Source organism: Sander vitreus, chromosome 16 (genome assembly GCF_031162955.1).
Source record: "Sander vitreus isolate 19-12246 chromosome 16, sanVit1, whole genome shotgun sequence".
In the NCBI taxonomy this organism is placed as follows: Eukaryota; Metazoa; Chordata; class Actinopteri; order Perciformes; family Percidae; genus Sander; species Sander vitreus.
The window spans coordinates 10,785,645-10,907,923 of NC_135870.1; the positions used below are offsets into that span (position 1 = coordinate 10,785,645).

The 122,279-nt window shown below is 37.9% G+C and overlaps 7 protein-coding genes across 8 annotated transcripts; 6 read left to right on the top strand and 1 right to left on the bottom strand.

Moving 5' to 3' along the window:
- The first annotated feature begins 3,711 nt into the window (after positions 1–3,711).
- On the top strand, positions 3,712–42,023 carry ccbe1 (collagen and calcium binding EGF domains 1). 2 transcript variants are annotated; one of them, XM_078271073.1, is made up of 11 exons: positions 3,712–4,181; positions 4,280–4,360; positions 32,211–32,263; positions 32,528–32,662; positions 33,138–33,275; positions 34,393–34,499; positions 35,812–35,920; positions 36,766–36,905; positions 38,227–38,262; positions 41,029–41,064; positions 41,503–42,023. In XM_078271073.1, the coding sequence occupies exons 1-11, from the start codon at positions 4,078–4,080 to the stop codon at positions 41,776–41,778; spliced, it is 1,215 nt and encodes a 404-aa protein (XP_078127199.1). In that variant the 5' UTR covers positions 3,712–4,077; the 3' UTR covers positions 41,779–42,023. The 2 variants fall into 2 exon arrangements, with proteins under 2 accessions (XP_078127199.1, XP_078127198.1); XM_078271072.1 differs by having other exon boundaries at positions 3,713–4,181; positions 34,390–34,499.
- Positions 42,024–48,822: 6,799 nt separating this feature from the next.
- lman1 (lectin, mannose-binding, 1) lies at positions 48,823–62,803 on the top strand. Its single transcript, XM_078271779.1, has 13 exons — positions 48,823–49,080; positions 50,468–50,622; positions 51,730–51,837; positions 52,788–52,849; positions 53,224–53,323; positions 53,511–53,634; positions 54,389–54,447; positions 54,616–54,748; positions 54,974–55,161; positions 55,502–55,581; positions 61,281–61,443; positions 61,541–61,665; positions 62,286–62,803. The coding sequence occupies exons 1-13, from the start codon at positions 48,861–48,863 to the stop codon at positions 62,320–62,322; spliced, it is 1,554 nt and encodes a 517-aa protein (XP_078127905.1). The 5' UTR covers positions 48,823–48,860; the 3' UTR covers positions 62,323–62,803.
- Positions 62,804–73,915: 11,112 nt separating this feature from the next.
- On the top strand, positions 73,916–79,182 carry cplx4a (complexin 4a). The gene is made up of 3 exons (XM_078272179.1): positions 73,916–74,079; positions 76,250–76,337; positions 78,955–79,182. Exons 1-3 carry the CDS (start codon positions 73,916–73,918, stop codon positions 79,180–79,182), a joined length of 480 nt encoding a protein of 159 aa, XP_078128305.1.
- Positions 79,183–82,753: 3,571 nt separating this feature from the next.
- Positions 82,754–84,915, top strand: rx3 (retinal homeobox gene 3). The gene is made up of 3 exons (XM_078272046.1): positions 82,754–83,012; positions 83,357–83,592; positions 84,469–84,915. The coding sequence occupies exons 1-3, from the start codon at positions 82,754–82,756 to the stop codon at positions 84,913–84,915; spliced, it is 942 nt and encodes a 313-aa protein (XP_078128172.1).
- A 2,050-nt stretch (positions 84,916–86,965) lies between these two features.
- Positions 86,966–88,461, bottom strand: grp (gastrin-releasing peptide). The gene is made up of 3 exons (XM_078271579.1): positions 88,119–88,461; positions 87,327–87,553; positions 86,966–87,240 (listed from the first exon to the last, which is right to left on the bottom strand). The coding sequence occupies exons 1-3, from the start codon at positions 88,270–88,272 to the stop codon at positions 87,187–87,189; spliced, it is 435 nt and encodes a 144-aa protein (XP_078127705.1). The 5' UTR covers positions 88,273–88,461; the 3' UTR covers positions 86,966–87,186.
- Positions 88,462–96,343: 7,882 nt separating this feature from the next.
- On the top strand, positions 96,344–109,797 carry znf532 (zinc finger protein 532). Its single transcript, XM_078272195.1, has 9 exons — positions 96,344–96,428; positions 99,788–102,056; positions 102,351–102,532; positions 104,261–104,437; positions 105,214–105,376; positions 105,650–105,970; positions 106,860–106,972; positions 108,933–109,071; positions 109,154–109,797. The coding sequence occupies exons 2-9, from the start codon at positions 99,819–99,821 to the stop codon at positions 109,637–109,639; spliced, it is 3,819 nt and encodes a 1,272-aa protein (XP_078128321.1). The 5' UTR covers positions 96,344–96,428; positions 99,788–99,818; the 3' UTR covers positions 109,640–109,797.
- Positions 109,798–112,710: 2,913 nt separating this feature from the next.
- Positions 112,711–119,328, top strand: oacyl (O-acyltransferase like). Its single transcript, XM_078270679.1, has 15 exons — positions 112,711–112,798; positions 115,660–115,793; positions 115,881–115,959; positions 116,065–116,200; positions 116,352–116,554; positions 116,731–116,943; positions 117,029–117,131; positions 117,224–117,325; positions 117,442–117,607; positions 117,704–117,783; positions 117,894–118,004; positions 118,094–118,217; positions 118,392–118,578; positions 118,980–119,122; positions 119,224–119,328. Coding segments are annotated over exons 1-15 (1,887 nt in total). The 5' UTR covers positions 112,711–112,797.
- Positions 119,329–122,279: the final 2,951 nt, after the last annotated feature.

A 122,279-nucleotide genomic window follows, 5' to 3' on the forward strand; every position in this document is an offset into this window, starting at 1 on the left:
ATTGTAATAGGAAATATAGTATTATGTTTCACCTTAATAGACATTATTTCTGACTAATGTAACATTCTGAATAAAGTGAAATCATACCTGACTGACCTTACAGATTGAAAAGCTACCAAAGTGACTGTGACACCACAGTCGTCTTGTTTCACTGGGATATAATTTACAGGCTCCTCAGAAGCTCCACTGTCAACTCTCACAACTCCCTGTAATGCCACACTGCATTCCTGAGAAACTGAAGAACTGTTGGGTTCTGCAGGTGCCAGTGAGCAGTGTTTGTGCTCGGATCAGGCCTGCTGGTAGAGGTCACACAGAGGTCAGGGTCACTCATCACCTCAGGTTTCTCATCAACTCTTTAACTTTTAACCACTTGACCCAAAGAATTAGCAAGATAGTGAGGTAGGTTTGGGTTAACAGAGCATGAAAGTTAGAACTTCCTGCTGATGTAATGGCTTGGTTGACATGCTTTATGTGCTCATTGGAATCCAGTGGTGGAAAGTACTGCAACTACTTAGTACTCAGTAAATGCTTAAGTGCAATGTTGAAGTACTTTTACTTTACTTGAGTATTTAAATTTTATGCTACTTCATACTTCTACTCGTGTTTTAAAGGGAAATTGTGTACTTTTTACTCCACTACCTTTCTCTGACAACTAGCTAACTGACAATAGTTCCATGTTAACCTTTTAATGCTGCTCACATATTAATGCATCAGTGCTAATAATAACAGCGAAGTTATTATATACAGTGGGGAGAACAAGTATTGATACACTGCCGATTTTGCAGGTTTTCCTACTTACAAAGCATGTAGAGGTCTGTAATTTTTATCATAGGTACACTTCATGGGTAAACTTCATGTTAATGCATGACATAAGTATTTGATCACCTACCAACCAGTAAGAATTCTGGCTTTCACAGACCTGTTAGTTTTTCTTTAAGAAGCTCTCCTGTTCTCCACTCATTACCTGTATTAACTGCACCTGTTTGAACTTGTTACCTGTATAAAAGACACCTGTCCACACACTCAATCAAACAGACTCCAACCTCTCCACAATGGCCAAGACCAGAGAGCTGTGGAAGGACATCAGGGATAAAAAATTTAGACCTTCACAAGGCTGGGATGGGCTACAGGACAATAGGCAAGCAGCTTGGTAAGAAGGCAAACTGTTGGCGCAATTATTAGAAAATTGAAGAAGTTCAAGATGATGGTCAATCTCCCTCGGTCTGGGGCTCCATGCAAGATCTCACCACGTGGGGCATCAATGATCATGAGGAAGGTGAGGGATCAGCCCAGAACTACACGGCAGGACCTGGTCAATGACCTGAAGAGAGCTGGGACCACAGTCTCAAAGAAAACCATTAGTAACACACTACGCCATCATGGATTAAAATCCTGCAGCGCACGCAAGGTCCCCCTGCTCAAGCCAGCGCATGTCCAGGCCTGTCTGAAGTTTGCCAATGACCATCTGGATGATCCAGAGGAGGAATGGGAGAAGGTCCTGTGGTCTGATGAGACAAAAATAGAGCTTTTTGGTCTAAACTCCACTCGCCGTGTTTGGAGGAAGAAGAAGGATGAGTACAACCCCAAGAACACCATCCCAACCGTGAAGCATGGAGGTGGAAATATCATTCTTTGGGGATGCTTATCTGCAAAGGTGATAGGACGACTGCACCGTATTGAGGGGAGGATGGATGGGGCCATGTATCGCGAGATCTTGGCCAACAACCTCCTTCCCTCAGTAAGAGCATTGAAGATGGATCGTGGCTGGGTCTTCCAGCATGACAACGACCCGAAACACACAGCCAGGGCAACTAAGGAGTGGCTCCATAAGAAGCATGTCAAGGTCCTGGAGTGGCCTAGCCAGTCTCCAGACCTGAACCCAATAGAAAATCTTTGGAGGGAGCTGAAAGTCCGTATTGCCCAGCGACAGCCCCGAAACCTGAAGGATCTGGAGAAGGTCTGTATGGAGGAGTGGGCCAAAATGCTGCTGCAGTGTGTGCAAACCTGGTCAAGAACTACAGGAAACGTATGATCTCTGTAATTGCAAACAAAGGTTTCTGTACCAAATATTAAGTTCTGCTTTTCTGATGTATCAAATACTTATGTCATGCAATAAAATGCAAATTAATTACTTAAAAATCATACAATGTGATTTTCTGGATTTTTGTTTTAGATTCCGTCACTCACAGTTGAAGAGTACCTATGATAAAAATGACAGACTTCTACATGCTTTGTAAGTGGGAAAACCTGCAAAATCGGCAGTGTATCAAATACTTGTTCTCCCCACTGTAACTGACAGGTTCCGTTCTGTCTACATAACAAGTACTTTGCTTTTGAAAGTTTTAGGTACATTTTGCTGGTAATACTTTTACTTTTTATTGAGTGATTGTATACTGTATTATTACTACTTTTACTTAAGTAGAGGAGCTGAATACTCATACGAATGAGGCTTTTAAATTATTATAACATGTAGCAGAGAGCAAAATGTCAATGAACAGCTCATAATTCATAATCTAGCAACATAATCAGATATTTGAATTGTATAGGTTCTTTAGAGGTGTTGTTTGATACAGACATTTTAAGATTACAAATGTTTTAGAAGCCCATATTGTGACACTGGGCCCCAGGCTATATACTGTACATACTGTTTGTCCTGCAATCCTGTGGATTTTATTCTAGATGCTCAATTAATTTACAAACTCTGCTTTTCTCTTTCATAATGCTGATCAGCCTTATTTGTCATGACTTGGCTTGTATCAGCACTATAAATCCACAGAGTTTGGTTTGTGACAGAAGAAATGAAAATAAATAGCCTACTACACTTTCTTATTCGACTAATGAATTATCATTGTTGACATGCTAACTAGTAAAGAGTTTATGCTGTTTGTTTAGCTGAGATGAAACCTGCATCTTCTTGTCTCTTCAAACATCACATGCCAAAAACATCATTAGTTAAAGGATGCATTTAAAATTATTTTTGAAATATTATTTCAGATGCATCAGATTTGATTTAGTAAATCTTACCTAAATGCTTAATGGGGTACTCCAGCAATTTGGTATTGCACTTCCATACTTCCATAAACTTTGCTGGACTTTTTTTTGTAATTGGTCAAAATTGATGCAACAGAAGCCGGCTATCCTGACCTTCACTTCTCATAATGCAACTTAGTAGTCTTTCATAAAAAAAATCACTAACCCTGATGACATAATCAAGGTTGTTTTTTTTTAACTTTGTGAAGCTTCTATCAAAGCCTCAGAAGAACTGAATTTGAATTCTGAATTTCATGTGTGACATGCTCGTTTTTTTTTTTTTATATTTTATGAAATCGTGTTTAATCAATTTTTGAATAATGTATGCTTACAACTTCAAATAGAGGTACAATAAATTATTACTTGAAATGTATTCGTGCTCATATTTCTATAATGCATTTTTAACGTGTTGGTTTATGACACCCACTGAAGTGTCAGATTTCCATTGAACTGAAACACAGAAATTAATAGAATTGTATCTAATTGATGATGAACGCATCACATTCTTGTCTTTGGAAAACAGATGTGCATTTGTTTATGTATTTATTTATTTATTTGTTCATGTATTTATTTATTATTGAGCAGTTATTTCAGTAACAGCCACGCGGTGGTAGCAAAGATGCAGACGTCATGACGCACATAGAGCGTTCTCTACTACAACGTGTCGGTGTGGAGTGAATGATGGGGCAAACGTTAGTAGTTCCGATCCATTTTCAAAGTTTCACCGAAGAGAAACGGTTAAACAAAAGGTATGTTTATGTGTCAGCAAACGTCTTGGCTATAAGAAAAAATGTTTAATGATAAAAATAAAAAAATAAAAAGAGTTTAAATAGGCTATATATTCCGGTTCCTCCGGTTTCTTGACTTGACCTGTCAAAAGTATGGAGGAAGGAAAGTTACCGTTAAGATGCCTCAGAAGCCTGGCGGTGAGTGGGAGGGTCTGCCTGTCTGTCCCTTCACCACTTTACTCCCTGAAGTTGTAGCAGTGAGGAGCTAATCTTTACACGTGTGGATTACTGTCAGCACCCAGGTGACAGGACCGTTGAGATGATACTGAAACACAATAGGAGTCCTCTTCTGCTCGCCGTCACCTGCATGTACTTCTCAGGAGGTCTGCTTTGGTCTTACCAAGAAGAGGATGCCAGTGACGGGTAATTGTAGGACATGTAGGCTTCAACACCAAAATGACACGAGGAATCCTTGCATGAGATGACAGAAAACGCTTACTTTAAAATGTTTTCTTTCACAGTGAAGAGTGCTCTGAGAATAACATTTCTACAACAAAGTACCCCTGCGTGAAGTCGACTGGAGAAGTTACAACGTGTTACAGGTACAGAAGAGTAATTCATGTGGTTGGATGCTTTTCAGATCGCGTTATTGTCCGACTGAGAAGGATTATAATAGTGCGAAATTATCAAGTTTCAGTCCAGTGTGTTTTGTGTCCATAAAAAGTGATTTCAAAATGTAGCTCTACATGATGTCAAATTGAACTTGTCATTTATTATTCAGAGCAATAATGTTGTTTAAATGATGATTGGTTGAAATGTTAGTGATGGAAACTCATTTTTGTATAACACTGGGCACAGGTCTGCGTAATGAATCACGGAAAGATAAGTGAAAATCACAATCATGTTGTAGAGGCTGCTTATAGCTTTAAAACAAAAAAGTGAATAAGCAAAATAAAAATCCTCCAGTGTTCCTTTTTTTACCATGCATGTGATTTAATTACTAATTTTAATAAAACTACTGTCAGTCAGATGTTTTTACGAGATGAAAAATGTCTGCTTCCTAAAAAGGCTGCAGTTGATCATTACAGATATTTAAAAAACTCCATGAACTTTTTAAAGATCTTATATAATAATGTATCTAATGAAATGAAGGGGTTTTCTGGGGACACATGGTGGATTTTCCTCTTAATCATCCTTTGTGACTTAAAGGGATCATTGCAATCCAAATATCCACAAGCCTCCAGATTGTACTATTTTGCTCTGACACTGGCTTTAATTATGACAGTTCACAGACACAGTGGACACAGCGTCTCCTCGCAGCAAAACCCCCGTCAGAGGCTACGGATTAAGTTGTTAGAACCTAATCTGTCTTCATTGCAAGGGGCCATCTCACAGGCATAATGAAACAACTCAACACTACTGACTTTAAAGAGGTAGTTTAGTTAAAAATCAATTCAAATATCCACAGTTTTTCCCTTAAGGCCAATTCATTAATTGTTATATAGAAAAGATATAGTTTACAGCAACAGAGTTTGACAAACGTCTGCTGTCTTTGTGATGGATACAAGCTGCAAGTTGAATCCTTTTATGATTCGAGACACGTGCTACTCTCCCAACACCCCCACACTCCTTATGGTGTTTCTTTAAGATATATTTATTATAAAATGGGCAGCTGATAAATGCTCAAACACCACTTTGTGGGAATGTAATGCTCTTTTTTCAGGCACATTGTGAATCAGGCTGATGAGATGGTTGCACTGTTGTTTGGAAACAGAATCATTCAAACATTTTGCCAATCATTCATAGTAAATCTATTTGTGTATGTCCTTTTTCTGGGAAAGCATATTGAGAACTAAAGAAATGCCAGAATGTTGAATATCTCCTCTGAGAAGTCTTCCAAATGTAGACTTTGTAAAGTTCCATCTCTGCATCACTTGACAAACTGCTGGCTGTGGTTCAAGCACACAGTGACATCCTGTTTGATCTTCAAATCTCAAACACATTCTTAACATAATTATGTTGGTTTATGGTTATTGGCTGTGGCCACAGTTGTTTCCCACAATGTTTATTTAAAGAAGAAAAAGAGTGTCAGCTAAGAGCCAAGATTAGAGCCAAGTGTCCTGTACGATGTGAGCTGATGACTGCCCATCAGCCCTGTAATGGTTAGTAGAGTTTTATTATAGTGCCAACAATTCAGATTAATGATCTGAATTTGATAAGATGAATGTGGATTTTGCATACTGCATTCTTTTTCAAATTGCAGTCATATACCAGTGCAATTGTGCCTTGGCATGACTGAGATGTAGTTCAAAGTGAACCAAGCGTGATTTAAGTTGGCAAGACTCAGTTGCCAAAAGAAAATATCGGCTTATGGCATTCATTAGGCTCTCTGCAGAGTATCATTGTGTCAGCACATCTTGGAACATTTATTACTGTAATAAAAAAATCTATTTGTGTAAAAGTTGTTGCTTTTACACGCAGGTGTGCTATAACAGTTTGATATTATAACACTGCCCCCAATAGGCCATGGGACATCCTTTTTTCTTTTCTTTTTTCTACTTTTGTTTTTGGATAACAATCTGTAGAACTGCAGATGTTAGATGGGTGTTATTTGGCATACAACTAAAGCTTACAATGTACATGAGCAGTTCCTTCATGGGGTGATTATAGTGGTCATGATCATGGTTAGCTTTTAGTATGGATGTTTAAATTCTAACTGAACAGCTTCATTAATACGATTATCACCCTGGATTTTGTTTTTGAAAATGTTATTCTTATTTGGTAATTTGGTGAATTTGACACTTATGTCTTGCTTTTTAAAGGAATAGTTCGGCATTTTGGGATATACAGTATGCATATTTGCTTTCTTGCGAGGAGTAAGTTACCATACAAATGTGAGAGAAACATTGATGCCACTCTTACATTTGTATGGTAAGAGCAGTTTCCATGCAACCAGCAGAGACTCCAGGAAGTTACTGCTCTCAGCAATGAAGTAGAAGCTGTTTGAAATTGCATGCTAACTACTGCATACTACATAGTAAATGAATATATACTCTGTACTGCACACTGCATACTAAATTAACAATTAAGTATGCTATTACCAGCGGACTCAAATTCTTGCAAATCTAGTATACATCCTGGCATTTCTCGTGTACACAAAATCCACATACTATGCAGTTGGAACACACCACACACTTAATTTTACGTAAATTTTACGTCATAATTGGTATGAATAGTATGCGATTTTTAAACCGAGCCATAGTCTTGCACACAACCCACCATTACTGCGTATTTTTGTTTTTACATTTTTGTTTTTGTAAGGATTAAACAAACATGTTAATTTCTGGTGCTGGTAGCTGGATTTTGTCACACTTGGACTGAGCAACCCTAGCTGTTTCCCCCGGTTTCTAGTCTTTATGCTAAGCTAATCAGCTGCTGTTTCTAGCTTTATATTTAACAGACAAAGATGAGAGTGGCATCGATCTTCTCATCTAACGCTCGGGAAGAAAGCAAATGTTATTTTCCAAAATGTCAAAGATTTTAGAGGCATTGAAGTTCAAGTCTTCTGTAGGTCTAGTGGGAGAGGAGAGTACCACATAAAGTAATTTTGAAACAGGCCCCCTTTGACCATGGCATTCCACTGTGTGCACAGTTTAACACTCATCATTGCATTTATCATATTGTGAAACGGCATCAGAGGAGACCCCAGAGACCCAGAGAGCATATGTCACAGACAAGAGAGGTACCAGGCCCTCAGCTGACTCCAACCATATCCGTCTCACTGTCAGTGCAGGCACATTCTTTTCTCACCGTCTTTCTGGGTTGTTTTATGTGGAGATTGTCATTCAGCATCCTCAGGCTTGAAAATGTATGCTTATATTTTTAGTCTTACAGGCCGTAGGATTAAATATTCTTGGCTCACAATAAGATCTAAGAGGTTGTGCAGGGTTTTTGTTCCAGAAGTTGCACTTAAATCATGAATGCCTCTGATTGCAACATAAATTCTTTACTAAAAGCCAAAGTAAGATTTGATGACAATGATAAGGTGTGTACTTTTTGTTCCAATTTGGCAACATCTTTAGTGTTGAGCAGTCACTGCTGTTGCCTTTTTTGAATTTACGTCCCAGAGAACTGTTTGTAATCAGTATTGACCAGGCGCGCGGGAACCTATTTTTGACCAGGGGTGTGAATAACAAAATAATGGATGTCTGACGATTTCTCCCGCCAGGAAATGTTTCGGATTTTGACAGCTAAATACGTAATTTTAGCGCAGTGTATGGGTGAGAGGTTTTAGAAAAGTCCTGGGCAGCCACAAATTCCATTGTTCCACAATTATGTGACAGCACTCGCCACTCCAACTCTGCGTGCACCCACATCACAGAAGCGCACTTGACATCATTAGCCTGTTTCAGTATATAGCTATGGTATACTTTTCTGATCGTCAAAACCATGAAAATGTATGCTAATAATCAGGCTGCAATGACCTCGCCAACAATTTCCTAACTTGTGCCTTCTCCACAGCAAATGTGTCCTAACCACCACGTCATAGAGGTTTCTGTTACACAAAACATATGCAATGAAAACAATCTTACTTACAGGCATTGCCCTCACAGGGAACGGAATTATCTTTAAAGCAACTTATTCTTTTTGCAGAATAACCAAAGTTTCAGGAGACACTGAAACAGCGTGTAAACCGTAGTTCTTTTCCACACGTGAACAGGAAGTAAGCTGAATGTATTTCAGGATAATTACCAATTGTGCCCAGTAGATGGCATTCTAGCACAACAAATGACACAAGAAACGGCTTCTCATTCATTCTTATCTCAGCTGAAAAGACCGTTGAAAAGTTTCTGTCCCGAACCTCCTTCCAGGATAACTGAAGTTGCTTGGCTGACAGGGCTTTTCGAATCCTTCTGTAAAATTATCGTTAGATGCTATGAGGGTGCTGCTAACGTTAGCTAAGTTGCTTGTTAACGTTATTTCAGACTCGGGCTCTTCAGCTGCTATGCCGGAAGAAAAAATCTTGTATCCTTTTCTGCGACATATTCTTCTCTACAACTAACATTCCAGTCAACTAGCCTCAGCCTGCTCGCTTCTCAGCGAGTCACGTCACTTGACTGACTTTCACTTTGATCTCTATAGCAGCTATAACAGTTAATTTTTAGTAGGCTATATTCAAACCTATCAAAAACCCCTTTTTGTTATTTGCCTCATTATTTGATATACAAAAATATAAATAATGTCAGACAGCGAATTAGTAATTATTTAAAAAATATATAAAATCCTGTGTTGCATGAAATGTCGTTTTGTGTTTAGCCTACATCATCAGTTTCTATCATGTGAAATAAGAGGCCAAGCCAGCTTGGTGGCGAAGCTGCAGACAGATGCTCAACAGTGTGCTCCCCAGCAGTCAGCTCCCCCTGCTGTTCATAAGGTGCCTCTGCACCCCTTTCGTTTCAGACCCTCCCACCAGCCTTTGGGCCACGCCTCTTCATTTACATTGACATGTGTCAAGTCCAAATGAAAAGCCAATGTTAAATGGAAATTGAAAGCCAAATATTAAATCCAAATGAAAATCCAATGTTAAATTGAAAAGCCAAATATTAAAAGCCAATGTTAAATTGAAATTGAAAAGCCAAATATTAAATCCAAATAGAAAAGCCAATGTTAAATTCAAATGGAAAAGCCAATGTTAAATTGAAATTGAAAAGCCAAATATTAAACCCAAATGGAAAAGCCAATGTTAAATTGAAAAGCCAAATATTAAATCCAAATGGAAAAGCCAAATGGAAAATTTAAAAAAATGATAATATTTTTAATTTGATCTCGCTTCGTTTTCTCTTTGGACTTTCAATTTCTCTTTGGACTTTCAATTTGAATTATGAATAAATATTTTCTCCATAATCACTGGTCAGTCACGCTAACCATTCTCTTTATCCTCATAGTAAATAGTTTTTCAACCCCAGTTACCGCTGCTGAAAATCAACCCATCACTTCCTTTTGTCAAAGCACAATTTCTGACTTAGCTAGTCAAATGTGTTTAACCCAGAAGAGGTTTTTAATTTTCATTCACATTGCAGATTTGAGGGGCTTCCAGGTTTTACTCAGCAGTTATCCAGCTAACTTCATAATCCTGCGTTGTGAGACAGACCCCCTGGTGAAGACATATCTGACAGTGGCTGTTAGCCAACAGTAAATTGTTGAGCTTACATTGACTGCTTCCAGTTGAATCACTTTATTTGACAGTAGAGAGTGACAGAACAGATATTTATGAACAGGTTATGTACTTAATATTTATTGTTTTAATGCTGCTAAATCAAATGCAGTAAATTAGAGCAGTTTTTTCAGCTGGTGAGATTAAGTTTCATATGACATCTGAAAATCTAAGATGAGAGCCAGATCCAATCTGTTAACCATCATACGATCGAGGCACATTAATAATAATAATAATTTGTTTATAACTTCTCTTAGGTGACAAAGGGGTACAAGAAACAGTGATTACATTGGCTTGATTTATTGTGTTTTACCTACACTGTAAAGGAAATGCTTATTTGGAAAAGAAGCAGAACACATTGAGAGTGAGTCTTTCCACTCTACATCTGCAACAGTTATACATAATTGATGTGTGGCATTTGTAATTGTTGCTTTGTTATTTTTTCAAATAATTCTGGTGGTAGTAAGCGTTTTGTTGCTCTGCTCCCATCCTCCTTTGCTCTGGAATTCAGGGGAAACTAGTTTACGCAGTAAGGGAACCGCCCCTTTCTCTCCCTGTAAAACATGATAGACTTCTCATGCACTTGGCTGATCTAAACAGCATTGTTTGTGTCCTGTAAATGTACCATCACTGCATTCCAATGAAATGCATTGGAATGTATTAAGAGGTATTTGGTAGCTCTCATTTTTACTTACTCCTGTTCCGCATTGTACTAGTGTTTATATACTTGTATTGTGAATCCAGGGGCCCAGAGGTTTGTCAAAAGAAATTACATTGATTTTCCATTGACTGCAAAATGAGTAACTGATTCCCAGATAGTGACTCAAACTCTACTCGTACTGCTTATTTTCAGAGAAATGATCACTTCAGTCTGATTATTCAACTTGGCTACAACGCTTTAAGTATCTCTTGTTTCCTTAGTTTTCAAATCTGGTTTTCACATCAAATTTAAATGTATTCTGCACCTTGGAATAATCCTCTCAGCTGGACTTCTGTTCCTATTCCCAATTCAAATAGCTTTCAACACGGGAAATATACTTGGGAGTTCTCTGTTGCCATATTGTCATCCCTCCAGTGATCATAGCTCCATGAAGGATATAATTGTGGCACAGTTTAAGGAGTTCAGCAGGCACCAGTTAGTTATGTTTTGTCCTTTTGGGCTAATACATTTCTGATACAACTATAAATGTTCTTCACTGAAAAGTAGAATAAGATGTATGGACAACATACGAATAGCATCTTTCAAGAGAGTGGAAAAACATGTTAGTCAGGAAAGCCCCCATGTTATAATGTTACTAAATGAATGCCCACTGAGCCATGGGCACACATCCACTATTGTAACATAGTTATTCAATAGGTCGGACTCCTTTTCAAATAGATGTACAACTTAAATTTTCCAACATTTTTGGATGGCTGCTCACTGATACCGTATAATTAGTCATTAAGCACAGTGATTATTCCAGGGGAGGGAGATGGAAAATATTAGGTCATTTAAAATGATTACTCTGTGTCAGACATTCTCTTTAGATGTATTTTTTTATTACTTACAAACCCAGTTATCAACCACCTTATGTATGCTACTAGATGTGCGTCAGAGAACCAGTTAGTAGACTTGATACGTATACTTGTCAAGTCTTGTCTGTTGTTTTTTTGTAAATAGGGTTCTAGTGGTTTCCAAAAACCCAGAGGCTAAGTGTCAAAGCAGACACATTTTTCACTTATTCAAACCATATCTGGGATTACTAACAAATGGTTTTTTAGATTTGGTTCAAACTGCAAATAATTTTTAGGCACGACAACATTATAAGCTATTGCAGATAAACATTTGAAAAGACAAAAATGCATAATGATAAAGTAAATAAGATGACTGGGGAAGGAACATGGAATTAGTCCAAGCTGTTTCTCAACAGCCCTTTGAGTGAAACAGAGTTTACCGGAATTAACCTCAGTAGATGCAGAATGAGATAACACCACTGAAAATCATGCCAATTAAAAATGCCTCAAATTATGTACAGTACCTGGCACTATTCCCCACTATTTTGATACTCGACTGAGTAATCAGAGAAAAAGGAGTGAAAGTTGCTAGTATAACGTACACCATTACACTACACAAATAACTGCTTAATGCATGTGCTAAATTATCGACACAAGCATAAAACTGTGGTCTAATATATCCCATAATTCATTTTAAACCAAATCCCTGAAATGATGCATAATGTCCTGTCAAAGAAAAGACAACATCTGTTTTCTATCAATAGTCAGAAAGAGGATATGTAGCCTGTTAACTGAAGTAGGCAGCTGTATTACACAGTCTGTACTGTGGATTCAAGGAGGTGACATAAACATTTGGTTTTGCTCTTTAATGATAGCTCCCACACAGTAGAATGTTAAAAGAATCTAAAGGCATGGAGCAGGTCAGCTGTTGGATTAAGCTAATGATTCTAGTCTGTCTGATTTAAAATACAATGAAAAATTCAATGAAATACTATGAATAACTTTTTTTTTTCTTGTTTTTTTCTTTGGTTGACATGCCAGCAACTTTACCCTTAGTGTCGACCAGGTGCAAAGTCTTCCCACAGTGCTATGTGTCCGTGATGGACTAATCTCCTAGATGTATCAGTTTGATGAATCATGAGCCAAACAAAAGTGTGCTTAGTGTCAGTTGGGTAAATGTCAATCAACTAGTCAAACAAGTCCCCAAAATGAAACAACAAAATACGTTTGTAATTGCACTCCAGAACAAAACATAAGAATTTCTGATCTGGCGCCTTTAATGGCAGGACAACAGCATTCGTCTGTACCTTTCAAAATCATCATTACAAAAAATACATCTGATAACAACATAACACATGTTGGTTTGGGGACAGCTTTTATAACAACTGATGCTGACATATTTCTTGGGGGGGGGGGACTGTGTCCTTTTTCCAGCATAATATTTTCTCTGTAAGTCAGTATAGACAAATGGGTTGGATCCCGTGGCCTATGAATTCAGCTCAGTGCAACATGCCATATGGAAGCCCTATAGTTGGAGCACCTAAGGCCCCATCTAACCACCAAGTTCAGTGTTGTTGTGCTTTTTAAAACACATCTTCTTTAAAGCCACTAATAAGGTACACACAAAAAAATTTACTTGTGCCAGTTGTTGCCTGCTGGTGAAATAGTAACATCCAGGTTATTGTGTACATTTTTGCTCATTTACACCTTTAATTATGTGCCTGTGTGCTCATATGCATGTCCCACTTTAATGGATATCATGCACAGGTGATATTAGTTGCACCTGCATGTGCACTTCTGGGCCTATAGATCTCATTTGAAATGCACAAATTATTTTCCTCCCTTTTTCAAACCGAGTTAACAAGACAAACTTGGTGCAGTTCATATTTTGTACTGACATCGACATTAGATGCTCATCTGTCATGCGTCAAAGAGAAAAACGTTTGTTCCTGTTGTAAAAGATGTTGTAAAGCACCCCAAAGTAGTTTACAGTGTAAACTAAAAAATACACAAGGCTTAAGAACATCAGAGAAAGAAGAAAAACTTTGAAATGTCTTAACAGAAGAGAAGGGGAACGCTTTGTTTTTGTACATCAACTTTATTTATGATTATCATTTGTTTTTCACAAAAGCCTAACACATCAATTATTGGTCCCTTTAGTCTGTTTTGCTGTCCCATAGCAATATTATTGATGTTGATGTTAATAATTCATAAGCCTTAGAGCCACCCCTTAATGTGTGTCACTTTAATGGTGTGGCACTTTGCACCATATTGTGAATATTGTTATAGAAGTCAAGCCAAATGGTTGTAAGTCATTTCTGCAGGTCCTGTCATTAATATATTAGTGTGCTGCTGGAAGATCTCACAGTCACTGTTGAACTGTGAGTGGGAGGTGGAGGCAGGTTTTTCAAGTCTGATTTACATTTGTCATTCATCTTTGCTCCCGTAGAGGGGGATATTTTACAGAACATTTTAATAGCATATCTTTATTATTTTATTTTGAATGAGATATAAAAGAGCTGTTAAGTTGCGGTCTTATCAACAATTCTATTGAAGTGGCAATATGCCCTATTAGGTAAAGGATGAATCCCTATCCTGTTTCTTAAAAGCAATGAGGAAGATGCAATGAAGTGTAAGTTATCATAGTGAGAGCATGGGAGGACATGTTAGTGTTAAGGAGCATTCCTTAGTGACGGATGTAGAGCACAAGCAGCAGCAAACATCCTGTCTCTCTCCTCTCTTTGGTGCACTGCACTTCATGAAGTATTGTGTTAGAAATATACATAACAGTAGGTGTTCATAATTTTGCTAATGGATTCACTATTTCATAATTCTTTTTTCCGAAATGTCTAACAACAAATATGGTCCCACATCCTTAAATTACTATAAATAAGACTTTTCTTTGCCTTCTTTCTTTCTTCTTTCTGTCATGTTTCTTTTTTTGAATAATTGGAAACATGTCATTTCAGACTTATCATTCAAACATTTTCAGTATTACTGAACAGAGAGTAATTTGTTTTGGCCTGTTTGCATTTTGCCATCTGTTTTCATTTGAAAAAAATACCCTAATACAAAACATGCCTTTACTGGAAAGACCATGACTTTGAGTGTTCTTGCTTTATAATCTCTCCTAAAGCCTGGAGTTCTTTTATCAGAGTAGTTTGACAACTGCTGTCTGGATGATTTTGACCCAAGAGTAGAGTAGAGACCCCAGAGTACACATTCTTCAGTGCTGTACAGTAGTTATCCATTATGTGGAGGACAGGCTGTAAATGGAGATGGATGTTCTCCCTCTGTCAAAGCCTCCACATCTTAAAGGCATGTACTGTACATGGTGTGGGGTAGATGTAAGCTACCAGCTGAATATCTAGTGGAAATAAGGACTAACATGTCTAAAGAAATTACCATATATCAAATAAATAACTACAGGGCATCGGTCTGGCCTCTTTTCACCTATATTTTAAAACAGAATTATTTCATATGGCACAAGTTAGGGCTGAACGATTTTGAAAAATAATCCAATTGTGATTTATTTCACCAATATTGCGATTGAGATTTAATATGCAATTATTTTTTAAGCTCTTTGTCTTCTGTATTATTCAACAAAGACAAGCAATAAATCATTGTATAGTATAGTAACACAAGATTAGATAGATTAAACAAACTGTTCTTTCCTGGAGGCCAGGCCTGTATGTGATGATGAAATTAGGTGATGCATGAATTTATATGAATGACAACTTTTATTCAACTACTTCAGTCACAGTAGTATATTGAGCACTGACCAAGCCTGGTGTAAACATTCATATGAAAGTCAGAAAAAAAATCACACAAACTAAAGTGCAGATTGCAGAAATATAAAAAAAAAATATGTGGCTTTACCACACTTACTAGTATTTAGATTATTTAATTGATTGTACTTTTTAAACACTGTCACTGTCACTATTAAAATGGCTGTAAAAGTTTTAAACTACAACTCTGAGTTGTTTGAATGACAGAAATCTGCTCAAGGTACGGCGTAGCGTTAGCGTGCCAAAGTTGATGCTTTCTCTGCGGAGTGCAAACTGATTTGCTCTTGCGAGTCACGTGACCAAATCGCAGCCTTTGCAATTAGGAAATTGCGTTTTAACATATCGCGATATTATTGCAAATGTAATTAATTGTTCAGCCCTAGCACAAGTACAGTATGTGCATGTTAACATAGAAACAGACATAAGAAACTGGCATCTGTGTTAATATATGAATGAGTGCTGGTGTTCACATATTTTTACTATTCTCTAAATGTTCTGACCTTAAATATCAGTTTTTATATAGTATGCTAAATGGTAGTAAATACTAAATTAAATGACTTACAGGATGTTTCGGTGGCTTGTGATCTTCACTAATCCATGTATCAACAATTTCTTTCTGACATTTTGGTTTCTTAAATCCCACTCTTGTTTCTTTTGGCTGATGCTCATTCACTCATCTGTTTCTTTCCAAGGAGTACTGTAATGTGGTCACACTTTGGTCACGCTGTGGTTTTGCGATGGTTAAGAGATGTGGTGCTACGGAAACCACAAGCTGTGGTTTTTCTTCCTCCATGCCTCTGCCTGTATATCCAAGACTGTGCTCTAACTGTATCAACATGTTATTGCATTCCACTCAGAAAAAAATAATACATTAAATAATAATAAAGCAGCACTTTGCATAAAAAACAGCATTTAGTAGCTCCACTACTGTGGAACAGGGACTTCTTGACAGGTTAATCAGCTAATTATAATATGTATATATTATAATAAGCAATTGGGTGTGTGTGTTTAAATTCAATATGCATTGTTTTCATAGCCAATTGTTATTCATCGTGGGGCTGTTTTTTTTTAACCTTTATTTATCCAGGTAAGTCGATTTGAGAACTAATTCTCATTTGCAACAACGACCTGTCACATTCACACAGTTACACATACCTGGAAGCTGCCCAGTACAACAGTCTGATCTGCTGGTCACTGAGCAGCTCCACTGGAGCCGTTGGGGTTAAGGGCCGGTCTAGGGATTGAACCGACGACCTCCCGGTCACAAGCTGACTTCTTTAACCTTTAGGCCACCACTGCCCTAATTTATTCATTATAAGTAAAAAAACAAAAATGAACTGCTAATTTATCAGTCCTGAAGGACCGCAGCTAGCAAAGGGAAATGTCCGCCTGCACCAATGAACACACTGCCGCACGCTAGTCTAGTCAGGTTAAATTGTAAACAGCTGCTGCATTCAATGTTAATATCACAGTTTTAGAAAAGGGGCTTCATGTTTGGTGGCTTTTGGCAGCACAGATGTTGCCCCCTCCATTGAGAATTTAGCTTGTATGCTGCTGAATTTCAATATTTGTGAGTCAGTTGTATTTTAATGTAATGATATTCACCACTACCACCACCATCAGTGTGTTTGTCCACCTGTCAAGACCATGTTATACAGTTATAGAGCTACCACATGCTGTTTTAAATACTACATTCATCTTCTCACCTTGCCCTCTTCTCTCTATTCGAAGGCCGGATATGTTTCATTGCTAGAGGAGCATGCACATTAATAAGTGTTATTTTAAATCATAATCCAAGTTGGTCAATGCTGGCTAATTTCTGTGTGCAGTCCCTGGACCGAATATCAAATTTCACTACATGCAAGTTTTAAAATAACATGAAAACCACAAAGCCTCAAGTGGGCTAACATATGTCACATACCTCACATCTCAGTTACCTTACACACTGCATGTCATGAAAACATATGAAACGGATAAAAGGAGAACTATAATACAGTAACTACCTCACATGAAGACATAATAGTCTCCAGCCATGACACAACTACACTGAAAAAAAAGAATTGTTAAACAACTTAAAATAATTACTTCAATTGGTAACACTCTTTTTTAAAACAAGTTAGCAAGTATTTTTTTTTTTTTAAGTTTGTTAAAGTGCTCATATTATGCTCATTTTCAGGTTCATAATTGTATTAAAAGGTTATATCAGAATAAGTTTACATGGTTTCATTTAAAAAAAATAAAAAAAAACGCCATATTTTTGTTGTACTGCACATTGCTGCAGCTCCTCTTTTCACCCTGTGTGTTGAGCTCTCTGTTTTAGCTACAGAGTGAGGCATCTCACTTCTGTTCCATCTTTGTTGGGAATCACACATGCGCAGTACCTAGGTCAGCACTGCTAGCTAGTCAGAAGCAGAGTATGAGGGTGTGCCACACTAGCAGCTAGGCGAGCATTATAATGTGTTACAAAGTGATGCACGTTTGTCACGGAAGTAAAGGCTGGACTACAATAGAGCTGTTAGGAGCAGTTTGTCAACAGTGTTTTCTCTGGAAGATGGTAAGTCCCTTTAAGGTGGACTCTGGGCTTTTTCACTTTTCTAAACCTATTACATGCACGAAAAAGTTATAACACAATAAAGGAAAGGGAAAAAGCCAAAACGCATAATATGAGCACTTTAACAATTCTCTTGGTTTGGTGTACAGGACGAGGCTTATATCAGATATCCCACATATCAATTTTCATGGCAATCCATCCATTTCACTTAAATCCACAAATGTCAACCTCATGGTGGCAAAGAAAAAGTCAGCGCATCACCAAAGTATGTGATTCATTCTGTGAAGACCACTAATGTCTGTACAAAATTTCATGGCGATCCATTCTATAGTTGTTAAATATTTCACCTTAGACCAAAGTGTATACTGACAGCATAGCTAAAAACAGGGCTGTAGATGCTAGATGTCTTGGTCAAACACACATGACAAAAACGGAACATGTAAGCCGTAGATATCAAAATTCAATACATCCAGTCTTCTGAACACAAAGAGGTACCAGTCACCTCTCGTAGCTTTATAACACTTCATTTGATGCTCCCAATGCTGTTGCGTCGTTTCAATTTCCTCTGTAAATTAACTGTATGATTGATGTCTCGCGTACCGGCTTGAAGCCCCATTGTTATGTGCTTAAATGGATTGTAGATTGATTTATTGATTGAGAGCTCTTTTTTAAATTGTACTTTATATATTTCTAGTTAAATCATCATGGGTTATGAGACAGTAAACCAACTCCAACTACTGAAAGGTCTAAGCCGAGAAAAAAAAGAACATCTGCTTTTTACATTTTAATGGCCGTAAATCTCTTATAAGCTACTGTTGATTTTAGTTCACCTTTCAGGTGGCCAGTTTTTTAGGAACCAGTTTTCTTAAAACCCATTTTGCACCATTTCCATAGTATGGCTATTGATATTGCAGTGCTTATCTTTTAGCAGCCTTTTCCCTCTGTTAATGTAATGAGCTGTTAAATCTGTTAACAGATAACACATTAATTAAATTATTAATAATGATTGTTTTAAACTTTTCCCTGATTGTGGAGGTTGCACGCTTTCACAGTAACCTCAGTTTTTGAGGGGAACTGGTAATATCTGGCTTGTGTCCAGTAGAATGGTTTGAGTTAAAAACACATGGAAGGGCTGATGACGGTTTACTGTAACAGTCCACAGACAGCTGTGGTCTGTATCATTTCCTGAAGTGTCAGTATCAGAGACATCACACACACCTCTGCACTTGTCCTCAGCTTTGTAAGTGAAAGTTTATATAAATCAAAGTTTGAGTTTCTCAACTAAAAATGTGACATAAAAACAGACAGATTTCATTATGGATTACACTAAACATTATATAACATGTGGTCAGTGTCAAATGTGATTTGTTTGAGCCTGGAACACCACTGAGGAAATCCAACAAAGAGGCAGAGGCCTGGGCTGCCTCTGTTATAGCTGACTGGTAGTATTTAGGCTCCAGCTGTCTGCCAAAGCTGAGCAAAGCTGAAGTGCTTTGCTGCAGTGAGTCTCATTGAAAAACTGCCGGTTTTGTTGGATTATGTTGCAGATGCCAGCACAGCGGGAGTGCTGTACGTGGCCAAAGTAGCTGCTAACAGCAGATGGATTGTAGAGCTAAAATGGGGAGAGGTCCTTATTTCTAGTGACCCTTCTTAATTTGTTCCCTATATGGCTGCATATTGGTCAGGCAGGCTTGTTTACTGTTTTTGATTTGGGATGGTAATGTGGGCTCACTGTGGTGAACCTCACACCCAAGCCAAGCTGGTTACATGCAGGCACTGTGAGAGTCTTGTTGGCAAAACACTGATTCAATTAATATGCATTATTCTGTAGTCTGCATACAGTTGTTTTAAAGGTATAGTTCTGCATTTTGGTAAATACACTTATTTGCCTTATTGCCTATGATGAGATTGATACCACTCTTAAGGATATGATGAATACGAAGCTGGAACAGGTGATTGCTTTTACACTATACGAATAAATAAACAAAATATAACATGTTAATTAGTAAGCTTTAGAGTTGCTGGTAGATTGGTTTTATTATCTTTGAACAGAGCCAGACAAGTTGTTTCCCCCTGTTTTGCAATCTTAATGCTAAGCTAAGCTAACCGGCTGCTGGCTGTAGCTTTATATTGAACATACAGATATTAGAGTGGAATCAATCTTCCCATTCAACGTTCTGCAACTACGGTGGCCCTGAAGTGCAAATCACAACAGCAAATAGAAAAACGCAACGGCAAATCATAAAACACAACGGCAAATAGGAAAACACGACAGCAAATACGAAAACACGACAGCAAAATAGGAAAACACGACAGCAAATATGAAGCATTAACAGCATTAACTTCTACCGGAAAAGGTAGGGCCTATCTAGCAGAGGACGGACCCTCCTGATTGGACAAACGGACTGTCTGTCTTTTAACAGGAAGGAGAGATGAAAAACACGGAAAAGCACCTACTTTTAACAGAGAGACAGTCCGTCTGTCCAATCAGGAGGCTCCGTCCTCTGCTAGATAGGCCCTACCTTTTCCGGTAGAAGTTAATGCCGTTTTGTTTTCATATTTGCTGTCGTGTTTTCATGTTTGCTGTCGTGTTTTCATGTTTGCGGTCGTGTTTTATGATTTGCAGTTGCGTTTTTCTATTTGATGTTGTGATTTGCACTTCAGGGCCACCGTAGAAACCAAGTAGAGATGCACCGATTGACCGGCTGGTGACCAGAATTGGTCGATTTTTACGTCATCGGCCATGACCGGCGACCTGCCGGTCAGTCTGACATATGCTGATGTTATGCCGGTCAAATGCACTCTGGCGCCGCATGATTAACATAGCATCAGCATCAAACGTGCACACGCAGGGTTTCCGCTATATGCATGTAGCAGCACACTGCCGCTCAATCAGCTGTTGAGCCGTCTGCTCTACTGATCTCAGGCGAACGGTCAGTCGCGCTCTCTCCCCTCTGAGGCTAAACTGGAACATGAAAACCGCACTCACGCGGGTCCGTGAAATATGACAGCTACAGTTTATCGGAAAATAGCGTTGGGCACACTGACTTTGATGAATTTACTGTTCGTCAGACCCCAGATGAGACAAGAAGCTAACGCTAGCGAACGCTGTGGTCCCTCTGCCTCTCCCCCTCTGCTGTAGGAGACGCTGTATTTAAAAAAATTAAAAAAAGAGATGCTGTATTCCTCCGACACGCTGTATTAACGTTACTGTTTAAAACGCTTTCCAGGTTAGTGGGGATGCGTAGCGCTCAAAACCAACATTCAAAACGTAGTAATCTTCCCTCAGCGTTTAGTTTTGTTGCTAAACTGTGTGTAAAATGAGCGGTGACGTTAAATCATCCGTTTCAGGTAACGGCTCACTAGGGTACCCTCTATTTGCTGGATTGTTCCGAGGTAACCGTCGGTAGCTAACGTTAGCAGATAAGCCTGTTGACAGTATTGTTCATATTTATGCACAATGACACATAAAGCAAACTTGCTAAAAAAAGGAACTACACGCTGTTTTCAGGTAACGTTACTGTTGACGTTCAAACAGGCCTGTGTGTGTTTTGAGAAATATCTTTATACCTAAGGCTATATTTATTTTATTTTCATTATTTTATTGCCATTACCTGTTTTCATACAGAAGTTTAGTTGCTAAATGTATCAAATTTTTTTTGTTGGATATTGGATGTGAAAAGAAGGAAATGGTTCTTTCATAACATTGCACTTTAGATGTGTGTTAATTTCCCACACCAGGAGTAATTTATATAGTTCTATTTTATAGCGATTGATTGTCTATTAAAAAATGTTTCTATGTTCTATGCAAAATGTAAAATTTTCTATTAAAGAAAAGAGAGAAAATAAATATTTGTGTGTGCTGTAAAGTGGTTAGAAAAAATTAAATTGGAATCGGCTAAAATCGGTATCGGTTGGTCAAACTCAATGAAGAATCGGAATTGGCCTAGAAAGTTGTAATCAGTGCGTCTCTACAACCAAGAAAAGGTTTATTTCTCAAAATGTTAAATTATTCTTTTGATAGACAACAGCAACCACAATACCAGACTTTTCTATAACTAGCAGCAACAGTTTCCTTCAACTTGTGACTTTATTGTGTTTGTACATGTACAGCATATTTTCCTACTTTGTTTTTTTACATTTACCAAGCCTTCCTATTACCATTGTGTCACAAGAGAGACAATGAAAACAGAAGGGCAAGACTTAAAAGCAGAGTTTTGAATTAGTGACATTTAATTGAGCGAGGCATACACAATTTTCTAACCAGACTGCTTGTTTGTTTTAAATATGGGGCCTTACCAAGGGGTATTGTACCAAAGCTGTCTGACTGTCACGGACGAGTTCAACAGTCATTAACCAATAGGTTATGTTAATGTACCATGCTAGTGATCAAATGGGGCGCCATTATTTCTCTGGGCAGACATAAATATGCACTCAGCCTAGATACAGATAGAATTTTTTTTTTTTTATAAATGGAAAGAGAGGGGATTTTATTTTAATAGGATATTTGTCATTTAAAAGGCCAACTAAATAGTTTTATTTTGCAGCTGGGTTGTTGGACCCCTCAGTCTATGAAATGTCCCTTTAGTCATCACGCTGAGTTATACTGCTAAGTGCTTTGGGTTTATAATGCTACAACTGTTGTCTGTAATGGCCTGCCTCCAACAGACAGATATCAGCTTGTGGAAAAACATATTTCTCCAACATCGTTTACCTTTTATGGCATCTCTAAACAATCGCCTGTAATTACATTATAATTACTGACAATAATTAGACATGATACAGCATAGCTGTTCTAACAGCAACCCATTTGAAAGAGGAATGTTAGTGCATTGGGAATCATGACTTAAAGTGTGCCTCTATGGAGAACATTATGGCAACAATCAAGTCTGATTCCTTGCTTTTCCGAGTGTAGTATTTTTAGCAGAATAAATTATCTTTCCAAGAGTGAAGTTTTTTTCAGTTTGGAGGTTAGGAAAACACAATGGTATCCAGACATTCTGAAGACATACTTTCTATACTTTTCTTTATGTGTACCTATAAACTTGCTCCCATTGGGGGTTGTTTTTTGGCTGCAGCAGCAGCAGAAGAAACTGTCCCTCTTAATATGCTGTATTTTGTCTAGTTCTGGAATTGCTATTGTGTTGCTTAACTTTATGTCCTGTTTGTCATGACGACCAGTGTGTGCTTACAGAAATAGGACACAGTTTAACCGGCTGGAGTTTTATTTCTTAATGACATAATGTGAATCTCCAGAACAAACGTCCAAACCAAGAGGCCTAACAAAGTGCAGTGTACCTTTTTTGTTCATTTATTTATATTAAACTGTGGTGACCCTGAAACTGCAGAGAGGGAGTCATGTGTGGTGTGTGCAAGTGTTCTGAAGCATAACTGAATGGGTTTATATGAAAGTGACAGAACTTAAACTGCTATAAATATATGGTTGTCCATAACACATAGCATTAAATATCCTATCCTCTTTGTTATTTATGGAGTTTAAGTAGTAGTACATACAAGTCATGAAATGCAGAGTCCATCGTGACTGTAGGAAGAGGAGAGTACTTTAATCTGTGTAGAGTTGAGAGTGAGTGGAGCATTGACCATGCTAGTGGAGAGAGTACAGAATATTAATAAGCCAGTGTATCTGCAGAATACATGAAATGATGAAGAATTGTGTTGTGGATTACTATATAGTCTACATCTTGATGAGCTGAAGAAACTGGAGACTGGAGGGAACTGCGGCAGTCCAAGAGACGGAAGATTAATTTATTGTTGATGAGGTAACATGTGATTTAACAAATGGTTTGTGCAAACTAACTGAATGGGTTGTGCCTTTGTTGTGGGTTTTGCACAAGAGTTAGTTGACTAAGACTCATACCAAATGCTTGGCAGGGTAAACAGGAGCCAGTGAGCTGCCATGGTCTTGACAATAATGACATCTTGTAGAGGGTAAGATTTTCTTGGAAAAAAAGTGCAGCTTCTTCATTCAGATAGAATGATAGGCCGAGGCAATTATTCCTGACAATGATGCAAGATGCAACGGAAATTCATGGTGAGAGTGGCAAAGAAGAGTTGATTATCAGGAGCTTAGCAATCACTAATGTGGAATGTGATAACAAGGCCAAACAGTGATGCTAAGGGAGAGAAGAAGAAGAAGAGGGCAAAGTCTGAGCTGTAGAGGACTCCCAAGGATAGACTAAAGTGTAGAGTGTAGTTTACAAGTAGGCAAATAATGTGGAGTCAGATCTCTGGGGGAAGTTGATATTTCGAATAATGAGCAGATTAGCAGCTGTTGGAAAATTAAATTTCAGTCATTTTTTCAGCTGTGATTTTTGTTTTGTTTCAGTTATATGCTGTTATGTAACAACATGTATGTGTGTCTTTGTTTCCTATGTAGGCTACTTTTGTAAAAAAAAGTAAAACAAACTACGTTTTTTTTAGTCGTCCTCGATTAATGGTGTCTTAACTTCTAATTGCATAATGCTAATGATATTAAGGCTATTAACCTTGTGCTCACAATGCAAGCAAACGTCGCTGGTGAGTGAGGTCGATAAACACATAAGTCAAGACAAGAAGCCTTTGGTTTTTCTTTGTAATTTCCCAATCTATCTCCCTTTTTTATTCCGCTTGAGGCCTGCTTGCTCATTGTGCTACTGTGCACTGCCCCTTGGCACCTTGCAACAAATCGACAAGCTAAGCGACACTTCTACAACAAAAGTCTACAGTATGTGGGCAACTAAAATAATTAGGGATGCAACTAAATGAATCATGTAGTCTATGAACTGTCCAAAAATAATGAAACATGTCCATCACAACTTTCCAGAGCCCAATGTGACGGCTTCAGATCACTTGTGTTGTCCGACCAAAACTCAGAGATATTCATTTACAATTATACAAAACGGAGAAAAGCAGCAAGTCCTTACATAAGCTGCAACATTTTTGTTTCCATTAATGGTGATCATTATATTATCTAAATTATTGTTAATTAGGCTATTATTAATTGATTAACATGTTTTTTATGTGTCTCAATCCACACCATTCAGTATGAACAGGCTTCCAGTGTGGAAGTTGTGTCCTTTCTACTTCAACAAACATTTTCTCTTGAGTGGAATGCAGACATGCTTTTGTATATCATTGGTAGACAAATAAGCCTCCACTGAGCAGACTGCATGTGTTGTCTCACAGCTGTGCGTGTTTGTGTGTGTGATACCCTTTAGTTTTGTAATTGTTATCCGTGTTACAGAGAAGAGTATGCTGGGATGTGATGAAGAGGGCCTCTCGTGAAGGTGCATGTACTGTATGCATCATTCGTGTGCAGTTTTTGCTCATGCTATAGTTGCTTCCACTTTAACTCGTGTGTCGGTGTGAATTAGTGTGTTTCATTAAAAGACAAAGCCAGGCCAGGCCGTTCCACCTTGTTGGTTCAGGGGAGGTCCACTGTTTATAAGGTAATTAGAGTGCTTATGGTTCACCCCGGGTAACTGAGGTCAGACTAATCTATGTCTAGATTTCAGAGGGGGGCTGTAAAATGATATGGATCACTGGCAAAATGAAATGACCTATTAGGAAGAAAGGGGGGAAAAAAAGGAACAGGTGGCAAAACAATCAGATTGTCTATGATCTGCTCAAATTTGAACAAGTGCAGGACTCTAACACATCTGAAGTTAAATGTCAGTCAACAAGCTGGTATTGATGTATGTGGGCATGTGACTCTGGAAACTCATTGATATTCTTGTGGAAAAGTGTCCTGAATGCATTTGGGATATCTTTCCTCGTTGTTCTCACTCATTAATATGAATGAAATCCACGTGTTTTGAATTTGTTTGCTGATTTGCATGAAGTACTTGAGCAACTAACACAGCACAGCATTGTATTCTTAGCTGTGGTTTTGAAAGGTGCTAAGGCTCTGTGCATAATGACTCAGCATGGTCTTGTTTTGTGAACTGAGTATTATAAAGCGCTTCATCTCTAATTACCCATGCTTAATCTTTTGAATAGGAGTTATTCTATTAAATGCTGAAACAACAAACGCACATTCATATCATGCTCATTGACTGTCCCCTAGTGTGTCGCTGTGGAGAGTGATTTAGATCGGAGCTGTTTCTGCTATTCAAACACAGTGACAGGAGCTGAGGTGGACTGTTAAATAGCCTTCAATTAATACCAGATGTTGACTCAGACAGTTGTTAGAATATAAACAAAGATGTTTGGAAATAATGATATCCTTTTTCATTAAAGCATCTGTGTGCTGTAGCAGAGGCTGGAGATCATTCACACTCTTCATACACACTGCATTTACGAAAATTTTGTAAAGAGTTAAGTTGGCCCTCCATCGTAGGAAAACATTCAAATTTAACCCCAAGCGACTCAAACACTTAACATTCTAAGAAAGCTGTGTTGGAACTGCAAGCACTTATTGCAGATAACCATTGCCACAACATGTCATTTGACCAAAATATCTCTAAAGCAGGCAATAGTATGACTGCAGTCAGTGCAGTGCATTCATTTGAATGTTCTAACTAGACAATAACACTTAAACCCAAATTTAAAACAAATGTCAGCGCTAACATATTCTACTGGTATCAGGTTTGTGATGAGAAATGTTCTTTCCATGTATAAGCAGTTTATTTCTGAGACCCTCCATATCAAAGACCTGACTGGTTTTCCACCCCCAGACAATAAATCATGTAGTTGGTTTGAGCTTATTTTATTGCTTTAGTGCATTGACCTTCAGCTTAGTATCCATCACCCAGTGTCTTTACTATGCATGTTGTTTTAACTTGTAGACGGCTCATATCATTATCATCTCGGTTTTACATGTCTACTTCTCCTGGTCTGCCTGTTTTGGTGTCAAAACAAAAGGTTATCAAAGGGACAACATAAGAAATCAATAATTTTAAATTAAAACAATTTGTCCAAATGGAAAATGCCAGATAATACTGTAATTTTGTTTTAAAAGTGCTTTAATCTGCCAAGTAACTAAATATCACTCAGATTTCAGACTTGTTTATTTAATGATATGAGAGAAAGTACAATAAGGTAGAATGTTATAGGGCTAATAAGCATTTCCCTGAATGATAATTTAATAAAGATACAGTTCAGTACAAAATTAACTTCAACACAGATATGAACTTAGTTTCCGTGGGATGTTGTCGCCTGTCTCAGGATCTTCTGGAGACGGACATAGATGTTTGTTTTTCTCATGATTGTTCAACTAACCCTGGTTATTTTGATAAGCTGGTTATTTGCTATAAGTGCCTTCTGTCCTCATGGGGATGTTATTGTGACGTGAAATATTGGGTCACACAGGAAACCATCCTTAGATCAGCACTCTCCCACCCACAAACACCACAACATATGCTGAGATGTAATTCACTTACACAAATTGAAAGACAGACAGAAACAACTTTCCAGTTTGGCATGCATTAGTGCATTTTACTGCAGTTATCTTAGCGTAAAATATAAGACATAGTACTTCCATACTTAATAAATACCCTACGTTTATTAAAAAAAAACATTTAAGGTGTACTGTAGCAAACTACAGTACCATACAGTACATAAAAAAACGAACATACTAAATAACTTAACAAGACTTTGAGTGCTCGCATCCCTGTGAGGCTGTACAGTTATTAGATACAGTGACGCTTGTACGTATAGTGTGTGCACTGTGCATGAATCTGTGCCTCCGTTAGTACGTCACTTGTTTAAATCACCAATGGACATCCGTTTGATCATTCAGATTCAATATCTGAACAATCTTCAATTCCCCATATCTTCCTTCATGTGTAGAATCCCCTCAATGAAACACTTGCGCACAAAACTGCACACACAGTATATTTAGATTAGGGCTGTCAGCGATTACATTTTCTTAATCGTGATTAATCGTTGAATTTCTATAGTTAATCGCGATTAATCGCATGTTTTATCACATGATTAAAATTATATTATTTTGCGTTTCAGAACTGTTTTTAAGTACATATTAACAATGGAAAGTCATCTTGATTGGGAATCAAATGAATGCAAAGAAAGTGACTTTATGAACTTGATTTTAAGATTTGTATTTGTTTATTATATATTTAATCTAGTCACATATTTGAATCTAGAGTCAATATTAGAGTTGGGTATTGTTGGTTTGGATACCGGTGCAAAAGCGGTACTTTTAAAACGGTACCGATGCCTTAACGGTGCCTGAACCAATACTTTTAAGAAAGTAAAAAAAAAAAGAAGGGTACTAAACAGTTGCCGACATTAAAGAATGGCTTGTTTATTGCTAAGGCCATATCGTCAAAATTAAATGTTTAATAATAATGTAATCACTATAACAATAACTTATTTCACTAGTAAATAGCTGTTGAATGACAAAAACAACCACCAGATGGGAAAAGGGCATTTAACAACAACTTTGAATGCACCACAAGGCTGTAAATTACCAGTTTCATTGAACGCACCGTCTGTGTTTCTCCGACGGCAGCTGCAGATTGTTACATCCCGGTGTCGGAATCCTCTACAGTGAAATACAGTCAAACTTTACACCGTTTAGCGTTAGCTGCCAGCATTGTAACCGTGTTTAATCCAGCTACTAGCTAGCGGTAGGCTAACGTTAGCTGCTGTCAAGTGTAGTGTTAACTAGCGTCATGTGCAGCAATGTTTCTGTTGCCTGTAACGTCTGTTTCAGAGCATCAGAGAGAAGTGCAGGCATATCATTGGCACCAGAATGAGGCACCGAAATCCGCGTTGCTATTCCTGCAGCAGCAGGATGTGTTACGAGGAAGTACGGCAAAATAGTAGCCTGTTAGGCACGACGCAAAGCCGAGTGAAGTGAAAATAAATTAATAAATGGCGGCATGCGATTAATACGATTTAAAAAAAACAAAAATAATAAATTAACGCATTATGCTCGGTCCTCGAGATTAACGCGTTAATGCTGACAGCCCTACTTTAGATGCACAAACGCACTACATGTGTCCTTCCCCCACCTCATAGAGGGCCCCCTGAGTGTTAAGTGTTTTAATCAAAGATTTGAAATGAGATTGTTGCAGGATAATGTTCTTCAGTGGGAGCCTCAAGTGCAGTGAGGGGGGTTCTTATGGTCCCTCTTTAGGTAGACATTAAGTCGTATGAGTGAATAAGTACTTGGCTGCTCTGTATATCCTGTACCCATGGAAATTACAATAAAAGCACTTGACTATAGAAGGTAGACGCATGGGATTGCAGTGGTGCGGTAAGTGATTATAGTTATTATATAATATTATTATAGTTATTATATAATCCTATATTATATATAGGATTATATTTCTGTAAGGATGTTATTGCAAAAAGCATGACCTTTTTGTTTTTTTAGACGTGTCTATTGATCGATTGATTCCTGAATAAAATTGGATGTAGCAAATGGAAAATCGTACTGTAATAACATGTGAAACTTAAATTAAGACATCCTGTCATATACTCTTTTTCTGTTCCAAGTCTCTAATGGGCCATTAAGAGAGAGATCTCAGAAATCCACCAGAAAAATCTTCATATACAGTAACATATTTTTCTCTTCTTACTCTTCCACAACATTCCCCTCAAAAAATGTTCTTGTGTTGGATCTCTTTGTCTCCTACGGTGTAGTGTGAGGAGCAGGAATTTTGACAGTTTTAAGCCACATTAGCGGCATGGCTTTAGGGATGGCAATGTAGGTGTGTCAGTCGGTCCACCACTTTGGCCCAGACTGAAATATCTCAGCAACTATTGGCTGGATTGCCAAGATATTTTGTACAGAGATTCATAGTCAATCCCACTCACTTTGTTGAGCTCCTGACTTTTCTCAAGCACCGTGAAGTTGACATTTGTGGATTTAAGTGAAATTTCTTTTGGATGGATTTTCATGACTATTGGTACATACATTCATGTTCCCTTCAGGATGAATCAATAACTTTGGTGATCCCTAAACCTTTTCATCAACCTCATCAGGTCAAATGTTTATTTTGTCCAATACTTGTGGGCAGGTGATGTGTTGAGCACTAATTAGCAAGTGTTTGCACGCTACCACACTCAACTAAGATGGTGAACATGGTGACCATTGCACTTGCTAAACATCAGCATGTTAACATTGTCGCTGTGAACCTGTTAGCATGCGGACGTTAGCATTCAGCCTCACAGAGCTGCTAGCCCTAGAGTATTGTTCTCCTAGAGTAAATGTGGTTGAGCAAAGATAAATCATGTTACGTAAAATAAATGTTTAAATAAATGACAATGAAATTGTTTTTCAATGCTGGTGAGCAGAGAGGGGAGAGCTTTCATTATGTAAAATGATCAGACAGGCCCATAGGAATGACCCATCATCATAACTGCTCCTAAATAAAAGCTTTAAAGCATTACAGAGTAATCATTTTTCAGTACCACTATCAAAGTGAGTGTCATTGCACTATATTACCATGAATTCATGGTGTAATTGGATTTTTTTTCACCTCCTGTTTGAAAGTAACACCTGGTAGCACTTTTCCTTAGAGTGTGAGCGAGGTATGATTACCTCATAACGCTATGACTCGTCCTGATAAAATATTGCAATAATATGTTATAGAGTTGGTATTTATAAAACTGAACACCGATGAGGGAAAAAATTATGCAACAGAGAAGATTAAAAAAGTTAAAGAAAGGCTCATTAATTTGTTGCTTCACATTATTTCATCAAATTGTTTTCTCTCTGACACACAAACACAAACTCTTTGGATAGATGGATAGCAATTTATCTATTCATTCATCATGGCCTCTAATAAATGACATAAATCTATAGTGCCGATGTATGGATTAGAATTAAAATTCTGGAGCGAATTGGATAGAAGTATGTAAGTGAGCAGGAAAGAAATTGATGCAACAGAATAGATGAAGAGTAAAGTTCAGTATTTGCTCAATAATGAGGGATTCAAAAGGGACATTTTGAAGAGAAATATGAAATGGCACAAAGTCAACATAGTCAACCTAACTGGGGATTTCAACAGTAATTCAGACATAAACAAACATGCAACAGCAGGTCAGGGGCCTGTTGCACAAAAGTAGAATGAAGAAATCCAGGATAACTGAAAAAGCGCAGCTTGACTTAGTGTGGTCCGCTCATCGCGGCTTAATCGGTTGCACGTTTGCCAAGCCAGGATGAGAAGGTGAAGCTATGTCAAGCCAGCTGTAGATAGCTGGGATAAGTGCACGTTCACGGCTTTCTTAAATAGACCACGGTATCGATCACAGATTTACTGATGCAGAAATGGAGAAGACGCGTGCGGCATATCTTTAACCCGCTGAGCAGCAGCTTTTAATGGAAAATTACGAGGAGGTGAAACATAATATGCAAAAAGGGAAATACAGCTGTTGTCATCAGACAGAGAAAAAAAGCCCAACAGACAATAGCGGACCAGTTTAATGCGTAAGGATTTAAAAAGATCTACCTACTAGTCACTCCACATTTTTACAAAGTTGTACACTGTGTTTTAATTGCTTTTAATATGCTTGTTTTATGTGTTTGTTGTATTGCTGTGTCTGTTTTTATGTGCTTAATGTGCTGGTTTTACTGTAAAGTGTCTTTGAGTAGCCTGTAAAGCACTATATAAATAAAATGTTTTATTATTTAGCCTACTTTGCCTTAAAAGTGAGCCGAGGGAATTCATGTTCCTCGGGAAATTTACCCTAAGGACTAGGCTTAATTTCAAACTCGTATTCACAATGCAAGAATACCAATATGGTTTTACAACCATATGCACAAATCTCTATAAGCTATGTCTAATTCTAAATATCTTTCTACAATAAATGTTCATACAGAACAAACATGACTGGACAAAAACTAGAAAAAGAAGTAAGTGACTTCAAAACACACTGTAAGAATATCTGTAAAACAATGTAGCCTATTATTCAGGGTTTTTTTTGTATCACTCCCAGATGCGTGACAGCACCAAAATAAAAAGATTAAGAAGCTTTGTGGCATTCCAACACATTCCCACTCCCATCTCGTAAAACACGGACGTTTGGTGCAAAGAATAAATCTCCATGGTTACTTGGCTGGGTTTAAGTCAACCTGCTTTTGTGCAACCAAGTCAAAGCTAAATTCATCTAGGATAACTTGAATATCCCGGCTTAATCCCTTATCCTAGTTTTGTGCAACAGGCCCCTGGTGCCGTAAAGTAAGTGTGTGTGTGTGTGTGTGTGTGTGTGTGTGTGTGTGTGTGTGTGTGTGTGTGTGTGGCCACATTAATCTTCATGAAGATGTTTCCCACATTAACAAACACAATTGGAAAAACAGACTGGATCACATCAAATTCTGCATTTCCGTAAAAGTTACATGTTAAACATTATGCACGCCATATGGAAATATGGTTACCTATTGTGTGATAAAGTATTTTGGATTTGTCTTCTTATGTCCATTTGGTATTTTACAGAAGGAAATGTTGCAAGGGCTTCAAGTTTGTGTTGGGCCAGTGCATTCCTGAAGGTAGGGGAAATGTTTTGGATGTCTGTCTTGTGTATTTGTGATCACTTTGGAATTCTCTCCCATCATGTTCCATATGGTTGTTGGTCCTTAAACAGACTTACTCACTTAACTTTATTATATTTTAACCTCACTGAATGTTTCATAACCCATGACAGAATTGAAAAAAAAAAACTTAAAACTTAAACAAACTGACAGACACTGTAGATGGATATGAGATCCCCCTTTTGTGTTCACACTGATGAAATGCCTAATTCATTTCTGCAGACTATGATGTGTGTGCTGGCGCCCCCTGTGAGCAACAGTGTACTGACCATTTTGGTCGAGTGGTGTGCACCTGTTACCCCGGCTACCGCTATGACCGTGAGCGCCACAGAAACCGAGAGAAGCCCTACTGTCTAGGTGAGACCTTGTACAACACCTCATGAATATAATTTGTCTTTTAAAAACAAGAATATGCTTTACATTCTCATTTTTTTAACAAGTAAATGTGTTAGAAGGCACGTGGAGTGGAGCTTGCCCTGTTAGTTAGAAGATGACCTGCACAATCTAATAGCAATCCTTAAGTACAGGAAGTCTACAGTATTAACTATTTCACACAATCTCTGGATTGGATGGTTCGGTTGATTCCCAATTTCAAAACTGAGCTTGGCATATATGTAGAATATTGACTGTATCAGATCCTTTTGCTGAATGCTGCAGTTGATGTTACAACCTAAAGTTTGAGCCAAGATGGTGGTAACAGTGTAAGATTGTATAAAATATAGCTTTTCTGTATGTTAATATGTCATTGGATATGTGTGTGTTAATTGACTCTGTCTTTCTTTAATTTGCTTGTTGTCTCTCTTCTGTATCTGTCTGCCACTACAACATATAGACATCAACGAATGTGCAGACAAAAACACGACTACATGCTCTCAGATCTGCGTCAATTCTGTCGGGAGCTACAGGTGTGAGTGTGAGAGAGGCTATTTCCTGGAAGAAGATGGGAAAACATGCACCAAGGGGGAGAGAGGTGAGAATAGTATTTTTACTCACACATTTTCTCTTTACTCAAGGGCACATCTGACTGTGATGTGGAGCTCATCGCGCATTATTTGGTGGGAGAAAAAGAGATGGGGGAGGGAGGTTGCTGGGGGTACGGCAAACATAGACACCTGGTAGTCATTACACATCCCAGCTCCTTGTGCATGTCAGAACATTTCTGTCTCCCAAATATACCGCTGCCCCTGTGACTCCTGGTCTTTTTTGATTTGCTGGATGCAGTTGAGGCGATAATAAAGTATTTTTTTGCCCCATATTCAGTTGCAAATGAAGCGGTTAGGGGCTGCAGATTTGCTACTTCCTCCCATGAGTTTATCTTCCATTACCTACTATAACATTTCAGGAGAAGTTGGAGAGTGAGAAATTATGGTTCATATAGTCATGATTCTGCTTTATGTCCTGCTGCTTTGTAACGTAGTGGGGAAAATAGTGACACTTTCACTCTTCCATAAAACATGCATTTGTAGAGAACAGCCCATTCTACTACTGTGTTTTTTCTCTTTTTACGATTGTGCAAGTTTATTGCTTAAACTTTAATCATAGAAACAAATGTCCACAGTAAGTAACCCATGTTATGTCTAATAGTTAAAATATAGAAATAAGTAATTATATTGTATTATTTTACCTTCTGCAAAGCCAGTAATCAGACATAGGCTCAGCACTAGTCTGCCCCGTGACTCTGACACATTTACTAGACCACCTTCTTGCCTAAGTCGAGGGTTTTAAGTGATCCCCAACGCTCGGGTCGCACAAATGGCAGTTAGTTATCCTGCACTGTATAAGCCACTCATCCCCTGGTTAGCGCGTACAGTTTACAACAACCCATCAAACTGTCACCAGACTACCACTGTGTGACTCGGGAATATCGACCATTAATTAATTTTCTTTTAACAGGATTGCTTTAACACATTTTTTTAGTAAACATTTTTTAATACATGCTTGCTCAAATCATACTTAATCTTTTCACATATTTAGTAAACAAGGTGATATTGTGTTTTTCCTTTTTTCTGACGATTTTCCTGAAATAAACATTTTCATACATTTGTAACCTCTGTGACAGAATTTTTTTTACTCCCAATTCCCAGCAGTGCATCTCTTTGAGAAGTCTGACAACGTGATGAATGCTGGAACTTGCTCAGCCACGTGTGACGATTTCCACCAGATCAGGATGTCTGTCCTGCAGCTTAAACAGAAGGTAAACGTCATAATAATAACAAAAAACACAAATTTCTATCTTACAGATGCAAAATTGAATCTATTCAATTTAACTGTAACACTACCCTATTTATATCTTAAATCAGAATCCTGCAGCTTTTTATAGTATTCTGTGCTTGACCGCAAAAGGCCCCAGTGGGCATTAAACACACCTTCTTGATTCAGCTGAATGTAAATATCTGCAGAACTGCTCTGTTTATTTATCACCACCTAAAGATCTCGCGTTATCTCCAAGGAGTCCATACCTGACAGTATTTCAGAAACAACAGCAGGCTGATTTTTAAAATTTCCTTTAGATTTATTGTAGCACTTTATTTCCTAATAAGGAAATGTCTAAAACAACTTCCTTTACTGATTTCTACCATAAGTGAGAATTGGTAGGCTGTTTGTGTGAAACTCAACGGTAGGGTTACATTTCCCTGTGTGTAATCACAGGCGATCTCAGCATGAGTCTGTCAACAGTGGCACTCAACACCCTCTGCTGTAACACATTATATATCGCTTCCAGCTGTGTGGTCTCGGTGCTCATGCAGCTATACAGTATATGACGCCTTTTTTCTTAATGTTAATATATTAAGAAAACAAAATGAAAATACTGTAAATTATTACGGTATATGAGAATATCTTATAATTTACTCATATGCATCAGGGGAAGGTATGGATGTAGGATCACATTGTCACAGGATATAGTCTTGCATAATGCTCACTGATCAGCAGGTGATCCACCGACCTCGGTGTGTGTCTGTGTGTCTGTGCGCATGCATTCTGATTTGTAGGCCCTTGCAGCATAGCGAGGTCTTTCACATGTTTCCCTCTGGGATTGCCAGATCCACATTATGTTATACAGAGATCAAAGATCTTTTCCCAAGGATGCCTCTTAGCATACAGAGCAGGAAAACTCTCCTGGTCTTGTTGAATAATGCAGAGGGGTTGCCTGGCCCTCCATCTGTCTGGGTTGCAGCTTGTAGCAGATGGAGGCTCACCTTTCATCTTTGGCAGGGAATATACTTTTAACATAATTTAACTTGAAGTTGGCCTCTTTAGTGTGTAATTTTCCTGTCCTGTTTGACACTACAGGACTTTATTTATCATTGTATGTTAAACCATTTTAGGAATGACAACCAAATGATTGTTACGCATTTGGCTGTTTGACATCACTTCTACATTAAGGAAAAAAGACTTTCAACCCTTGGAAGAATATGTATTTTTGTTGGCTATGTTCTGTATTTGATATATCACTCCTTCACTTATGCCTGTTCATTCAGTCATTATTTTCTGCATCTTTATTCAAGATTGCCATGCTGTCAAACAGTGCTGACATCCCTGAGCAGATGACCAGTGAGAAAATCCTGACGTCGCCTATATTTCTACCAGGGCCTCCAGGTCTCCCTGGTCCTCCAGGTAAACACATGATTCTTAAGATAATAAAACTGTGTCATTAAGATAATAAAACCGTGTCAGACTCTGCTTGAGGAAACTGGCCTGCATCCAGCAGCGATAGTCTGAAGCAAGACTAAGAGCCTATGGCCATGCTAGCGGCTCTGGGAGCCTGTACTTAGGCACAGCTGTGCTTTAAGTTAAATGCTTACATCAGCATGCTAACATGCTGACAGGGACAACATTTACCATGTTCACCCTCTTTAGTGTGGAGTTTAGTGTGGAAGCATGCTAATATTTGCTAATTAGCACTAAACACAATGTACAACTGAGGCTGATGGGTAAGTCATTAATTTGTAGTGCAGGTATTTGGTTAGAAGCTAAAGTATTGGACAAAAGAAAAAAATTGACCTGGTGATGGGGCTCAATGAAAGTCATCACTAGGGTGACATGAATATCTGTATCAATGGTAATTCATGTATCATGGTAATTAATCCATTCATTGGTTATACTATACACTTAGAACCACAAATGTCAACCTTAAGGTGATGCTAGAGGAAAAGTCAGGAGATCGCCACAGTCATTAGGATTCATAATCTGGGAACCATGCATGTCTGTACCAAAGTTTGTGCCAATGTATCCAGTAGATGTTGAGATGTTTCACCAAATAAATGAAAACGTGGAACTAGAGGAATAGTTCATAACATATGTCAGTTGGACCGACCAACTGACCAACATTGCCATCTCTAGAGCCACTAGCATTGCTAAAAAAACATTCAATCTATTTAGCAAAAATCATATATTCTGTCTCTGACCTTTTTTGTGATCAGTTATCTTTAGTTCACTAATATCAGTCTGGATTGTTTTAGGAGATCCAGGACCAGAGGGCCCTCCAGGACTTGCAGGACAGTTGGGGCCCCCTGGGCCTCCTGGTCATAGGGGCTTGATGGGACCCATTGGACCCACACCAGACCTGTCCCACATCAAGCGGGGCCCCAGAGGACCCGTGGTCAGTTAATGTATACTTTTTTTCCCAGTTATTATAAATAATTGAGTTTTAATTAAATCTGCCACACAATGGTTCATCAGGTAAAATATACACATTTACTCAGTATTTGTATACAATTTAATTTGTCACATTTCTTAGATCTAACAACATAGGCTATTTAATCAGCAAGTATGGAACTGTGTGTGTGCTCTTCTGACAGTGACCTCCACTGCTCTGGGTTATTCCTGGATACCAGTCTCTTAAGTCCACCTTTGCCATCTGTTGGTTCAATTTGACACCTTACATCTGAATTACTCAATTAATCTGGATGACAGCACTGAATGCAGTAAAACCATGAAAAACTCTTTTAACTTCCTTCAATGTTTTTTTGTTTATTTATCCAAGTAATTTAGTAATCCTGCATCATGAGACAGGCCCCAGAAGAGCTGTAATTGATTTGTCTTAATAAAGAGAGCATATGTAGGGAGCAACCAGGTATCTACAATACTTCATTCACCCTCTTAAAGAAACCCACACTTCTGTAAGGGGGGAAAAAAGATGACACACTGTAACGACAATAATAACAAAGAAAGCAGAATCCGTTTACAGTTTTAGTTGTTTTCTTTGGCATGCTGTGTTCTTGTGCAGCACTCGGTCTTGCCTGCGAGTGTGAAGTGAGTGTTTAAAAGTGTGGGATCTGAATCAAGAATGTGGCCACAGAGACATGTTTCCAGTTTTTAAAGCTTGAGTATTTATGCAATCTCCTTTATTGATAAATCAGACCATCAACACTCGCAAATAGTCATATCATGAGCTGCATGATGCCAAAGTGTGTGTGTGTGTGTGTGTGTGTGTGTGTGTGACCGTATGTCAACTGGCTGCCATTATACTTTGTGTGTGACTCACAGGCTTGGTACTGATCTGAATATATGCCCTACTCCCTATACAATGTTTTTACACTTTTTGAATGATGAATGTCCCAGGAAAGAGATCAAAGCACTCTGTACTATCGAGCTGAAGTCAATCAAAAATGACCTAGAGGCAGGCACAATGTTAACCCCAGATAATCGTTGTTGGTGGAGCACAAGGAAGATGTCAGTTTTGAAGTTAAAAATATTTAGAAAAAGAAAAAAAATAGTTTTCTGAGAAAATATTAGATCTAACATTAACACATCTGGGTGCAAGGTAGGGAAACGCCATCTGATAGTCACGTGCAAATTAACATTTACGGGTTTTACAGTATCCAGTTGTATGTCTTTGGAGTGTGAAAGGAAACTGACAAACATGCAAACTCGATTGAAACAGATACGAAATACAATTTGTTTTTGTTTTCATTTAACAGGGGCCTCCAGGAGCACCGGGGAAAGATGGCCTAAAGGTGAGGTCAGATGCTGTTTGTCATGTAATCTTGTCCTATCTGTGTAACCTACTGTAACTTTTTTTTGTTGTTGCACATTGTAGAATGGGTCCAGCATGTTGCCCCACAGGCAGAGGAGTTATTCATGTTGGCAGCATAATTTGACTCTTGGCTCACTGAACGCGGCCTCTCTCAAAAGAAAGATAAGAGTTGCAGGAGGTTCAAAAGTACCAACAAAATACATGTGGCTCATCTGCCAACACCATGTCTGTCAAAAAATATTTCTCAATAGCCAAAATGTTTTTCAGCTTCTCCAAATTTATACAAGGGGAAAACCACAAGCCAGGTGCCAGGATTTTCACAAATCCTCAGTTTGTCCCTGCAGGTGATAGGATCACTGCAAGTTGCTACAAGTTTACAGAGGAAGACTGGTTTGCCAAACAGCAATAGGCACTATTTTGATGCTCTTGTTAAGAATTATTCGAAATGAGCATGATTTGGTGGAATAGCTTCTCCGGATGAACACAAGCAGAGCATTATTATTTGGTGTCTGAGTGGCCATGTATAGGTTTAAATGATTGTACTCAAACTTGGATTTGAGATGACAGATTCTATCAGAGGATCACTGTTTGTTTAGAGTGATATAACCTCTCACTTGCAAACACGTTTCTCCGGCAACCTGAGTAAGAATTGACCCAAATCACAAGAAGCTGAGGCCCACAGCAAGTCTGTTCAAGTGGCAACCAAGTAACTTCCTCCTGACCACCAGTGTCAAGACTCTGGATACCTCTGGGCTAGTGCGGTTGTCTGGAATTATCACATGGATTTGGTTAACAGTGCCTTTGGATCAGCTGATGAAAGGTAGTAACCAACTTTCAAAAGGATAACTTGAATGTTTTTTTTTTTTTCTGCATAGCCTCCCCGTGAAGCCTAAGGCATAGCGTTAAAAAAAAAAGGCTCCAGCAGATGGTTAAGTCTTAGATTAAGGAGGCACAATGCAGATTCCACTCTGGTTACAGTGAGATTTGTGTTTGCATTTTTTTGTATTTAACCAGATTTGCTCGTGCGTTCCTTCTCATTTTGTAATAATCCTAGAAAGGAAAATCAAACAGCAGCTGTGGTTCGGAAAATATGATGCCATCTTTGCTGTTTGCAGATAATGTCGTTTCGGCCTTCAGACTTCTGCAGTGTGCTTCAAAGCAGTTAGTTTAGCTATTATTGTCATTAATGATGATAAAGCAAATATGAACATCATTTGAGACCATGGCAACACTAATGGTACACAGATGAGCTACAAATGCAAAGCCTATTGGAAATAAAAGTCAGGATTATTGTGATTTTGGTCAATAATGATTCAACAATGACGAGTCATCCATGTCACACTGTCTAAGGGCGTTTTCACATCTGAAAGACCAAGGTTCATGTTTTTGTTACATTGTAACATTTGATCCTGTAAGTTTTGGTTTCACACTGCTGTTATGCAAGCGCACTAAAGATCTATACGTGACAAAACTACGTCCTGCCATCATGACATACGTGAGCTGCATCTCCAGATACTTATAATTGATTGGTTTGTAGACGGGCTTCCTCGTCCTTTCGTATCCTCTCTCTGGGTCGGAGTTTTTTCAGCTGACTGCTGCTCTCCCCTACTGCCGTGGCTCTTTTTGTTTTGTTGTGATGTTGAGAAGCAAGACACGGGAACTTTCTTTCTGGAGAATTTAGTCAGAGACAAACAGAAACCTACACTGTACATTTACCACTACTTAACAAATAAACTGCTGATGTATTCTCAGCTCTGATAGCCGACAGCTGTCTGCTCTGAGCGCATTCACCGTCACACACTCTCTCATGTAGCCTACACACTAAGCACCGAGCTATTCCTTAAAGGAGCTTCCCCGGTCTTGTAACACAAGGAGAGCCTGCCAGAGCTTCTTGTATTTGGTCCGAAAGTCCGAACCATCCAAAAAATGCTTTCACACAATAAACGAACCGGACCGAGACCACCTCTTTTTATCGGACCAAAATTTGGTCTTTTGATCCGGACCATGGTCCGGGATGTTTCACACCTGTAATTTTTGTTCAGATCAAACTGAAAAGTCCAAAAGTCCGGACCAAATGAGGTATGTGCGAAAACGCCCTAAGAGAAGTACGAGGTATCAAAGCTGAAGAGAGTGTGGTCTTGTTATACCAGTATCACTGTTTGCTTAGCTTGTGGATAACGTATGGAACAACTTAGGTGCATCTGCTTTATTGACATAGTACCTTGGTATTCTTTCACTACAGCTGAGATGTTTGTGTGGATAGATTGGAGGTTGATGGTAATCTGTCTCTCTGAGTAACAAATCCAAACCATCTGCCAAAACACTCACAGCCCCAGTGTGACCCAGAGCCCGGCTAACAACCACAGTGGTCAGGTGTGTGTGTGTGTGTGTGTGTGTGTGTGTGTGTGTGTGTGTGTGTGTGTGTGTGTGTGTGTGTGTGGGGTATGTCAACTGGCTGCCATTATACTTCACAGTTGACTTCAGACAGCCCACACTTTTTTGTCTTTTACATACACAGGATGCAGTTTCGGGAACAGTTCTACAAACTGATTTTAATCTTCCACAAAACATGTTACATTAAAATGATGTGCGTGCTTATTCAGGCATTTGTGGTTACTCTCTCAGATTTCTATCCCTTCCTCTAGCTCTTTTAAAAGGAAGTTCACAAACTAGAATTATATGAATTCTTCTCGTGCTTTCCCCCCGCTGTAATTCATGTAAGCTAAATATTTTTTTGTTGCCCCAGGGGGATCGAGGAGCTCCTGGGCCTGTCGGACCACCAGTAAGATTCTGCCTATCTATATTGATGCCACACTATTGTAACTTGTTACCATTATTCAGAACAATACAGTTAAACAAAAGCATGTCTGAAAAACAGACGACTGTGGACTTTTGTGGACATTAAACAACACAGTTAATGATACTGTCAAACTCAAAGTAAATAGTATCCAGTACAGGGTAAGCATTATCCTCTTAGATAAACACTGATGGTGCTAACGTTAACAAATCATGAGAAAAAGCTCAGTAGCCAGTGGTCTGTCGCAGACAGTCCACTGATCAGCTGGATTTCTGTTGGGATAAATATAGAGAAATGTAATCTTTCCGTTTTTAAAAAGGAGGGTAAGCTTAATTATATGTCCACACATAATTTGTAAGATAATAAACGTATTTATGTATATTATTTGTAAAATAATTAGTTTCTGTCGTTCTCGACCCCCAGGGCCCCCCAGGCTCCTTTGATTTCCTGCTTCTCCTGATGGCAGACATCCGTAACGACATCGCTGACCTGCAGAGCAAGGTGTACGGTCGACCGATGCACTCTCCAGGAGAGGACTTTCCTGCGGTCCCTGACAGCTGGTGGGACAACAAGGACAATCTGGATACAGGCTCAGGTGAGGACTACAAGGAACCTCCAGCTCGAACAGGCGGAGGGTCTAAGAGGAACAGGAAGAGGAAACCAGCGAGCGAGAGAACAGACTTTGACTGGAATATTTAAAGGGAGTGGGTTTAAATACTTAATGTCAGGTGTAAATATTGAAGTAGTTTGCTTTCTTTTATTTAAACAGAATGTACTGTATGCCTGTGAATCAGATGTTTATTTTTGTAAGATATACGAGAGTTTGTGTGAATATTTTTTAACAAAAATGAGTAGACAGTGCAAATGCATGTTTTTTTTATTCTATATATATTTTTTAAAACATATGGTTCCTTCACAGCACATTAAACAAGTCTCTCATGGAAGCGGTTTTTACCTCTTTACTTAATGACATTATATTATTCTGTTTCACACTAATTGTATTAGAAATGGAGCCACACACTAAATGATGAACCAACTGACAATAGAATTGGAAGATGATGGAAAAGAATACTTGCGTTGCCAAGCATGTGTACGTAAACATACAAGGAAATTGTTTTTTTTGTTGTTTTAATGTAAAAACAAGGACAAAAAAAGCTGAACAAAGATGGGTAAACATTATGTACATATAAGTAGGTGAAAGAATAGATGTGTTTTGGATGGCTGTGTGGATCATATTTGACTGATAGTTCTCCACCAGAGGGAGACATTCTCAAAGACACTTCTGGGTCATTTTACATGATCAAGTTCTTTAGTCAGCGATACTGAGAAATAAAGGACTAATGAATCTCTAACATCCTACAATATGATTACTTAGTCTAAAAGGCAATATTTCCAGCTTTTGTGTGCAGTCTTCCAAGGCTAAAGTGTCAGAACTTTTACAAAAGAGTTCATCTTAAGGTCAGTCAGGATATTTACTTAGATGAGCAAACTTGTACTGTACATAATCACTGTACACAACATTATAGTGTGTTATAAACTATATGTTTGTAAATGCTAAAAACGGGAAGTAAAGTAGTAGTAGTGTTACCAATTAAATTGTTCATGACTATTGACCTTTTGAAAGATGCTTTAAAAAAGCATGTATAACTTTAAAAATGTAAAATCATACAACACTAATAGGATTAAACAATGTAACATTACTCTAGTTCTTGTCATTATCCACATTAGTCTGAAATACTGAGGGCTATGAAGTCATTGCTGGAAGAGACTGAACAGGTTTGGCCTCTGAATTGAGAAGGTTTAGCGTTGGGCTGCCAGCTGGTTTTTGATGTAGTAAAGCCTTTTCTGAAGTCAAACGTTTTGTTTCACCCTTTTCGTTCCCCCTGGTCGCTTTTTACTCATAACTTACATCTCACTCTGTCCTTTATTTGGACGAAGAGAAGTTGCAGACATAATCTCTGGGAGCTTGACCAAAACAAGGTGATGTCATTTTTATTTTCATACATAACAAGAACATGAAATAACATTCAAAACAGGCAACTCAAGAAACCTTAGTCTTGTTTATCAGCACTGGTCTAACTTCTAAAGCTAATTTATTATCAGTATTGATTCTTATTGTTTTAATTAGGTGTTTTATAACTTCATTTTTAACTAAATAAGTACTTTTACTTTAAGTACATTTTGCTGGTAAAACTTTCACTTAAAGAATGTGACTTGCTACTTTTTCTAAGTATAATATTTAAATACTTCTTCAACCACTGATAAGCTGTGATAAATGAATGTGACCAAAAAACACAGATGTATGAAATGTGTGAAAGAGTGTAGTAGAATGTAACTAAGTAAATTTACTCAAGTATTGTACTTAAGTACAATTTGAGGTACTTGAGTATTTTCTTTTGATGCCCATGTATATAACAGCTATAGTTAAAGTTTAACATTTTAAATTAAAACAACAATCCATTAAATATTAAACCAGGCAGCAACTAATATATTTTTAATTATCGATGAATCTATTCTTGATCAAATTGTAAGTAGTTAAAATTGACTTCACCTGAGCATCTACAATATTAAAATGTTGCTTACATGTTAATGTATCAATAATAATCTTATACATAATCGAGTGACCCTCTCAAAGGGGTCATTCTGCATAAATACTTTTACGTTTGATACTTTAACTATATTTTACTGTTTATTTTTATAGTGTGGTATTGCTACTTTTACTTCTAGTATATAGTGTGTGTATATATATATATAAGTATATGATTTAAATATTTCTTCTACCACTGCCCACAGTACACTGTGCCCCACACAGTCATGCAGTACTCCTTTAACTCCACTAGGTGGCAGTCATTTCTCAGTCAGTCTCAGTATTCAGTGAACACATTAAACGATGCAGTGTAGTTCACAGAGACGCACATGAAGATAATCAAAACCCAATTGTGAATAAAGCTCTGTGGAAATGTCCACTCAGCGTGGGTAATGTGTTTTCTTGTTTGTTTTCGAACTCAATCACTGAAAGATGTTCTTATGCAACTATATTTACCATCTTTCTTTTTAAAGATTGACAACATAGTGGGCTGCCTCCAGTGACATTATTTGAAAAATATATATTTAATACAAAGATTTTAATGTTCAAATGCATTGCATTAAAATTAGACATCATCCACGCTGTTTGTTGTCAAGGAAAACTAAGAATTGTGTTGTCATAATTATCTATCACAATTCCAATCACTTCATCAACAACACAAAGAAAAACACATTTGTGAATTTATTTTAGCGCGTGCCAAGAAGTCCTTCAAAACAGTCAGATGCCACCTTCATTAAACATGACATCATTGTTTACATGTTGGATATTTGCACAATGAGCCCATTTTCAGAGAACAGTACGTGCCATGATTCCCATTTGATTAAAGAGGGGCCGAAATTAAAGTCCTGTGCACATCCTTTTAACGAGCTTGGGTGATTTTGTCTGGAAAAAAACTTGGCAATATATGTCTGCAAAATCTCTTCTGGAAGTAATTAATCACCATCATAGAAGGGCAAGCCTTAAAAGATTTCTAATATTTGCTGAAGTGCCCCCTTGTTCCTAATTATATCTCCCTGCTTGTCCCCCTCATTATTTAGAACTACCCAGAAAAAGATGCAACACTGAATGAGAACACCTCCAGCCCCCTTTCCAAAGAAAATGTTTAATAACCAAATTAATGAGTGAGTTACTGTGCTGCCATAGTGGCCTTAATGAGGTAATTTAATTAGTAGCGGCTGCCCAGAACTGTTGGAAACCGATAGAGGAAACAAACAGAGAGGCAGCATAGAGAAAATTAGTGTTACCCAATTCATTCATTAATGCATTAGTGTGGGCAGCAAATTAACTGCTCCAAAAATCCCCCATTCAGTGAAGATTATGATGAAAAAAATACATTGTTGCCCTCCTACGTAATTACAAGACAGTGCAAATTCAATTCTAATGAGACGAAAGGCACCCCCTTAACATACATCCCCTATTTCCCCATCTAAAGGGGCTTGCTCTTGTTGGAGCCTAAGTTTAAGGAAGTATTGAGAGTGAAGGAGACAATAATGAGAGATTGGCCTGGCCTTAAGTGCTTTATATGCTGCAAGCAGGTAGAGAGGATTGAATGGCTCTCTTTCTGGGACTCCTGGGGGGCCTGTCTTCCCAGCACAACAACACTTGGCCCTGAGAAAAGGGTCTGCTGAGGAGCCTGGAGAGTGAATGGACCTGTGCTGCAGTGGGTCAAACTGAATGGCCACAAGTTCTTCAATGATTACAAACTATGTTGTGCCGGGCCGGGCTACACACATGTACACAAACTCACACAGAAACACACGTAGATGGCCCTCACCCTTCCACCTCTCCCTCTCATTGAGTTATCTTTACTCAGGCTTTGTCTCCTCTAATTGGAGCTGATGAGGGACTAATTGGTAGCTTTTTTACAACACCCAGTACTTAAGCAATGGCAAGCCGAGGGAGGCAGCATGAGCAGAGTTAATGAGAGGCTTTGCACAAATAAAGGCTTTAAAATGGGCCTGTTTCACAGAATGGAAGAAGAGGAAAGTTGAGAATATCTTTTGTGTCCTCCACATCTTTCACTTATGTGCAGGTATCTGAAAAGAAGAGGGAGTGGTGGAGGGCACACAGTGGTTGCCGAAACGTTGAGCACTTGTGCGCATAAAGGGATCTGTTCTGTATTGTTTGGGGCCCATCATTTAGTGTGTCTGTTAATAATGAGAAAGGACTGCTCTTCAAATGAATGTGGCAAAGTCCTTAGTGGACAATAAGTGCCCTCTCTTGGCTAGACTACACTGGACCGTGTTGAAGCAATCTGAAATAAAGGTTTAGTCCTTCTGCATTGTTGAGGGTGAGTATGCGGCCTATGTGCGCACAATTGGGCCAACAAATAAAACAGCAACAAAGCCAGTCTATACTAATGTGGAGTAATCATTAAATCTTAGTTTGGAATTATCATGATCAAAATCTGGTTTTAACTACAGTAAGTAGGGCCTGTTGGTTGCACTTCTATCATATTTTGCACAGCAGAAATACTGAAAGAAATCAAAGCTCATCAAATGGTATTTTAAGCATTAAAAAACCATGTGCTCCTCGTCTAGGGTCAGTTAGAGATTTGCATCATGGTGGTAAACTTAAGAGCACAGCGGGTTCAACCACAGGACATTTCCTCAGCATGCTGTCGTCTCAGCAGACATTTTGTTCTTGTGATAATGGATTGCTTTGTGCTTTTCAGGTATGAATAAACACCATGAGGCAACAGGCTTCATTTAACTAAGCTGCAGTGACACACCAGGAGGTGACAAGCCACTCTCCCTTTCCCCCTAATGTGACATGGGTAATACAAACACCTTTAGATCCTCCAGATACAAGTAGCCCCATGCACAACACAACTGTTATTTGTTTATCTGATGTGGATCACTAAATTTGGACTCATCCAAATGATGGCCAAAATACACACAGCAAGTGGATGTGAGGTAGAACATTTCAAGTTATTAGCTTTATTGTGGTCAAAATTGATTTAACAGATCAAACAGATCAAACTAGATTCAGTGTGGGTATAGATTGATAAAATGCAGATCTAATATATCCAATATATATTTAAAATACAGTATTATTTTAACATTCATAGTTCAGGCTCCAATAGCCCTAACCCATGCGACACGTTTACTACAGCATCCTATAATTCACTGGCCAAATATTTGTGCTGACTCATGTAATAGGCTATTCACAGTCTCAGTGACCCATTAACATCCTACAGGTTCTCATTGTCCACCACTAAATGGGCCATTAGCATTGCTATTGTTATTTAAATCCTACATTTCCTTACAAAGAGTGTGGTTTAACTCTCTAATGAGGACTTCCTCAAACAAAGGACAGAGGCCTCTATTTTCTCTGCTCTCTAAATCCACTGCAACTTAGTGCTTTTCATGAGTTTTAAATGTTACACTAGAGTTATGAGAATTTCTTAATGATGATGATATAATTATTCACTGTGTCTACTCATGCACATCCTAATTTTTCCATAGAGAGCATCAAGATCTTTTCATAATCAGGCGTATGTCCTAATATATCACTTTTCAGAGTTGCATACCCTAAAGCTTCTCTGATATATGTCTGTATATTCACAGTGTGTCTAACTATATTATTTAAAACACTACATGGAACCAGTTTGATAAGTAACAGACATTCCTGTCATACCTATGTATGCATACATACATACATACATAGATACTTACTTACTTAGGCTTTTGTATTCCCTAACATTGACGAAGCCATGCGATCTTGTGCCTTTCGATCCAGTTGGCATCATTCCTGCTATAGAACAGATTTTATTATGTCGCTTTGACTTTGACATTAACTCCTTCAACACAGAGAGGGAAACATTGTTATATTGATTTAGAATCAAAACTCTGTTCTGTCTGGTACAAGAAAAAATAATTCAAGTTTCAATTTTTGTGATTGACATTAATCCACTGTGGATTGACTGAGCACCAACTACCACCATTAAGGATAACAAATGTGTGGAAATGATGTAAATGTAAATGGCCTTGCAATTTGCTGATCATTTGCCAGAATAGTCAAAATCCCTAGATTAGTGGCACCACAATGGCCTGTTTTGTTATGGGGGTTCGTTTCTGAACCCGTAATCACAGGACCCTCACAGAAAGTGATGCTGCACCTCCAGAAGCAATAGGAAGAAGCTGGTGAAAGTAGATAGAAAGCGAGTGGCACGTTATTGTGTCATCTCCTGTCTCCCGCTGAGAATTTCAGACTGCAGTCAGCATGGCCACGTCATTTAACCTTTCTCTGACCTCATGCAGACTGATGAGCGAGCCGTCCAGAACAAAACAAGTGATGCTGTACAGCAGCTGAAAGGCCTAAAACCTTTACTGTATGTGGATTTTGACTTACCTGAGACAGATATGTTAGTGGCTTGTCATTGTGGTTCTTTGATTGCTAATTCAGCTAATTTGTATATCATATAAAACATCTTTGTCCAGGTGCAATCTGTGCAGGATGTAGTAATGATAAGGAAAATGCCTATTGATTACATGTCCCATAACACAAATACACTATACAACACTATTAATATACAACATATTAGCTAAACATATCTTAATGTGAATGGCCAGCTTGTCATTTGTGAGGATTTAATGACACCATCATCTTTAGGAGATTATGATGGGCATATTTGACTATTTTCTGACATGGCATTAGTGTTAGTGTTTGCATTCGTAGTAATCGTAGTATTAGCACAGTGTCAGTATTACCTTAACTAAAATAGTGGTATTAGCATTTGCATTAGCATTAATAATAATAACATATAGCAAAACTATTAGCATTAGTATTTTTGACAATGTACCAAAATATCAAATGCACTTTGGGAAATTGTGATGGGCATTTTTACAAAATGTTCTGACATTTTGTAAAAATCAACAATTAATCGAAAAAATAATTCGAAGATTAATCGCTCATGAAAAAAAAACATTAGTTGCAGCCTTAAATTTGTATACATGCATATACCCTTAATGTATCTACATGTCTGTATTTTAATTTCTTATTATTTATTTTACTGACAACGTGACGTAAAAAAGGCCCCTATTGTCGACTCAGCTGTAACCTTAAAAAAAAGAAGAAAAGAGAGAAAAAGGAACAAAAAACCCCCCCGACCAATCAGAAACCGCCCTGTTGGCCCTACAGACATCCCGTCATGCTCATGGCCTCAGCGCTACGTCAGCAGTGATACAGAAACATGGCGGTGTCCATTGCACAGCGCCCGGCTGCCAAAGCTCGTGTGTTGTTATTAACTTTTCTCACAACGTTAATATTTCACTGCAGTGTCGCCGATATCGCCGCCGGTGCCTCGACGTCAGAAGAGCTTCCCCACCGCCGGTTTGAGTACAAATTCAGCTTTAAAGGACCGCACCTGTCTCAGACCGACGGCAATATTCCGTTTTGGATTCACACTGGAAGTAAGTTTGCATCCAGCTGTCAACAACACAGCTACAGAGTTGCTGGTCGTCTGTTGTTTTAGCTTAAAACCCTCAAGTATCAAGATGACATGAGGACAGCTGAGGCCGGTCATGTTTACGGTTTATAACGGACGTGTTTCCGCTAAGGATGTTGCAGAAATGACAGCGGTTTGCTTTGTGCATCCATTTAAAACGGAACCAAGGAATTTACACATTTTAGCACCCTAGATTTAATGTCAGAGTTACAGCCCTATTCAAACGTGTCCTAGGCTGATTAAAAACTACACCTTAAAAGTACAAGTACTATCCGGTCGGAAAGCACCTTTTGGTGCAGACTGAGAGTCTGTGCAGACACATGCAACTCAAGTGTTGAACTTTCCTCTTGCACAGATGGGCCTTTGGATTCTTGCATCACACATAAGTGAGTTGTCTAGTTGCTGATATGAGCATTCAATAAGCTGCAGCATGAGATTACACTGCACTCCCTTCGAAATCAGCATTGATTTAGGGCTCTAACTAAAGATTATTGGTCTGTTGATTAGTCTGTCAATTTCCCAGAGTCAAAGGTGACATCATAAAGAATCTTTTGGGGACATTTTCTCTCCTTTGTTAGACAGGACAATATAGAGGTGACAGGAAACTAGGGGAGAGAGATGTGGGGGTGGCGTAAAAAGTCTAGACTCAAAGTGGGGACATTTTGATTACATGGACAGTGTCCATGTAATCAACATTGTTTGTTTTGTCCAACCAACAGTAGACAACCTTAATTTATTCAGTTTACTAGAAAGAAAATAAGCAAATCCTAAGCAAAAAGCTAGAACTAGGTAATGTTGACTTATATATTTGATTGACGTATCGATTAATCAACTGTTTAGTCTATAAAATGTTCAAAAACAGAGACAGAATGCCCATCACAAGTTTCCAGAACAAAATGCTTGTTTTATTGGTCCAGCACTGCAAAACCCAACGTTACTCAAGTTAAAATGATATGAAACAGAGAAAAGAAAAGCAGTGACGTTAACAATAAATTGATAGGTTCTCGTTTCAGCACAAGTATGCACATGTTTATGTAAAGCTGAGTAAACCTAGATTGTACAAACAAATCTGAAGAAAATGTTTTACAGTTTGTGAATCTGGTACTGAGGCAGTTAAAATGTTAGAGTAGGCACACCCTGATAATGCTGGCTTATGATAACAATACGACACGTTAGCCTAGTGGAAGAAGGAGACAGACTACTTTTGTGTCCCTGTGGTTTTGGTAAAACATCACATATGTTGTTGACATTTTTGTAGATGACTTAGTAGGATATTATTTTATTAGGGATCATTGAACATAACATGCTACTAAAATCCTGCTTATTCTCTCCATCTCTCCTCTCCATCCAAGATGCTATTCCTAGTGCAGACCAGGTGCGCATTACAACGTCCCTCAGGAGTCAGAAGGGCTCTGTGTGGACAAAAAACAAAGTCAGCTTTGACAACTGGGAGGCCGAGGTGACCTTTAGAGTATCTGGAAGAGGCCGGATGGGAGCGGACGGTTTGGTAAGGACAGGCAGTTCAGTTTTCTTTTAGGGAATGTGTTATCCTGTACAACTTACTAATGCACTTCCAATTACAGTCGTTATTAAAGTTTAGTTTACGTTTAATATATTGTCAGTACAGAACCATCAGACACTACACTTGAACTGGCATACTCTACTACTCTATGCATTTACACTGGGGATGGGTAAGAATACTTTTGGAGCACCAACACAATTGTGTCTGTAGCATCGAGCATCATGATTCAAAAGTTGGTATTGAATGTTTGGTCACATTCTTGCTCACATTCTTGCTTTAATCAGATATTTAATAATCCAAATCAGTAAAACATTCTTACTTTTCACTGTTATAGTTTATGTAGGTAGAGCAATGAATGAAAAGTAAACATCTTAATATTCCCCAAACTGAGGAAGTATTGGTTATATGTTGTTACAGAAATGTAGCTATTTTACTGACTCTGACATCTTCAAATGATATCCATCCCTAATCTGCACTACCCTGCAGTTTACACTTAATCCACGACCTTACAGCCAAATGATGTTCAACCTTATAATTGATGAATAAACCAAACCTATATGTTGACCATGTTGATGTGAGAAATAAAGATGACCTGTAACGAGACCTCCTGTGACAACAGGTAAATAAAATATTCTGGTTGCATATTAAAACTGCATTTCGTGAGAAGGTGCATTTCCTGTTTCATGAGGTGTGTCACGCCAACAGGGTTTACATTACAAGCATTTCCTCACCTGACGGAAGAATAGTTGTGAACAGCATACACATCTTCAGCTGTTGTAGCTTGTGCTACATAAGTAGCTTAACGTTTTTAATATACATTCTATAATATTGAGTTAAAACATGCCACTGGATGATTTAATCATGTCAAGGTGTGACGACTGCAGATCCATTTACAGCTGCACTTAAACACATACGGTAAATACCTGTGATATTTTCTCCCATATTCAATGTTTAACTGTTGACCTGACTTAACTTATTCGTCAGATTAGGGACCCTAAAAGAGGCAAATCAAAAAACAAGCCTTTGACTTTTGTTTTGTAAAGGGTACTGAAACAAACTTAACATTTGTACCACATTTTCTTTGCCTACCAGGCTTTGTGGTTCACCACTGCACAAGGCCTCGACGGTCCAGTGTACGGTGCTGCCGACCAGTGGAATGGAGTTGGAATCTTCTTTGACTCCTTTGACAACGATGGAAAGGTTGGTTTTCATTCTTTAGCCATAACTATCAATGATTGTATATTTCCAAAAGTGTTCCTGAAAGTGTTTCATGGGGAGTTTTTTGTAAACTGGCCAAAAAGACTCGCTGCTGAAGCCGTGTTCATTCTTTGACGGCTTCTGTTTGGTTGTTATCACCTGGTTTAGTTATAGAGGAAGAGTGTTGAAAATGAAATTACAGCCGTGAGCTGATCCATTTTTCGGATTCACTTTATACATCTTCAGAAACTTAAAGGCACAATGAGCAGGATTTTTTATATACAAAAAGAATCCCTCTCAGTCATCACTTATAGACCCATGTGGCTGTGTCTGTATCTGCAGAGACCCTGCCCTCTGCCTGTATTTTCTTTTCCATTTCATTTTCTGTGTTCGGGACTTTTTTTGGACGTTAACCTCTAAATCCTTTAAAAACGTAGCGACCATTTAAATATAGTGAGGCGAAACGCCAAGCAGACAAATCTCGTTCCGAAACGAGAGTGGATCTGGAGTTAGCTTTCACCTGCTGGCAACCGACAAATCCTACTCATTCTGCCTTTTAAATATTAGTAGTAGTAATATTAGTTTTGGCTCATTTTGGGGGTTATAAAACATATGTACATGTTTTCCTTTTCTCTTCGTTGAACCCTATGAAGTCTTAATTTATTATGTATGTTATTTTAAATATGAAATGTTTATTCTTTATATTTTGTAAATAGTTGTAGAAAGTAGATATATTTAAAAGTAGCTAGTTAAATAGGTTGCTGTCATGCAAAACAAATGTTTCATAGCTCTGTTTATCTCACATTTGATCATTATTTATTTCAGGTATGGGATTGATATTTTTTAGAGATTACCTAAAAGCAAAGCCACCTCTGATCGTCAGATGAGGGGAAAAAAAAGAAAAAGAAAAAGGGATTAATGGGTTTCCTTGTTTTCTTCCATTTTCATTCCAGAAAAATAACCCCGCTATACTTGTTGTGGGAAACAATGGCAACCTTGTTTATGACCATCAAAAGTAAGTAAACATTTCTTTTGCATTGCTCAGATGTCATCACCAACTCAAAATTCAACTTAAAGAAGATTAAGAAATATGATTATATTTGCTTGGAAAGTAAATAATCCTCTATCTTTCCTAATCTCCCCTGGGCCAGTGAAAGCTTTAAATCACTTTTCCAATGCTATTTCAGTTTGTCTTAGAATTCACACTGTTTACTGTTACCACTAAACAAGTATTTACAAAAACATACATGGCCATTAATGTTACTCAGTTATTTAATAAACTCTTATCATACTGTGTTTTTCTTCCGCTTGTGTTCAGTGTTTATGTGGCGCACAGTGCTGTATAAATGCAATTGTTATATTTTGTCTGAAAATGTTGTTTTGATCCAGTGACGGCACCACACAAGCCCTTGGCACATGTTTACGAGACTTCCGCAACAAACCCTATCCTGTCCGAGCCAAAATAACGTACTACAAGAAGACGCTGACGGTAGGAGAAACCATCAACACCAGTTATTATTTCCTATCTATATATGAAGAGAAAAGAGGCAATTCTACCTTGTTAACGATCAACACTTTTCAGCCTACGGCCCTGGTTTCATAATGCCACATAATGACGATTAGCACAGTCAGTGGTGTTTTATTTAGCTGCATCATTGTTCTGTCTTCCTCCTCAGGTTATGATCAACAACGGTTTCACTCCAGACAGAGAGGACTATGAGTTCTGCACAAAGGTGGACAACATGATCATTCCCAGTGAGGGCTTCTTTGGCATTTCAGCTGCCACTGGAGGTTTAGCAGGTACTATTCCATTCTGTGTGTTGAAAAGCTTTTAAGTTGTGAGTTAAATGTGAGTATTGAGTATTCTCTACTACTCTGTAGTCCTCTTACTAAAAAGTCCCCCTTGAGCCATTTAGACACCAGACTAGTTTTCTCTTTCTGGTGTGAAGGCGTAAACAGGCTGATTAGTGCGTATTCCACATTAACTTCTGTATGCGTTTACATTGAAGGGCTGTTTTAGTTTAAAATAAGTATAATAAAAGAAATACCGGCAGCTTTGTATTTTTTTATAATGGCGATTTCCTAAATATATTTTTTTCTTTTCTGAAATTACTTCCACGAGTTATTGTCTCATTATCATGAGCTTATTATTCTATTAATAGTTATCTGTTATCCTCCTTTTCATCAGCATATTTCAACACCTTAACATTACCCCATTATGACTCTCTAAAAAGATTTTAAATTGATATTACCCCATTATTAAAGTTTTTTTTACCTTGCTAAAACATAATTGTTTTTTATTGTTGTTTACAACTTTGTTAAATACAAGTATCATTCTCATGTTTCTGATCTGCTATTCCCCTATTGCAGAACATATTACCATTGATATAACCAAGATATCACTCTGTAATTACCCCATAATCACCCTTTTCCTCTAACTTATATTCCCTTTTAACCTTGTTATTACCGTGCAGTAATGAAAAGTGCTACCATAAGTTAAAATCTGTTCATTTCTGTTGTAATTTCCTAATTCAGAATGTCTTTCTTCCATCAGATGACCACGATGTTTTGTCCTTCTTGTTGTTCAGACTCACAGAGCCAGGCCAGCAACCGGTATCTACATGTTACTAGAGCTTCTAATACTTTCACAATCCTGTGTGTCCAGTTCACTTTTCTGTAGCTGTGCTATGTCTCTGTGTGCGCATGCATGAATGTGCACAACGTAGCCTAAGCACAGCCTCTATTCAGGTTTTTTTTTTTTTTTTGTTTCTCCCACTGAAGCCCCCACCAGATTCTGAGATTCCTAAAGAAGAGAAGGACAAGTACCAGGAGGAATTTCAGATCTTTCAGCAAGAGCTCGACAAAAAGAAAGAGGAGTTTCAGAAAGAGCACCCAGACGTCCAAGGAGAGCCAAGTTAGTTTTCTAAAAAGCAAATCCTAAAGTGATCATGAATTGAATCATAAAGTTGAAAGTTGTTTTTATTTACTCTTTATGATCTGTTTTACTGTATATACTTTGATCAAGCCAAGTTCAATTGTTTGGAAAGTTATAAATCAAAGAGCCACGAAACATAACAATATCTCAAGAAAGGTTTGTAGGTTGTATTTTAATTGGTTTTAATCTTTGTATCCTCTTCAGTTGAGGACTTGTATGAAAGCGTGAATGACCGGGAGATCCGTCAGGTGTTTGAAGGCCAGAACCGGATCCACCTGGAGATCAAACAGCTCCACCGGCAGCTCGCTATGATCCTGGACGAGCAGCGGCGATATGTTTCTGTTATCACGGACGAGGTCGCCAAGAAGGGGACGAACGCTGAGTCGGGACAGGTGAGTTGCCTAGAGTTGGCTTCTGCACACGAGATGCCATCAGTGGTTTTGCTTCTACAAGGCATAGATCCATTTCTGGTCAGTTTAATGGTTCAAAAATGTATTTGGATGATAAGAGACCACTGGCAACCTGCTCAAACAAATGATCAACACATTAAAAAAAACAACAACAATGCATTCCCTTCAGTATCATTTCTGTGTACTCTTCCTGAGGTTAACAGTTTTTATGACAGGTTATCAAAACTAATTTATTCATAAAACCTTTTTTTATGACTGCTTTATCAAATGTGGACACTGGAGTGTTTAACCTTCAGACCATTGTGTTGTATTTCTCTTTTAGCTGGATACTGTCGGTCAACAACAGTTGGGCACTGTCATAACCACCCAGCAGGAGGTTCTCAAAAGTCTGAATGAGCTGAGGTAAGTAACAACAGTTGTTGTCAATAATCATTGTTTTTTTTATGTTTGGTCAGTCCTAAAAACTAGCTGTTGTTTTTAACATAAGAGAGAGATGTGATACTCCAGAAAAACAAGAGAAATCCTGGCAGTTAAATCCCTCATCATATTTAATCTCAGGATGCAGTGGCTGCAACATCACAGGTATCTGCCAGCCTGATAATCCATCTGCAGCAACAGTCGCACGCACGCACGCACGCACACACACACACACACACACACACACACACACACACACTGAAAGCCTCGGCACTATATGGGATAATCGTCACACTGTCTTGATCTTAGCTCTTAACCGTTTTACTCATTTGTTGTGATTTAAATAAAAACAATTAATTACTAGGGGTGTGAATCTTCACTGGTGTCACGATTCGATTATGATTATCCTGTCAACGATTCAAATCGATTCTATATCACGATGCGTCACCTCCTCAATATTATTATATATTGCTACACATGACACACATTGACAAATTCAAGCAGTCAGATATATATGCACTCCCTTTTTTATTGTATCTGCTCTTAAAAAAGCCACTTCCTAAATGTAGCGGAGTCTGAACACAGCAGTCAACAGACAAAGGGCAACAAACATGGCAAACAAACAACAACATAAAGCAATAATCGATTATGGTCACTGCATCGATGCAAAACCGTCCATCGCGATGCATTGATGCAATATTCAATTGTAACACCCCTATTAATTACCATGGATGCAGTACTTAAGTCTGGCCTCGAGTCCACCTTGTTGAATTCTTGCACTTGTCTTGGTCTCGTACCTTGTTGGACTCGGAATTGTCTTGGACTTGGCTCCTGGGAACTGGGCAAGTTGTCCTGGCTGCTGATTTGGGATCAGTTGTATAGAACTCCTTAATCACCATATTAACCTTGGACACTATTGCCTATTATGGTCTTGAACAGGACTTATTTAATCTGGACTCTGTCTTGACTTGGTCTCGACTGGACCTGGTCTTGGACTTGACTTGGCAGTTGCATAATTTACACCTGATGTAAAAACTGGACTTCTTGCAGAAGTTTGGACGTGTTCTCAGACAGTTTATCAGCAGCCTAAAGATTTTAGCCATGTGGAAACCCAAAAAGGTGACTTAGTTTTTAAAGGATATCATCTCTGTGAATAAGAATTCTATCATTACTGAGACATACAGCATGATGGGTATAGTAATATCCAGCGGTAATCTTCTTCTCCTTCTTGTTCAGTAATTGTAAAAATGAGTGACGTGTCCATTCAAAACATGTCTGTTAAGAACTGTCCGATTGCTTGGCCTCTGGTATTTCTGCTTTCAGCTCAAGAACCGTTAGCGTGGCTATATAGGCGATCAGATGAACATTTGTCGAGAAAATCAAGTCAAGTCCTTCCATTTTAGTTAGATGGTCTCCTTACCACTCTCAGATGACAACAGCTTTTTGTTTTATCCTTTATGTTTTGGGCTTGTTTGCCTTTGATTGAAAGGACAACTGTAGACAGTTAAGGGGGGAGAGAAAGAGGGGACGACATGCAGCAAAGGGCCGCGGGTTGGAATCGAACCAGGGCAACTGTGGTAAGGACTGAGCCTTGGAACATGTCCCTAACCCAGGGTGCCGCGAGGTATACGGAAGCTTAACATGTTTTTAATGCTGAGATAATACAGCTTAAGAGATTTTATGATGGTGTCCCTTCCATGACTGTTTTTTTTTATTTTGAAATGTTTAGAACTTGTATCTTGTGCTTTTGTATTGCTTGCCTAAGGTGCTTGTAGCCGTAGTCGTTTTGAGCATGCAGAATATTTAAAAACAAAACCCTTCTCATAAATTTGTGAGGGGATTTTAATTGATGTTTTTCTCTATTTTGCCAATAATTAAGTTATAAATGATCCAACTGGTCTTGTGTCCAGCTTGTAATTGTCTTAGTCTTGAAGTCTTAAATTTACGTCAGCACTTTGTCCCCTTTCTAAAAAAATCAATCGTCTAAACAAAGTGTGTTTATTTTATTCAACAACAGCATATTTGTCCTGTGGCCGCAGTTTGATTATGTGTCTTAATTTTAATACACCCGTATTAAGAATTAATCAGAATCACAAGATATTAAATATTTTATTTTATGTAACATTAATCTCTTGGTCTCATGTATCATAAAAGAACCAAGCTGTTTATTTGCCCTAAATCCAACAGGACATTCATCCTCAAATGATTTTGCATACATGATTTTCTTTATTATATTGTTGACCCATAACACATATGGACCCAAACTCTCACTTACGGGTCTCATTTGTTCTATTTCTACGTTTCTATAAGTGAATTACATTATATAGATGGCAGGGAACGACAGAGTTTCTGTAATAATTCAATTGTAAGAAAGCACATTATCAGAGGTGAACATGAGTAAGCTGATGGACAGTTGAGACCCTGGCAAAAGGCTGCAGCTGCTCCCTCTAATGTGCTAATGTGAGCAACTGATCTGTATTACTTTGTAGATTAAACTCTCAGTTTATCCTGGCCCATCTTTTAAACACACATGATAGGACTTCATCTCAGACTCCAAGGAGGGCTTTCTGCTCATAAATGGGTCACTTGTAGCAGATGAAGATTAGATGTAGGGTTTAATAAATGCTCACTTACTTTCTCAAGGGAGATTTTATTTTCCCCTCTCTGTAAAACAAATTAGATTTTGTTTATATGTCATCCCTGTCCGTCCTTTCAGACCTCAGCCATGTGGCCGAGCAAGAAAAGGCCACCATCTTAGCACCATTTAGTCCTTATCAGATTAGTAGTCTTAAAATACATCTGTCATACGCAGCCCAAACATGGTTTACCTCCAATTGATTTCTTTTCACAATCCATCTCTTAGGGACTTCCTACTTACACTGCTGGAATTCCTTTCATTTGTCTGGTCACTTTTTTCTTTATAATCGTCTTTCATGTGTTTTATGACGATGATAAGGGAAACTTAATTGCTTTCTCCCTGTAAGTAATCAACTTTAAGAAATGTAATTTTGTCGAGAAATATGATCCGGGCTTAGACGTCTTCATTCTCTTCTAAAAATGGTTTACACTGTATTTGTAGTTCATTTGCTGATTAAATTGAAAGTGAAGATACAGATTTCACATTTTATTACTGGTGAGCCATGACCGTAATGGTTTTGGATTGTATATTTTGATGTCTTCTTGAGGGAATGATGCAAGAGTGAACAGAGTTTTAGGTAACACATCTATTACTATAGAAACATACCCCTATTACCTTAGTAGTGACTTTTAACCCTCTCAACCATAAATCCTGCTACTCTCAATCTCAAACATACTTAAAGGAATATTTCGACATTTTTAGAAAATATGCTTGTGTCTTTGCTGCCTGGCATTGGCAATAGCACATAACCCCTGTAAAACCACAAATTGCCAATTTTACACAGGTTTTTGTACAATTTAAACAATATATAACGTGTTAATTAGTGTGCTTTACAGGTACTAGTAGGATATTTTATACCTTTTGGTTTGACAGAGCCAACTAAGCTTAAATTAGACAAATATACAGTATTTATATTAGGTCTGGTATTACTGATAATGCTTTAGCATAAATGTGTGGAAGTTGCAGATTGTGCTCATGTGTAAACAGTAGCAGTTACTTTGGGTAGGTGCATCAATAGATCTCATCTCAGAGACCCACAAAGAGGAAATTTCGTACTAAAAATACTGCAGCTCACTTTTTTTTGTCTAATTTAATCACACACAAAACCAATTACAATTGTCCCCATTGTTAACAATTAAGTTCCTCATTACCTAAGCAACCAGTAATGGTGAAAGCATTTGCCAACTATCGAGAGTGGATCCAAACTAAGCCGGTGTTTTGCTCACCAGAAGAACCAGGCCTTTTTTATTGTTATTTAGTTATTTAAAGCACCCATATTATGCTCATTTTCAGGTTCATGATTGTATTTTAAGGTTGTACCAGAATAGGTTTACATGGTTTAATTTTCAAAAAACACCATATTTTTGTTGTACTGCACAGCTCTCTCTCACTGCTGCAGATCCTCTTTTCAGCTGGTCTCTGTTTTAGCTACAGAGTGAGACCTCTTTTCTTTTTCGTCTTCTGTACGATCTCTGATTGCACTTGCACATGTGCAGTAGCTCAGATGTAGATCATGTCAGCTAGCTAGCTCCATAGACAGTAAAAGAAAGGCTGTTTCTACAACTTCAGTCAGTTACAAGGCAGGATTAGCTGGGAGACTTCTTCTAAATGAGGGCGCACATGGAAGTAGTTCTTTTGTAGATTATGGTGAACTTGTGTGTGTTATAGCAGTGGTTTGCTATTGAGAACGAGGTAGCATGCTAGCGTTAGCATTAACGGTTGCGGTTAGCCAGCTCGTTTCGGCTTGTGACGTCACAAGCCGTGCCGATTTTGAACAGCTCACCCAGAGACTGAAGGCAGGACACATTCAGAAACCGTATCTCACTCTAAACAGCATGGATGGATTTTTTTCAAAGTTTGTATGCGTGTGGAAGCACCAGAGACATAAAATAACTCCCCAAATCCCAGAAAAAGTGTTTTTTTTCATAATATGGGCACTTTAAAACATTTTCTCTCCCTTTCTCACATTGGAAAGACTTAAGGCTACTTGATTTCACTCAATGAAACAATACATTTACAATGAATGCTTTTGTTTCCACCTTTCATGTGCTTTTTTATTTTGTCTTTAGCATTATGACGAGACTCTGGATTCCCGATAGCCGTCCTCTGTGATCTGTTTCTTATCCTCCTGTACTTGTAAGCTGTTGTAAGAACATGTTTTTTATAAGGGATTAATTCAGCAATCATGACCTCTTTTATCAGATGGTAATTTTCTGTTTTTCGAACTTTGAGAATATGTAGCCTCTAGTGAATAGGGATTAAAAGATTAATTTTGGACAATTTGTATTACTGTAAATAAATGATACCACACAGCATATTTACTGTAAATCATGTTTCCCAACATGGATTCACTCAACACATGATTCAAATTGTCAAAGGTAAATACTATGTTGCAGAGATATTTATTTAGTATTAAAAGGCGTTTGCACTAAAGATTGTAGCATTCCAGTCCTTAGGGGGAAGCAGTTGCAGCATTAAAGTGCTCATATTCTGCTTTTTGGCTTTTTCCCTTTCCTTTATTGTGTTTATATATCTTTTTTTGTGCACGTTATAGGTTTACAATGTGAAAAAGCCCAAAGTCCACCCCAAAGGGACTTACCATCTCCCACAGAAAACACTGTTCACAAACTGCTCCAAACAGCTCTATTGTAGTCCAGCCGTTACTTCCGTGACACGTGTGTCACTTTGTAACACACATTATAATGCTCGCCTAGCTGCTAGCATGGCACTCCCTCATACTCTGCAACTGACAAGCTAGCAGTGCTGACCTAGGTACTGCACATGTGCGACTCCCAACAAAGATGGAATAGAAGTGAGATGTCTCACACTGTAGCTAAAACAGAGAGCTCAACACACAGGGTGAAAAGAGGAGCTGCAGTAGTGTGCAGTACAACAAAAAATAGTGTTTTTTGAAAATGAAACCACTTAAACCTATTTTGGTACATCCTCTAAATGCAATTATGAACCTGAAAATGAGCATAATATGAGGACTTTAATGTTTTTCGCTCCTACAGGGACTTAGTGTGTCTTCTCTTTGTCACTGCAGAAACTCCTTTTATGAGTCACTGAAACAGATCGGCTTGACCCAACACCAGGGTAATGCAGGTGGTATGGGAACGTACGAGAGCATTCAGCATTTCAACGACATCAAGGAGCATCTGCACACGGTCAAAAGGGACGTGGAGCACCTGGTCCAGCGCAATGCTCAGGTAGTAATCACAGTGTGAAACCTCTTATGGAGCAGTTTACAAAATAGAACAGAATTGACTGAACTCTGTGCTCTTTTCTGTATGTTTTTCCACACAGAATCCTGCTGACAAGGTTATGAAGTGCCCCGAGGTGCCTCCCATGCCTTCCTGCTTATCCACTGTTCATTTTGCAGTCTTCATTGTCGTCCAGTCAGTCCTGTTCTTCTGCTACATCATGTACAAGTAAGACATCAGTTGTTTTTATTTGGCTATACGAATGCTTGTGGATTTAAATGCCTCTAACCAGTAGGGTAATGTAACTTAGTACAGTTACTCAAGTGCTTAGTGCAGTTACTCAAAATATTTAAAATTGAATTCAGGGGAGTTTTTCCATTTTATGTTACTTTACACTTCTACTCCACTACATTTTGGAAGCCAATATTGTATTTTGTTCTCCACTGCATTTGTTTGATAACAGTAGTCACTTTTAAAGATTCAGATTATTAATACAAAATATAAATCAACTAATAAATTAGGATGTATTTTTATGGATTACCGACAGTATATAAAGTAATTAAAATGAGCTCCACTTCTACCAGCTGCAACAATGGTGATACTTGCACATTAATGCATCCTGAGTATAACCCAGTGATATATATTCATTTGTAATGGGCCATTCTGCATAAATAGTACTTTTACTTTTGGTACTTTAAGTGTATTTTGATGCTATTACTTGTACTAATACTTCTACTTTTAATTTAGTAAGATTTTGAATGCAGGACTTTTACTTGTAACAGAGTATTTCTACAGTGTGGTATTGCTACTTTTACTTAAGTGAAAGGTCTCCTTCTTTTCTCTTGTAGAAGTCAACAAGAAGCAGCAGCAAAGAAGTTCTTTTGATGAAATGCATCTCTGAAAGAGAGTGTGTAAATGAGGGAATGTCCATTTTGATAATTTTATTTTGGTTTGATTATTTTCGGATTATAAGTTATTTTACTTGAAAAATTTGGTTTTGATGAAGTTTGTTTAAATGAATTGCAGATTTTTAATTAGATCAGTAAATTGTTGTGTATGAATGCTGTTGTGAGACCTCTGGATTTCAAATATTATGTAACATGTTCCTTACAGTATTTTGGTCGGTGGGATCCTTTTGATTTTGTTTTCAAAAGTCGAAATCCGCCCCAGTCCCATTTCAATGAAACTGAACTGAAAACTAAAAATCCCTGTGTTTTGAAATGTGCAATTTTGTAGAAAATAATGCTATTGGTGATGAAAACTCAGAGAAGATGTCTGCTTCTGTTTTTCTGCTTTGATTGAGTCAAACGTGTCAGAATCTGACATATCGTCTACATGAACAATTTACATAAACAGAAAACACAAATCCCTCTGGTGTTTGCTTATTTCATCATGTGAGATAAACTTCACAAGGATGCTTCTACATGTAATAATGTCTTCTCTTCATCTCTCATGATTCCAGTTTTTTTCAGTTAGGACCTACAGTACATAGATTTTTGTAGATTTACAGTTATTAATTTTAAATTCACACAAAAGGCAAATTACAGTGTTTTATAAAAGAGTCATTGTATAGTATGTCGTAAAAAATGTCAAAACAAGTCATCGTATAGTAAATCATAAAAATGTCAAAAGTCATAGTAAGGTATTAAAAAAGTCATAGTACAGTGTCATAAAAAAGTTACAAAGTCATAGCATAATATGTCTAAAAGTCATAGTATGCAATAAAAAAGTCATAAAAGTCAGTATAGTATGTCTTAAAAAATGTCATGGCATAGTATGTCATAAAAAAGTCAAAAAAGGTAGTATAGTCGTACAAATTTCATAAAAAGACGTAGTAAAGTATGTCATAAAAATGTCAGAAAGTCATAGTATAGTTGTCACGCTTGAACAGCAAAAGACGGTCACAAATGCAGACGAAATCAGGCTGATGCAGTCAAACAATTTAATCAGGAACATTTAGTAGCGTACAAAACCTCCAAACATCAAGGAAGACAAACAGACAGGGGAACAAATACACAATGCTAAATAAACAGGTGGAATAAATCAGGGCAGAGTAGGCAATTGAAAACACACAAGGCAGGAAGTAAAACCAGACATGACACATGAGGAGGTAACCTTAAAAAAAAAAACAGGGAGCAGACTTTACTACTACTATAATACTGTATTTAAAAAGTCATTAAAAGTCATAGTACAGTATGCCATGAAAAATGTCATAATAGTATACTATAGGATGCCATCTACATTATTCATTTAGCTGATGCTTATATGCAAAGTGACAAACATTTACTGCATTCAACCTTGAAGATACCACCCAAAAATAGCAAGAATCATGCGAGTACATAAAATTCATCAAACTGACAAAACTTGTTTCAATTGCTACATTTTAGGAACAAAAGAGAGAGAGAGAGGTTTTTTTTATCTCTCTCTATCTTTTCATTGGCCAAGATGCAGTCTGAACAGGTGAGTCTTCAGTGTGCGATAGAAGATGTGTAGGGTTTCTGCTGTCCTGATGAAGGAGATCCTTACACTCCACATTTTGTTGAACGGTAGCTGGGCCCCCCTCATGAAAAAGGTGATGGTATGGTATGTCATAAAAATATCATGTCAGAAAAAAAAAGTGATGGACTAGTATGTCATAACAAACCATAGTGTAGTGTGCCAAAAAAAAGTCATAGTATAGTATGTCATTAAAAATTCAAAAAAGTCATAGTATAGAATGTCATAAAAAGTCATAGTATAGAATGTCATAAAAATTCATAGTATAGTAAGTCATAAAAACGTCATATTATAGTATGTCATAAAAAGTCTAAATTTGTCATAGTATAGTATGTCAAAAATTGTCAAAATATCATGGTATATTGTAAAAATGTCAAAACGTCATAGTATAATATGTCATAGAAAGTCATAGTATAGTATGTCATTAAAAATTAAAAAAGCCATAGTATAGTAAGTCATAAAAATGTAAAAAAAAGTCATAGTATAGTATGTAATAAAATGTCAAAGTATAGTACGTACATGACGTACTATACTTTGACATTTTATTACATACTATATTATAACATTTTTAAAAAGTCATAGTATGTCATGAAAATCATAGTATAGTATGTCAGAAAAATGTTAAAAACATCATAGTACAGTATGTCAAAATATTAAAAAGTCATAGTTTAGTATTCCATTAAAAATTCAAAAAAGTCACAGTATAGTAAGTCATGAAAAACTCTTAGTATAATATGTCAAAAAAGTCAAATAAAATCATGCTCATGCAGTCAAACAATTTAATGAACAAAAGGCTACAAAACAGTCAGGAACATCTAGTACCTCACAAAAATTCCAAAGCAGGACGAACTGACAATGAGACAGGGGAACAAATACACAATGCTGATTAACCACAGGTGGAATAAATGAGGGCAGAGCGGGCAATTGAAAATGCACGAGGCAGGAAGTAAAACCAGACATGACATACAAGGAGTTAACCTTCAAAATTAAACAGGAAACAGACTTTACAAAAACCCAGTATCATGACAAAACTACGTCTTTAAAAAGTCATAAGAAGTCAGAGTACAGTAAGCCATGAACAATTTCATAATAGTATACTATATGATGCAATTTACATTATTCATTTAGCAGATGCTTTTATCCAAAGTGACTAACAAATACTGCTTTCAACCTTGAAGATACCAACCAAAAATAGCAAGAGTCATGCGAGTACATGAAATTCATCAAATTAGAAACAAAAGTAAGAAAGTTTTTTATTTCTCTCTCTCTATCTTTTCATGGGCCAAGATGCAGTCTGAACAGGTGAGTCTTCAGTGTGCGACAGAAGATGTGTAGGGTTTCTGCTATCCTTATGTGGGAGGTTCTTCCACCATTGTGGAGCAAAAACAGAAAACACTCCGGATTTTGTCAAGCGGTAGCTGGGCCACCTTCATAAAAAAAGTCTTAGTATAGGTATGTTGTTAAAAAGTCATAAAAAAGTCATAGTATGTCAAGAAAACTTTACAGTCATAGGAAATATAAAAAGCCACAGTAGGTTATAGTATGTCAAAACGTTATATAGTTTGACATAAAAGCAAAAAAGTCATAGTATAGTATGTCATAAAAAGGTCAAAAATGTCATGAAATAGTGTGTTATAAAAATATCAAAAAACGTCATAGTAGCCTATAGTGTATCATAAATCATATCATAAGAAATATTTAAAAAAACATTGTATTTAAAGTCGAAAAAGTGATAAAAAGTCATAGTATTTAATGTCGAAAAAAATCATAGTATAGTATGCCATGAAAAATCATAATATAGTATGACATAAACATGTCAAAGTATAGCATGTCAAAAAAGTGATTAAAAAGTCATATTATATTATGTCGAAAAAAGTGATTGTATGTTCAAAAAATTCATGGTATAGCATGTCAAAACAGTGATTAAAAAGTCTTAGTATAGTATGTCGAAAGAACTTGTTATAAAGTCATAGTATATTATGTCGAAAAAAGAATAGAATGTCAAAAAAAGTCATTAAAAAAATCATAATAATCGAAAAAAAAAGTAATAAAAAGTCTTAATATAGTTTGTCGAAAATGTATACAGTAGAGTATGTGTAAAAACAGTAATAAAAAGTCATGGTATAGAATGTCGAAAAAAGTCATAATACGTTGAAAAATGTAAAAGAAAAAATCATAGTATGTCGAAAAAAGTAATAAAAAGTCGTAGTATAGTATGTCGAACAAATTGATGAAAAAGTCATAATATTGTAAGTCTAAAAAAGTGATAAAAAAAGTCATAGTACAGTAAATCGAAAAAGTGATTAAAAAAAGTCATAGTATAGAATGTCGAAAAAAGTAATAGAAAAGTCATTGTATAGTATCTCAGAAAAAAGTGACAAAAAGTAATAGTATAGTATGTCGAAAAATTTATGAAAATGTGATAGGACATAGTATGTTGAAAAAAATCCTAGTATAGTTTGTGGAAAAAAGTGAGAAGAAAGCTATAGGATAGTATGTTAACAAAAATCATAGTATAGTATGTCAAAAAAGTGATTAAAAAGTCAGTAAATTATGTCAAAAACGGTCATAGAATTCTATGTCAAAAAAGTGAAAACGTCATAGTATAGCTTGTCGAAAAAAGTGACAAAAAAGTGATTGTATTCAATGTCGAAAGAATTTATAAAAAAGTCATAGTATAGCATGTCGAAAAAAGTGATAAAAAAGTAATACTATAGTATGTCGAAAAAAGGCATAGTATTCGATGTTGAAAAAAGTGATTAAAAAGTCATAGTATAGTATGTCGACAAAAGTAATAAAAAAAGGCAAAGTGTAGTGTGTCAAAAAAAGGGATAAAAAGGGATAGTATAGTATGTACCAAAGAGCTCATTGTGGACTTCAGGAAGTCTAAAGCTGGCACACACACCCCCATCCTCATCAACAGGACTGAGGTGGAGCGTGTCACCAGCTTCAAGTTTCTGGGTGTTCACATCTCTGAGGACCTCTCTTGGACCCTCAACACCTCTAAGAAGGCTCACCAGCGTCTCTTCTTTCTGAGGAGACTCAAGAAGGTCCACCTGTCTCTTCAGATCCTGGTGAACTTCTACCGCTGCACCATCGAGAGCATCCTCACCAGCTGTGTCACAGTGTGGTATGGCAACTGCTCTGCCCATGACCGGAAAGCACTGCAGAGGGTGGTGAAAACTGCCCAACGCATCACCAGTTCCTCATTCCCCTCCATCGAGACCATCCAGGGCAAGCGATGCTTGCCTAAGGCGCGCAGCATCATCAAAGACTGTTCTCACCCCAACCACAGCCTGTTCACCCCACTCCCATCCAGGAGGCGTCTCAGGTCTCTCCGCACCCGTACCAGCAGGTTCAGAGGAAGCTTCTTTCCTGCGGCTGTCTCCCTACTGAACTCTTGCTCTGCATCCCGGTGACAATTTAACCTACTAAGCCCCCACCCCCAGACAATTTGCACTACCCTACCCCACCCGAACTGTTCAATTTGTTTATTTACAGATGTACATACTGTAATTACACCTATACATAGCCATATTCTACTGCTCTTAATACTATTCATCCTGCACATACACTTATTCTTACTACTCTTATAATGTTACCACACTGCACATAGCTGTACATATCTGTCTATATGGTTCATTGAGTACATCCATATTTATTCTGTTTCTCTTATTATATATTCTTTTAATACACTGCATATATCTATAGCTATTTTATTCTTACTACTAGTATAATGTCACTGCTACTACATTGCACATATCTGTACATGTTGTTCATAGATTGTTCATATTACATAGCCATATTTATTCTGCTATTATAACACTGTAATATATTTCTTGTCCTGCCTATGCACCACCTGTCTATACTTGTATATCGCATTGCACTTTTCTGCTTTTTTTGCACTTCTTGTCTTTGTACTTGTACACTGCACAATGACAATAAAGTTGAATGTAATCTAATCTAATGTCGAAAAAAGTGATAAAAAAGTCATAGTATAGTATGTCAAAAAAAGTCGTAGTATAGTATCTCAAAAAAAAGTTATTAAAAAGACATAGTATAGTATGTCGAAAATAAACAGTATTGCATGTCAAAAAAAGTCATAGTATAGTATGTCAAAAAAAGTCGTAGTATAGTATCTCAAAAAAAAGTTATTAAAAAGACATAGTATAGTATGTCGAAAATAAACAGTATTGCATGTCAAAAAAAGTCATAGTATAGTATGTCAAAAAATTTATTAAAAAGTCACAGTATAGTATGTCGAAAAAAGTGATAAAAAGTCATAGTATAGTATGTCGAAAAAGGTGACAAAAAAGTGATAGTATAGTATGACGAAAAAAGTGATAAAAAAGTCATAGTATAGTATGTCGAAAAAAGGGATAAAAAAGTCGTAGTATAGTATGTCGGAAAACGTGACAAAAAAGGCATAGTGTAGTATGTCGAAAAAAGGGATAAAAAGTCATAGTGTAATGTCGAAAAAAATTATAAAAAAGTCATAGTATAGTATGTCGAAAAAAGTGAAATTAAGTCATAGTATAGTATGTTGACAAAAGTAATAAAAAGGCAAAGTGAAGTGTGTCGAAAAAAGCGATAAAAAGTCATAGTATAGTATGTCGAAAAAAGTGATAAAAAAGTAATGGTATAGTATGCCAAAAAAAATAATAAAAACGTCATAGTATAGTATATAAATAGTAAAGTAATTAAAAAGGTAAAGTGTAGTGTGTTGAAAAAAGGGATAAAAAGTCTTAGTGTAGTATGTCGAATAAAGTGATAAAAAAAGTCATAGTATAGTATGTTGACAAAAGTAATAAAAAAGGCAAAGTGAAAGTGTGTCAAAAAAAGTGATAAAAGGTCATAGTATAGTATGTTGAAAAAAGGGGTAAAAAAGTCATAGAATAGTATGTCAAAAAAAGTGATAAAAAGTCATAGTATAGTGTATAAAAAAAAGTCATAGTATTTAATGTAAAAAGAGTCATGAAAAAGTCATACTATATTACATTTGAAAAACATCATAGTATAGTACATCAAAAAAGTGATGAAAAAGTCAAAGTATAGTATGTCGAAAAAATTGATAAAATAGTCATAGTATAGTGTATTGTAAAAAACAATCATAGTATATTTTGGAAAAAAAGTCATGAAAAAAAGTCATAGTCATAGTGTGTCGAAAAAAGTGATGGAAAAGTCAAATTATAGTATGTCGAAAACATTGAAAAAAGTCATAGTATAGTATGTTGAAAAAAGTCATACTATATTATGTCAAAAAAAGTGATAAAAAGTCATAGTATATTATGTAAAAAAAGTAATGAAAAAAGTCATAGTATAGTGTGTTGAAACAAAGTGATAAAAAAGTCATAGTATAGTATGTCAAAAAAGTGATGGAAAAATCAAATTATAGTATGTTGAAAAAAGTGAAAAATAAGTCATAGTATGGTATGTCTAAAAAGTCATAGTATTCAATGTCAAAAAATTGATTAAAAAAGCCATAGTATAGTACGTTCAAAAAAGTGAAAAAAGTCATAGTATAGTGTATAAAAAAAAGTCAGAGTATATTATGTAAAAAACTGATAAAAAAGTCATATTATAATATGTTGAAAAAAGTGATTGAATAGTGATGATGTAATGACGTCATGAAATGTCAAAATGTCACAGTATAGTATCCAATACAAATGTCATCGTGTATAGTATGTTATAAAAATGTCAAAAAAAAGTCTTATCATAGTATGCCCTAAAAATGTGAAAAATGTTATAAAACATGTCAGAATGCCATACAATGGTATGTCATTAAAAAATGTCAAAATGGTCATTGTGGAAAGGTCATAAAAAAGGCCTAGTATAGTATGTTAATAAAAATTTTTAATAAGTCATAGTATAGTATGTCGTAAAAAGTAATGGGAAATTAGCGCATAAAATTGTCATGTAGTATGTCAAATAAATCATTGTACAGTATTTCATAAAAAAGTTTAAAAAAAAGTCATAGTTTAGTATGTCATAAAAAAGTTTAAAAAAGTCATAGTAAAGTATAAAATGTCATAAAAATGTCATAGTATAGTATGTTATAAAAAAGTAATAGTATTGTATGTCATAACATTTTAAAAAATGTCATAGTATAGTATGTCATACAAAGTCAGTATAGTATGTCATTAAAAATGTCATAATATAGTTTCTCATAAAATGTCTAAAAAGTCATATTATACTATGTTTTAAAAATGTAAAAAAGTCTTAGTATGTCATTAAAAAGTCAAAAAATCATGGTATAGTACATCATTAAAAAAATGTCAGTGTCAAATGAAAGTAATAGTAAATATGTCATAAAAATGTCTTTGAAGTCATAGTATGTCATAAAAAGGCCATAGTGTAGTATGTCATAGAAAAGTCATAATAAAGTAAGTTTAGTATTTCATAAAAAATCATGATATAGCATGTTATTAAAATGTCGTAAAAAGTCATAGTATAGTTGTCACGCTTGGACAAGCAAAAGACGGAGACAAACAGACAAAATCAGGCTGATGTGGTCAAACAATTTAATAAATAAAAGGCTACAAAACAGGCAGGAACATCTAGTAGCTTACAAAACCTCCAAACATCAAGGTTGACGAACTGACAATGAGACAGGGGAACAAATATACAATGCTAAATAAAAACAGGTGGAATAAATCAGGGCAGAGTAGGCAATTGAAAACACACAAGGCAGGAAGTACAACCTTCAAAATAAAACAGGAAACAAAAACCTAGTATCATGACAATACTTAAGCCATAAAAAATCATAGTACACTATGCCTATAAACAATTTCATAATGGTACACTATAGGATGCCATTTACAGTATTCATGTAAATTATGCTTTTATTCAAAGTGACTGACAAAAAGTGCATTCAACCAGAGCCGGTCTACGGAGAGCCTTTTCACTCCCTATTTAGCCACATTGTACAGAATTTGATTGCAGTTCCACTAGAGTTTCACTGGGGGTGATCGCAGGCGAGTGCAAAATGAATGGGACTCTATGGAGCTAGACGGCTAAATTTGTCTCTTTCGCCTGATTGCCGTTGACAAATCTCAGATTTGATTGTAGTTTTTGCAAGTTCAACATGGATTATAGGTTGATAGTTGAATGAACGAGTACATTTGTCCTTTCGATTTCTTACAGGTTGAGTCTTTGTTGCCCATAACACGCTAGCATTCTGCTAATGAATGCTGATTGGTCAGTGAAGGACTGATTATGACCAGAGATCCCACTCGAATATTTCGGCGTGGTCTTTAAAACATTAGCAAACCTCTTTCTAGCACGTGTATTAAAAGGGAGAGCCTAACCTGTCAGCTGTGTTGTTAAAGCAGTATCTCTGGCTGTACGATGTGTATGACGTCATTGACATTTTAAAAGGCTTTTTAGAACAAAAAAAGCCACCCAGTATGTATATTCTTAGCCTCCCCTTTCGAATGCAACATTCAAATTACCAAACAAAAAAATATATCCTGAGAAAAGTGGATTTTGAGGGGTATAGCTCCATAGAGTCCCATTCATTTTGCACTCATCTGCGATCACCCCCAGTGGAACTCTGGTGGAACTGCAACCAGTTCAGAAGCCAGAACTACCGCGAGAGTGGAACTTCTCCCCTTATTAGAAATTCTCTGATTCAACCATCAAGATACCACCCACAAATAGCAAGAATCATGGAAGTACATACAATGCCTCAAATAAGAGTAGACTTTACAAAAACCAAAGTCATTAAAAGTCATATTACAATATGCCATGAACAATTTAATAATAATATACTATAGAATGCCATTTACATTATTAATTTAGCTGATGCTGTTATCTAAAGTGACTGTCAATTAGTGCAGTTATTTTCAATTTGCAAATTCATCAAATAAGTAAAACCTGTTTCAATTGCTACATTTCAGAAACAAAAGAGAGACGGGTTTTTTTTCTCTGTATATCTGTTCATGGGCCAAGATGCAGTCTGAACAGGTGAGTCTTCATTTTGCGATAGAAGATGTGTAGGGTTTCTGCTGTCCTGATGAGGGAACTCCTTCCACCATTGTGGAGCCAGGACAGCAAACGCTCCGGATTTTGTTGAGCGGTAGCTGTGCCCCCTCATATAAAAAAGACGCCATAAAAACGTCATAGTATAGTATGTCAATAAATTTATTAAAAAGTCCTAGTATAGTAGGTCGAAAGTCCTTGTATTGTATGTCGAAAAAAATTAGAGTAATAAAGTATATTATGTCATACAAATGTCAAAAAGTAATGGTATAGTATGTCTTAAAAAATTCAAAAGTTGTAGTATTGTAAGTCCTAAAAAAGGCATAGAATAGTGTGTCATAAAAATATCAAAAAAAGTCATAGCATAGTAAGTCATGCAATTGTCATAGTATAGTATGTAATTAAAAAGTCATGGTATTGTATGTCATAAAAATGTCTAAAAAGTTTTATTATAGTATTTTGTAAAAAATGTCAACAAATCTAAAAGTAAGAGTATAGTATGTAATAAAAAGTCATAGTATAGTTTGTCATAATAAATTAAAAAAGTAATAGTTTAGTAAGTAATAAAAATGTCATAGTATAGTATGTCATTAAAAATGTCATATAATATGTCATAAAAAGTCATAGTACAGTATGTCATTAAAAATGTATATCAGTCTTCAGTGTGCGATAAAAGATGTGTAGGGTTTCTGCTGTCCTGATGTGGGAGCTCCTTCCACCATTGAGCCAGGGCAGCAAACACTCCGGATATTGTTGAGCGGTAGCTGGGCCCCCCTCATAAAAAAAGTGATAGTATAGTATGTAATTAAAAAAGTCATAAAAACGTCATAGTATAGTATGTCGTAGAAGCTGTCATAAAAATGTCATAGTATATTTCAGAGACGTTTCACTAACAACCACAAATGATAACATAACACCAACCTCAAGGTGGTGCTAGAGAAAATGTTAGGGGAACATCAAAGTCATTAGCATTCACTAAGGCACAATGATTATGTATAGAAAAACCATCCACTTACAGGTGTTTATTTAATAATGCTTATCACTGTTAAAGAGGATGACAGGTGGCAAACAAAATGATAGACCACTAAGCCCAAGGGTAGAAGATGCAACATGTAACCACAACATCCAGTTTAAAATCTCTGGATGATTGTCATCTCTCTTTCACAGTTCCCCCATTACCTGTTGCTGCTTGACTGTACTATTAAATAAATTAAAATTCTTAAAAAAACAACTACATACATTTACATGTTTCATGGCTAAAGATAGTGGTCGCATATCACTATCATTAGTCATATTTGGTGGTGCTCAAGAATATTGGGGTATTCTACAAGTCCTTCACCAAAGCTTGCAGATAGTGATGAAGTGAAGTGAAATGAGAGCTGTCTCCTCCCCGTCTCTCATCCTCGTGTCAATCATCCTCCCATTGAACAATAGCACGGCATGAACGTTGGCCCCAGTGGGGGATAAACAAGACTGTAATCCCGCTCCTCTCTCTCTCTACTCTGCCTGGTCTCAGCAGTATAAGCTGCACACGGGCCAGTCAGTACTTTACTAATATGATTAAGCACTAGTGGATATGCATATGTGTGGTCCCAAACTGAGGACAGCCATCTCCAAAACCATTTTAATGATGAACGCTACATCTAGTTCTTCCAAAGAATGCACAAAGTGTCAAAATGAATAAAGAGAAACGTCTACAAAGATCTGCATGACTTAAAAATAGAGAGAAAACAGGCCATCTGCCTCTTAGCATAGTAGAGCAGGGGGGATTAAATTCAGATTATGGCCGTTGTGTGTGTGTTAGTGTACGTGTGTGTTTGTGTCTGTTGCTTGTCGTCAGTGTGTCCTTGGCTGCATAGACTAGCAGCAGGTTAGCTAGAGAGCTACCACTGGATTTGACAGTTATAGGAAGTCGAACCGGAGGGCGCCATAAGAGGAGCAGCATCACTTTCACCTACAAAAGATTTTGTCACCCTCGCAGAGTGAACAGTCACAACTTGAGATGGCTTTCTTGATCAAGAGCATGATTGGGAACCCCCTGTCAGGGATCGGTCTGGGTGGTGGAGGTGACAAAGAAGAGGAGGCCGCCCCCACAGATCCAGCCAAAGCAGCAGGGATGACACGCGAGGAGTATGAAGAGTACCAAAAACAGGTGGTGGAGGAGAAGTAAGTAGTTAACAGTGCTCCATTTGAAATCGATGCCATTGGCCTATGGGAAACAGTATGGCTGCAGAATGTACAATCTGACCTTGACAAGTTGTTTTCTACTTCCCTCCACTGTTTTCTTTCCCCTCGTATGCGCCACCATATTCTTTTTAACCTAACCCAAATGTAAACACTCATATATTTATTGTATTCATGATCTCAAATGAGCAAGCTGTGTTTTTGGGGGATGCATCTGTTGCTACAGTGGATCTTTTCTACACAATAACGCACTGAGGCCCATGGTCATGCCTGGATCAATAATCTCCCATAATCTGTCATCTACAGTATTTCTGCATCAAGAACAGTTATGGGTAACATTTTGAGGGGCTTTCGACTTTAGAAAACAACAGAGTAAGCAATTGTAAAAAAGCTGTTTTATTCGCAGCTCGAAAACATGGACTCAAGGGCAGAAAATATTAGAATATTTAAACGGAAACACTAAAATTCTATGATTAACGAGGTTCTGTAGTGGTGCAGCAAAGGGAAGCAATCCAAATCCTGCAAAATTATACTTATTTATCTATTTATTTGGATCTCAATATGATGTAAATTCCATCATCAAAGGACAGTTAGTTTTCTAACAGTGTTTTTTTTTTTTTTTTAAAGCATTTTATTGTCATTCTTTTTTTATTTCCTGTTGAATATATTTTTATTTATTTATTTATTTTGACAGACATTTAAAACTGTACAGTAATATGAGCAGCAGGTTTTGTGCGCCACCATGTACGGATGTACACTTAACAGCAATGTGATTAATCCACCCTAAATTCAATTTTTGAGAAAATTTGGACTAATATTTTCTTTTAAAATTTGGACTATTGTGATACAGAGTAGATTTTGTAGCATCACGCAGATCCTGTATTACATAACAGGATTAATCCAGCCTCTCCACTCTTATGTTTGGGAAATTAATTTGTTTTAAAGTAGACATGACAACATTCTCCATACTTGTAGATGTCTATGATGAATTCACATCACTCACAGCGACAAATCCTGATACACACAAACGTTTAATGGAAATTAAAAGAACATGAACATTCTTTCTTCAAAACTTTACAAATATCTTTCTAATCTGTCTGGCCAGAACGAGCATTGTAACAAATGTAGAGTTTGTTTTCCTCAGTCCACTGTGTTGTTGCTTGTGACAGTTCAAGTTGTAGCATCTTGGCTTGAGTTCAAATCTTCTTGACTCAGTCTGGCCTAATAATCCCATGTTTAATTGGCTGAGGGAGAGTACGTGAGTCTCGCCTTGAAAATACAGAATACGCAGGTAATCAACAAAAGAAACTATTATTAGTATTATTATTATCTCTCAGGCTTAATATATTGCTAACACATATGTCACAACACACTTCATTCACAGCATAGTTTATGTTTTGTATCTAAAGGAAGTAAACAATGAGTAAATTACAGTACATTCATTACATTACTAAATCAAATACATTAGGATGCATTTTAGATTTCAGATTTAAGTAATAGGATATATTTTCTGCAAAAAACCTAAACAAAATTTACAAAAGTAAAAGTGTCAATTGTTTTTCATCAGATAGTATAACAAGACACTTAATAGACTGCAACATCCAATGCACCTGCAAATGTCATAATTCCTATACAGTTGTCTGTTGACAGACAGACAGACAGATAGATAGATAGATAGATAGATAGATAGATAGATAGATAGATAGATAGATAGATAGATAGATAGATAGATAGATAGATAGATAGATAGATCGACAGATAGACAGATCGACAGATAGATCAAAATCAGCAGACATGATGTCCTGCTTTAATAATCCGGGTTACTGGAGGATGTTGTGTTGAGCTAATCTGTCTCTCTGTTGTGTATCTAATTGGGCCAATGTATACATATGTACACATCCAAAACAAACTGAGCCATCAGATGAAAATCAGAAGAAAATCAAAATGCTAAAAGATCTCTAATGCTGCTCTTGAGCCATTGATACACTGCTAACAACACAAGGCCATACAATTCCACCTTGCTGGTATTTTCTTGATACTTTCCCCTTTTGCATTTTCCAGAAAATAGATTAAAATAAATAACATTCTTACTTTGAATCAACCTGGGATGTTGTAGATATATATCATTTTTTATTATTTTTTTTTATTTCAGGATGGAAAGAGATGCAGATTTCTTACACAAGAAGGCAGAGAGGGCAACACTCAGGGTGTGCCTCAGAGAAAAATACAGGCTGCCAAAGGTAAGTGTTTTTATCCCTTCAGCTCTAGTGTAACTCATATTTTCATAACAGATATTGTCATTTATAATATACATTAGTAAACTCTTCTCAATAGGAACACAAAACACTATTTAAATATTTAATAAATTGCAACACACTATACTGTAGGACATTTTTTGTGAAGCATTTGTCAGCAATTATAGCTTCTCCCATGAAGACATATTTTATTTTATTTTATATTATTACAACTGTATTTTACTTTATTGTCATTATCTGTTTATACAGCAGCATCCACTAATGGATGCCAACAGGAGTAGACAAATACATTAATAAACACTTTTATACGCTTACAACTACATATAGTGAGTTATAAACCATTTATTAAATGTTTATATACTGCTTATGAATGCTAAATAAGGGTGTTAAATTAAAGTGTTACCAATTGCTTCAAATCGACACCTATGAGGTAGTATCTGTATCTATTAAAAAAAAAAGAAATCTGATTATATACTTCCTTTCTCAGTCTTTTATTTAGGGCTGGCAATTATAACCAACTGTGGTTATTGAATGGCTTTACCGTCCAATGGTTGGTAGAAAAAGCAGGATTTGATGACTGAGCTAGGTGTCCTGCAAATAGTTGCTTCATGAATGAGGTTTTCTTTATCTAACAGCAGCACTTGGCAGCCTCAGCTTTGACGACAGGAGGTGGAAGCCATGCCAGTAGATTAGTGAGAAAGACGTTCAACCAGAGAGACGTTAGCCTATGTGTCCCATATTGCACCTTGAGTCTTACAAAGCCAAATGCAGCTGAGCTGGTGTCCCAGGCTCATTAGGGAGCACGGGGCAGTGTGAACTAGATTTAAGAAAGAAGAACATCTACTGTAGTGGATGTAAACCAACCAACTGCACGATTTTAAAGGGCTGTTAAAGAAAAATAAACTATAATGGAAGGAGCAAATAAGGTATGTGGGGATTTTATTTAAGCCTTCTAAGGATAAATAGCAGTAGAGTGTCTTCTAATCCTATAAATTAATCTAGAGGTTAAAACTTGCTTGTAATGAATGGTGTTTTTATGGCAAAAGAGCAAAAATCTATTTCTAATACAGCTTTTCTAAAACCATGTTTTTTATTCATCTGAATGCAGTGATGACCTCGGCTGCTGGAGGCATCGCTTATAGTGTAAAGCAACAGACAATCTATTATTTAGTTTCCTGGTTTAAACAATGGGTGCATTTATTTTCACTGTTTGTCTTATTTATTGAAATCACACATATATGAGCATATGAGGACAATGGCAGGAGGCTATACATATAAATCTAATTATTTCCCCTCAATGATGTTTACATTGCATGCCAGCTTGAAAAAGAACCAATGACAACGTGTCTTTATTAGAACTGAAATATGCATTTTAAATGGATTTCTTATCAATAATAAGACACCTTAAGGGATCCTGTTCTGTTGATTATTTTCTTTTAACAGGTAGGAGGTTGAGAACACATGTACTTGCTATCAAGAGTTAGAAAAAATAAGTATATATATATATATATATATATATATATATATATATTTATTTATTTTTTTTTTTTAAATGGTACTAATGTATAAACAGGAAGTTGGTGCTGTTAGTTTAATGGAATTAGAGTCTCGTGCTGCGCTATAGAAGATATTTTTAGACTATCGTTGGGATTCGGAGAGGAAAGGCTAAAGCAGGACTGAGCTAATCCTACAGATTGAAGTTTAAAGTAGTCCCAGTACATTGCCTATTGCATGACTATTCCAGATATTATGTGATTACATTGAGTTTGTTGAAAAAGGCTTTGAATTTAACATTTCAATGATGCAAAATGCACATGAAGTAAACTCAAAGGAGACTTGAGTCTGCTTCGTAACAATGTAGAAAACACAGCCAGCAGCAGAATATCCTCGACGGCAGAATGTGGATTAAGACAGATCCTAGAGTTCCATCTATTTTTGTTTCCTAGTTTGCCTGATTGCTTGCTTATAATTAGAATGCACAGGCAGACCAATGGAACCTTAAAGTTTGTATGTGTTACATTAGAATTAAAGTAAAATTAAACGACAATGTAATTATTAAAAAAGCAGTCAGCAGATTAGGATAACATATAGTTCATTTTATACTGTATGTCCTCTGATAAACTGTGGTCGATACATGCAATGTTTGTCAGATCTGAGTGTTAAAGGTCGAAGATAAACTGTATGCTTTAGAATTCAGGTTGGCAGACAGCATGTTAATCCATTAACAAGCCATTAAGTCAGCATTTAGATCCTTTATCCTGCAAATAATAGTGCAATATACAGTCTTTGTTATTATCAGAGAAAACAAAAGAAAAAACAAAACAAAGAAAATTTAATTACATACTACCTTTTACAAGCCTCTAAAAAAGATGATTTTGTGACCTTTTTCATTTCAAGATTTTAAAATTAACAAATATATTTGGATAACACAGAGAGGAAAACTTTGGGGCTACAATTGCATACCAAATAAGGACCACTGTGCTACTTTATAGGTGACAAAACAGACATCCTTGTCCTCAGTATCAATAATCACACTGAATGTGAAATCAGTCATATGTCTGTATTTCTGACCGTGTCTTCTCCCTGATGTTGTCCTCTGCAGAGCGAGCAGGATGAGAACATGATTGAGATAGCCGGGGACGACGTGGACGTGCCCGAGGAGCTGCTCAAGATGGTGGACGAGGACGCCACGGAGGAGGAGGGCAAGGACTCCATCATGGGCCAGTTTCAAAACTTGCAGAACATGGACATGGACCAGCTGAAGGAGAAGGCCTCGGCCACCGTCACCGAGCTGAAGAGCAAAGCAGAGGAGAAGTGCTCCGTCATGTGAACAGCCAGAGGGGGGGGGGGGGTCGTCTGTATTTGAATGATGGAGAAGAAAAAGAGGAAGAGGAGAACACAAGAAAATTAATTTCTGGGAATCTGCAGACTGAGCTGTGTTAATAAGTCTGTGATTCAGCTACAACCGCCTACAAAGTATTCAGTTTTGTTATAAGCACTAAAAAGGCAAATCATCTCTGCAATAAAAAAGTTGTGTTATATCATTACTGCTACAATTCTGCATCTATAGGTTAACCCTGTTAGCTTGTAAGTGAATGGGTAGTAATTTACAACTTATCATTGCAATAACCGCAAAATACTTTAAACTACAACCACGGTGCCCCATCTCTCCCCTATAACCTTTTTAGATTTAGATATAAATTATGTAGAAAAGTGATTTTCCCAGGCAGGTATTCCTTTTTACATCATTCACAGTCCACAATGCATTTCAAAATGATGATTATTTGTGATATAATGTTTGTTGTAAAATGAGAGTTAAGCTAATTCCATGACTCGCTTATAAAAACTAAACAATTTAAGTTAAAAATTCAAACCTGTGTGAGTGTTTCTGCTTTCCTTTTGGTTTGTTGGTTATTCTAGATTTTTTTGTATGTGGTGTTTGAATTAATTATGACATTTAGATTTTTTTTTTTTCTTTCGGTGTTATTACAAAGCAGACCATCTTCAAACGTCTTGACATGTTGATTTATTTTGAATTTCTCCTCATTTGAATTGTAATAAAAGCTGTCCAGCCTGAAGGATTTGCAGAGACATTTGCAGATTTGCACAGATCATAAGTTTAAAATACTGAATGATTTATTCCAGACAAATGAAAACAATGTAGCCTGCATAAATACAGATGAAACACATGGAGGTACTTGTAAATGTATTGTTCAAATAAAGATGTATATTGAATACAGTACGTGAAATATGTCTGTTTGTTTGTGAAGCTAGGTGCTGGAAAACTTCTTTCACATCAACAGTCATATGAAGCTTTTCCACGAATACAAATGTTCAAAGCTCATGTCTTTACTAAGCTCCAAGTGTCAGCCACTTATTGTTTATTTAAACTATCAAGGATCCCGATTTTTGTTATGCTTATTAACTGTAATGTTGCTGTATGGGGCTTTATGCTTGTCATTTCAAATCCTCAGTGGCTTTTAAAAAGGTCAGAGATTATGTTATACAACCATTAGACATTTAAGATTAAGCAACTTCAATGAATCCAATCTACCTGAAATAGGGCTAATGCAGTGAATAAAGAAATAGGTCTTAATTTAATTGGGCATTATCCAAACACTTGTTAGGGATGATTAGGCAGAATCCTCAACATTTACAGTTTCACATGAACCCAAGTTTAAACGGCTGTGGACTTGTGAAGTCTGGAGATTACCATCTAATAGGATCAGCAGAGCCAAGGTTGTCAGCCTGTCTCTCTCTCTCTCTCTCTCTCTCTCTCTCTCTCTCTCTCTCTGACAGATATGAGAGTGGCATCAATCTTCTTATCTAACTCTCAGCAAGGAAACAAATAAGCGTAGTGTCCAAACTGTTGAACTATTCCTTTAAAGGTCCAGTGTGTAACGTGTTTAGTTGTTCATTATCAAAATCTGTGTTGCCCTTTCACAAACTTGTCCTTTTTCATGAATATTTACCACTACCATCAATTCCAAGTATTCCTTTTGGCTTGAAATTTTACATTTGCATTCGCATGAACTGGGGTAGACGCTCCATATTCATGCGCCATCTTGCAATACGTTAGCCGGTAAGGGACATACAGGACATAGTGCTCCGCCTTTCGCGTTTTCGCTGTCACATGATAAACTCACAGGTTCTGCTAATGCTGCTAATGGGTATCGTAGCTTCCCGGCCCCGGCAAGTTTGAAGAAGGAAACATGGAGGACCACACGTATTCAAAATCCAAATTTCAGGAACAGGAGTCTTCTTCTTCGCCCAGAAAAAGAAAAAGGATATTGAAAAGAGCAAGTGACGGGCTTTTTGAAGTGTGAAGGCTACCGTAGCTGTAATACATACTTTGAACTGCGTGGTGCGAGAGGGTTGATTGCGATATACGATCTCAACGCTAGATAGGAGAAATTCCTACACATTGGACCTTTAAAGCTTCTATCTTTTATTTGGAATGATCATAGTGGACATACAGTTGGTCAGAACCATGATCTATCTCAGATTTGGAAACGTTGTTTGGACTGATGAACAATGACTTTTGAATTAAATTTGAGCGGAGAACATTTTAATCATTTTGCCACAAATAAGTCTAAGAAACCTGCAAGACATTTTCTGTCTACACCGTGTCTTCTATATTGCTTTTGTGAACACTGGAGGTTCTTATGCAGAAGCATGCAACTTTCAAGGCTAACCGGCAGCTGAGCATTGAGGTTATGAGACTCTTGAGTGAGATGCTTAGTTTTTTCCACATTTTAACAATAAAATCAAATCAGTTCAAACTCAATGAAACTTATTAGCATGCTCTGTATGTCGTCAGAGCTCCTCACATGCAAACACAAGAAAACACAATTATTTTACTGTATAAATAAACTTTTGCATGTGCTCAAGTCACAATTTTTTGCTGTTAATTAAAAACCGTGCTTAGTTAGCACCTCTCTCCCTCTGACCCCCATCCCCTCTCATGCAAACAAAGGATAAGGTCACCTTTTGTAATTAGGAAAAGCTAAATAGTTTTAAGGGTTTTAACTCTTTTGAGTAACATAATGTAATCCCCTTAAGTAGGATTACCACACTGCTGTCAATCTTTGTTTGCTGTTAAGTGGTTATAGCCCAAAATTGTTATTGTTTGGGCATTGTTACCCTCTTTGACTCAACACCGATAAGAAACTGGTTAAAGAAACTCCTCATTGTTTCAGTCTGATTTATGAATCATTCATTGTATTGATTTTTAATGAGCCTATAAAAGTATGTAAGTCTCTTTTATTCAACATGTGTCAGGAGGTGCAGGAGGTGTAAAGGATTTGTCCTTTATGTCAATAAAACACGTTTCTTCGAATAAATGAAATATCTTGACGCTTTGATTAAATATTAAGCTGCCATCTTGCAATCCCTGTCCTGACCAGAAATCATGTAATTATGATTTTGTTGTACCTTAATCTGTGGGCCCTAATCTTCCTCTTTTTTCACAGACTGACATGGACATGACATCTGGAGGAGTGGAAAGATGGTTTTAAGATTTATGTAAGTAGGTTTAGAGCCAGCATTGACTGATGCACTTGAGATGGGGAGGAGTTATAAGGGAGGGTGTGCGCCTGGTGCCTGTTTGGGCGCACAGCTATACCCCTAAATTTAGGGCCAAATCCAACAGGACGTCCCCTCTCTGACGTGCAGCGTGGGTGCCGCGTGAGGAGGGGGTCTTACAGCAGGCACTACTTTAAAACCCCCTCTGAAGATGCTCAATATCCACTGAGCAAGACGGACTTACTGCTGTGCGTCTTGTGCGCAAGTTTTCCAATCGGTTCTGCTTTGAAACTTACAACTTTACCAGACACAAAGAGCAGCGATACGTTAAGAAGAAGTTGCGTTATTTTGACCATCTTTTTTTACTTTATCGACCAATGTGGCTTCTTGGATCAACTTCCCAAGTGATGATGATGATGGATGAGCGCCTGTCTCCTTCCGCACGCTCCGTGCAGAACCAGGGGGACAACCCGTCCACGGTCCACAGCATAGAGGCGATACTGGGATTTAAAGAGGACACCATCTTCCACAAATCAGCCTGCTACAGCATGACAGAGAAGGTCCTGGTCAAAGATGCTGAGCGGAATGTAATCATGACCCCACTGAAGAAAAGTCATTCCTCAGAAAGTTTTGACAGTACGTGTTTTTTCAGCATCAACTCAATTGAAGTGCCAAAATATATTTACAACATGCCATGTAGCCTATCTGTAGTCTTTAAGTTTCTACATTTTTAAACATTTAACATAACATGTTTACTTTTTTCAGACGTTCTTGAGTTATGTGTCATTTTCTTCATAGTGCGCAAACACTCAGCAGATTATAAAAAGCCTCAAAAAACAACAAATTATCTTTTTTAAAATCACAAAAAAAAAAAATCGTTTTATCCTAAATGATAAGAATTTGATTTTAGGACGCATATTTAAACAAAACTTGAAATGTTCAGGCTTTTTCTCCCGGTACTCACGCTCCTTTCCCCGCAGGTGTGGGTTGTGCCAGCGGCGCCGCTGAAGCCTCGGCCTGCCCGGAATCACCGGACGGAGACGGAAAACTGTCCGATGATGAAAACCCCAAGAAGAAACACCGTCGGAACCGTACAACATTCACCACCTTCCAGCTTCACGAGCTGGAGAGAGCGTTTGAAAAGTCCCATTACCCGGACGTGTACAGCAGGGAGGAGCTGGCGCTAAAGGTCAACCTGCCGGAGGTCCGAGTGCAGGTATGTCCCCAAACACAACAGCTTTCATCGCTTTTTATTCCACTGTGCGCGCATATATTTGACCTGGAGGCCTGCAGGCAGTAATGATGGCTGCATAACAAAAATGGGCCACAAATGTGTGGCCATATCTGCATTATCTCCTAACATTTGTAATATTTTAAATAAATAAAACAATAGAAGAAAAACAAAGAATATTTCCCTAATGACATCTTTATAGATTTAATGTTTACATTAAAGCTTTATTTTTGGGTATCTAACATTATTATATCAACTTTAAGAGATACATTAGAAATTTAGAGCAACAATTTGTAGGATAACTTATAAGTTTCATTTGCTCACAATCATTTCGTGTGTAGGGATATTTCACTTGCTATGGGATCATAAATATAAAACTGATAGAAATCACATTGTTCGGATCAGTGCATGTTTTACATTTGGAGGAACTGCAAAAGCTATTTTATTTATTTTGGCTGAATTCTAATTGATGTCAGTTATTGCTTTTATCAGAGATTCAATATTGAAAGAAACTGCAAAAGTGGAAGTTCAATGAATTTCTTAAAATATGTTTGTACAATCACTAATTATTGATTACAGCATTATGATTTAATGCCAAGTACTTCCTTTAATAGCTGAAATCATCACTTATATTTCACATTGTCAACCTCCACATTTATTAATATTTGAATACTTCCACACAATAGGTTAGTAGAGGTAGGTAACAATAGGTTATATAATAGCAATAGTTTTTTTTAAGCCGTTGATTGTTTTTAGCTTTAAAAACTTGTTTGCCCCCCCTCTCTCCTATCTATTATGTGTATCAGTTGCCTGAATAAAGTTGTCTTGAGTTTAATTGAATTTACCCCCCTTTCTTTCCAGGTGTGGTTTCAAAACCGGCGGGCCAAGTGGCGTCGGCAGGAGAAGCTGGAGGTGAACTCCATCAAGCTCCAGGACACCTCCTCCTCCTTGCTGTCCTTCAGCTGCTCTCCCAGCAGCTCCCTGGGCTCTGGTCTGCAGCTGGACCCCTGGCTCTCCACCCCCATCACCACCTCCACCTCCCTGCAGTCCCTCCCGGGCTTCATCACAGGCTCACAGGGCCTCCCGGGCACTTACGCCCCTTCTCCTCCCCCTTCCATGCCCTCTGCCTTGTCGGCCTCCTTCCTCACCTCCCCAGCCCTGGGACAGAACCCCCACCTGCCCCATATGGGCTCCATGTGCCTTCCGCCCCCGGCCTACCACTGCTCAGCTGATCCAAGGAACTCCAGTATAGCCTCACTGAGGATGAAGGCCAAGGAACACATTCAGTCTATTGGGAAGACGTGGTGATGCTGAGTGGAGGTTCAAAACGGACATCAAAACCCAGAATGCATCATGCTGCATATTTTGAAAAACTGACTACATCCTCATGCTGACGGGATTGTTATTTTGGAAGAGTGGCATCTTCAGTTGACATCTAGGATTCGAGACATCCTACTTATAAGGGTAACACTTTACTTCTCTCTGTTTAGCAAGTTGTATTAATACATGGTTTATAACACACTATAATAAAGTTGTAAGCAGATATAAGTGTTTATTAATGTATTTATCCTCATGGGCACCCATAAGTGGAGGCTGAAGTATTAACAGATATTGAATGACACAGTTGTAATAGTATAAAATATGGTTTCATAGGAGAATTATTGTACATTAATATGAACTTAAAATAGCCTTAGCTGCTTACAACTACATGATAATGTGTTATAAACAATTTATTAAATGTTTTTATACTGCTGATAAATGCTAAATAAGGAGACGTAATGTAAAGTGGTACCCTTACAGGCAACTAACTGAAAGTCTGTGACACTGACTGTGAAATTCCTGTAAAATATGAAATCTAATGAACACTGATTATTTACACTGGTTTTTCTTCTGCTTTGTCTTCTCTGCATGCTGTGTTTACTGTAAAGTTTTACATTCATTCAGCCCCATCTCATTCGTATCCAGTGTTATGATGCCAATATAACAAGTCCATTAGTACCCATCAGTATTTATTCTACTTTTGTAATTGGAGCTCTCCTCATTTGGACTTTTTGATCTTCATCATGAAAAGATTTAACGAATGTGAATACTTTCTCTACACAATAAACTTTATATTGTAAAATTTATAAACAAAATTGTGGCTAATCATGTTTTCCCTGACGTGTCACATTTGAGACATGAAGATTTGTCGGAACATGTCTGACAGGATGAAAAATATGTGTGTGTACATCAGGAACGACTGTGATGGAAAAGAAATAATACAGCAGAATAGTTGACCTGTAGTTGATAGTATGACCTGTAGTTGATCTGCCAATATCACATTGTCAAAAATGTTTAAAGTATTCTTAATCATGCTGCAGCGTGGAAGTACATGGAAGCTCAGCACACACTAATTGTGGAAAATATTGAATACAGCACCCCTTAGTGGTGGATTCCATTCCAATTATCAGGTTGGGAAAAATAAGCAAGAAAATGTAAATTTAACACTAAATGCAAAGCTAGTGAGGAAGGGAAGCCAGTTGACATTTTCAGCTGTTTCATTCTGATATATCATACTGAAGTGAGATTGCAAATGCTGACTAAAACACAAATAGGGCCACACATTATACTGTAAACACAATTTTGGATTAAATAAAATCCATTTAACTTCTTTATGGTATCAAGTTTCACACCACCGTAACATTTAATTTAATGACAAGAATGGAGGGTGTGACAAAGAAGCAGCTTAAACTCCCCGACCACTTCCTCCCTCTGTTTTTACACAGTTTGTCAACCCACTTATTTCCTCCTCATTAACTCCTGAAAACTTTATCCCATTCGCTCCTGGGATTAGACTCATAATGACGGGGTGAAAGTGGCTTGTACCTCTATTGTTCGCCAATCATCCGCGACAAATGAGGAAAGAGCACAGAAGAGAACACTTTCCTTTGGCTTTAAGAAAAAAGATGTGTAACCAAACTGTTTCAATTAGCATTTTCTATTGTCTGCAACCCCTGAGGGCTAATAATAGCCCCTGTCCTCCTTTATCATGCTGTCCTAAATACACATGGGGTGTGTTGCTGTTTGTTCTGGGGAAAGCATCAAAACTCACAGAATGGACCACAAACTGTTTTTGTCATCTGTAATTATAATGATGAGAACTCTTCATGCTTCACCCTGTTGGTAAGTTACTTAAAATGTAATAACAGAAGCTCTCAACATGGATGTTGTGCGCAATCTGGTGGTAAAAACTGGTTACTGTACAGGTGGAGTAAGCTTTATGAGCTTTATATATTTTCAAACAAAAACTGAATGTGTTAAAAAAAATAAAAGGCCACTTGTGGTGTGCAAAGCATGATTAGACATCCACAATGCAGTTATCACAATGTTAAATTTATTCAGCATCTCAATGCATTCAACATAACCTTATCCTGTCAGTCTGTAATCAAACTCCTGCATGATGCACATATTAGAAATATTAAATTACTGATTAAATAAACTTATATTGGCTTTCCAGCGTATTCTTACAGCAGAAAAAATATACAGTGTGAATATGTGATTACAGCACATGTTTAGTAGATAATGATGACTGTCTTGCATTCAGGTGGATTCACTGTCTCGCAGTTTCAAAGCCAGAAGAAGCAGGTTGGACATCTATAATGGAGAAATAACTGTAAGGATAACATCTTATTTCCAAAAATGGTAACATTTGAAGAATCACTGTCAACCCACAAACTAACCTCTCTGAGATATTTGTCTCTGTCCTCTTCTCTCCAGCCGCTCTGCAGCCAAAGCAGCCGGTCTGCAGTCTGTGGCGTTGTCTGTTCCTGGTTCTTTTGTTGCATCAGTGCCTCCATCAGTCGCTCTGTGACCCCAGCTGTTTCTAAGGGTGTGAGGTAGTCACTGTCATGGTTTGTCTCCTGCAGTTCAGGTAGGCTCTCAATGCTCTTCTTTCCCATCAAGTGACCTGGGGAGTCGGAAGTAACAGGATGCATTAACTGTTCTGGAATAAATGTCATGGTCTAACATTTGGTTCAAACAACTGCCATGATAATCTGTAATTAAACTGTCAATAAAAATCCTCACTTTCGCAACATTGGAAGCCTGGATCAAACACATTGTATTCATTATTTCTCTCCCATGAAACATTTTTCTTATCTAAAAGAGGTATGATTAATTACTTTAATGTAATTCAATTTACTGAAATTGATTTATTTTGTGAGCCTGTCTATTACATGAACAAGGTAAGGTATGAGTTATTAGAGCTGACACAGAGATGAGACATGCAGGCACATCGCTGCATTAGTCCAATTAATAAATAGGCTAAATTAACATTATGGTTATTAGTTGTATTTGTTGGCATGCATATCAAGGAGTTCTAAGTTAGCTTCAAATATTTTATTATATGATTTGCTCTAAATATTATCGCCAAATATGGTGCACATTCACCAAATAAATCAAGCAAATACAGTATTACGTCTAAAAATATATCATTTTTGATTATTCTTTTTAAAATATGAAGTTGATCTTACCTACTGCCCAGTGGTTGCCCCGTGGATACATTTTACCAACGACAGCTGCAGGACTCTCTGAGCAGTACAACACACACGGTATTGTAGCCAGAATAATAAAAAGTGGCCACACCGGTCTGCAAGTCCATAAAAAGCACAAGCACACTCCGCCCATGTTATCAGAGAAAAGGTCAGATCTAAATACCGGTATTTGAATCCTAAATTGAAGTTATTCAGCTTGATCTTACTTTAGAAAACCTCCACCATAGTCGATATTTTGTTGTGTGAGCCGACGTCGCAGTGGGGTAAATGTGCTCCAGCTGCAGACTTGTTGAAGTTACACTCCCCGATGCCTTTGATAGAAATGACTAATGATGAAAGTTAAATGCCCCCTCCTGATACAAGCTGCACGTCAGCGGGTGTTTTTTTTTAAAAGTGCCACGGTGGTGAAAAAGTCGTGATGACAATTGATTAACTATAGCATGTAATTATGAGGCTATTGTCGCCATTGTTTGTTCAGAGATTGCTGGTGATTGTGGGAGAGGTCAACGTCATTTCACTATGATGGATGGGACTTCTGAGTAATTGCTTCAGTAGGGAAAATAATATAGTATATATAATAGATAATGAAAGTATTCAGTATAATAGTATAATTAAAGTATTCAGATATTTTACATAAGAAAAAGTAGTAGCCTTATATCATGTAGTAAGTAAGCAAACTGTACATTAAGTTGGCTATCAGGAGTAAAAGTACACATCAGAAATGCCCCTTCAAATAACAATATTATTATTGTTATTGAAAGGGGCATTTCTGATGTGTACTTTTAGAAGAATTGTAATGTTGAAGGTTGAAGTGGAGCAAATGTTTACTAGGCTACTTAATATAGCCAACTAGGGCAGTGATATGTTTTAAATGCTATAAGTCTTAAAGTGGCCATATTATGCTCATTTTCAGGTTCATAATTGTAATTTGAGATTGTATCAGAATAGGTTTACATGTTTCATTTTCACAAAACACCATATTTTTGTTGTACTGCACATTGCTGCAGCTCCTCTTTTCACCCTGTGTTCAGGTCTGTTTTAGCTACAGAGTGAGACCTCGCACTGCTGTAACATCTTTGTTGTCAGTCGCACATGTCCAGTAGCGAGGTAAGGATTACATGAGCTTGCTAGCTGTTTCTCCAACTTCAGCCTGTACATGGCAGGATTAGCCGGGAGACTTCTTCTAAACAAGGGCGCACTTCCAACTTTGCGTGGAATACCTGCAGAACAGGGACATGTAAGTAGTTCTATACAATTTATTTTGTAGATTAGGGTGAATTTGTGTGTGTTGTAGCAGTGTTTTGCCATTGAGAACGAGCTAGCATGCTAACGGTTAGCCCCCTAGGCCCCTCGTTTCGGCTAGTGACGTAGAAAGCCGTGCAGATTTTGAACAGCTCACCCAGAGACTGAAGGCAGGACACATTCAGAAACCGTATCTCACTCAAAACAGCATGGATGGGTTTTTTTTCAAAGTTTGTATGCGTGTGGAAGCACCAGAGACACAAAATAACACTCCAAATCCCAGAAAAAGTGATTTTTTTCATAATATGGGCACTTTAAAGTAAAAAGTACAGCAGTCAGATAAATCTAGTGGAGTAAAAAGAGTAGGCCTTTGCCACCGAATTAGCATTGCACTCATGAGGGAGTTTAACACTATCAAAATTGATGCGGCAGAACCAGAGATATCATCTTTATTATTCCACTCATTCTTCTTCCTTGTCAAAACCCTTAAGCCAACATTACCCACGATACATCAACCGCTGACTGCTCCATTTGAGATTTGGGTGTGTTATGCTAGTAGTGGCTAATGTAGCAAGCCTGAAGCAGAGATGAGGAGCGGTTAGCTTTCCAACTCCACACCCCCAGGACTTTTTACATTTTCACACTTGTAGTTTAACTTGTAGCTTTTAGTTGTTTTCAGCCCCAAATGACGTTGACTCAAGTGACATCATTTGAGGCAGTTGATAAGGCTATGCGCAGCTCGTCTGTAACCACAAAAGTATAATTTTTTTTTAATTTTTATTTTTTTTACATATGATTCCAACATCAACCATGATTCATGGTTAGTACTTCTCCACCTGTTGTATGATTATAATATATGTATCAATATATTTTAAGTATCCTGTAGGAGTGTTAAGTCTGAGAAAAAAAACCCTGATGATTAAAAGGTTACAATAGAGACTGTCCTCGCCCGAAAAAGGCTCCCATAGGTTGATTGTTCAAGCAGCAATTACAACTCATCTAAACGTTTATAGTGGTGGCCCCCTCTAGTGGCCACAATCTTTAACAGAAAGCCTGTGTTACAAACTTGGTATTTACCAGGCACTGAAGGTCCAAAAAAAGATGCTATTGGTTGCACTATGGGTAACGTAGGATCCAGGATCCATTTTTTGGGAGCTTGACTCATACTATGGCATTGTGGTTTAATTTCATCAGGTCTCTTTAATTTTTACCTTTTTTTTTTTTTTTAATCTGTCTCTTGTGAGACTCCCAACTTTATGGAACTGCAATACTAAATCACTGGATTATCCATTTCAGTACAGTACTTAAAGTACATTTGCTGAGTTACTTTCCACATCTAGGAATGTCACAGTGTATAAATACTCTGTTACACGTGAAAGTCTTTTCAGTCCATTCAAAGTTTAACAAGTATAGAAGTATTAAAAAGTATCAAAAGTACTCATACAGAATGCCCCCTTTCAGAATGTTACATTATTATATATTATGGGATTATATTACTGATGCATTAACATGTTACCAACATTTTAATGTGTTTATTTTAAATCTTAAGATTCAAAATAACTACAAAGCACAGCTGTCATAGTAAAACATGCAATATTTCTCTCTGAAATATAATGGAGAAGTAGTATTAAGTAAGTAGCATAAATCAGTTAGCCAATTACAGTACAAGCTCCTCTAAACTGTAATGAAGTAGCCTACAGTATTAAATGTACCATAGTCTAGATTAACCAATGAATGTTTAATTCAAAGGGTGAGGGCAACCTGCAGATTAGAATCAGAGCAGAACAGAATAAAAAAGCCATGTGATGTAGATTATTCTGAGATCCCAAAAACTGACTTCATACAACATTTGAAGACATACCTGACCTGTATGCAACACCAGTTTAATTAATTTTTTAATTCTTATATTGTGTCTGTAGAGGTTATATTTTAAGAGCTTTGTGACATTTAATGTGCAGCTACAAATAAGATGTACTCATTTGCAGTTTTCTAAACATTGTCTTGTTTTCAGAGCAGGGGAAATGACGCAGAAGTTGCGAAAGAACACAGGTCATGAACGATGATAATTCATATTTTCGCTGCAGACAACACCTGTCGTGTGTTCAGTTACAAGAATCTAACAATGCGGCATATGCCAGCTTGTTATGCGTAGTCCACATCATTTATCGGTACAGTTTATTACAGTGTATTTATCCCCTTGGAAATGTCAACAGTGTGAATTAAGCAGTCCTCAAACACAGTGAGGCGCCCACGTGTGTGGCGGTGTGAAATTCTCATACTTGACTGATCCCTTTCATGACAGTATTGACAGACAGATTGCTGGAGGAAGAGATCAATGAGGACAGATAAGGAGTCCACACAGGTAAGTAACATTTTGTGTTGAAAAGGTTGGCGGTTTCCTCTGGGTATTGTCAGGTCAAAAGCCCCACACACATCACACATGGGAGAGTATCTCTGCCTCGTTACATATATGCGACCAAGGATGACCTTAACACAACAGGATGAGTCACTTATAGTCAAAGGGCAGTATCAGGTAGTGCCATCTGAAATATTTGTTGGTTTATTTTTTATGCGAGACAACAAGATCCTGCTGTAGGATCATGCAACAACAAAACATCTTGAGAAATTCCAGGAATATTAAATATGTCACTGAAATAAAACTGCTTTGAGTTATTTAAAAAAAAAAACATTTATTAACTTATACTGAGAGGCCAAGAAGTTCATAATTATTCACCCTCTCAATTATGAGTTCACCAACAGCTAACAGTCATTTCTGATTGCCATCCCTTGAGCACCTGCACTAGAGACTACTAAAATAATTTAAAACCACACAATTAAACCAGATAAACTATTAGTTAGAAAGTTGGAATAAGCATGACTGACTGTTTCATTCAGTTTTTTTGCATGTGCAAGCTGGTAATTATGAGTTTTGATTGATTCAATAAAAAAAACTATAGTTCTCAATAAATTGGTATCCTCCTGCTGTGCATAACTTTTTTTTTTTAATCCAGTAAAAGTACTATTAAAAGTAAGAGTGGATAACGCAATAGTACAATAACTCCAACTGTAATATGCTGGTTTACTCATAACTTCATCTGTTGGCAGTAGAAACAGCAGATGGCACTGTTGGGCGAATTTAGGGAGCACACTGTCAATGTTTTTATGGTGAGTCATGTGTCAATAACTTAAAGTTTATATTACGCTATGTATCATATGTTGTTAAAAGCATGAAACTACTGATTTCACTTTATACATTATCTACACTCTATGCTTTATTATCATGTATATAAAACAATAAATTATTGTAATGTTACATGTTTCTTCAGACATTTGATTGTATTTCATGTAATAAAGTGAAAAATAAGTGATCTCATCATCAAATCTCTTTTTGAGCTGTGAAAATAATCCCTTTTCTAGTTTCTATTCTTCCTTTTCAAGTGTCATATGATACATTTAGTATTCTGATGGTGCTGTCTAGACTATAATAATACTGGCTTTATGAAAGCAACAATGGGCCATTTAAGGAAGGCAGTGACAGAGAGTGACAGTTACACAAAAATTTGCCATTATGAGGTCTATGCTGGCAGCTGTCCAATCAGAGACATCGGTAGCACTGGGATTTAAAGAAACATATTGCTTTGCTTTCATATAGTTACACAAGCAGCAGACATAATATAAATGACTACTTCTATTGTTTGCAAATTGGTTGTTTTGATAAAAGAATGTGCAACTATTCAAGTAACATATTGCCTTTCTGTATCTATTTAATCCAAGAAATCATCTCCGTGCAAATTCCATTTGTTTGCAGGACAGGGTATTCCTCTTATATTTCCCTATTAAGGTTGAAAAACGCACTCCAACTCTTTATCAAAGCTATATGAGTGAAATATTCAAACCCAAGGACTCCATATGTTTTGGATGCAAATATTCTAGGTGTTTTGTTCATTATTTTACACACATTTCCCCCCAAAATCAACCTTTCAGTATCTCTGGAAACTCCACTAGAACTTAAGATAAAGTTTTGTGGGTTTGATCATTGTCTGGGTGACAGCTTAGTGAGGCAGTGGGCTTAAAAAGGTTTTAATGGGTGGTTAAACTGGGGGTCTGGATTCCCCGAAAGGATCAAATACAATGCTGTTAAGCAAAATTATTACTTACTACTTACTTTTTCTAATGCCTCATTTGCACATTTAAACATTGTAATAAGAATTGTCTTAATGTAAGTAATCAACTGGCTAAGTTTCATGGCAATATCTATTAGTTAAACTTTTTACCCCATTTTATAAGTGTTTAAGCAGCTTCTCTTTGCTGCTTATAGCCGGCATGAATGGAGACAACGTGACGTCGTGACTATGACTCTGTTCGGGGTGGGGGAGCATAGCAACCTCAGCCTCCTCTCCTGCACGGAATCTGTCAGAGGCGGGGGCACCATGAGGGCCTATTATGATGCACAAATCTAACTGCCTTGCAGTGTAAAAATTGCATTTGTGTTGTCTGATGAATACATCTGGCTTGATCCTTTACATAATGAAGGCTAATTAGTTTATGCTGCAGCATTCATGGCTGTCTTTGATAGGTCTGCCAGATGTATGAAGGACTGGTAGCAGGCCAAAGAGAGACAGCCTTATTCAGCTGAAAGCTTCTCTCTGCAGTCTCCCAGGTAGGTTATGAAATACTTGTTTTGATCCTGTTTGGTTTACCAATTTATCTATCACATGTACTATAATGGGATGCCACCTTTTACGTTTAAATTGCCTTGTTATTGTCGAATATAACATGTTATTTCTGTCTGTACACTGCTGTGGAATCTACATGAATAATCAAATCATGCTCGTATTGGCATTGTGAAATAGCATGGCAATGAGTTACAATCCTTCATGTGTAGGAGAAAATCATGCCATTACTGTATGTGTTGTCATACCATTTGAGGCTCAAAAGTAGCCATATATCTCTTATCTCTTATCTCTTATGTGCTTTATATGTATGCATGTAGGTATGTGTCTTGCTGGATTCAAATCAAAGTTTATGACACTTCCATCCTAAATAACGAGAAGCCGACACAAGACTCGTTGACCTTGAATGGGCAGTTGGACCTAGGCCTCCGCTATTTATGCAATATGTTATAAATATATAATGTTATCGATTCCTGAATACAAATGTGCAAGAGAGAGACAAGTTTATCAAGATATCCCCGCGCCAATTGGCTATATGGCTATGCTATGGCACAGGCCTAAAAGAACATGTAAAAAATTCAAGCGCCTATTTACTCTTCTCCTGCTCATTTCCTTTTCTTCCTCTCTATCTCCCCCACCTCCCTGTGTCTCCCACTCTCTCTCTTCTTTCTCTGCACCAGCTGCTGCTGCTGCTGCTCCAGAGCCAGAGTGGAGAGTCCCCTCGCCCCCCTGCACAGACAGAGACAAAAGGCCTGATTCGCCTGCTGAACACTGCCCCCTTTCTCTGTCCGTCCCTTCATGCACGGCCGTAGTGGTGGTGGTGGTGGCGGGGGCTTTAGGAGAAAACGAGGCCCGGACTGGGACTAATATCTAGGACTGACCCAGTGAAGGAGAGTGGAAGAGGGGGAGGGGAGGAGGAGGAGGATGGAATGGTTGGGGCTGAGTAAAGGCAGGTGCTGAGGCCTCTACAGGAAGACTTTTTTTCCTGAATATCTCTCAGTGGGAAATTTGACAAGGGTATGCCACATTTACCTTTATATATGCATGAACGTGCATGTTTATGTGTGTCTCTGTGGTGGCATATGTGGGCAGGGGTGGCATGTGTTTGATGGAAATCATGGTGCATGTATAGCTTGTGTGTGCCCATGTCAGATGGTCTGTCCTGGGGTTTTATACATTACTTATCTGTATATCACAGTGATGAGTGTAATGCTGCTGTGGGCTGCATGAAAGTTTTTAGTTTTAGGAGAGACTACCAGTGTGTCTGGGATGAGAGCACTGGGGGAGAAATAGGCCAAGGTACCATCATGGTTACCTAAATATGCTTCTTCCTTTCAAAGTGTTAAGTTAAATCTCAGTTGCTGTTATCAGCCACCATTTGTACATTATTTTGTTTTAAATCATACCTCTTACAACCTATTTTGTTGTTCACATTGTATGATTTTTCTCATTTTCTTTACTGTTGTCCTGTTTTTATATGTCATGGTAACTGTGCTAACCCAAACACCATCTTTTTTTGTGCATTTTCTGGACTTATTCTACAGCAGTGCAACCAACCAGAGCAGTTAGTCTCCTTTAAACATGTTGCCACCTGTCTATTAAATGTTGTGTTTTTGTTTGACTAAATGTATGACAGTATACTGTACATGTAGTTTGGTAAAAAATGTTGCAGTGTTTCCAGATAGGTGGGCACACTGCTTCTGCCTGTGTGTTTCTGAGGCCGTATTGCAGCGCAGGGCTTTATGTTGGGTGACCGGAACCAGATGAAACCGGTTTGAGGCAGACAGAGGGCTGACAGGAACAATGCCGTCCCTGTGCTCCAGAGGGATAGAGATAGCCCAGGCTACTCCATGGCAGCCCTTCACATCTTAGCCACCGGCTACCATGGAACAGGCAGACACCATGCTCCTGCTGTTGCTCGTCGCTGTGCTACGCAACTAGGCTCATAGCGAGGGGGGCAGGGAGATTTGGGAAGGGACGAGGGCAGGGGGACGTGGCTGGTTGGGAGTTCTGTGAATCTGCAGCCTGGAGCCTCCCATACACACACACACACACACACACACACACACACACACACATGCAAGAGCATGATCTATCTGTCTGTTGTATGTCTGTGGGCTGCTAGTGGTGCAGAGAATGACTAAGGAGGATCCTTACCCAGGACCACCACCACTCACCAGATCCCTGGATGTAATCTGACCCTGTATTCTGGGCCTTTGCATGGTCGGGAAGAAGCAGGACTTTTTTTTTCTCCTCCAAGCAGGGTGGGGTGGGTGGCTTTTTGTGGGTTAGTATTGTTGTGACTGTTTGTTGCAGGATGGAAGGAAGAAGGGAAAGATTTGGCTAGTGGCTGGAGAGGGACGGAGGCAAGAGGGTGAGGAGTGGCTGATTCACTTGCATGCTTCCCCCATTGTTGTTTTACATTCACTTTGCTGAGATTTTAGTTTTACATAGATTTATGGATTTCAGGTGGTAATAGTGCATGTGTATATTACACTGCTGTTGTTGAGAGGGGTTCTGTGTATTTTTCACATTTGTCTGTTTTTAACCTTAATTTACTTTCTACGTCAGGCTGCTCTGGCTGTCATGGCTGTGACTAGCTGTTCTTTCCACCAGGCCTCTCTCTCTCTGCTGCAGCCTCACAAAGCTCAGCAGCCATTTTTTCCCATCACTGCATTTCTTACGAGCCCTCTCCCTCCATAACATTTCTCCCTTTGTCTCTGTCATTTTGTTTATGTTTATGTCACTGTTACAACTACCCCATCGTCTGGATTGAACTGAGAATTGTTTTTGGAATTTTTGAAAAGATGAGGCTACAAGATATAGGTCTGTGTGTGTGGGTGCAGATGCGTTTATAGCAGTACTGGTTTAACTGCACGCACTGTACAAGCAGATCAGCAGCAGTGCCTTTTGTCCCCAACACCCATAATAAATACAGACAATGCATTTCAGTCCCATCATATCTTATTTGCAGTGCTCACTATTAGAAAAATAAAGAGCGGCTTGGTTCTGAAGAGTTATAACCCACTGAAAGTTAGGTTTTTCTGATGTTGAATAACATTGTATAAGACCTTTTGCTTAAATAATTCACCTACAAAACATGTTTATGAACACTGCTTGTTTTCGATAAATAAACGTGTTTGCTTGAGTGACCATCCTTACATCTTTTCCATCACCGTATCAGAAGTCTTCCCTTGTCATCATGTTCATATTTACATATTTCATTCAGCTTCATTCAAGTATTGTTTAGAAGTTTTATTCACCCCTAAAACCAGCTGATTGCCAGTCTACTGATCACTGAGGACTCAGGAAAATTATTGAAAGGAAAACTTTTAAAAGTACTAATCGTCTATATTGTATCAATTACTTGGACCAGATTCATAATCCTCCTGATTATAGATCAGAATATATAGTATATTCAAAAAGAGGAACTTTCTGATGCCTCTCTAGCCTAAGTCCACTGGAAGCTTTTCAAGAAAAGCAAAGTGGATTGCATTAGCACACTGGTATACTGTTTTTCTCCCTATGTCATTTGTTTAATTATAGCAATCCTGACCGTGTATTGATTGAAGAGGAAAATGTTTTGCTAAGTACCCACATTTAATATAATCAAAATGTCAAATCTACCCCCCGTGCTGACCAGCAAGTGGTTCCCTGGTGTTTCTGAAACAGCTCAATAAAGTTACCCAACGTAAGGACAAATGAGTCATACATAGGACTAATTGTACGTCACCTGGACACATTTTTTCAGAAGAGCTTTGCATCAGTGTGGTGCACAGACTGAATTAAAGATGTAGCAGGAGAGAACCATAGCTCAGTCTGCTAATGTATTAAGTAAACATCAAGCACCAGAAAGCAGTGACTAAGTCATAGTTAACATGGTATTTTTTAATCTGTACTATATGTGGACACTGGTGCACGATGTGGTCACAAATGAATGATGAAGTCATACAAGCTGGGAATATGTGTAAAATCACACTATTAAGAACATGAATTTGTTCTTTCATGCAGTATATAGCTAGGACCTTTCCCACTTACAGTAAACATGAGACCACTTTCAAGAACTCAAGTAATGCCATTGTCTGTTATATTTTTTAACTATAAAATGAAAATTATGTTTACGAATAGTACACATTTTTATTGCAGTGTGCTTCAGTTTTTTTTTTCAGAAACCAACAGTGCAGGGCTGAAAACAGTTGTTCTTTTATGAATAGCCACAGGAAATCAGTATGTTTCTCAACTAGTGAATAAATGATTTTAACAGCTATTTTTAGAATGTCTTGAGCAGCTGCTTCCATTACAGTCAACAATCTAAAGTCTAGTAAATGTGAACGAGACTATAAATAATTTATACTGACTGGAATATGTACATCCACCCTCCATGCCAAAAATTACATTAAATCATTACCTTTGAAGAACTATTGTGTTTGTTGTATTTCCTTTATTGGCTAAGACAGGATTGTTTATACTTTTCTCATCTACAATTTATGATTTTCTTTCAAGGAATACAGATTTTTGCATTGCTGACTTCATTTGCCAACGTCACACCCCAACTTGATCAAAACTGAAAAGCAGAGACACTCATGAACAGGATCATATTACAGTGGTTACTTAGTCTTCGCTGCAAAATATCACCAATTTATCACTTTTAACCTAGTCAAATTCTAGTCTCAATATGAATTGATTGGTTACTTCCAGTTACCATAAGAACAGATCTTATTTGGGGCTAATGGATTTAGGATGATGTTAGTATAACTGAAAATTCATGTATACAAGAATATGAACCTTTCTATTATGTTATCAATGATCTATGGATATTATTGGCTTTTATCTTACACAAGCCTAAAACCAAAATATCAGCTTCACACACGCCAATTAATAATCTAATAAACAGATTGCCATGAATAGGCTAGGAACATTCAACACCAGAACACAAGGAATCAACTGTAATAGTAAACAGTGTTGATCTTTGATCTGCTATGCTGATTTTTGGCAAAGATAAATGAGTAAAACCATTATTCCCTTTCACTATCACATACAAGACAGCATGTTGCAGCAACAGTAGTCTATATCCACAACGTTCCACTTCTGGGATTGCTCCGGTGCCGCCGGAAATTCCGCCGAATGGAACTCTTTTCGGCCGGATGTCCGTTACCTTCTGCTTTCTTTGTGTTGTAATTTTAAACTCTGGTGGATTTATGAGGACTATGGTAAACTGCTCCTCAGATCTCTGCAGGGTGAATCCAGACAGCTAGCTAGACATCTGTTGAATCTGAGTTTTCTGTTGCATGACTAAAACAACCTTTGAAGGTACACGTTCCACCATTATAAGTTCCTTCCCGAGGCTATTTAGCAGCGGCACCGTGGCTCTGTCCAGTGCTTAGCACCGCCCAAGACAATTGTGATTGGTTTAAAGAAATGCCAATAAACCAGAGCACGTTTTTTTCCCGGAATGCTGTGTGGACTAGCCAGACCCTCCTCCGCAGGGCTGTGGATGAAGGTCTGGCAATACGAGACTACAGCAACAGTAATAAGAATGTGGTTAAATTCAATTCTGTTTTTCTGTTACATTAACCAGATACAAACAACTGAAACACAGACAGTAAGAAGACATTAATTGCAAAATGTAATAACTTATAGGATGTTGATGAACTCGTATCATTAGATATAGTTAAAAAACATAAACATGGCTTACATTGCTCATTACTCTACCATTTCATCTGTGTTCCCCAGGTGATCCCCTCATCAGAATAGGAGCAGGACCATGGGAGATATGAAAACGCCAGACTTCGATGACCTGCTGGCGGCTTTCGACATCCCCGACATGGTGGATCCTAAAGCCGCTATTGAATCTGGCCCCAACAATGACCATGATGGACAGGTCAAGCAACCTAGCGGTCGGGTGACTACCAATGAAGACGAGTCCCACAACCCCTCAACAGGACAAGACATTGGCGTTAGTGTCATTGTCAAGAACATCCGAAACACAGACACTAGTAAGCATGGTGAAATCACATCAGGGGATGATGGTCATTTACACCCCCTACCCCATTCTGGTGGCACTGGAAATGGACTTCATAATGGCTTCTTGAAGAATGGATGGATAGCTCCCAGGGAGAAAGAACAGCTAGTCAACAACCAATCACTTACCTTCAATCAGTTCAGCCCCATTTCCAGTGCTGAAGAGTTTGATGATGATGATAAAATTGAGGTAGATGACCCCATGGACAAACTGGGAGGTCAGTCATTCTTTAGATCCACTATTGGGACAGAGGACCAGAATCCCAAATATTCTGTATCAGTGGACACTGTTTCTCAGCCCAGAGCAAACCAAGACCAAAACCCTGATCAATACAAGAACACACATGGCACTCTGGGAGGTTCAAAGTCTAATGAGCCCCCTCAATCAAGTTTACATGAAGGGGAACATCTAAAGGAAACTGTACCCAAGTCTCAAGGTCTGGAGTGCAATGAGGCTGAAGAGCCAATGGGGCTTGTAAATGTGTCCAGTATGTCTCAAGTCAAAGCCAAGTCCTCTGCAAAACTTTCATCTTGTATAGCAGCCATTGCAGCCCTGAGTGCCAAAAAGGCTTGTGCTACAGACTTGGGTATTTTGGATTCTCCTACAACACAAAAAGAAGCCACCCCGATGAATAAAAATCCCAGAGCTCCAGAGAAGCCACATGAGCAGGAGTCAGCCCTAGAATTTGCAAAGAGGCTGCTAACAAAACAACCAGACAGCCCCTCTAGTGTCATCAGTGAGGGTAGCAGCAAAGATTCCCCTGCCTCAAGCACAGACACCCCGGTCATCCCAAAAGTCAGGATCAAAACAATCAAGACGTCTTCCGGCCAGATCAAGCGTACTGTCACCCGAGTTGTACCAGAGTTTGATCCTGAAGTTCTGAAAAAAGCTGAGAATAGCCTTCTTGTCATTGCAACCACCAGTGCAAATTCCTCATCTCCTACCACAGTATTAGCCACCACTGGAGGCCCTTCAATTGAAATAGCCAAGCAAATGACTATTAAACCAGTGGCGACAGCTTTCCTGCCCGTCTCAGCAGTCAAGACAGCTGGTTCCAAGGTCATCAACCTGAAGCTAGCTAACAACACCACAGTCAAAGCAACAGTCATCCCCGCTGTGTCAGTGCAGAGTGCCAGCAGTGCCATCATGAAAGCTGCTAATGCCATCCAGCAACAGACTGTCATGGTACCTGCCTCCAGTCTGGCTAATTCCAAACTTGTGCCAAAGACTGTCCATTTTAGTAAGCTCAATCTTCAGCCTCAGACTGTATCCTCTGCTGTCAAACAGCAGACAATTCTGGCTGGCCGGACCTCAAAGAAAGTCTCTAGGATTCAAGTGTTCAGCAGCTCTCAAAGCTCTGTAGTGGATGCCTTCAATAAAGTCCTGAGTAGCATAAATCCTGTCCCTGTGTATGTCCCGAACCTCTCTCCACCAACCTCAGCTTGTATCTCGCTACCCTCACGTGGCTACAAGTGCCTGGAATGTGGAGATTCATTTGCTCTTGAGAGAAGCTTGACACATCACTATGAACGTCGTAGTGTGCGGATTGAGGTCACCTGTAACCACTGTGCCAAAAGTCTAGTGTTCTACAACAAATGCAGCCTATTGTCTCATGCCAGGGGCCACAAGGACAAAGGGGTTGTCATGCAGTGCTCACATCTAATCCTAAAACCCATCCCTGCAGATCAGATGATAACCACATCACCCTCATCAGGCCCACCCAGCATTACTGGCACCACTCCCACCCCCCAAGCACAAACATCCACAAGTCAAATATCAGGGAGAGTTGCTGGTGGAGGGTCCCAAAGTACAGTGATTTCAGCTCCATGCAGTGCTTCTTTTGTGGCAGCCATGCCGTTAGAGTATGATGCATCGAAGCTCTGCAGGCACAGTCTAAAGTGCTTGGAGTGTAACAAAATGTTTCAGGATGACAGCTCGCTAGCTATGCACTACCAACAGGCACCGGAGTCCAGTGGGCAGGTGTGTGTTTTTCATTTGTGAACTGCTACTTAATATGGTTCAATTTAATTAATCAGCCTTTTAGTGATTTAGTGGTGGGAGTAGCTATTTTGGGGAGGATCTGGTTCCCATTCATTTTTCCCATAGACAATGGTACGTGACTCACATTTGGAAAAAAAAACTACAGCTTGGATCCACATGAAACATTAAAAGAAGTATCATTTATTCAAAGATAACCCCTCAAATTATGGGTGAAATCATTTCGGTGCCATGATAAAATGCAATTGATGATTTTCTTAATCTCCTCTTTTTTAGAAAACATGCTCCATCTGCCAAATGCTTCTCCCAAATCAGTGCAGCTTTCTGTCACACCAGCGAATCCACCAGCACAAGTCTCCTTACATCTGCCCTGAGTGTGGTGCCAGCTGCCGATCTGTCCACTTCCAATCACATGTCACCAAGAACTGCCTGCATTACACCCGTAGAGTTGGCTACCGGTCAGTCTACCTTAACTAAAATCATAATATTATTATTTGCATTTTAGTCTTGTGCTGAAATGTAGTTTTTCAACTTTAATTTCCAAACTATTTCTTCTGTTAAGACCCTAATATTTTTTGGATAGTCAAATCTGACCTTTGAGCAGTGTTCCTCCTTTCTAAATCTAAGTACAATGTCATTTCTAATTACAGTTATTATTCCATTGGCCTCAACTTGACAATCCCATATTACTGAAAGGGTTATTACTCACTATGAAACTTATTGGGACATTTATTTTGTGGAGTCACCCAAGATACAAGCCATTAAAACTGAAAACACAGTATCTGACCAATAGTTAAATTATGAGTCTGGTCTATCAAAATGTTGTGAAATTAACATCTTGTCTCAAAGTTAAAATCTACATTGTTATAATATAAACTTAGCACAAAAAGTAAGGAAATTTGTGTTTGGTAGATTATTTCTCTGTGGTAACAATGCTTTTTGGCAATAAATCTTATACCGTTGGAAAGCCTGTTTAGTTCCCTTTCAAATGGTGCCCCATTTGTAAGAAACATGCATTTGGGATGAGCAGCAGGGCTGAGTATGTGGGTTGCGCCCATGAAAATTTTTCAAAATCTTCTCTGCCAATGCCAAACAGCTTATTCTGCCATTGACTTGTTTGGTGTTTGGTGGATTGGATGATTGAAGTTTGAAGAAACAAGACATATTGGTAATTGAACAATTTATTAATTTCACAAACAGGAGCCTCAGTAGCGTGTGGAAGAACCATACACAGCCACAACAGCCTTGCACCTCCTCATGATAGTCACCAGCCTGGTCACACACTGCTGTGGGATGGCATCCCATTCTTCAACCAGCAGTCCTGACCTCAACCCCATTGATCACTTTTGGCTGTTCGTGCCAGAGTGACCAACACAACCACGTTGGCTGACTTGCGACAAATGCTGGTTGAAGAATGGGATGCCATCCCACAGCAGTGTGTGACCAGGCTGGTGACCAGCATGAGGAGGTGCCAGGCTGTTGTGTCTGTGTATGGTTCTTCCACACGCTACTGAAGCTCCTGTTTGTGAAATTAATAAATTGTTCAATTGCCAATGTCTTGTTTCTTCAAACTTCAATCATCCAATCCACCAAACACCAAATGAGTCAATGGCAGAATAAGCTGTTTGGCATTGGCAGAGAAGATTTGGAAAGTTTTTCATGGGCGCAACCCACATACTCAGCGCTGCTGCTCATCCCACAAATGCATGTTTCTTACAAATGGGGCACCAATTGAAAGGAAACTAAACAGGCTTTCCAACGGTATAAGATTCATTGCCAAAAAGCATTGTTACCACAGAGAAATAATCTACCAAACACAAATTTCCTTAATTTTTGTTGCTAAGTTTATTTGCATTGCTGCCTGGTAATGATATTTCCACGGCAATTCGGTTTCTTGCAGAGTTAGATGAGACAATTGATACGAGAGAGATATCAATCTTCCAATCTAACTCTCAACCCGGAAGTGAGTATGCATATTTCCAAAGAAAAGTCTGTGTCCTGTACTGATCAGCCCGCTAAGGCTCACCAATTAAAAAAAAAAAAAAAAAAGACTAGAACATTTTAAACTTAAACATTTTAAGACTTAAATTAGAAACACCAAAGTGCTTTTCTCCGAGAAATGAGTTAAACTGCCTTTTTATTATTTTAATCTGTCTTTTGCTAACTCTTATTTGTTCCCCCTCCAGCTGTATCCACTGTAGTGTGATATTCGCTGATGTAGCAACTCTAAAATCCCACATCCAGAGTTCTCACTGTGAGATCTTCTATAAATGTCCTTTCTGCCCCATGGCCTTCAAGTCTGCGCCTGCAACCCAATCCCATGCGAACACACAGCATCCAGGAATAAAGGCAGGAGAGCCCAAGTAGGTCAAAATCACTGTGGGCACTTATTAATATATATCATGCCAATCTAAACCAAATGTATTTCAGTTTTATATTCTGTTTAAGACCAAATTCAGCAAAGTGTATTCCAGTTGTTGTTGTAAGTACGTACATTTTGATGTACACACAATTTAATTCAATGCCAAATTAAATCTAATATATACATTATTTAAATACAAACAGTAAGCAGTACACACACAGTAGACTATATTTTTCCTCAAAGAATTGTCAAAACACATATACACGCTCTTCCTTTCACAAAGGCACACACCAATATAACCTAATACCCACGTCCAATTCATTTTTCAAAGGAAAATCATCCTCGCTGCTTCATCGGTAGCAGGATTTGGGGGTTTTAGACATGGTGGCTCAACTTTGGTTTGTTTTTTCCACATGGTAACCTTTCACTGACTTGCATACTGTCCATCATCAGCACTACTGATGATGCAGGTGCTTAGGAGCAGGTGTTCTTGTACCATTGTTTGGGTTTGGGCCTGGTTGTGCCCCAAGCTTAAAGCTTAATGTGAAACAATGTTCAGAGTACTAAAGCATCTATTTCAGTATGTTTAATTATTTGATATCACAATGTAAAACTATCCAAAAGGTTTGTTAAGAGATAGACATTAGCTGCAAGAATACAACTGCAACTGAATGTTTGATAGCTTCATGTTAAACATTTGCGACACTAACAGCTTTCTTTCCTATTTTGCAGTGAACTTACAGTGCTTTTTTGAGGATGATTTGTTTTGTCTTACAGGGTGATCTATAAGTGTTCCATGTGTGATACCGTGTTCACTTTGCAGTCCCTGCTCTACACGCACTTCGACCAGCACATCGTAAATCATAAAGTTTCGGTTTTCAAATGCCCCGACTGCTCCATGCACTATGCACAGAAACAGCTCATGTTGGACCATATCAAGGTGAGCATAAAAAGCAGTTATTTGAGGCATGCTTTAAAATAATATCCACTTTTTTATGTATGTAGGAGTCTGTTTTTTTTTTTACTTCTAATTAACTCTAAAATCAAACAACATGCTGTGGGTTAATGAATAGGTATAGCACAGTATTATCTTTAAATTTGTAAGGCAAATTATATGAGTACTACTAATTAGTTTAGTCTAGAAATGTTTCACATACCAGTGCTTTATAAATCTTTCGTTATCATTCAATCTGGATATGTGGCCCCTTTCCAGGCCATCCATGGAACCCTGAAGACCATCGAGGGTCCACCAAACCTGGGCATACACCTCCCCCTCAGCACCAAGCCCACTAATTCTAATAGTGCCAACAGCAACAGCCCTAGTAATAATAATAATAAAAAAGATGGAGGAAATGTCAGTGGTCAAGACAAGGGAGAAAAGAGGTGTTCACCTTCACCTATGAAGAAAACAAACAGTAACTGCTCAGCAGATCTCAAGAACCCTCCCGGCTCAGGATATACATGTAGAGACTGCAGTGGCCTCTTCAGTTCCAGGGAGGACTTTGTGGCTCACATGAGGCGCGAACATGGCAAGGTGAATGATTGAAACCATTCTCATAAGGAAGTTTCCGATAATTATTTGAGATTCTGCTTAGGGATGGTAAGAGAAACAAATTTAGAGAGTTGATACTGTAAGTCCTACAGCAGTGGAGGAAGTATTCAAGGTTCAAGATTCTTTGTTATGTGCACAACAATAACAGGAGTAGTCATTGGCAAAGAAAATCATAGGCCTCACTCAAATGTAGTGAAAGAATCAAAAGGTATACTACATACATACTTAGTGTCTACTATTGTACATTATATTATTAGCATGCAGTATGATTTATGATTGTTTTCATTATTGATAATTATGTGGATTATTTTCTCTATTAATCAATCTTTTGATTGTTTGGTGTGTAAAACTTCAGAAAATAGTGAGAAATGCCAACACAATTACCCAGAGCCCGAAGTAAAACCTTCACAATGCTTTTGCCTAGCTATTGGACAAACTAAAACAAATAAGTCAGAATTAAAATATTAATAATTAATTTTTTTAACAGTTTCTCAATTAATCTTCTGTCAATCAACTAATTTATCAACTATGTTTTTCAGCTCTAATTGTATACACTCTTGGATAGTATAACATGACAAAACATATTTCAGGGAATCTTCATGCATTTTGAATGTAAAATTTTAATTTGTAAAGTAATTTGTAGCTGTAACTGTCAAATAATTGTAATGGACTAAAAAGTACAATAATCCCCTCTAAAATGCAGTAAAATAGAAGTTTAAGTAATATACAAGTACCTCAAATGTGTACTTAGGTAGAATACTTGAATAAATGTCCTCAATTACATTCCACCAGAAGTCACACTAGAGTAGAAACATGATCGATAACTGCCTATATCTAAAAAAAGTTATCATGCATTCTCCATATATTGCAGATACTGAAGAAACACCCATGTCGGCAGTGCGACAAGTCGTTCAGTTCCTCCCACAGTCTTTGCCGACACAACCGTCTCAAACACAAGGGACTGCGGAAGGTCTACGCCTGCCCGTGAGTACACCCACCCACTGTGTTTTTGACAAGTCCAAATTTAACGACAAAATACGTTGTTGGTCCATCATGCCCTCCAGAACGACACATACAAGCGTTTTGTGATCTGACATTATGATTACGTTTTGGCTGGGTTTAGGCACAAAACCCACTTGGTTAGGGAAAGATTATGATTTGGATTAAAACTATACTACTACTATAACTACAGATTAAAGTTAGAAGATGTTGGTCACAGTGCTCGAATTACATGGGAGCCAGAGGGAGCCGAGCTCCCATAGAGTGAGGACTGGCTCCCATGAAAGCAACAAAGTCAAAAATCTGAGGGGGTCTCTCACATCTGAAGGTGTCTGCCATATGTGGCATTGTAATTTAATCTTAAACAACGCTCATTATCCATCCCTGTGCGGTCTCTTACCATTAAATACGTTAAATTAAAATATAAAATATAGGCTACTACGGGATGTAGACCTGAGCCTACCCTACGCTCATGAACGCAGCATGACTGCACTTCACCACCACACCACTAGGCTATGTGATCAAACCACATATAGGCTAGGATTAATATTAACAGTCTATGGCTACGATTGATTTGACAGCACTCGCAAGTCCAAAGAAGTCACCTTGCTTTTAGCTTAATGTGCTTTTGAGGTAAATACCACCAATACATCTTAAATAAATAAATAAATCTGTAGCTATCCTCTGCCATTCAGAACTCCAGAAAAGTTCCCAGATATTTTGAAACACCTATCAGCAATACAATGCAATCTCTGATGGCGGAATATTCGGCGAATAGGCTTCCCATCTCATTGCAAATTCCAAAATTGTTCGTCTATTTATTTCCACGGTTCAACACACGAGACAACTGAACACCTAGGTGTTGTTATCACTACGTGTACATTATAAGACTAGAACATAGTTTGGCTGTGCAATGGCTTTATTCATTTCTGCCAGTTAGTGCATTTTCCCTGTGTATAAGTTAAAGACTACATGCATTATTGTTTGACACTGAGGATATCTGAGATGGTGGTCTGGTTCAAATGAGTTACGTTTTATGTCATTGTGAAATTGAGAATGACACTCAGACTAAATCGTTTAGTATATTTCTTTGTATTGCGAAATTTAAATGAAATATAGACTATTATAATCAATAATATGTTAAAAATTAATTAAAATGACTCAATTTCTGTAAAAAAAAATCTCTGTCTGTTGTGTGCGTGTGTCAAGATAATAGCCTAGGCCTACCGTGCGCATATACTGCGCAAAAGCGCCACTCGCGCCTAGGCTATTTAATTGTATAGCCTTGTTAGGCTATGTGCAGGGTATGCCAACTTTTTTTATGAGATAGAGAGACCCCCTTAAAGACAAAAAGATAATTCAAGCACTGGTTGGTCATCATGGTTACCACAATAACGACTTGGATACAGTTAGCAAACAACTGTTGTAATGATTACAAGAAATCAATGATCCGTATGAAAACGGAAATTAATAGCTGTCTCCTGTGTTGTCCAACATTTTGTTGACCCATTCATCCACCCTGACTTCTTTCTGGCTCCATAGTAATGTCAGACTACTTTTTCTCAACACAGGCAGACAGACAGCGATTGTCACTTACACGTAGTTTTGTCCATTAGCTGAAACATCTTAATGCTTGTTTTTCTGATGAGGACAGTCTCGTTTTTTCGGAGGCGGAAGAGAAGGTGATTGGCTCTAGAGTATCATAAACCAATGAGCCAATAATCAATAAGGAGCCACGCGTAGTTGCAGCCTAAATTACGTAATTGGGGAGGTTTAAGGGTGGGAGCGCAAGTTCGCAAAGTCCAGTGCAATAACCATGCTTTACCTTGCTTCCACAGTACAATTCAAAATGAAAATACTAATAATGAAAATACAAGCAAATTGTGGGGAAAGCAAAAATCAGCTTGCGAGGGGTTATCATTTTTATTTTCTTGTACTTTGATAGGCACTGCCCAGCTCTCAGTCAACCGTTCACTAAAAGAGTGCTGCTGGATCAGCACATTCATCTAATGCATAAAGTCAAAGACCCAGAGGGGAAGGCGGTCAACTCTGATAATATCGAGGCTTTACCTGACAAAGAAACGGTACTGTGGCACACATTTTTACTTTACAAGTGATTTCCATTGTTCTGTCATTCCTAACTGATCGTTTTAATCTCCTCCACAGACCCTCAGCCCCAAAAGGAAGCCAGAAGATGATGAGGGGTCTCCGGGATTGAACTGCAGGGGCTCTGACTCACAGCCATTGAAGAGGCTTAAGGTGAACATCCTTAAAGTTCACAAGTGTGCCGTCTGCGGCTTCACCACTGAGGACATTGGGGCTTTCCACGAGCACATTCCCCAGCACAAGTCCGATGGCTCGTCCTACCAGTGTCAGGAGTGCGGCCTGTGCTACACATCCCACCGCTCGCTGGCCCGACACCTTTTTATCGTCCATCGGCTGAAGGAGCCGCAGGGCCTCGCCCGATACAACGCACGGGGCAAGGACGACGATGAGAGTCAGAGAGAGAACCAGCTGGATGACGGGACACCAAATACCAAATGCAAAGTGTGCGGGAAGATGTTTGAAACAGAGGGAAACCTGAATACCCACATGAGGACACATGGGATGGCATTCATAAAGTCTAAGAGACTGAGCGCTGCTGAGAAGTGACACTTTTAAACCATTCCATTTAAAGCACTGTAGTTTAAAACTTTTTAAAACTGTTTAAAACAGTTTGTTAGCGTGCTGCAGACAACCTTCAGTATATTACAGTATGCTGTATATACACAATGTACATGTAAGGTACTACAGTATGTATACAGTATACACACACACAGATATTTTATATATATATATATACATAGTCACTTTGTGTCTTTAAGTAAATTGAACCCGATAGTTTTTGTACACACATAGATGTTTCTATAGGCTTTGAATATATCTTTTTTATAGAAAGAGCTTTTTCATTTTAAACAGTTTCCATTGTTCTCACTAGGGCTAGATCATGTATGGATATATTGTATATTGTTGTAATGGGATTAATCCTCATACAGTCAGCAGTGTTCTGAATTTGCAATGCTGCTAATGTCAAATGAATGTCTGAAAGAACAATATACATATAGCCTATAAAACTTTTGGGAGCCTCACGTTTCCCCAGTACAGTACATATTTTCCCCAGCTAAGGTCTTTTTTAATTTCATGGATAATATTTCTCTCTGAGCTCTCCTCAGCTTCTATAATGGTCTGGTTTCCTCCTAATACATCCTGAAACTATTGATCCTAAAAATAAAATCTTTGCATTCATTTTGAGATGAAATGAAGTGAAAAATCAGAAGATATCAGACAAAGGCAAAGGCTGTTTTCAGCTGCAGCTTCATACCACTGTGTCAAATTATTATTTACATATCAAATACATACACAACATTTTTTACATCAGAAACAGGATTTTTTAAAGACAAATATATGGGCCAAATTTGTGTCTTATATGGCAGTTCTTTACAAGTCACAGTAAAGGTTTACCTAAATATTTAAAATAAGATAAAAAGCACTTGCCTTTCTTTTAACAGCAGTCTTCTTTACATCATAACTAATGTCAACATTTTAAGTTTCTCTCTTGTTTCTTCAGTTTGTAGTTCTTTGGTTTAATGTGAAATCATGAGTGTTCATTGACAGGAATAACTGGGAAAATCTAACCTGAAGAAAGTGTAAACTTGGAAACTGAATTATTGATACAAGACAACCAGATCAATTAAATGAAAAATAACTGAAAGTTGTAAGAATCACAATATTGTTTTCCATTGCTTTCTTTGTTCCAAGCATTTCCCAAAAAAAACAAAAAAAACAGACTCTTTTCTACTCTGACAATAAGACTTTAACTGTCCGGCGCTGTAAAACTGCATGTAAGAAGCAGTCTGTGAATTGTTTGTTGATTAGAATGTATCTTGCTGCTGCTGTTTTAGACATTTCTGATGCCTGTGTACAAATCTGTTCTTTATGTCAATAAATGAAGTCACCTTCTAGCGGCAAGATCTGATGTCGACTGCACATGAGACATCAGCTCTTCTCTGTTGAAATATATCAGAAATCCCCTTGTGATCATTCATACTCATGCTTGTATTAGTGCCGTATACAGAGCTAAAGGGAGAGTGAATATTGAATCAACATTTGTCAGAACTAATGAAAAATATGCAACTGTCTTGCCATATGAACTTTACCAAATCAACAACAACAACAAAATCTATTAATGCCAGTTTAACCAAAGTGTGGTACTTCTGTGTGGTAGAAGAATGTAACACTTCCTTGACTCCAAAACAAACGGACATGTTGGCATGATCTAAAGTTAAATCACCTTACCTTCACAGCAATTTAGTATATTAATGTAATTTCTAGGAGACTGTTATTTAGTCACTGTGTGTCAACAGGAACAGTTACTTTGTGCATGTTTTCACTCCACCAAAGCTCTTTCCATCCTTTCTAATATACTCTGTTAGAGGCAAAACATGTTTAATTGTGTTCACTGTGGAGTAAAAAGACTCAGATCTAATCACTTGAAATCAGGTTCCGCATAACTAAATTATTATCTACTTTCTATGGCACAAAAATAAGAATGGATTATAATGTATAGCTCAGTCCTTCCAGAAAAATGCAGAGTTTTTTTATGATTGTTGCGGGCAAAAATCCTTGATTATGCGGCACGTTTTCTTGAAGAAAATGCGATGGAATATTGCGGGAACTTGCAAAAACTGTGGTTTCATCATGGCTTCATCGCGGCTTTTGCAGCTTTTCGATGATGTTCACGTCGCGTAATTACGGCACTTCATAACGTTCCCATGGCAACAGGGGAAAATGGCTGCTCTTGTGTGAAGTAAATGCAACATTTTTCAACTTTCTGCTAAGATATAATAATTATTTAGATATAGGCCTATGTGACTTTTTTGCAACGAAAATGCGGGGATTATGAAATCATGCAAGTGGAAAATCGGAATTCTGCAATTTCTGTGGCAAAAGTGCGGCGTATTTGAATTAATGCGGCCCCCGCATAAATATGCGGACTTTGGCTGATTATGCATTGAATTATGCGATCGCATAATCGCGTTTTTCTGGAGGGACTGATAGCTGCATCATACTAATTGTATATAAATGGAGTCCCTCACTGTTGTCTGGTAAAGGCATGGCACTTCATGTAGGTTTTTAGGACAATCTCACCATCTAGTGGCCATGGGTGATGTATTGCCACTGGACTGTTTGGTGTTGCTTCTCCCATATTTTAGCTTGAGACAAATAGTTCCAGTAAAAACAAACTCAGTAGAGAAATTAGAGAAAAACGATTAATATTTAAATGATTAGGGGAAATAAAATTAGACTGATACTACTGTAAAACACCTGTTGTTTCAGTGGAAGTGATGAGACAACAACCCGCTTCTAATTATGTTGATCCTGTGTGGTGGCCATAATCAAAGCCTGGATCTTTTTTATTCTTCTCTCATCCTCATGTAACCAAATCCTGTTCACACCTGATCTAGAAAACCAGGTGTGGAGGATCTGCAGTTGCTAAAGTAGTTTTTTTAATCCACCCCATTCAAGATGAATTTCAAGCTACCTTCTTCATGAGGATCTGTCCTCTCCTATGTTATTTAAACAACTTCTCTACTGAAATGATGTAGTCAGTCCTAAACATGGCCCTGGCGGTAACGCTCCTTCTGTTTGCAGGGTGTAGTGTAGCGCTGGAAAATACGCAGGCCTTGACTGTGTCTCAAAGATGTACGGAGGATACCAACACTTTCCTCAGGGAAATTATCCAGGACAGGCCGAAGGAATATGCTGTTCTCAGTAAGTACTGCTGACTTGTAAAGGGCTTTTCTTTCTGTATGTTAAAGTTGTAGAGTTACTGAGCCTGGGGCAGTGGAGGTTCAGGTCCATTGACTAGTACAGGGGCCAGCTGTTCTTTGAGAAGAGCCAGTTGCATTAACTTTGAAACTAAGTGTTCACTTTAGCCATGGAGTTGATCAAAAAACAAGTTAGACAGGCCAACAGGACAATGTGAGGTTTGTTGTACCGTCCCACTAATATGTAATGCAACAAACCACATAACAGTTAGTAAACTTTTAGACAACAGACTTATGTTCAAAATAAAGAGAAAGACACATTAACATACAGTATGTATTTCCTTAGAATCCAAATAAAATATACTGTAGCCTACTACAAAAGATTTGAGAGTTTATGATCACATCAAAAAGATGACACAGTCTTATATGTGTTGTTTAGGTCTACAAAGTATCAATTAATGCTAACTACACCAAGGATATTTAAAGGATTAGGCTACACTTATTTATATGATGATGGTGAAAGTGGTTGTGGTAATGATCATTTCTGTTTTTGTCTGCTATTTCTTTTTTATTTTGTAAAGCACTTTAAACAACATTTTTGTGTATGAAATGTTACAAATAAAGTCTATTATTATCACTATCTAAAGCCCAGCTTAAAACCAAAACAGGAAATAATTCATTGTCACAAGGAACTAGCAGACCTTTTGCTCAAGCAAATTCATAAATTACAAACAACATATTGATGAATGAACAACCTGTAAATGTAGGCTACATAATATGATCTCCATAACAACTAAACAGACATGTAACTGTTGGAGAGAAAAATAAGAGAAAAGAGACAGATAGAAAGGGGCTATATTTGAATCACCGTTGAAGCAAGGCCTTGAAGTAGTCCATATCCATGTCATATAATGCCCTTATCGTTCCACTTGTTGCTCAGAAGGTTATTTGATTTTTTTTGCTCACAGAACTAGCTGCTAGCTAACTAGTCTCACAACAACACGGCTAACGTTAGCAGGCAACACTAAAAAACAGGCTGTTGTTTCATTTAAATATTAACTATTGTTGTTTTGTTGTGAGGCCAAAGTATGACTGGCTTCACATTTTACGTTTTAGTTTCTCTTCCTAAGTATTGTCCATTTACAGTTTTACAGTGGCATCATAGTGACCGCGTCAGACTGTTTGATAGTAATCAAACAGTAAACAACTTCATCTGTCCCGTCTTCACCACCTGTAAGGATGCAACTCCAGCTTTGACCGTTACAACCCAGAGGGACGCTGTTTCACTCCATTGAGGCAACTAGATGAAGAAATAGAGCTCAACAGTCCCGCCACTCCTCTGAGAGACATTGGGTTCCGGAAATAAATTTCCCATTCATTTCTCCCATTGATGTCTGGAAAAATCCGTATATAAAGAGTTTTAGACCATGCCTTAGGGTAACCAGGTGGTACGTGACTCATAATCATACAACGTATCATTTCGAGTAAAAAAGTCAAAGGTACAAGACTGTGTACATATCGTCATCTCAGAGCGAAGGAACTACTCATCCCATAAACCACCGCGCACCACTGAACAAAGGAAGCTAACGTTAGTTTAGCTAACAGCTAATTCGGCTAACCGCTAGCTGAGACAGCATGTAATAACTTTAAAAGACCCTAAAAATAAAACCTGAAAATAACCGTAAACATATATAACGGCTGTTACGTCAGCTGTAGACGGCTTTAGCCAGTGTTAAGTTTGAGTTAACGTTATTTTAGACTGAATCAAGCTGTCAGCTAGCGGTTAGCCGAATTAGCTGTTAGCTAAACTAACGTTAGCTTCCCGGCAGAGGCCAACGTCAGAAGCGTGGAACAGATCGTGATTCGTGCAGTGTCGTAAATCCTCGTGACGGATCGTGCAGGCAGCAGAGCTTGGGTACTGACACCCCCCCTCCTCACCAGCATGAGTTCCACCAATCAGAGGCATCACTGTGGGATTGTGGGATTGTTCAGGATTGTGGGTAATGAAGTACTTATCCAAGACATCGCGAATAAAAGACATTTATCTCAAAACAAGGGTAGTGCCTCATGATTTGTGGTGTCTATATGAGCATATACAATCGCTGAGTCATGTCGGCATGCTGGTTTTAAGTCTACCATCAACGGTTACGATTTTATGGCTTATACTCCAATATGTCAATGGAGAAATTGCATTGTATTTTTACTTCCGGAACCTGCTATGGGCGGGACTGTTGAGCTCTATGGGGAAGACAACGAAATTACGTGTCTGTGATCTTTAAAAAAAAAAAAGATAGAAGATAGATCCATACGGAAGTCCTGGCTTGACTTTTCCTCAGAAAAAAAAACTTATGTGCAAGAAAAACAAGATTCATTTGTTCAACTTTCTGAGCTCCAATTTGTAGGCTATATTCAATTCGTCTTCAGTAAGAAGATGAACTAAATTCCGTTTTTGAAAATGTATTTTATGTTTACACAATTTCATCTTTTACATTGTATAGCAACAGACACTGAAAACTTCATTTCTGCTGAATCAAATTACATATATCGTTGATTAAAGTGCAATATAGTCAAGTAGCAAGCCATGCCCCACTCTTAGGCCCTACTTTTATATTGCAAGTAGAAGCAGTTTCAACCTGTTAGAGCTTCAAATGGGTTCTTGAAGAGACATTTATTCTTAAATGAAGTAAAGGCATATAACTTTGTGTAATCATAATCCATCATCAATAGCCTATGTCACAATTTACAAGTTTATTTTAATAGTCAGTCTCTTTTTTTAACCCAAAGGACATGTGGATCATCGATGTTTGGTTATTTGCGCTAAGTTGCATTTGTGTGTTGTATGGTTGTGCTTGTGTGTATTGTCAGTGTATGATGCATTTGGAAAGATGGGTAGCAATGTCAAAGGAGGTAATGCCAACCAGCCGGGCCTGCTGCAGCAGTGCCGCTCTGCACACGGTCCCACCTTCTCTGGACAGTACTGCCAGGTGTTCCTCAGGCAGGTAACAACAAACAATGTAATTAAAGAAGATAAAATGTCATCCTGACACTTGGCTTAAATTGTGAACAAAGTGTTTTTACTACCATAGGAAACTGTCCAGTACTTTGTGGGTATTTGTGTCCCTGACTCCTGTGGAGAAGACGATGTTGAAATGCTTGTGCTGTACGGTCAGTGATTTTATTTTAAGGGTTAAGTTTTCTCTGGTCTTATACTTACCACTCAGTCAGTCCAATACTTGTGTTTAAACATGGCTTGCTTCACTTTATTAACAGGGAGACTTCAGTTTGGCCAGATATCCCTCATTCCTCCTTTACCTTCCATCTTGGTCAATCAGTCCACTCAGGAGATGATCATGACCCACTGTTTGTCCAACAACATTGCCCCTGATGCATCAGATGTTACCTGTCTGTCAGTATATGATTGGATGTCACTCTTTTCAAATCCTCTTTACTGTCTTATATACATGCATACTTGTAAACTAAACTGGAGAAGTGTCTCATACATTTCAAGACTGTTTTTGGGGAGTCTTCACCTAACACAGATAACTTTTCTCCTGCAGGTTTGTGTGTTGTATAATGGTAGCAATTCCTCTTGCGGCTACCCTGTTAACAGCTATAATAAGGTGGCAACGGAACAGAGAGGTCAGTCACACAGCGGAGTCTTCCTGTTTAAACACTGGCATCAACCTTTATGGGACCCTGAAGACCAACGGCTCCTATAGTGGTGATATTTATAGTAGCACTTCAGAGGGAAATAATAATAGTAAGTACAATATGTATTTTGTGTTTCTGTTTAACTACGTGTTCCCTGAGATTTCCTGAAAATGTTTACCAGATGATTCACCACGAGCATAATGCTGTTCTGTGATTGGACTACAGAAGGTAGATCATAAGTAAATGTTGAACACAGAAAAGTTTATTGAATATTGTCTTTCGTAGACAGCACCGGGGACGCTCCACTGTGTTTTCCTCAAAGCTGTATGTACCGGTGCCTTCAGGCGTTCTCTCTACAGACCACCAGCCAGGGTGTCTTTCGCACCTCCTCATCCATCACAAAAGGAGGCTACTCCTCCCTAAATGGCATCCGTGTTCTCAGCCTGTTATGGATCATATGTGGACACTCTGCACAGTTCCCCGTAATAAACAACCTGGGTACGACCAGACTCAATGCCACTTGCTCATTCAGTCCGTGCGTCATTCACTTACATTCTTATATACTGCATTATCTCTATTGCAGATAACTACAAAGACTGGAAGAAAACTGTTGAAAGCAGCCCTGTGCATGTGCTTACCATCAGCGGGCCTGTTTTTCTGGCTGTGGACACCTTTTTGCTGCTAGGGTGAGACTGAAACAACACAAAGTTTAAACAGTGCTGGATTTACTGTAGTGTGTCTGTAAAAAGCGGTTTCTAGAGCAGCTTTTGTGTTGTAGGGGTCTGCTTAGTGCAAGGTCTCTGCTGGGCTCCATCGACAGGGCTGAAGACAAACTGAGCCCCAGTTTGGTGGCCAACTACCTCTTTAGGAGGATTAAAAGGTACTGTATGTTGATAATTTGATAAAAACAGATTTACTTTGTAGAAGCTCTTCATTGTAACTAAAACTAGAAACGTACAGTAATTGCAAATTCTCTTTGTCTTTCCTTTGCTACAGGATTCAACCACTGCACCTGTTTATTATGTGTCTAACCATTGGCCTCATCTCACTGGTCCAGTGGGGACCCTACTGGTTCCCATTCATCAATACACTAATGGATTGTAAGACGTACTGGTGGGCTAACTTACTGTTGATTAGCAATCTCCTCCCAGTCCACGATATAGTAAGTTTAAGCAATAACTCAGTAACTCCAATTCTATTTTGACATGTTTCTACACTGACCTATTTGTTAACATTTTATTTTCTAATCTTTCCTCAGTGTATTCCTTGGACGTGGTACCTGTCCCTGGACTTCCAGTGTTATGCCACCACTCCTCTGCTGGTCTATTTTTATAGACTGTATGTCCTTGATTTCTACCTTGGACAAATTCAATGTTTGAATCATGGCCACAGTTCACTAATACAACTCTAGTCCTGTAATCTTATTCATTCTGTCTTTTGTTTATCAGAAACAGAGGTGTGTTTGTGGTTGTTGCTGGAGGCCTTCTGCTGATGACCACTGTGGCTGGTGCTGTTATAACTGCACTCCTGCAGCTGCCAGTCTTTCAGCCGTCTACACTGTAAGGTGTAGTGATGGTGATCTTGTATTAATGCAAACAGCTCAGGAACCGAATGCATGAAATGTCAAATTATTTTATTTATTTTGCAGGACATCTGAGAATTATGTCTTGTATTACTATGTGAAACCATACACAAGATATGGGCCGTTTTTAATTGGGATCTTGACTGGAATATATTTGACAACAAAGAAAGATCAGCTGTTAAAGCAAAAGGTAAAAAATTGTCCCTGCCAGGATCATTACACACGGCTTATTCTTTTTGTAGAAATGTGAACATATCATATGCTCTTTTGTGATATTATCAAGCCGAAACAGACTCTGTACACAAGCAAGTGGCTAAAGCTGCCATCACACTCATGTGCTTATGGTGTCTTGCTGTTGCTCCAGTGGCAGGCAGCACTTGGTTGGTTCTGCTGTCTGTCACTCATGGCTGTGGTGGTTGGATTGGCCTACATCCTCAGGGAGACCCCAGCCTATCCATCTGTACCACATGCCCTCTACCAGGGTCTGCACAGGCCCCTCTGGGCTCTGGCTGTGACCTGGATCATACTGGCCTGTGAGGAGGGTTACGGAGGTAAACCAAGAGCAGAGATGTTCCAAATACCATATTCAGAAAAAAGCAAAATAAAATTTGAAATATGCATCTTAACAAATGATCAAGTATTTGTTTTCTCTGCATACCATTGATCATGTTGATCAATGGTTGACTGCACTATAATAGTGTAACTTGCTTTTTAATAATTTCATACTTCAATAGTAGCAATGGCAATATGAGGAAACTGTACTGCACAATTTGGTGGGATTTGATCTTTTCAGCCTAAGCAATACTCACAATAATACCATACAATGATTTGGGCAAACTAATATGAATACAAATACATAGCATATCTGCACACTGTGACATGATGTGAGTACAGTCACATGAAAGTAGAAATATGTATTAACAAAAAATCTTATTTCTCACTGTTTCTCTAGGTTTCATCAAGAGCATCTTGTCATTTGAATTCTGGGTCCCTCTTTCCAACATCAGTTTTGCCTGCTATCTGACACATCCTGTCTTCATCATCCTCTACATTGGCATGCAACAGACCCCAATCCACTACTCAAACATCAACTTTGTAAGTCAGCGTAATGCTGAGGTGTTTCAGATTTGAGCTTTATTAGGCCATGTTGTATCCCTTTCTAACTTAATGTATTGCACGTCTCCTGTCTTCTTTAGATGTACCTGTTCCTTGGCAACCTGGTGCTCACGCTGGTGGTCAGCTATGTGTTTACTGTGCTGGTTGAGAAGCCATACCTTCTCCTAAAATGGAGCAGTACATAACAAGACAAGTCAGCACACAAAATACTTTATTCAGCTAACACCCTTAATCTTGTATCTGTTTGCTTGTGCCTTGTAAGCTATGTCAGTGTTCTTGTTTAATTCTGCTTTTGTAGCTAATATACCAGTTTATTTCTAAAAAAAATAAAATAAACCAAGAAAGAAAATATCAAAAGTTTTTTTTTATAGTGATTGCTGAGTGGTTACTACTTTTACATTGTAAATTGTTCGAGAGTTAACAGCGGGTTTATTTACTGTAGATAACATACTGCAGAACATGGTCAAAATCATTAAAATCAACACATTCATCAACCTTACCAGTGATAACGGTAAGGTTGAATATTTTAATATTATTTAATATTAGTATATATTTATATTTTATTTGGGTTTTCATCTTCAGAACCAATAATACCAACAAATCAGGAATGCAGAATTAGAGAGAAAACACAGAAGTCAAAAGTTTATTATTTAAGATTAGTTATGATTTTCCATACGCATGATATGATTTACTGTTTCTCCACAGTCTACTTTCAATTAGGAAGTTATTAAAAGAGGAGAGGGCTAAGATTATGGAAAATATTTGAAGTACTGCCCTCTTGCCAGAAGATGACCAGTGTGACTGGCTTCCTTGTGACTCAAAGTCCACCATATTCCCCTGCCACCCTTGTTTTATTGGTTCTGCTGTAATACAACACATTAATATGGAACATATTTTCACTTCACTTTCCATGGCAATGAGTCAGAATTTACAAGTGACACAGACTCAACTGATGAGATCATAACAAAGGTTTTCAGTTTCTTGTGACGCAAAAGCGCACAGCTATGTTTCCATCTTAGCACTTGACTTATGCATGGCATGTGCTCTGTTGTACAGTGCATTAAAGTGAGTAATGCTTCTTTAACAGCCACAAAGAAACACCATGATTTTTCTGCCACTGTTTATCGCTGCTGCTCACACAGAAACCAACTCCTTATGGTGATTTAATGTTGTAAAATTAACATGATGAAATACTGTGGTTTGACACCAGGATGGTACGGTGGCCCTGAAGTGCAAATCACAACAGCAAATAGAAAAACGCAACAGCAAATCATAAAACACAACGGCAAATATGAAAACACAACGGCAAATAGAAAAACACGACAGCAAATATGAAAACACGACAGCAAATATGAAAACACGACAGCAAATATGAAAACACTTCAACAAATATGAAAACACAACAGCATTAACTTCTACCGGAAAAGGTAGGGCCTATCTAGTAGAGGATGGACCTGACCTGGCCTGATTGGACAGACGGACTGTCTGTCTTTTAACAGGAAGGAGAGGTGAAAAACACGGAAAAGCACCTACTTTTAACAGAGAGACAGTCCGTCTGTCCTTTCAGGAGGCTCCATCCTCTGCTAGATAGGCCCTACCTTTTCCGGTAGAAGTTAATGGCGTTTTGTTTTCATATTTGCTGTTGTGTTTTCATATTTGCTGTCGTGTTTTCCTATTTGCTGTTGTGTTTTCATATTTGCTGTCGTGTTTTCCTATTTGCCATTGTGTTTTCCTATTTACTGTCGTGTTTTCATATTTGCCGTCGTGTTTTCCTATTTGCTGTCGTGTTTTCCTATTTGCTGTCGTGTTTTCACGTTTGCTGTCGTGTTTTCCTATTTGCTGTCGTGTTTTCCTATTTACTGTCGTGTTTTCATATTTGCCGTCGTGTTTTCATATTTGCCGTCGTGTTTTCCTATTTGCCGTCGTGTTTTCATATTTGCCGTCGTGTTTTCCTATTTGCCGTTGTGTTTTATGATTTGCTGTTGCATTTTTCTATTTGCTGTTGTGATTTGCACTTCAGGGCCACCGTAGAATGGAGATAAAAAATAACAATATGATTTCTACCAGAAATTGTATCATCATTTCCAGTTTCTGCATCCAATGTGCTTATTAAATCACATTATTTCATAGGTTAGGCGAGGCTATGTTCAGTGGTGTAAGATAAATGCCAAATATGGTTTGCTATCAATATCACTTGCCTCTTATGGCACCCCTACTTTAATTGGTTCTGAAAAAGCATGCTTTATATCATGCACCCAGAAAAACACAACGTGGTTGTTGTGATGCACACTTCTTACATGTGCAGCACCATTCTCCACTTGGTCCTGTCCCAGGGAGTTTAGGGAAGGAGTGTAGATGCCAGGCTGAGGCAGACTGTGCAACAACGGTGTAAAAATATATCTTGCTTTGGTAAGATGACACTTCTCTCACCATGACTACAAGAGTCCACGGGGCCACGTCCAATCCAAAACCTAACAACATGCTTAAGATGGTGTAACATGTCTTAGACTGTTTCAAATTTGTACTAACACTGTTTTGGAGAAAGAAAAAAATTAAGTATGCTTGTAGTTCAAGAAATACTGAGCATGACTGTTATACTGCCAAATACTGTACGTTTTACATTGTGTAATTCCATATTAGCCTGTAAAAAGATATAACATGCTGTGTTAGAAATTGGTTGTTTTCAGAGTTCAATTTATTCAATGAATGTCTGTAATGATTACTTGTTACCCAACAGTCCACCCGTCATCTTAACCCATCAGCTGTTCCTGCAGAGACCGTAAATGTGTTTCTTCTGAGAAGCCACAGAACTACGCACAAACACGCACGCACAAAAACGCATACACACACACACACACACACATCCTTTCATAGCTACATTATATATATAAGTCCTTCTCTTATTACTGTCTTGTCCAAGTGCTGCTTGTTGACTCAATTAATGTAATGGTCAGTCAGGCAACATGACACACTAGGAGCAAAGCTTCATTTTATTGGTTTAATCACATTGCTCTCCTTCATTGTTTTTTAAACTTACAAAGTAATTTCATTCAAATAAAGCTGCCCTGAGATCATTTTAAAAGGAAAGGAAACAGACGGATCAAAAGCAAATTAATACACAACAACTCCCACACAC

Excerpts from the sequence above, each read along its gene's own strand:
- ccbe1 (XM_078271072.1), top strand. The coding sequence starts at position 4,078 with ATGATACTGAAACACAATAGGAGTCCTCTTCTGCTCGCCGTCACCTGC. Across the intron at positions 32,663-33,137 it reads AGAGAAGCCCTACTGTCTAG|ACATCAACGAATGTGCAGAC; the intron begins GTGAGACCTTGT and ends TACAACATATAG. Across the intron at positions 33,276-34,389 it reads ATGCACCAAGGGGGAGAGAG|CAGTGCATCTCTTTGAGAAG; the intron begins GTGAGAATAGTA and ends CCCAATTCCCAG.
- lman1 (XM_078271779.1), top strand. The coding sequence starts at position 48,861 with ATGGCGGTGTCCATTGCACAGCGCCCGGCTGCCAAAGCTCGTGTGTTG. Across the intron at positions 54,749-54,973 it reads AGACGTCCAAGGAGAGCCAA|TTGAGGACTTGTATGAAAGC; the intron begins GTTAGTTTTCTA and ends TATCCTCTTCAG. Across the intron at positions 61,666-62,285 it reads TTCTGCTACATCATGTACAA|AAGTCAACAAGAAGCAGCAG; the intron begins GTAAGACATCAG and ends TTTCTCTTGTAG.
- cplx4a (XM_078272179.1), top strand. The coding sequence starts at position 73,916 with ATGGCTTTCTTGATCAAGAGCATGATTGGGAACCCCCTGTCAGGGATC. Across the intron at positions 74,080-76,249 it reads AAACAGGTGGTGGAGGAGAA|GATGGAAAGAGATGCAGATT; the intron begins GTAAGTAGTTAA and ends TTTTTATTTCAG. Across the intron at positions 76,338-78,954 it reads AAAAATACAGGCTGCCAAAG|AGCGAGCAGGATGAGAACAT; the intron begins GTAAGTGTTTTT and ends TGTCCTCTGCAG.
- rx3 (XM_078272046.1), top strand. The coding sequence starts at position 82,754 with ATGTGGCTTCTTGGATCAACTTCCCAAGTGATGATGATGATGGATGAG. Across the intron at positions 83,013-83,356 it reads TTCCTCAGAAAGTTTTGACA|GTGTGGGTTGTGCCAGCGGC; the intron begins GTACGTGTTTTT and ends CTTTCCCCGCAG. Across the intron at positions 83,593-84,468 it reads TGCCGGAGGTCCGAGTGCAG|GTGTGGTTTCAAAACCGGCG; the intron begins GTATGTCCCCAA and ends CTTTCTTTCCAG.
- grp (XM_078271579.1), bottom strand. The coding sequence starts at position 88,272 with ATGGGCGGAGTGTGCTTGTGCTTTTTATGGACTTGCAGACCGGTGTGG. Across the intron at positions 87,554-88,118 it reads GGGCAACCACTGGGCAGTAG|GTCACTTGATGGGAAAGAAG; the intron begins GTAAGATCAACT and ends CCGACTCCCCAG. Across the intron at positions 87,241-87,326 it reads GAGACAAATATCTCAGAGAG|ATGTCCAACCTGCTTCTTCT; the intron begins GTTAGTTTGTGG and ends TCTCCATTATAG.
- znf532 (XM_078272195.1), top strand. The coding sequence starts at position 99,819 with ATGGGAGATATGAAAACGCCAGACTTCGATGACCTGCTGGCGGCTTTC. Across the intron at positions 102,057-102,350 it reads CACCGGAGTCCAGTGGGCAG|AAAACATGCTCCATCTGCCA; the intron begins GTGTGTGTTTTT and ends CCTCTTTTTTAG. Across the intron at positions 109,072-109,153 it reads CTTTACCTGACAAAGAAACG|ACCCTCAGCCCCAAAAGGAA; the intron begins GTACTGTGGCAC and ends TCTCCTCCACAG.
- oacyl (XM_078270679.1), top strand. Across the intron at positions 115,960-116,064 it reads TGAAATGCTTGTGCTGTACG|GGAGACTTCAGTTTGGCCAG; the intron begins GTCAGTGATTTT and ends CTTTATTAACAG. Across the intron at positions 117,326-117,441 it reads CTCTTTAGGAGGATTAAAAG|GATTCAACCACTGCACCTGT; the intron begins GTACTGTATGTT and ends CCTTTGCTACAG.